The sequence below is a fragment of the Girardinichthys multiradiatus genome, chromosome 23 (assembly GCF_021462225.1).
Source record: "Girardinichthys multiradiatus isolate DD_20200921_A chromosome 23, DD_fGirMul_XY1, whole genome shotgun sequence".
NCBI lineage: Eukaryota > Metazoa > Chordata > Actinopteri > Cyprinodontiformes > Goodeidae > Girardinichthys > Girardinichthys multiradiatus.
Window position 1 is genome coordinate 3,433,760 of NC_061815.1, and position 144,179 is coordinate 3,577,938.

At 40.4% G+C, this 144,179-nt stretch overlaps 1 protein-coding gene and 1 long non-coding RNA gene across 2 annotated transcripts; both read right to left on the reverse strand.

The window, feature by feature from the left end:
* Positions 1-45,195: 45,195 nt before the first annotated feature.
* slc7a11 (solute carrier family 7 member 11) lies at positions 45,196-101,947 on the reverse strand. Its single transcript, XM_047354563.1, has 12 exons — positions 101,426-101,947; positions 93,815-93,941; positions 83,627-83,742; positions 79,869-79,994; positions 66,727-66,826; positions 63,788-63,832; positions 60,722-60,845; positions 52,450-52,553; positions 49,087-49,183; positions 48,830-48,979; positions 48,521-48,695; positions 45,196-45,649 (listed from the first exon to the last, which is right to left on the reverse strand). The coding sequence occupies exons 1-12, from the start codon at positions 101,703-101,705 to the stop codon at positions 45,594-45,596; spliced, it is 1,500 nt and encodes a 499-aa protein (XP_047210519.1). The 5' UTR covers positions 101,706-101,947; the 3' UTR covers positions 45,196-45,593.
* Positions 101,948-114,224: 12,277 nt separating this feature from the next.
* On the reverse strand, positions 114,225-114,679 carry LOC124859937. Its single transcript, XR_007036226.1, has 2 exons — positions 114,368-114,679; positions 114,225-114,294 (listed from the first exon to the last, which is right to left on the reverse strand). It is a non-coding gene; the product is annotated as an uncharacterized LOC124859937 (long non-coding RNA).
* Between the last annotated feature and the right edge of the window lie 29,500 nt (positions 114,680-144,179).

Genomic DNA, 144,179 nt, shown 5'->3' on the forward strand with positions numbered 1-144,179 from the left:
GCAGTTTCCATGTAACGTTAAAGAGAAACTAAACCCCAAATTAACTATTTTTGTAGATAAACTGTAAAAACTGGGCATTAAGTGTGCTATCTTTATGTTACTGAGCTATTTTTTTAAGGTCCATGCAAACTTGTTTAATTCTTCAATATTTGCCGTATAACCGTTTTAGTGCTCCCCTCTTTGGGTTGAATGGTGGCAACTGAATTTTCCTACTGGTTCAAACAGTACAGCTTGGTACACAGCCCCTGCGTTCAAGTATAAAAACATCTCACTCCGACACGCCCCCGTAGTGGCTTCGGGCATTAGTGAGTCAGCGCCTTGAACCAGCAGCTCAAACTAATAAGGCTCAGGCCCAATGGGCTCCATAGAACCTCTCTTAACCTCCAGTGATGAGGTAGGTGAAAAATCATCCACCTCAAAAGACCTATCCATGACGAAACTACCAGCGTCGTTCTTCTCACTCTTCATGTTTCAGTATATCAAATTAGGCTAGCTGCCACTTTCCCTCACCCTCCTGGCCTCACCCCTGCTTAACCCCCTCTGCTAATGCCCACACTTGGCACCGCCCACTTTGAAACCATTTTTAAAAATTTGTCTAGGGGCAGAGTTATGGTTTAGTTCCACTTTAAGTTGTTTCTCTGTCATTAACACAGCTGCAGCACACGTAAATCTTTAGCTTGTACGTGGTGTGCGGGGGAGGGCTTTGACCAGCAAGACATTCTCCTGGCTCTGATTGGTAGTTTCTGACCAGGAGCGGTGTATTTCTGTAAATGGCAATGGGACCAGTGGAAAAACCCAGAAGAGTTTTTTTTATCAGATCATCTGTCTCATATTCTACTGTCAGGACGCATTGAAAGTTTTGACAAATATATATACATTTTTACAAAAGTTACCTACTGCAGCTTTAATGGCTTCATTAATGGTATTAAGATTGCAAAAACACTGCATGTGGTAGCCAGGAGAAGCTGTCACAGCAATTACATTAAAATATAACAAGAATGAGCTAAGAACGATAATTGTTCTTTAAAATTCATAAGCTGAATAATAAAGCTGAATAAACAGCTACAACACAGTTTTTTCTGCCGGTTCACTTTACTGTTGCGTTCTTCATACTTGTTTATTCATAGAATAAAGGACTGGAGAGTATGTATGACATGGATTTGAAGCTCCTCTCTGACTAGAATAAACAGAGAAGATAGGGATGCTGGATGGTGTCGGTAGATGGGACAGATACTGCTCAGTTCACCTTTGAAGTAGGGGTTTCTCCCATCTAAACAGTTACTAAAACCTCCCCAGCTGCACTCCTTGGATAACAAATACTGTGGATCAGTGGGGAAAAATAGCCATTGGGCCTGAGTTCAATTCCATCTCCTCCACCACAATGCCATCTATCTATTAATCTGTTTATCGCGGATGGATGAAAGGGCCTTGCAGCAGAAAATCACTTCAGTTGTTAGTCATATGGTTATGTTCTAAATCCCATGACCATACATCAAGATTAGAATTGACAGCTTCACCTTTTGGTTCTGTGCTTACTTAACCCTCACAATCCAGAGCAAAACAGTCATTACTGCTGATGAACCAAAAGCCTTCATTGTTATAAAAAAAATTCCAAGTTACCTGAACTCAACTGCTTGAGCCAGAGACTGACCACAGACCTAAGAGGAGGATTCCACCTTTCTCCAATTTTTCATTCCACTATTAAAAAGTTTAGTTTTTTTCCAGCACCTGGTTTTGTATATTATTTGTAATTTATTCTGTCTACTATCTTTGGAAATTGTGTTTTTGTTACCGGTATACCTTGTTTGACAAGGATAAATCACTAAGGGTGTAATGGTACAGAAAAATCCTGGTTCTGTACGTATTTGATTTTAAAGTCACTGTTCGGTAGGTTTTGGGTACGTTTTTATCAAGAAGAACAAATAAAAATATATGTTTTTTTTATGTTGGTCAGCAGTAAATAAAGAATTTCTGAAATTAATTTATGTAAAACTTAAAAAAGGTGGAAAGTATAGAGCTGACTGGGGATTTGGTTGGATTTTTTTATGAATCAAATATTATAAGCAGACAGCCAAAGCATAGTTAGATTAAACAACAACATAACCACTTGAAAATGGTCATAGCTGCATGAGAAACCTTAATGTTGTCACGACCTGGGCAAAAAATGTCGAGATAAAAATCCTTGCTGTCTGGTTTAAACAACCTAAAATACTTATAACATCACAAAAAGAAGAGAAAGACAAAGAATTAGTTATTTCACTGTGAGAAGAACGGACAAAGATGTGCTTCCAGTTACAAATCTCCTACCGCTCTGAAAACCATCTGTCCAACCCTCTCTTTTTATTATCTTTCGGGGTCCCTAATTACAAAGAACGTTACTCTCTAAGGATGGGAAAAACAGCTGCATCGTAAACAGGTCATAAACACCATTATCTTTTAACAACACACTTCCACAGTCTCCTCCAATCCTAAGATCAGTGTGTTGTCCGTTCAGCACAATCAGCCTTCATCTTTTATGACCTCCTCAACTGCGGACTGCTTCCTCCTCAGCAAGCTCAGCTCCACCTCTGATCTTTGCCTGCAGAAAAACTCATCACATCCTTTGCTCACACAAACATCATGAAAGGTTATAAAATCAAATAGTCAAGTTAAAGAATAGGAGAAATATATCAGATAAATATATATTCAATTATTCCAACACTTGCCATGAAACAAAAGAGAATCAGCTGATTGGGCAATCATATAACTGCACACTGAAATTTGCAGAGGTAAGCCTCTCTCAGCTTTGGTGCAACACTACGATGAGTATCCTGCCTTTGCCACTGAGCTGTAAAAGTCTTTCTACCCATCTCTGGGAGGGTGTCTTCTCAGCCCTGCTTCAGTTAAATACAAAACAGAGAAACAGATTGGACATTGAGCATGACCTCACTTTTTCTACTTTAACTCCCGACAGTAACACTTTCATCAGGAGCATAAAACATTTCAACCCATTAATTCCTGCAGATGCAGGTTTTCCGTGGTAGTGTTGAACAGAACGCTACACTGCTGAGTGCAGATTAAGGCTGTATTCACACCAGGAAAGTTCCTTTGGTCTGCTTGTTTGGTCCGGACTAAAAGTGGACTTTATTATTTATTTTTTTGGTGTGATTTGCTTTCACATTGTATTTTTGGCAGTGAACTATAACTGTTTGTCTCATTCAAAATGCTGCAGCAAGAGTTCTGATGAAAATTAAAAAGAGAGATCATATTTCTCCAAATTTAGCTTCCCTTCATTGGCTCCCTGTTAAATCCAGAATAGAATTTAGAATTCTCCTTACATAAAAAGCCCTTAATGATCTAGCTCCATCATACATCAGAGATCTGATTGTTCCATATGTTCCTAACAGAACACTTCGTTCTCAGACTGCAGGTTTACTGGTGGTTCCTAGAGTCTCTAGAAGTAGAATGGGAGGCAGATCCTTTAGTTATCACTCTCCTCTCCTGTGGAACCAGCTCCCAGTTTTAGTCCGTGAGGCAGAGACCCTGTCTACTTTTAAGGCTAGGCTTAAAACTTTTCTTTTTGATAAAGCTTATAGTTAGAGTGGCTTAGGTTATCTTGAGCTATCTCTGTAGTTATGCTGCTATAGGCTTAGGCTGCTGGAGGACATAATAACCACTTTCACCCTCTTCGTTACATTCTCACACTACTCTCCAATTTTGCATTATTTGCTGTTATTTCAGCTGTTAACATTTTGTTCTCTCTCTTTTCTCTTCCTAGAAGCTACACCTGGCCTGACTCTGTGTCTACCTGTGACACCCTTCTGGAGGGGGGCATCGTCCAAGCTTCTGTTGGCAACAACTTAATGCTCTGAATTAAATAACTTGTAAACAAAGCCATGTGGGTAATGATCTTTGCTCCCAATGGACATAAATGACTAGGGCGCGACAGAGCACAAACTGGGAAATGGAGGAAAATTTTGGAGGTTTTACATGCAACACCTAATATTTGTGCTGTTATTACATCTGCAGTACCATTGTGAAGGTCAAGAGCAGCTCATTCAACACAGATTTTGCAACATTCTATTTATACTTTTGGAACCCTGTCAAAGAGTGCATTCTGCAAGCACGAAAAATGCCACCAAAGTGGTTAAGCGGGATGTGGTCAGGAGGAAGAGGAATAATGGCAGCATTTCACATGTTGAAACATGGAGAGTGAGCAGAGCAACACTGTAGTTTCGCCATGGACAGATCTTTTGAGGTGGAGGATTTTTCACCCCTTTGTTATTGGAGGTTGTGGGAGTCTTTATGGAGCCCAGCGGTCCTGAGCCTTATCAGTTTGAGCCACTGGCTCAAGGTGCTGACTCAGTGATGCCTGAAGCTGGCACTGCAGAGGCAGTGGAGGACAGAATGGGTCCAGTTTCTGAGTGGTCAAGTGATGTTAGCGTATTCATTGCTAACAGGGGCTTACATACATGTAGATTCATATTATCTCAAGTAAAGCATATGATCGAAGATATAACGCATTAAAAGTTATGATCAATGCTTGCAATTCCACCTTCTGCCTGGGACGGGGCGTGTGTCTGACTGAGATGGTTTTATATGTACCAAGCTGTACAGTTTGAACAAAGATGTGTAAGAATTATGATTATTGATTAATTAATATTCATCAAGAATTCTAATTTAAAATCATAATTTGGAAAATATTAATTTCTTAACCAAAAATCATCACTTACGAATAGAAATCAGAGATGTCCTCTGGTGTTGTGATTACGGGCTCAAAGCTCTTTAATAATTATTAACCAAATCCACAAACTGTCACTGTTTATTCAACCGCTTCACCGAAGCTGGGGATCTTCGACCTTGTTTTGACAGATAAATCACTCTTGCACGAAATAAACACAAACACTTCACTTAATTATATATATGAAGATTTATTGAAGCCAAATAATCCTGATATACCATTATTCTGGTCCAAAAACCTTCACCTAACTAACAAGCACTATTCTACACAAAAGGGAATAAAAATGACAACCTAACAATAATAACAGTAGAAAAATATACATGCATTTAGTGTCTATGAAGATCAAACCAGCAGTTTTATGGACAAAATGTGTAATTTGGGTTAAATGGAAGAGAAATCCTCCTGGTGTTCTGATGTCAATCTTGCAGCAATCAGCTGATAAAACGATCCCTTTAGCCACAACCAGCTGAAAGACCCAAATCTTTAACAAAGAGTCATAAACTCTGAGGTGGGAACTCAGTGGAAAAACTTCAGCAATAAAACTGGAACAAGGAGGGGTCAGACCACAAGGTACAGACCGCAGTTGCTTAGAATGAAAAACTTTTAAAAGTCCGACTTCTAACTCCTGGCTGATTCGAGATCAGCCGGACAAATCAAAACACAGCTCAGCATAAAATACTTCCATCAGTATTGCATGCAACAAGTGAATACCTTAGATTAACTACTGGTGTATTCTAAATCACCTTCACTGCCTCATCCTGCCCAGACCTCTAAATGCACCTATCAGGTTTAATATAAAAAGAACAAAATTACTTTGAGCTTGATTTCTTCTCTCCACCGGTTGAGGATGGATCAGGTCTGAAGAAAAAGGAGGGGAGGCGGGGATTACGCATCCGTGATCAAATTATGAAAACAAAACAGTAACTTCTCGTCTGTCTAGGAGGGGAAAAGATGAAGAGCCGTTAGTCGACTGCATACACAAGGAGGAAACTCTTCTCCTTGGAAAATAGAACCTATGTAGGTTTTCACTTGCGCCGAGTGTGGCGTGGCCTTCGATCAGCAAATAAATCCTCTGATCTTTTCGTATCAGACAGATTTCCAACTTTCAAGCTCTTCCGGGAATGGCCTTGTGGAGCAAACGTTCCCCTGCGAGCTTTTGTCTCTCCAGATATACGCCTCCGTTATGCTGTCCTGTGACAGGCGGGAAATGACCCCGACACTCTGCATCTCAGCCGGTTTATACTCCCAGTGACGTCAGAGCTGCGACGTCTGTTGAGCTGCGCATGTCAAAATGTGCGACCAAAATGGATGGCCCCAACAGAGGGCAGCACTAAGATGGTTTTAGGACAAATATTGCAGAATTAAATCAGTTTACATGAAAATGCAAAAAATAGCACAGTAATATAAAGATAGCACCGTTATGGCTCAATTGATACAATTTATCTGAAAAAAAAGTTGATTTGGGGTTTAGTTCCTCTTTAACTGAATAAAAAAAAAAAATATTTAAAAAAGTCTTTGACCTGGGTCACCGTTAGTCAATGAGAGTATAGTATGAGAGTGAGTTCTAACTGAGCATTTGAAAAGAACTTCTTTAGAACTTATTTAGGGTGTTTTAAAGACAGTCTGTCAAGCTGTCTTAAAATGTTATAAATTATTGGATTCCTATGCTGTTAAGTCCAACTCAGTCAAGTTACTGATGCAAAATGTCCCAGAAAAGTAATGTTAAATCATTCCCCCACAATAACGGGAAAGGGAGCATGTCTGAAAAGGAGCTAATAGAAGTATTAGCACATACTGTAGAGGGATGGAAAAATAAGTACATCCTCTATCAGGTTTTAAAAGGTGTTAGAATTTAGATTTCTGGATCCTTACCCGGTTTTTATTATTTACAGCGCCATGTGTATCACACATTCCATTAAGCAACCCTTTGTTGGCACTTTAATGGGTCTTAATAACCTATTCCCTAAAGCTGCAGGTATCCCGATACTGTACCAAACAGGCTGTATGTTTGTAAGGGTGTCCCAGTGTGTGTGTGTGTTCCTGTCTTGGCATCACAGTGAGAACCATTTTCCCGATTTCACCATCAAATTGAGGACCGTTTGTACCAAAGTGAGGACATTTTGCTGGTCCTCACGACCTATTTTGCTAATGGTTAGGTTCAGGACTAAGGTGTGAATTGAGTTTAGGTTAAGGTTAAGGTTAGGCATGCACTGGTAATAGTTAGGTTTAGGGTTATTGTCAGGGTTAGGGCATAGAAAGGGTTGAAAATGACTGAAAATCAATGGAAGTCAATGGGAGTCAACAGATGGTCCTCACTACATATAGCAAAACAAGAGTGTGTGTGTGTGTGTGTGTGTGTGTGTGTGTGTGTGTGTGTGTGTGTGTGTGTGTATGTAAAGGCATCCAGTAATATAAGAGTTTATTATATAATATAATATATAATCTGTTTCCCATTACTGTGTGTGCCTGCATGTGTTTGTGGTTGTTATGTCCATCAGTGTTCCCCTCCCTGCTGCCTCCTTCCCTGTGATGCAGCTGATAGTAAAGATGGAGGTCGCTTAGTGTTGTGTGTGCCACCATGCCGCAGCTCTGTCACTATGCCTGATGTTGTGTTTGTCTAAACATGCAGACAGTATCCCTCACTGAACATGGATTAATTTACTTGCATGGATTCCATGTCAGGTCTATTGAATATTATTATAGTTGGGTTCCAGCAGACCAGAATCATTGTGAGATAGAAGGTACACACACAGATAGACTACATAGCACCCAAACAACACATACGAGAGATAATGACACATACACCTCACCCAACATGTTCATTCAAAAGCTGACACAGCTGATGGTCTGTGGAGGAGTAAAACTAATGGGTTCGTGTTTCGGTCCCTTGACCTTGATCTCTGTCTCAGTACCTCTCACTGTCCCTTTCTCAGGTGCCTGTGTTTTAAGATATAGGAATTGTTTGGCTATGAGCTGGTAAGGCAACAGGTAATTTGTTCTTAGTTGGACAAAGAAGAAACATTGAACATCTATTTATTTCTGCTGCTTAAAAAATACACCCAAACTTGTAGAATAGAATGGAATAGAATATACTGTATTAATCCTAAAGGGAAATTGCTTATTCTTTGACAAGCTACTCCATCTAAGGTGTTAAATATTAATAATACAAATATAGCCATAAGTGAAAATAAATAAATAAATAAATAAATAAAATAATAAGCATGTACATGGAAATATGTTAATCTGTAAATAAATCTAGAAATCTAGAAGTCACTTAGGGTTGGGCATTGTAAAGTCTGATGGCTACAGGCAGAAATTATTTCCTGTGGCACTCTGTGGTGCATTTTGGTGTGATGAGTCTCTGGCTGAAGGTGCTCCTGTAGTCGGCCAGCACGTCATGAAGTGGATGAGACTCATTGTCCAAAATGACCTTCACCATGGACTGGATCCTTCTCTCTGACACCACTGTCTGAGTGTCCAGCTTCAGTCCAACGACATCGCTGGCCTTGCGGATCAGTCTGTTCAGTCTGTTGTAGCACCACCTTTTGCACTCTTATAACCTTTAATGATGAAGTCAACATTTTGTCAACAGCCATAATAATTAAAATTTGACGATAACTGCAGAGTGCATCACGCAGCAGAATAGCTTTAAAAAGCTGCTAAAGCCTATAAAAGCAACCATACCATAGTATCAGAATATGCAGGACAGATTTGCCATACAAATTTACTTTCATTATATTGCGAGAAGTATTCCCTATCAGCCTTCACATCCATATGAACTTCACTAACATTCCATTCCAAATATGATATTAACCCAACCTTTGCAGCTGTAACAGGAAAGGTTTTCCACATGTTTGGTGTGTTTATGGGAATTTTTTAATGTTTTTTAGGAGAGTATTTGTATTGTCGGACGCTGATGTTTGATGAAAAGGCCTGGCTCAGAGTGTCTGCTCTAATTCATCCCAGATTGCTCTATCAGCTTGAGACCAGGACCCTGCGCAGCCTAGTCAGGTTCTTCCTCACTAAACTTTCCCATCCATGACTTTATGACTTGTGTACTGGTACACAGTAATTTCGGAGTAGGAAAGGGTAATTCTCAAATTACTCCTACAAAGCTTGGAACATGACATAGCTTAAAATGTCCTCATAAGCTGAACATAGTTCCTTTCACTGGTACTCAGGGGCTGATCCCAGTTCCTCAAAAGCAGCCTAACCCCGCTTTGTTTTAATACCACCAACAATTGACTTTGGAATTTTTAGTAGTGAAAAAAGTATCACCACTGGACAGGTGGCATCCTATCACAGTGTAAATTCACTGAGATCCTGAGAGCGACCTATTGATTCACAAATGCTGGTAGAAGAAGCCTGGAGGTCTTGCTGCTGGATTTTAGACGCCTTTTGGACATGAGGGAGACTGAAACTCCTGAATGTTATGACTTAGAGGTGTAGGCATATATCTACATATTTACCTTGAATTGACTATATATTGTTCTTGTTGGGACCCACAGCCATGAGTTACAACAGGAAATGCGGTATGGACTTTTCTGGAACATTCAAAATAAATTGCATTAAACTACTTCCGGCACAACTTAGGAATTGGGGGTAACAGCGAACTTCCCATGATGCCACTATCCACATAAAACCCCACTTCCCCCAATGGTCCGATCTCTTCCACTGTTCCTCTTTGCGGGACCGGGATTGGAGAGACAGCGCGCTAATGTCTCTTTGCTGGCAAACAGACATAAACTCTTCAACTGGATCCAAGGGTGTCATACAATCATCGATCATATGCACTACATTAAGTGTGATGAAGTACTGTTGAAAGAATCCGGTATTCATTCATAAAAAGGGGTAAATTAAGGTATAAGCATTGCTTACTTTCTCTCTGAGGCCTGCAGAAGCAAACTGTCCCAGAGAAGTCCCCAGTAGAGACGCTGTCTCTACAAGCCGAGTGAAGTGGTTTTCCCTGCCTGAGAGAAGGACAACAGGAGCCGCATCATCGTGGTAACGTGCAGTTTGGCTGGCCGACAGAACAGCCGCCACTCCCCAGTTAGCTGTAGCTAACCGTTTAAAAACTGTGAACGTTTCTTCAAACTTCACCGCCCTGGACAACGTTCCTCACCACAGTTCATGAGGTTAGGTTTTGGGCAGAGAGTAATAGTGAAGGATTTAGACTGAAATGATCTAAACGTTTTTCATTTTCATGAAGTTTGGTTTTGTTTGTGTTGAACTCAGGGATTATGAATCTGAGAATATTATTTAATATTTAATATTAATATTTAATATTAATATTTTATCAAATAATATTTTGGTCTGTTAAGGGTGGTCAGTGAATACCAGCCCAGTAAGGCGATGGCATTAGGGCAAAATAGAAAGGTGTGTGACAAGCTCTGACATTATTGAACAGCATAAACTCTGCACATATATGGAATGAATTCACACAATTTCTTAAAATACAAGAATTTATTAACAAAAATAAGTCAACTCAAAGTCAAACATATTTCAATCAACAAACTCTTTACTAGGTTAAACAATCCAACTAAACTACAAAGCAGAATTAAAGAATAATGAAGACTAATGGGCTATGTACATTATAAACAAGTTGATTAAAAAGATGATTGAAATTACCAAAAGAGTGATGCAACATTACCATGCAATCTTATTTATGTTTGAGAACCAAGGATTATCTTGAAGAATCTGGAAGTGAAGTTACGTTAGTCTTGGAACCAACTTAGGTAATAATCAGCAAATGTTTAGACAACCCTTCACAATGCAAGATCAGATAAAATATTATTTTAATAAAATAATATTTTAAATAATGATCTGCTAAATAAAACCAACCTTCTGGATGACCATTTCTCAACAATGTCTAATTAGCTGCCTTTATTTATTAAAAAAATATTTAAAGAAATATTATTAAGGGAGTATTTTGGAAAAGAGCCAAATCTTTCTGGAGAAATGGGGCTTAATGGTGTTTACTTAGTAAAATGATGTTTAGGGACTATTATTCACTAGCTTGAAAACTAACAACCTTTATGTTAAATACTCTTTAGTAGCAAGAACGTGTTCTTACCGGTTAGCAGTTGAGCTATCGAAAGAAGCTGATAGCTTAGCACCAGAAACAAACATACACCTTTAAAATACCGAGGTTAATATAAGGGTTAAAATGCATGAGCGCGGACAGCGCGTTATGGCCGATCTTCTGTGTTTAAAATCACTCTTTAAATAAAGTTTGTCTTAACTTTAAAAACACACAGACAAAGAACACACAACTAAACATGTGTGCTGCAGATATTCTGCTAGCACCAAGATAGCTGAGTTCAACACAAACAAAACCAAACTTCATAAAATGAAAAACGTTTAGATAATTTCAATCGAAATCCTTCTATTTCTCTGTTCTGCCCAAACCTAACCTCTGACCATGCTGAGGAAAAGCTGTCCGGGGCAGCGAAGTTTGAAGAAAGCATCCACAGTGAACAATTGTTAGCTACAGCTAACCTCCTTAGCTATGGAAGGGTTGAAGGTGCGTCCGCTGTGTGAACAAAAGGGTTAGCTTCCAGCTAACTACTGTAGCTGTGGATGAAAGACGGTTCGTTGTGTCCGCCAACCACACTGCACGTTAACACTGTGATGTGGCCTCCGTTGTCCTTCCTTGGGGAACAGCTGCACTCGGCATCATGCTGGGAACTTTCTGGAAACAGTTCACTTCTGCAGATCTCAAAGAGAACAGTCAAGCAATGCTTGTACCTTGATTACCCCGTTCATGAATGAAAATCACCGGATACGCAGACAGTGATTTATTTCTACTTATCTTGTGCATATGATCACATGATCTTATGACACCCTTGGATCCAGTTGAAGAGTTTATGTCTGTTTGCCAGCAAAGAGACATTAGCGCGCTTTGTCCCCCTCCTATCCCGATGAACACCGGTGTGGAAGAGGGGCTGCTTTTATTTGGCCAGTGATGTCACAGGAAGTCCGCAGTTACCCCGTTTCCTGGCTGTGCCGGAAGTAGGTTAATGCAATTTATTTTGAAAGTTCCAGGGAAGTTTGTACTGGCCTTTCACGTTGTAACTCATGGCTGTGGTCCCAACAAAAATTATATTTTATCTGATCTTGCATTGTGAATGGTTGTCTAAGTTAGTTCCAAGACTAACTTCACGTCACTTCCAGATTCTTCAAAATAATCCTTGGTTCTCAAACATAAGCATTGCATGGTAATGTTGCATCATTCTTTTTGGTCATGATTTTCAATCATCTTTAATCAACTTGTTTATATTGTACATAGCCCATTAGTCTTCGTTATTCTTTAATTCTGCTTGGTAGTTTAGTTGGATTGTTTTAGCATAGTAAAGAGTTTGTTGATTGAAATATGTTTGACTTTGTGTTGACTTATTTTTGTTAATAAATTCTTGTATTTTAAGAAATTGTGTGAATTCATTCCATGTGTGTGCAGAGTTTTTGCTGTTCAATAATGTCAGAGCTCGTCTCATATCTTTCTATTTTGTCCTAATACCATCGCCCTACTGGGCTGGTATTCACAGGACAACCCTTAACACACCGAAATATTAGTTGATAAAATATTAAAATATTAATATTAAATATTAAATAATATTCTCAGATTCATACTCCTAACATTCTATATAAACTGCATCTGTTTGTCTTGCTAAATACCCTAAAATTATGTTTGCTCTGAATTGGTGTTGTATAAATAAAGCGCTTTTAATTAAATTGAAGGCAACTGAATTTAATTGTGACCCAATATGTTTGATAATATAGTGTGCTGCACATGGAAAATATGAATATGATTTATGTAAAATGTAAAAAATAGCATAGTAACATAAAGGTAGCACCCTTAAGGCCCAATTTATACAGTTTATCTGCAAAAAAAGGTGATTTGGGGATTAGTTCAACTTTAATATTGTGTAACCATTTTTTTAGAGGATTAGTAACAATACGAAGTAAAACAGAGCAAAGAAAAAAATAAAACAACACAGAAAAATTACCATAAAACAGAGCATAAAACATCACTTTCAGTGCAGGGGTGAACAACTCATTGAAAACATAGTTGAATGTATTCACCTATAAACAACACATTCAAATGTATTTAAATGAATGTGTATAAATGTAAAGAAAATTGTTTTAATTCAGAGAATCTGCCAAATACTTATCAAGGTTTGAAAAGAGAGTGCAGTTGTATGACAATGTCCTGAATGCATTCTGGAGTGTAATAATGTTACTAATGAAAAGAATGCTGCTAAGTAACCAAAGCAAATATAGCATAGTTTGTATTTACATACCTAATTTTTCCATAATCCCCCAAGGCCATCATAGCCGCCACTACAAGTATAGTATGCCTGACCAGTGCTCCTATAGAATTTGATTTGTTACAGTTATTTCTTGTCTACTCAAATTAATGTGTGTCTGTGTGACTGAGACAACCCGAACAGGGCGGGCGGAGGGGGTCTCGGCAGGAGGGCCACAGACAAAAACCAAAACACAAAGGTCAGGCGGGCGACCAGGATGTCGCCCTGTGTAGGCACAAAGGTCAGGAGTTTGTCCCGCGCAGGCACACCGTTCAGGCAGGTGCCAGGACCTGCAACACAGAGTCCTGGGTGGTCGGCAGGGAAGGCGTGGAGGCCGACAGAGGCGTAGAGACTGTGGAGGCTGGCGGCAAAGACGTGGAGGCCGAAAGAGGCGTAGAGACCGTGGCGGCCGGCAATGACGGCAAAGGTGAATACAAGGAGGCCACTGGTGAAGGAGTTGGCGGTCAGAGGGCTAGCAGAGGCGTAGAGATCGTGGAGGCCGGCTGCAGCGGCGAAGGCAGTCAGGAGGCCAGCAGGGACGTAGAGACCTTGGTGGCCGGCAACGAAGGAACTGACGGTCTGGAGGTCAGCCGAGCAGAGTAGAGGCTCCTCTTTCTGGAGGTCGGCCTCATTACAGGCCGACCTTCAGACCATCAGTCTGGAGGACAGCACCGAGATTCCTGAAGCGGTGGAAGAAGAGGAATCTTTTCTTATAGAACCAGTTCACAATTAAGTTATACTGACAGCAACAGTATAACTTACTGTTATATTGTCGCTGACAGCAATACTTTTCACGAGCGAACGCAAACGTATTGCCATCCATATCAGTGCTGTATGTTTTTATTTAAGGTTGAAGTACATGCTTGCATCTCGGCAAGCATGCACTTCTCAGCATGACACCAACGCCCATAAAAACCCGACCTGATCCTGACCAACTCACCTGAATATAATCCGACATGAATAAACATTTTCAGTCAGTCAGTCATTTTCTACCACTTATTCCATAGTGGGTCACAGGGGAGCTGGTGCCTATCTCCAGCAGTCTATGGGCAAGAGGCAGGGTACACCCTGGACAGATCACCAGTCCATCGCAGGGCAACACACAAACAACCATGTACACACTCATTCATACACCTAAGGGCAATTTAGAGTGACCAATTAACCTAACTGGCATGTCTTTGGACTGTGGGAGGAAGCCAGAGTATCCGGTGAGAACCCACACATGCATGCGGAGAACATGCAAACTCCATGCAGAAAGACCCCCGGTTGGGAATTGAACCCAGGACCTTCTTGCTGCAAGGCAACAGTGCTACCAACTGCACCACCATGCAGCCCCTAAAAATAAATACTTTATTTATTGCCCTTTCACTGCAAAGATATACTCAATACTTTTGCATTCGCTCACAATACCTTTGTGTTCCCTCGACAAAGTTGTTAATCACCTTGAGAAGCTGTGCATTTTGAGACAGCAGCACACATGACAAACTGCTCACAAAACAAACAGCACTGATATGGCATTGGTATTGTTTATTTGTCATCTGCAGGTTAACACACAGTCAATGCAATGAAATGCTTTGATAATAAGAACCATTCAACTCACTATAAAAACAAAAGCACTAATGGTGTGCAATAAAAAAAAAGTACACATCGTGCAGCAGCAATAAGCTAATAAAGTGTCACAAATGTGGCTTAGTGGAGTATTATTGTCCAGAGTTCAGTAGTCTGACAGCTTGTGGATAATAACTGTCTTTAAGTCTGATTGAATATGCTTTTATTTAAGGCCGATTTCAAAATAAGACTCAATAAATCTAAAAAACGGGTGTAGTATTTGTTCCATTGTTGCTGTTCAAGCTGTCCAAATACACCCTGGATTTCCGATTCAGCCACAGTAGTCAACGTTGTGTACTCAGTGTTTTTGTTTTCTCACACTGATTTTCTATCATAGCTGACAGACGGTAGAATGAACGTTGGTCTTGCCCACCACGGACAGCACAACCCACAATTAAGCAGGTTTTCACCTTAGGAATGGTAGAATGGTGCGGAGTTTTGATTCACCGATCACGCTAAAACATTGAAAACAGGCTGCAGCTGCCACCCATGTGAAAACCCCCTGTTGAAGTTATAAATTTGGATTTCAAAAATGTTTTCTCAATATTACTAAAACTTCTCCAGCTCAGAGTGCGGAGAAGAAAAACTCCAAATTTGGTGCAATACATGATGAAGAAGAGGACAATATGAAGACAGTGAAAAACAGCTGTTAACTTATACGAAGATAACAGTTTTTTGTTTTTTTTATCATTCACAAGTTCAGCATTGTCAGGTTATAATCTATTATTTTTGTTGCACTATAAATGCCTCTTTATACTTCTAATAGGGTAAATTAAAATTGGATCAATTTCCAAAATAATATAAATCAGTCTTTAGCAGATTTTACTATGGTAAATGAAATGTCAAATAATTGAAAGGTAACTGTTAATATACATTAAAAGGTTGAAAATTAATTATAAAATGTTCATTTAATAATTTAGACCTGAGGACAAACAGTCCAGCGATGCAGGATGGGAGGTGACCTAGATGTCATGGATTTGATGAGAAAATGTTGACTTCATTCGTTAGAGACTTTAGACCAGACCTTGAACTGGGATGAAAGACTTGAGGCTTGACTTGGACGTGGAAAAAAAGACTTGTGAACATATCTGGTGTGTAATCAGTTTTCATGTTTGTATTTCCTGTAAGCCTGAATCCATCCTCAACCCCAAGCCTCTATTTACAGACAAAAAAAACTTACCGTAACAATTTGAGTTTATATTAGTAAGAATAACAGGTCTACAGGGAGTCGTTAGTTCTGACAATTTTCTGCAACAGTTCTTTAGCGGTTCATTGATGTTTGTAATAGACCTGCCCTAACAAATCATAATCCTTTTCAAAAGAGCTCTAGAGATTCACAAGCCAGCATCTTTTTGGTTGTGCTGCATTGAAAAGACACAACAGGAATGTGAGGAAAGAACATTTTGGAAGTACTCCTGAAAATGTCATTTATAACCCTTTGGCTTTTATGCTTTTGTTTTTGATGCAAATGGAAAGATACCTTTATCTGCAAAGGACAGCAGGACGTCTTCTTTTAGCCTTGGGTTAGCAAAGCAACAACGATGTGTTTTCTTTCCTGGTTCAGGCTCATCAGCTCTTATACTGCCTTGTTGGAACCAGTATTCAAACAACAGTTTGTAAGAGACTTGTGTGTGATTTCAACTATAATGCATATAAAATGTGCTGCAAGTCATTTGTTAGAGATGAGTGTAATGTACATTGAGACCATTACAGAGGCTCTCATTATTCACAAATGGCTGAATAATGCTGTTTTGTGATGGCAGATCTAATGAACAGTGGGTGGAGAGTCCCCAGAAATAAGACTGAGCCTGAGGACCCTTAACAGAAGACAGAGAAACAGCATCAAGAATCCCATCAGCACCTTTGTGGATTTCTAAAAAACAACTCTAGGAATATCTTCTGGTTTTGTCTGATTTTCCAGCAACAAAAAGCTAAAATAATCACACACCCAGGATCAGAAGCAATGTTCTTTATACATTTTTCATCTTTCAGCTCGTCCCATTATCTGTGCGTCTTTGATTTAAACCAAGATGAGAGCTTGCTTTGCTCAGCAGCAGTCAGGAAAGAAAAACGACAGACGTTATCGGGAGCATATTGAAATCAGTGGATCACATTAAACTTTCTAACATGCCTGATGTTTCGCCGGCAGTGCATTTGTCTGAAAGGGAACCCAATCAACCAAACAAAACGAGATTGGTTTGTGTGTCACACTGTCGCAAAGCAAAACACCTGTTCAACAAGCAGCAGGTTACAAAGAGAAAGTGATATCCCCTGAAAAAACATATTCACATCTTTCATTGTTATGCCACAAATTCCCCACGCAATATTCTGAATGAAAGGCAGGCCTTATTCCCTCCTGCCAACTCGAACAATTGGCTCATATTTTTTACTGCTGTAATAGATAACCTGAGAAAATACAAAATGCAGTTCTGAAATGATAGCATTCATCAAAACCAACCTGGCTCTACGTAAAATTACAAAGCCTAATCTTCAGAACCACAAACACACTTTAAAACAAACTAACAACATTAAATTTACTAAAAGATCTCAAAATGGAAGTCCTGACCTAAACAAACAACAAAGTCATTAAAACAGAGTAATCAGCACCTACTGTATCAGTTACAATGGTGTTTTCAAGGCTTTGGGACTGCAGCAAACCACAGTGGGAGCCATAAAATAGAGAAAGCATGGAACAGTGGGGAACCTTCCCATAAGTGGTTGGCCTACCAACATTTCTCCAAGAGTACATGAAGGACTCATCTCACACAAGAACCCAGAACAGCATATAAAGCAGTCCAGGGATGACTCGCTTCACTCAAGTGTTCAGTGTTCTTTAGTAAATAATAAGAAAGAGAGGCTAGGCTAAATTGGCCTCTATGGGAGACTTTCAACACCTTAAAAACTGCTGACCCAAAAGAACATAAAGGTCTGTCTGAAACTACAAAAACCATCTGGATTCTTCTCCTACTTTTGGGAACAAGTTGAAAAAATTTTACATTTCCACGCATCTTGCATAAAACTAATAGCATTTGAGAAAAAGAACAACAACATTTTGATGACCAGAAATCTTGGTTACAGAATCTTCACAGATTAAATCCTATTACTGTCAGATACTGCTAAATAGAAAACAAAATGAGAGCGTGTCTCTGGGATCTGTAACATGTTGTGAAAACAATCAGTAAATACATGGATAACAGAAAAAACAGAAAAAAAGGTGAAACATAGAAATCACATGCAATAATATAAACTTACAGTTAAGTGCCTTACCCAAGGGCACATCAACATGTGGTAAGGAGAAACTGGAATCAAACTCACAACATGCTGATAGCAAGATGAGTATTCTTCCCACTTTTAAAAGTCCCAACAGCCTGACTTTATCTCCTGCTCCATGTTAAACCTGTTTTTCTTCCGATTAATGGTTATGTACACAATCAAAGTACATGTCAGGTAAATCACACTATTTTACCCCCAGTCAAACTAAACTAGCCTGTAGTTTTTTTTATGTGAAATGGCCAATAACGGAGCAGTTAAAGTTTATTAAAATTACATTATATTCAAAAATGTCAACGTCTGAATGTGGAAAGTGACACTTATTACGAGAACTGTTCTGTTTTTGGTTTCTAGTTGTGCGTATTTAATATTATGTAGGTGTTTGCGCATTTAACTACATTTGCATTTTTTTTAGATAGTTGTTTTCTTAGTGTTTTTGTATATTTCAGCGCCATCTGATGGACTGACAACCTGTCCTGGGTGCCCTCGCCCAATGACCCCCGGAGCTAAAGGCCAGCCCCCTCAACCCTGCAGGGGCATGTGGGGATGGATGGATGGATGGATGGATGGATGGATGTTTCAGTTTACTAATTTTTTAAGGGAAAAACTGACTATATTCTTTATGGATCTTTAATATAGCCATGGTGAAAGTTGGTTGTTTGATATCACCAGCACAATCATAAATATATTGCCATGATATGATCAGTCATCTGTTTTTGCTTCTTAGGTAAATATTACAATTAAACACATTTAACGACAGCTGTCGAAAATAAATAAATAAATAAATACAAATTGTATCACAACTAATATTACAAACAAAATATAAACATTTCACAGCACAACCTTAAAAATCATTTAAAAAGAAAACAATTTTAGAACATAACAGCAAAACTACATTACGCTTGTTTGACATGAAGATGTACTTATAATGCTTTGAACATGAAAAAAGGGAGTGACAGTAGGGATCTCTTTAATACTAGAATCAGCCTAATATCTGAGGGGGTTGTCAACATCAAAAAATGGAACCAATCAAGTCATCGTAGCTTGTTCTTGATGATTACATCTTTTCCTTCAGTCATAAACCAGGTCAGCGCAGTAAACAGATGAAATAAAAGGAAATCTCCAGTTGAGTCTCATGTTTCCTTGTTTGTTTTTCTGTGTAGTGATTAAAGAGGAGTTTGACACAGCTGTGAGATTAAGGAAAAAGATGATTTTAATAATCATAATAAAAGTGAAGATATTCTGGAATGATTGTAATGCTGCAAACCAGTCAACAGTTGGTTGATTTTGTATTATGCTTCTGCTAATTTGTTACAGTGCTGAATAAACATCAACTATATGGAAAATCTTCATAGCTGTGATGATATCTAATATTTATGTGAGGTTTATCTCACATTAATTTGATCTTTGTCACATCCCTGCAAATTCCACCTCCTTCTTTTTGCATAGAACTGAAATAGAGTTAAATGAATCATTCATGTCAGGCTTTATGGAGCAGCTTGTCGCTCCATAAAGAAAGATTAAAGACCTTTGTAAAGAAGCCCTGCGATGGACTGGCGACCTGTCCAGGGTGTACCCTGCCTCTCGCCCATAGACTGCTGGAGATAGGCACCAGCTTCCCCGCGACCCACTATGGAAGAAGTGGTAGAAAATGACTGACTGACTGACTGACCTTTGTAAAGACCCCAGAAAGCTCAAAGGCACAAGCCTTCAATACACAGCCAGAAATTCCATGTGGCACTGAGGCCTTTCTCACATTTACCTGAACATGGTTCTTACTTGATGTTTCTGGATAGTTAGAGTCCTCGTGAGATGTGGAGGTAGTATGGCTGTGTGAGTTGTCTCAAATCGGATAAAAGAAATGGTTCAATTCTTCAGCCAATGAGGCATCGACACTGACTGCCACAGGAGAGTTGTAACTGGTAGGCTGTTTTAGACCTTGCCAAACCTAACGTGGATTGTTGCCAGCCAGGTCCAGATCCTCCAACATCTTATTGTAGGCCCTCTGGGCATCTGTAATTCCTCTACCTAGGTCTGCTTTAGTCCCGCTGTACTGGGCCTGATCTTCCGACCTATTTGAGCTTTTAGGAGTGTCTGACCTTTGCTGGTCATCCAGGGCTTGGTTTGGATAAATCCAGATGTTCTTCACGACCGCACAGAAACTGACATAGGATAGAATCGAATCTGTGAAACCCTGGAGGTTCTGCTGTTCAAATATGCTCCAATCTGTATTTGCAAAACAGTCCTGCAATTGGAAGGCAGCAGCCTCTGGCCAGGTTTTAACAGAATTTGTTATTGGTGTGTTTTTTCTTATATAGAGAGGGATAAGGAGAAGACAAAGAAGGTCAGAAAGAGACAGATATGGGAGAGGGATTGCTTTGTAGGCATGCTTTAGGCGGCTTCACAAGCACCATTAGCTACACACAGAATGTTAAAATGTAACTAAGCTCATATGTACTTATCTAACACAAGTTTAAAAAAAAACAAAACAAAAAAACTTGATGATTGAAGATGTTCCATAAAGCTGCGGTTTCTACAAATTTACATTTTACTGTCTTGGCAACTGGGCTGCAGTCACTGCAATAGAGACTATTGAAGGGTGCCACTGCATATTTAAGCCATAACTGAGGCTCTTTTTATTTTTTTTAATAACATAATTAAACAAATAAAATCAATAATTAAAAACCTGATTAAAACTGTGCTACTGTTTTTCTTAAGTTGATTAAAATGCTAAGCTGAGCTTGGCGTCGTAGGCCTCATGCAGCCTATACAAACACATTCCATGCCTTAAATGTGACAACCTCCCTAGTTGGATCAGGGAGTAACTTTGGAGGGGCAACTTTAAGCCCCAATTCCATGTTGCAACCTTTCACCTAACATGAGAAACACGATCATGGAATAAAAGAATGGTGTGAAGGGCTCATGTTTGTTACACTCACCAGATCATCCCCCAAATAAGGAACATATAGTGGAATGTTGTGGTCTGATTCTGTAAATGACCTTAGAACGTTCATAAGAAGCTTTCTATGGGGGAAATTTACTGCCAAAAATCAAGAGCACATATTTTCAATTTGAGAGCAGGATTTCATTCTGCTTGTACTCAAACTTAGTAATACTTGCACTCCATACTAGTAATGCTTGCACTCAAAACTTCTGCTTTCTTTAAAATATACTATGTTCTCTCTCAAATCTTTGTTTCTGCGCTCTGATCTAATGCTTCTTGCATAGATGATTTCTCCTCCTGCTTGCTTTATCCTCCATGCACGGCATCAAATTCTGGAGCAATTGCTGAGCCAAATACAATATGTTCTCAGTCATCAATTGTAGCAACACAGGTATGCTCAGTAGAAGGAAACAAGCGCCATGCCAACTAAGCCTGTGACCTAGCAGTTGCACACTGTCATTCTATTGGCTGATATGGTTGCTAGGAGATGATACGACTTTAATCTGAGAGAGAGAAAAAAGAATTTGCGAGCAGGGAAGAAACTTGAGAGCGCAGTTTTGATCCGAGCAGAGAGCAAGTTTGTGCGCATGGAAGATGAAGCAAGCAGGAGGAGAAATTATCTATGCAAGAAGCATTAGATCAGAGTACAGAAACAAAGATTTGAGAGAAAACAGAGTATATTTGAAAGAAAGCACACGTTTTGAGTACAAGCATTACTAGTTTTGAGGGCAAGCATTACTAAGTTTGAGTACAAGCAGAATTAAATCCTGCTCTCAAATTGAAAATATATGCTCTTGAATTTTCTGCAGTACATTTCCCCCATACCTTTCCCAAAGACTTCGTATTATATACACTGGAGCAATATTTGAAGAGACTGACATAATGTGGTAGGCTTCCTATCAGTGATCTCATTGGGAAAGTTAAAACATGCTGGATATTGGACTTTCAAACTAGAACAACCATAGAGTCAGTTTTGGTCCTCTATGCCGTTCCCACTGTTAGTCATATTTTTATTGAATACTCTATGTCTCATAGTTCAAATCTTTGGCTTAAATGTTTCTCTTGAACACCTAGTTACCCGTTGCTTACTTGTAACATAAAATGAAAATAGCTTTAAATGCGTAAATAGCTGAGTGGGTCATTTGTTCCTCTATCAAAACAGAATATGAAGCTTCGGTTTCAGCTGAAGTCTTACAGTTAGATTGATGCAACAGCAAACAGGCTGTGGAGCAAAAACCGAGAGGTTTATTGACTCGTAAAAAAACTAATTACTTTCTGAGTTGGTATATTGACTGAATGATGGATAACTGTAACAGCCGAGTTTATTGATAGTTATTGCTTGATTTCACTGGCTTAACAAGGTTAGTTATAATCACATCCTAATGAGTGATCTGTCAGAGAAACTCAGGATAATGCAATAAAATGGGCAGGGAAAATTGCAGCGGGCCATACATTAAGAACTTTAACTGAACTGATTTCTTTGATTTCGTTTGCAATCTTTTCACATCAGATGCACTGATGTCGGTAAGATATCTCAACCTCTGACATTATTTCTCTTGAATTCAGGTCTGTGGTTCGAAGCAGTTGCTGAAAAGTCCTCTGATCACAATTGGCTGTGCTTGGTGGGACCAGCGCATCTGTCCCTCATTAGTTTTCCAGCTTTGATCCAGGAATCTCTGATCCTCTTCAGAAAATTTGTTCAGACTAACGGCTGCTGTTGTAGTATTGCTGAAACCATCAGCAATGCACTTTCACCATATTAACATAACCATATTTTTACGCAACTTGGCTTCTACCTGAACCCTTTATTATTGACACTCACACAATGAATGACCGGAGATTTCCCTTAGATGTCATTTCCACGTGAGTTTGGACTTGCAAATTCTAACAACGACATATGCCTATTTTGTGTCACAATTGTCTTTTTTCACATCTTTAATCCTAATATCATATCAATTCTGTACTAATTTCTTCAATATTAAGATGTTTTCTTTCAATTTCCGCATTTATGGGAAAGGTGTGTCACAGGCACTTTAAAGCATTTAGGAATTTTGATATGATAAAGATGACTTGTTTAATTTCAAACTGAGCATCATAGTAGCTAAGCAAGGGAATTTAAATTACTTTGAACATGTCATAGTTGTTGGTTCCAGGCTGGCTGGACAGAATATTTCAGAAAATGTTGATCTAGTTTGACACACAATCATCATCTCTCAGGTTTATAGAAAATGGTAAGAACTTGACTTAAACAATATGAAAACATGGATCCATCCTTGTGTCAACAATTCCGATCACTAGTGAAGGTGTCATGGTGTTTTGTCTTGACACACTTTAGGTTCCTCAATATCAAATCAGCATCATTTAAACGCCACAGCCTACCTGCTAACAATGTCCTGCGTACCCGTCTTCAGATTGCTGCTTTCAGAAAGATAAGGTGCCATGTCACAAAGCTCTGGTCATCTCCAACTGGATTCTTGAACATGACAAATGACTCACTATACTCTGAAGGCCTCCATGGTCACCGTATCTCAATCCAATAACATTTCAGGTGCAGTAGATGAGGAGATGAATTTCTGTCACAGTTAAACTTGGGTATTAGTAGATGTTTTCAATGTCAGACAAACAGTTGTCTCTCTGTCCCTCTTAGTTCATATTAATATTTTTGCACTGACTCTCTAATCTGTTCAACTGACAGTTTCATAGATAGATAGAGAGATAGCTAGATACATGCCACATACACACAATAATTTCTGTCTTTTTTTATTCCCTCCTCTGAAAGTGCAAATGTCATGTTGTGTGGGTGCAGAGGAGAACCCAGGCGTAGACAGGAACATTGGATGATCACAGTGAAGATTTATTAAATAGGAAAAAATGCAAACCTACAGGGGAACACAAGGAGAACCGGACAAGAATAAAGGGCTGAGTAGCAGGCAGAACAACAGGGAATAACGAGTATGGGAACGAGGAATAACATGAGGATCCAGAGAAGAATAATGAGAAGAATGACATGGGATGCCTCTGTGTTAATCAGGAGAAAATGTGGAGCAGCTGCGGCTGGAGGTATGCAGGGAGACTAATTGACACAGACGCTGAAGATTGATACACAGAAACAAGAGGAAAAGACAAATAGCAACCTAAGGGGAATAAACTAGAATATACTGTGAAATCATGAAAATAAACCAGAATGAGAATTAAAACCCAAGGTGTCATGTTATGTGAATTAGGAAATGGACCAAGCTGCAGACAGGAACCAAGGAGCAGGGTAAGTAAAAAAACAAACAAACATAGAAAACATATAATGGAAGAAGGAGAACTGAACACAGAACATGATGCACAGAAAAACTGTGTGGATCAATGAGGACAAAACCAGGCACAGTAACATAACAATGTAAATTTGTTTTCTTAAATGTAAATTTGTCTCAGGCTTTGAAAAGTGTTTCAGATTTTGTAATGTTGGCTTGCACCTGGCGGCCACCGTGACATATACACTTTATATATATACACTCACCGGCCACTTTATTAGGAACACCTTGCTAGTACCATTTGAGTACAGTGAACTCACTGTGATGTTCAAGAAACCAGTCTGAGATGACTCGTGCTTTATGGCATGGTGCGTTATCCTGCTGGAAGTAAACATCAGAAGATGGGAACACTCTGGTCATAAAGGGATGGACATGGTCAGCAACAATACTCAGGTAGGCTGTGGTGATTGTCAATTGGTACTAAGGGGCCCAAAGCGTGCCAAGAAAATATCCCCCACACCATTACACCACCACCACCAGCCTGAACCGCTGATACAAGGCAGGATGGATCTATGCTTTCGTGTTTGTGACGCCAAATTTTGACCCTACCATCCGAATGTCGCAGCAGAAATCGAGACTCATCAGACCAGGGAACGTTTTTCCAGTCTTCTATTGTCCAATTTTGGTGAGCTTGTGCGAATTGTAGCCTCAGTTTCCTGTTCTTAGCTGACAGGAGTGGCACCCAGTGTGGTCTTCTGCTGCTGTAGCCCATCTGCCTCAAGGTACGACGTGTTGTGTGTTCAGAGATGCTCTTCTGCATGCCTTGGTTGTAACGAGTGGTTATTTGAGTTACTGTTGCCTTTCTATCAGCTCGAACCAGTCTGACCATTCTCCTCTGACCTCTGGCATCAACAAGGCATTTGCGCCCACAGAACTGGATATTTTCTCTTTTTCCAACCATTCTCTGTAAACCCTAGAGATGGTAGTGCATGAAAATCCCAGTAGATCAGCAGTTTCTGAAATACTCAGCCTAGCCCGTCTGGCACCAACAACCATGCCACGTTCAAAGTCACTTAAATCACCTTTCTTCCCCATTCTGATGCTCGGTTTGAACTGCAGCAGATCGTCTTGACCATGTCTACACGCCTAAATGCACTGAGTTGCTGCCATGTGATTGGCTGATTAGAAATTTGCGTTAACGAGCAGTTGGACAGATGTACCTAATAAAGTGACCGGTGAGTGTATATCTATATCTATATACAAAAGTATTGCAAAAGTATTAGGCAGGTGTGAAAAAAATTATGTAAACAAAGAATGCTTTAAAAAATGGAAGTGCTAATCATTTTCATCAATCAACAAAATACAGTGAATGAACAAAAGAGAAATCTAAAGTAAATCAATATCTGGTGTTATCACCCTCTGCCTTCAAAACAGCATCAGTTCTTCTAGGATTACTTGCACAGAGTTTTTGAAGGGTCTCGGATGGTATATTGTTCTAAACATCTTGGAAAAATAACCACAGATCTTCTGTGGATGAAGGCTTTCTCACATCCTTCTGTCTCTTCATGTAATACCAGACACACTCCATGATGTTGAGATCAGGGCTTTGTGGGCCCCATACCATCACTTCTAGTAAGTCTTGTTCTTCTTTATGCTGACGATAGTTCTTTAATGACTTTCGCTGTATGTTTGGGTTCGCTCACCTAACATTTTGTAAATTGATAGAAATAAACAATCATCATTTATATTTCTGAAAGCATTTCATATATATATATATATATATATATATCATCAGCTATTCCCACTACCTTACTCTTGTACAGGGCATTGCTCACTAAACCACACAGACCTTAAGAGCACAGTGTGTGTGTGAACACACATTCATCAGTCAACTACTCTGACAGCAGCAGCCTCAGGCCTCTCACCCTCCTCTGCAACACATTTACATGTAGAAACAAACAGCATCCAGAGCTTTTCAGAATGCATGCAGACCAAGTTCCTGCTTTAAAGAAGAAAACAACATACAGACACATGCACTCTTGTCATTTCCATTTAGGACAATACTAGCCCTGTGGCCAGACTCCTCTTACCTGTCTGGGGGGAGGTGGTCCACTCCTTACCGGTTATTAGGATGACCCTCTATCTTTAAGGTCCACCACACACGTACGCAAACACACACATACCCCATTAGTCACAGTTTGCTGCAGGAACCCACAGCACACACCCTCCATCCTTTCCCCTCAAACTCAGTTGAGTCATAGTCCCAATATAATCAAGGCAAAAATGTGCATATGAACACAATAACTCTTGCTGACCCATGACTTCCTGTTGAACTGGAACATTCATCTTTCCATAAATATTATTTCTATGAAAGGAACAACTCTAAGACAATATAACTAAGTGATTAGTGAAAATGATGTTAACAGGTCTTTTTGTGAAGCGGTGGGATGGTACCTGAATGAGCCTGAATATGAAGAAGGACTCTTGGTTAGAGTGAATGAATACCTTCTACGATGGCTTATTAGTTGTAGGATACATTACAAAGCACACATGCATGTACAGACTAGTTGTAACAAATGCATTAGTTGTGAGGAAAGTGGAACAAAGTAAACACCTGTCTGATTCAAAACTGCTGTTCTTATGCCATTGACTCCAGCTTAAAAGGTGGTGAAGATCTGCTCTTCTTTACTCTTTCCTGAGTTGCCGGTAGATTTGCTTTCTCTGATTTCGATAGCTTTATAGACATGGCAACAGTTTGAGAAAATCAATTCTATTTAACTATCAAACTGAGCAATATTCTTGGTGATGTGGGCTTTAGACACTGGGGCCTTGTGGTAATTGTTTATAGAGTGTTCTTGTTGATGCTGTTATGATTTGGGGTTGTCTGGTTTTTGGTTGAAGGTTTTTCCTCATGTTTCTCACAGTTAAGGTTCTGAATCATGCTTCTGTTTATTTTCCTGGTCATGCTTTAGTTTTTGTCTTCTAGTTCATGTTTTGTCAAGTTAGGTTTTTGGATCTGGTTATGCTTTAGTTTCATGTTTCTCTAGTTATGTTTCTATTAGTTTGTATCCTTGAATTTCTATTTTGCTCCAGTCACGTTGTGTTCTCTCCTGTCTGTCAATTAATTTTATTTGGTTCACCTGCACTAAGCAAATCAGTCTCCTCGTTTTACCTTGTTCTTGTTCTATATATACACATCTGTTCTGTTCATTCCTTGCGGAAACATTTTGGATCACCATATCTGCTCATGTCTTGTCCCTTTGATCGTGCAAGCCTGTCTTTTTTATATTTTATCAAATAATATTTCGGTCTGTTGAGGGTTGTCCTGTGAATTTCAGCCCAATAAGGCTTTGGTATTAGGACAAAGTCAAAAGGGATGAGCCAAGCTCTGACATTACTGAACAGCAAAACTCTGCACACACGTGGAATAAATTCACACAATTTCTTAAAATACAAACTTTTATAAAAAAAAATAAATGATGCCACATTACCATGAAATGTTTATTTTTGAGAACCAAGAATTATCTTGAAGAATCTGGAAATGAAGTTAAGTTAGTCTTGGAACTAACTTAGGCAATAATTGGTACACCTTTAGACAACCATTCGCAATGCAAGATCAGATAAAATATAATTTTAATAAAATAATGTTTTAAGAATGATCTGCTGAATGAAACCAACCTTCTGGATGACCAATTTTCAACGGTGTTTAATTAGCTGCCTTTATTATGGGAAGAAACTTGTGCAATCAGAAACTGAATTTGAATTTCTCAGACTGAATCTGTATTTGTGTAATTTGAAATTATATGCATTGATTTGAAAAATCAATTTGCAATGAAAATGTCTTTCGTTGTTTTGAAAATGCAGTTTGCCTACTTTCACTTTCAGTTATAAAATTCAATTTCAGTTCTAAAATTCTGTTTTTTGTGTCAAACATCCGGGTCCTTGAGGATAACCTTAGATTAATCAAACACAGATTAATCAATTTACGTTTCACATTAGGTTAAACTTCCTTTACGGAATTTTGAGCTGGCTGCAGTGCAGCATACATGAGCTTGGCGGATGTCCATCACCAAGTCAAATGACCATCTATAAGAAATCATGCAAACAAATGATGGTCAAACAGCAACACTTATGCTACCTGTAGCTATTAGCTAAACATGCCAGATCAGCGTAGTGCGGCCAGTGTTATGTCAGTCTGCGTTTCTCCTGCCTTTACCTCAGCGTAATTTATGTTGCCTAGCAACAGTGATAGCGTGAAGCACAGAGCTGTGAAGCCGAACAAATGGAATCCTAATGGCTTATTTCCTTGTTTTATAATCTCGTTCATTATTCAGCCATTTAAATTTTTTAAGTTTTGTGTTCATAGATAAAAAAATATATATATAAAAATCTATTTGTAAATCTATTTGTAAAAATGTAATAATTTAAACACTAACATATTAACTTTAGGAACAACGTTTAAATCAGTTTATTTGTAGAGCATAAAAATAAAAGAACCAAACATCAACATTAGATATCATCTGACTGAATTATATCTGTGTTTAACTTCCATCCATTGGGGAAACCCAGCAGGAGCTTGAAAACAACGTGTCAGCTGTTCCCTCGGGGTTTATCGCACCTCAACCCCCCAGTCAGCTGTGCGCTGGCGAGGCGAACCAGCTGTGAGCCCGGTGTCAGGGCAGCAGAAGCGGACGCCTCCGAACACGTCGGAGCATGTGTGGAATTAAGCGAAATCTTGATAAACCGAGCAGATATTTCAGGTTTACAAAGCTACATTCTAGTCTAAAAACAAGTTCATTTTGTTTCACAGAAAGCGCAATATATCCAACTTTGTTCACAGCTTTTCCCTCTCCTCCAGGCTTTGCTACTTCCGTTAGCACAATCTACTTTGACCCGCAATGTATCATGGGATAGGGTGGCCCACGAAGGAAACACCGGACCCATCCTTCATATCTGGGGAAAAGAAGGGCGCATGTGTCGGCCCTATTTGGAGGAGCCTGCGAAGCTGTAGACTTCATTGCCTCACAATGACGTAATCGGCCAACAAATGCGTCCTTCAAAGAATGCAGCCCCTCAATTTGGACGCAGCAATAGTGAATGACATCTGTAAATCTGTGATTAATCTGTGGCTTCAAGGACACAAAAAACTGAATTTTAGAACTGAAATTGAATTTTAGAACTGAAAGTAAAAGTAGTGAAACTGAATTTTCAGTTAAACAAATTACATTTTCAGAGCAAATGAATTCAGTTTCAATTAATTGAAATTCATTTTCAAACAATGCATTTAATTTCAAGTTACACAAATACAGATTCAGTCTGAGAAATTCAAATTCACTTTCTGATGGCACAAGTTTCTTCCCATACTTTATTTATTAAAATAATATGTAAATAAATATTATTTAGGAAATAGTAAAATATTTAAGGAAATATTTTGAAAATGAACCAAATCTTTCTGGACAAATGGGGCTTAATGCTGTTTAATTAGTTATCAAGTTTAGCAAAACAATGTTTAGGGAAATATTTTATTGGATTGAAAACTAGCAACGTTTTTGGGTAAATGATCTTAGTAGATTAGCCGTAAGCACATGTTGTCTTAGCTGTTAGCAGTAAAAGCTAACAAAAGAAGCTTATAGCTTATCATCAGAAAGAAACACACACCTTTTAAAATACCGTTAATAAAAGGGTTAAAATGCATAAGCGCGGAGGGCACGTTATGATCAATCTTCTGTGTTTAAAATCACCCTTCAAATAAAGTTTGTCTTAACTTTAAAAACACACAGAGAACACAACCTGGACCTGGACTGGGTTCCTATAGGTAAGCACAGTTCAACAGCTCAATTTTGGCTCAGAGGTTAGTGTTTGGACAGGAGTGAGGCAGATTTGGGCAGAGACTAACACTAATAAAATGTTAAAAAAATAAATAATGAATTGCATGTTGTAATGGCTGTGGGTCCCAACATTCCGATCTGGAAGTTCTGCCCTCTCCACTACTGGTGGAGCAGATGGAGCATGAGGCGGTTCGGCGTCGTTCTCCACCTGCTTCCCTGGTTGCGCACCCTGATCCAGCGGTGAAGCCAACGTTTTCCTCCTGCCGCAAGAAACACTGGCGTGGAGCGACTTCCTGTTGTTTGACTGGCGAGGAGGTGGGTCCCATGCCCACTGATGTTGGGGCCATCCATTTTGCAGCTCAACAGACGTCGCAGCTCTGACGTCACCAAGAGTGTACAGGTCCTTCTCAAAATATTAGCATATTGTGATAAAGTTCATTATTTTCCATAATGTAATGATGAAAATTTAACATTCATATATTTTAGATTCATTGCACACTAACTGAAATATTTCAGGTCTTTTATTGTCTTAATACGGATGATTTTGGCATACAGCTCATGAAAACCCAAAATTCCTATCTCACAAAATTAGCATATCATTAAAAGGGTCTCTAAACGAGCTATGAACCTAATCATCTGAATCAACGAGTTAACTCTAAACACCTGCAAAAGATTCCTGAGGCCTTTAAAACTCCCAGCCTGGTTCATCGCTCAAAACCCCAATCATGGGTAAGACTGCCGACCTGACTGCTGTCCAGAAGGCCACCCTCAAGCAAGAGGGTAAGACACAGAAAGAAATTTCTGAACGAATAGGCTGTTCCCAGAGTGCTGTATCAAGGCACCTCAGTGGGAAGTCTGTGGGAAGGAAAAAGTGTGGCAGAAAACGCTGCACAACGAGAAGAGGTGACCGGACCCTGAGGAAGATTGTGGAGAAGGGCCGATTCCAGACCTTGGGGGACCTGCGGAAGCGGTGGACTGAGTCTGGAGTAGAAACATCCAGAGCCACCGTGCACAGGCGTGTGCAGGAAATGGGCTACAGGTGCCGTATTCCCCAGGTCAAGCCACTTTTGAACCAGAAACAGCGGCAGAAGTGCCTGACCTGGGCTACAGAGAAGCAGCACTGGACTGTTGCTCAGTGGTCCAAAGTACTTTTTTCGGATGAAAGCAAATTCTGCATGTCATTCGGAAATCAAGGTGCCAGAGTCTGGAGGAAGACTGGGGAGAAGGAAATGCCAAATGCCAGAAGTCCAGTGTCAAGTATCCACAGTCAGTGATGGTCTGGGGTGCCGTATCAGCTGCTGGTGTTGGTCCACTGTGTTTTATCAAGGGCAGGGTCAATGCAGCTAGCTATCAGGAGATTTTGGAGCACTTCATGCTTCCATCTGCTGAAAAGCTTTATGGAGATGAAGATTTCATTTTTCAGCACGACCTGGCACCTGCTCACAGTGCCAAAACCACTGGTAAATGGTTTACTGACCATGGTATCACTGTGCTCAATTGGCCCGCCAACTCTCCTGACCTGAACCCCATAGAGTATCTGTGGGATATTGTGAAGAGAACGTTGAGAGACTCAAGACCCAACACTCTGGATGAGCTAAAGGCTGCTATCGAAGCATCCTGGGCCTCCATAAGACCTCAGCAGTGCGACAGGCTGATTGCCTCCATGCCACGCCGCATTGAAGCAGTCATTTCTGCCAAAGGATTCCCGACCAAGTATTGAGTGCATAACTGTACATGATTATTTGAAGGTTGATGTTTTTTGTATTAAAAACAATTTTCTTTTATTGGTCGGATGAAATATGCTAATTTTGTGAGATAGGAATTTTGGGTTTTCATGAGCTGTATGCCAAAATCATCCGTATTAAGACAATAAAAGACCTGAAATATTTCAGTTAGTGTGCAATGAATCTAAAATATATGAATGTTAAATTTTCATCATGACATTATGGAAAATAATGAACTTTATCACAATATGCTAATATTTTGAGAAGGACCTGTAAAACCCAGAGGAGATTAAGTTTCGGTGCCATTTCCCGCCTGTCTCAAAGGACAGTGCTATGGAGGCAAATATCTGGAGAGACAAGAGCTCGCAGGCGAACTTTTGCTCCACAAGCCATTCCCGGAAGAGCTTGAAATCTATCTGATATGAGAAGATCAGGAGATTTATTTACCGATCGAAGACCGCGCCCACACCCGGCGCAGGTTGAAACCCACAGAGGTTCTATGTCCAAGGAGATGAGTTTTCCTCCTTGTGTAATGCAGTCGACTAACGGTTCATCTTTTCCCCTCCTGGACGGATGAGGAATTACCATTTTTTTCTTTAATTTGATCACGGATGCGTGATCCCCCGTCCCCTCCTTTTTCTTCAGACCTGATCCCTCTTCAGCCGGTGGAGAGCAGAAATCAACTCCAAAGTAATTTCATTATTTTCATATTAAACCGGATAGGTGCATTTAGAGGTCTGGGCAGGATGAGGCAGTGAAGGTGATGTAGAATCACCAGTAGTTAATTTAAGGTATTAACATGTTGCATGCAATACTGATTGAATTATGTTATGCTGAGCTGTGTTTTGATTTGCTGCGCAAGCGCTGCTGAATAGTGCGTGGTTAATGTTTGTCCGGCTGATCCCAAATCAGCCAGGAGTTAGAAGTTGGACTTTTAAAAGTTTTTCATTCAAGGCAGCTGCGGTCTGGGCCTCGCCTGACCAGTTTTATTGCTGGAGATTTTCCACTGAGTTCCCGCCTCAGAGTTTATGACTCTTTGTTAAAGATTTTTAGCGATCAGCTGGTTGTGGCTAAAGGCCCCACCGTTTTATCAACTGATCGCTGCGATCGAGACATCAGCACACCAGGAGGATTTCTTTCCATTTAACCCAAATTACACATTTTGTCCATAAAACTACTGGTTTGATCTTCATAGACACTAAATGCGCATATATATTTTTCTTTTATTATCATTGTTAGGTAGTCATTTTTATTCCCTTTGTGTAGAAAAGTGCTTGTTAGTTAGGTGAAGGTTTTTGGACCAGAATAATGGTATATCAGGATTATTTGGCTTCAATAAATCTTCATATATATAATTAAGAGAAGCGTTTGTGTTTATTTCGTGCAAGAGTGATTTATCTGTCAAAACAAGGTCGAAGTTCCCCCACCTTCAGTGAAGTGGTTGAATAAACAGTAATAGTTGGTGGTTTTGGTTAATAATTTGTAATTATTAAAGAGCTTAGAGCCCATAATCACAACACCAGAGGATATCTCTGATTTATATTTGTAAGTAATGATTTTTGGTTAAGAAATGAATTTTTTTTCAAATTATGATTTTAAATTATAATTCTTGATGAATATTAATTAATCAATAATCATAGTCCTTACACTGACGTGAGTGCTGCAGCGAGTAATCCCGTGTCCTCGTCTGCCACAGTACTGTCTCCCTCCGATGCCTCTGCCACTGCTCAAGCCACTGAGGGTCTCGGCGACACCTCAGCCCCTGCGCATGCCACTGAGGGTCTCGGTGACGCCTCAGCTTTTGCTCCTGGTCTGAAGGCATTCCAGGGGCTCAGTAAGAGACTGGTCCTCATCCTGGTTCCTGAACCCTGTGATGAAGGGTTTGAGGACGAACCGCCGCCAGATCCTGTTCCTGAGCGGTTCGAGAAGGAAATCGTCCTCATCCTGGCCTCTGAACCCAGAGACGAGGGGTTCGAGGATGGAGCGCCGCCGGATCCTGTTTCTGAGGGGTTCAAGGAGCAGCTTGTCCTCGTTCTGTTCTCCGAGGGTCCGCCAAGCACCGTGAAGTCCATGCCTGACTCGAAGCCTGATTCCAAGCCTGACTCCAAGCCTCCAGAGTTCCACCAAGTTCTTGGAGGGTCCTCTATGCTCCATGGTCGACCTCCTGATCTGCCGTCCCGACCGAGACAGTAGAGGAAATTAAATCATTTCACTTACCGTCATGCTGCCTGCTCGTCTGCATTCCGGGGTCCTCCGCTACACAAACCCTGACAGATGCTCCTACTACTGAACCTTGACAGTGTCTTACAAAGCCTAATCTTCAGGAGCTACAGTCACCAAATGTGTTCTTGATCATAGAGATAGATAAGGCTGTCACGTTATTCCCTGCTCTCTGAGAAACATCGCTGCACTGAACAGCCTAAGAGACTGAAACTCTTGACATTATGGCCCACATGAGAATCACTCTCCACAAGTCATTTCAATCTTTGAGCAGGGCACCACCTGTAGTTGGAGGCATTATGTCTAGCAGGTTATGTTTCTCAATATTTGGTATAAATGTTTATTCCAACTTTGGCCTCACATACTTTCTATTTTTTCCTCTAGGATTTCTCAGGAAACATATTCAGACAGAATTTACTTTAATTTTACACCTGGTTCCTTTTGAACACAAGAATTAATTGATTACTGTTATTCCTTGAGATGCTCAGTTATTTGACCTGCAGCTGAATGGTGAAAACACACATAACCACTCATGGCAGTAGCCAGACGTTAATGGCCATTAATAAGGTTTAGTAAAGGGGGAAGGAGGCGTCAGAGTCTTTGTGACAGTGTAATCAGAAGCTGAGAAAATGAAAATGTCTTACATTGTTATCCTTCCCATGTCCTGTGCTTGATATAAACAGAACAATTCAGTGTTCTTAGTCTGCAGGAGGCATAAAAGCAGCAGCAACGTCTGACAGGTTAAAAGCCTTCTCTGCTGAATCTATCAATTACTGGGCTATTGTCTGATGGTGTACAGCTTCCAATGACATATATTTCTAAAGTCAATGATTTTCAGGTAACCTTTCATTGTGAGATGTTTTTTTCATAATTTGTACCTCCTCATTGATCTGCGCAATAAAAGCTGTCTTCAAATTCTCCTATTTCTCTCCAAATCATTTACTGTAACTCAATAATGTCTCTACTTTTTGCGTTCATCCATGCATTATTGGAGTGTTTATAGCAATTTCTTTTATGGTTTCTAACTAGCCTGTGCTTCAGACCGTCATCGGAGGAGAAAATACCCAGCAGTTAGGAAGCTCTGCAGCATCCCCATGTGTCTGTAGAGGGAATTGCATATGAATAGGTCCACTCATAAAAATGTGGATTTCTCTTTGAGAGTGAGTCTTGCTCTGGTTGTTGTTTTCAGATAACACAGTGAAAGGTCAGCCATGCCTTGGAATTGAGGTCCATCCTAAGTCGACTGCAGGAGAAAATAATAGAATGGATGATGAGAAAGAGGTTTATATGGAGCAGGGAAGGAGGCTGGACTGCAGGATGGAGGTTTGGAGAAGTGAAATAAGAAGTGATGAGGAGAGGAGATTTTACAAACTCCTCCAAGCTTTCAAAGTAAATAATAAACTCACAGTAATCTATTATGCTCTTTTAGCCATTGACTCACGAGCCTGTCAATCGCTTTAGACATAGTTTAGCATTCTTTTTTTTTTTCAGTATATAATTTATTTATCCTGAATGGAATTTGAACAGACACATGATAAACAGTGATAGATTTGCCCTTTGGTGTGTTGATTAGTGAGTTTCAAGTCAACAAATCTCCCATTCATTGTAACAGATGAGAAACCAAAGAATTGTTCAAAATGTCTGCCTTATTTACCTCCTTTGCAGACCTGCTGCACACAAATGGACAACCTTCAACAATCAACATCTTCAATCTAATCTTTAAGTTATGAATCTCCACAGGAATAGTGAGATGTGATCCCCAGTGAAAATATAAGGTATTTTTCTGCAAACTAAATTCAAATGATAACCTAAGTACCTAATTGTCTCATTTGCAGAATATTTTCCTGTAACACATGATTTATAACCATAAAATACTGAAAATGATCTGCTTATTTCCCATTCCATTTATTCTGCCCTTCACTGTTGACAAGAGGCAGAATATACACACTGAAAAAAATCGAATACATTATTCAAAAATAGATGATTGACTCTTGCACAGCCAAGCTGTTTTGACAATAATCTCAGTTTTCCTCATTAACTCTCAAATGTTTGGCTGTTACTCCTTTATATGGGTTCCAGGGACATTAGGAGCCAAAAAAGGTTCCCAAAGCTGCATGGGCAGAGCAGGTCTAAAAAGAAGGTCTAGAAACAAAAAGTACAGTCTGAAACCAAGCAGGTGATGGGGTCACCTGCCTGGTTTCAGACTGGGAAGGACGGCCAGCTACAACAATAAATGTATTCAACAACATCTAATTTTTTGATTCCTAAAAGGCAACACAGATGTTACCAGAGTCTAAAAAGGGAGTTTGGAGGGCGACCCGGTTCCCTCGCAAAATTTGTTAATCACCTTGAGAAGCTGTGCATTTTGAGACAGCAGCACACATGAAAAACTGCTAACAAAACAAACAGCACTTACATGGCATTGGTATCGTTTATTTGTCATATGCAGGTTAACACACAGTCAGTGCAATGAAATGCTTTGATAATAAGAACCGTTCAACTTAATATAAAAACAAAAGCACTAATGGCGTGCAATAAAAAAGTATACATCGTGCAGCAGCAATAAGCTAAAAAAGTGTCACAAATGTGGAGTATTATTGTCCAGAGTTCCGTAGTCTGACTGCTTGTGGAAAATAACTGTCATTAAGTCTGATTGAATATGCTTTTATTTAAAGCCGATTTCAAAATAAAACTTAACCTGTTAAGCCCGAGCATTCCGCGGCCGGTACACTAGAGCCCCACCCATTTTTCTCCGGCTGTAAAAGTGGTTAAAACACGGTTAAGTTTTTATTTTTCTAAATATCTCGGAAGATGAGGCTTTAATGTTGATAAATCAAATCGTCAAATTTGTTTTTCAAAAAATTCGTTCGGTTTTACAGCATTTAAAAACACAGAAAGTTGTTTTAAGGTCCTACCGGAAGTGGTGTTTCTTTCGGGAAAATACTTCCGTACACAGACATAGTATTGTCCACCCCCACTTGACCAGTATGTACGGAAACTAGAGACCCTCACCTTTCGAACGAGGTATGTCACGTGTCTGCCCGACGTTTTCCTGTGGTAAAATTTCCGTGCGCAACGGAGGTTATAAAATTGGCAGTCTCAGCTGCTTCGCGCACAGTGTCATTACGCACAGCTGTAGACAAAGTCAGCTTGTTGTTCTGCTGAATGTATGAGGTGAGCTAGCCCGGTAGAGATCTGACCGGACTATCGGCACTAAGCTCCCGCTGGCAGTCATCACAGTGAACGTTTAACACAAGTGATTTCTAACAGTTTATGTTATTATTTTAATTGTTACTGAAAATCGATTTAACATTTCAGGTGATATTAAGGTTAACCAGAATAAATGGACAGTTTTATGTAATCCAACTGTATCGCTGGAGAGTGTGATTGAGAATAAATAAGCTTTTCAATATGAATTTTTAATGAAGAAATGTGCTATATGTTTTAAAAGTTTATTTATAATTCAGCTAGCATTATAATTTCTGATTCCAGGTACAATCCAGAGACAATCATGTTCAGGTAAAAAAGATGTTTGATTTAACTAGCCAATAAACAAAGAGATAGCAACTTTATGGCTAATGTATGCCGACATATTTTATATATCTATATATATATATATATATATATATATATAAGCAACTTTAAATTTTAAGATAGATGGGAATTATAAAGTATTTGATTCCCTCTGGCTGTTCTTAGATAATTATATAATAATGCAGTGTTTTTGGTGTATTAGTATCTACTTGCTTTGATCACTTAAAATATCCAGAAGCATGCCTTAAAAATAATGTGTTTTTCCATCTCCATTCTTCCCTTTTCTAGACCAGACCCCTTTACTGCAGGATCAACCTGAGTGTCCCAGTCCTGAAACGTTTCTTCAACCAGGAGGACACCGGGCCTGATTTTCGGCTGAGCAGGAAGTCTCTGGCAGTGCTGCTTAATCTTTTGCACCAGGATAGGCAACATGAATGGGGTGCTACTATTGAGACCTTGGTTTTTCTTTTCTTGGTGGCATGTGGCACATCCTACAGAGTGGTCTGCAGAGTGTTTGGGATGCCTCGCTCTACTGTCCATCGCATCATCCACAGAGTTACATAGGACATCATGGCTATTCGTCACCAGGTCATCTACCTTCTAAAGACCCCTGAGGACTTAAGGCAGTGTGGCGTGAGTTTGCAGGGCTGGCACGCCACACAGCTTTTCTTTAAGCTGTGGGTGCAATTGACGGCTGCCATATCCACTTCAGGTGTCCAAGCAGCCCTGATGGTCAGTGCTACAGGAACAGGAAACTCTTCCCTTCCATAATCCTGCAAGCAGTTTCTGAGAGCCATTTTATTGACACGTATGTGGGCTGGCCTGGGTCGGTGCATGACTCTACGGTGCTCCGCCACAGCCCACTGTACAGTTTATCCTCCTCCAGGGTATTTTATCCTTGATGGAGGGTACCCATGCCTCCAATATCCACTCCCCCTCATCACTCCCTACAAGAGGACAATACAAGGTGTGGGAGCCCAGCGCTTTAACAGACATCATTCCAAAAACACGCTCTATAATAGAGCGGGTTTTTGGAATGATGAAAACCAGATTCAGGGCCATCTTCCTACAAGCGCTGGAGGTGCATGACACCTTTGTACCTCACGTAAGTCTTGACCTAGATCCATTTTATATATACATTATACATAATATATACACATACACATATATGCACCCTCTTTTAAATTGTTTTCAGGTCATAACAGCATGCGCCATCCTCCACAACATCTGCCTTGGTGCTGGGGATGTCATGGCCCCAGAGGATGACCCAGAGGAGGTTGTAGAAGAGGATGAGGGTGAGGTTTGGACTGAGACAGTCAGCATTGCTCTCTGGCAGGACCAGCTTTCAGCTGAGGTGTCCGCCCTGGAGGAGGTACCACCAGAACATGACTACTGTGTGCAGCCAAGTATAATATTATAGATGTGATTAATGTTTGAGGGGTATAACTAATTGTAATATTTTGTGAGCACCATCTTCTAATTCTGCATTTTTCCGATTACCTCTTAGTGATGTGGCAGCCGTCAATTCAGCCAGCCCTTTAAACCCACTTGATGGACGATGACGTGGACAGCGGAGTAAGGCATCACAAACCTGTGTGATGCTTCACTCACCATCCAGAAAGACAAACCACAGATCTCAGTTGCAGCATCCCATCCATGTCTCTGACCTTGTGAGAGATTTAGCCACATCGCCAGAGACTTTCTGTTCAGAAAGACATCTGCCTCTTTGTTCTGTTGAAGAGGTTTTTCCAGGAACCGGTCACTCAGGTTGATCCTGCTGTCGCCATTGTAAATACTTGTACATAGTTTTATTTTATGCCTTTTGTCTTGTAATCTTGATCTGTTTGAATGTTTTCTTCCCACATTCTGTTTAAAATGCTGTTTGTATTTTTTATAATAAATTCTGTTTATAACTTTAAATGAAGTTGATGTATTGTTAGGTCAAATGTAAATAACATTAGTTACAAAAACAATTTTGAAATTTATTAGAACACCTTAAAACTTTAAGAAACAATCTGAACAAAACTTAATATTTCTTATGTAGCATCTTATTTTGGTGCCATTCTTTGGAAAACAGTCTGTCCATTCTCTGTGCCCTCATGTCCTCCCTGATCAACTCCATCATCTCTGTCCCTCTTTCTTTTCTGACCCCTTCCTGCTGGCTCACTGTCTTCCTTCTCCATCTGGTTGCCCACCGCTCCGCTTGGCCCTGGAGTATCCTCAGGGATGGAGGCAATTAGGACAGGAGGTGTTGTGGAAGACCTCTGTCCCACCATCTTATCCATAAAGACAAACCAGGGCCAAGTAGCAGCAGTGGGCTTTTCACTGACTCCCTCTCCTGACCCTGGATACTTGCAATCCTAAAGTTAGAAGGAAGAAAAAAAGAGTTGACTAAACAGAATCCAACAAGACTTTTAGAAATATTTTTTTTTTTTTGTGTGTGACATGAGAACTTCTGAACATACTTTATATTCTTTTTTTCTTTCAAATTGTCCCACATTGTTTTGTCCTGCAAAGGTGGTGACCTTCCCCTGTTGGTCCATCTTCTCCAGAATTGTCCTGAACCGAAAGAAGTATGTTAATCACTGGATGGATATTTATGAAAGTTAGAAAGATAGGAGTTATTGAAACTGGACAGAAACCGACTGTAAAGAATGTTGTTATTGTACCTCCAAGCCACGGTGGCTGAGTTTTTAGCTCCAGTAAAAAGGTGGTGGTTCTCACCCCTGAGCTTAATAAACTGGCCCGTCTGCTCCTTTGTACCTAAAATAAATATGAAAATACCAAAAAAAAAAAAAAAAAAACATCTTGCTTAATATCAGAGCAAAAAAAAAAGCCTTTTTTAATTTCACATTTGTCTTAATTTTAAAGAAAATATTTCTATGCAAATGTCTAAAACAAGCTCTTTCAAACTTTTCACTTCTTTACTGAGATTCACTTACATTTGGAGGTGTATTCCTCGTCGGGTTTACCTGGAACCAGAAATTATAATGCTAACTGAATTATAAATAAACTTTTAAAACATGTAGCACATTTCTTCATTAAAAATTCATATTGAAAAGCTTATTTATTCTCAATCACACTCTCCAGCGATACAGTTGGATTACATAAAACTGTCCATTTATTCTGGTTAACCTTAACATCACCTGAAATGTTAAATCGATTTTCAGTAACAATTAAAATAATAACATAAACTGTTAGAAATCACTTGTGTTAAACATTCACTGTGATGACTGCCAGCGGGAGCTTAGTGCCGATAGTCCGGTCAGATCTCTACCGGGCTAGCTCACCTCACCGCCGGTAGGGCTGGCGAGGCGAGCCGGTTACTACGCCGGGAACGGAAAACTCCGAACACGTCGGAGCACATTTGAAATTAAGCGATGTCTAGATAAATCAAGCAAATATTTCACGTCTACATAGTTATATTCCCGCACTAAAAACATTGTAGAAGTTAATTTGTGTCACAGAAAGTGTAATTTTCCACAATTTACTCACAGCTTTTGTTGCTATGGTCCGCCATGGCTTCCCCTGCTTGTCCAATCCGCTTCGACCCACAATGAATGATGGGAAATGATAGGCCGCGAAGGATACTCACGACCCATCCTTCAAATTTACATTTCTGAAATGTAAAAGTGTTTTCTGAAATGTAAATTTGTTTTCTGAAATGTAAAAGTGTTTTCTGAAATGTAAATTTGTTTTCTGAAATGTAAATTTGTTTCGCATCTTGTTAAATTGTTTTCTGAAATGTAAATTTGTTTCGCATCTTGTTAAATTGTTTTCTGAAATGTAAATGTGTTTTCTGAAATGTAAATTTGTTTCGGTACTTGTAAAAGTGTTTTGCACCCCCCAGCCACCGTAGTACTGTGTTGTAATTCAGCAAAATAACATGAAACACAACTAGTTTCTCTCCATTTGCTTTTAACTGGGGTATTTAGCAGCGAGCAGACAGACATTAAACGTAGCGGTGCTCGTTTTAAAGGCTGGCCGTTCACAAAAGCCTTGAGCTCCGAGGGGAGAGAAGCAAAGAGCATTGAGGCTCCAGCATACCAGAACAGTTCAGAAACAATTTGGAATCAGGGGAAAAAAACTATATTTATAAACAGATTAAGCTGTGTTTTAGACTGCCTATTGGTAGCGGATCTGATCTTCTTTGTGTGCTCGTGAATTTTTGCAGCCGTAACTGGTTCTGGATGACGGCTTCATAGCAGACAGCCGTTCTTCCCCCTTCCTGGTACTGCGTACCGGCGCAGAATCTTTTAGTGGTACGCAGTACCGGACCGTACCGGCTCATTTTCACCCCTGGGTACAGCGATAATTCAACTCTGCCTGTGATCCCAAACAGTGACAGCCAGCTCACAGAACGTTGAGAATAAACCCAGCGGCAGCACCCCCCCCTGGCGTGTTTTAGGCACAAGGCCGAAAAGAATCAAGGACGACTTACTGGAAGATCTCAGCAATTAATATAAATTAATATAATTAATATAATATAAAATTAATATAAATCAGGGTCCTTGGCCCCCACCGGGCCAAGGACACACAGCTGTGAATGGAATTAAAAACTTCAGCAACAAGGAAAACACAGAAGCTATGATTGGTACCAGTAACGTGGTGTCTGATATCGATTCTCTGTGGAGACGACATTTTTTTGAAACTTCTGATGATTAATAAATGGTTGAAAAAACTTCATGGACAACTTTAATATTTTTTGAGAAAAAAGATACCTTTTCAAGCAAGATGGTTTCTATTTTGACAAGCCGGAAGCCAGACATTTCACGTCTAATCTCTTTTATTCAATAAATAATCTGCCAGCAGCCTCAACTTTCAGCAGACTAAATGGAGTATCAACAACAATGATAAGGCTGCCACCAACAACTCCAGCAGATATAGAGATAACCAGGCAGTTGGCTAAGAAAGAGTTAATCACAAAGGGTCTCCCTGCTGAATTCCACAGGAGAGGTGGACCTCCCTGTTAAATCCCCTCCCCCCAAACCCCAACATAGACTGCACAGTACTCTACCCTCTCTCCATTGAGCCCGGCATCAACACCCCCTATGGCCCAAGCCCTGCTACTAAACCAACATCTTACAAAAGCCGCAGAGCCCACCACTTCCTCATCTATCTCCTTCAAATCAGGACCTTCAAATCACTTAAATGATCATTTCCAGGAAAAACTTGGGCCCCTGATGGGAGACAGTTATAAAATATCTGTGCCTATACGTGACAGAAAGGTGATGTTGGTAATATGCCCCACCAACATTTACCAAGACCATATAAAGACAATCCACCTTCACAGCTTGGTCTTCAGACTGTGTTCTCCATAGAGACACATTTCTCCAATATTTGCAGTGGTTCTAGAAGGCAAATGTTAATGTTCAACTCTAGCTGTAAGCACAAAAGTTTAGGAATGTGAATAACTGTCACTAACTTAACATTAACTCTAGGATGTCTTAAAGGTGCGTTCAGACCGACCGCAATTTCAGCAAATTTTTCACCTCATTCGCGTGCTGTCGCTCACCTGACATTTCACCAGCATTTCGCGTGGCCAATGGGCAACCATGCTCTACTCGCTCCACTCCCTTCACCGGTCATCAAATAGGAGGAGCTTCCATCTGCTACTTGCCGGTTTCAACTCAACATGGAGGGCTTTATTCATGGAAAGCCGAACAACGCCGGCGGCGTCCCTGGGTTCACCAGAGACGGAACCAGTTTGAAGAGTCGCACCACCTACTCCAGGAGTTGTGCCTGCAACATGCGGTAATTCCATCTATCCAGGACACAGTTTGAGGACCTGCTGTCTCGCATTGGGGGACAAATCAGCCTCCAGGACACCAACTACAGGCAGTGTATCCCCGCTGCAGAATGCCTGTCCATCTGTCTTTGGTGTCGCGAATTGACAGAAAAGTTCAGATTTTTCAACTCTAGCAAAATTCGTTTTGCATCCATCGTGGGTTTCACTTCACTTTATTCACCCTATTCACACCGTTCGTATTGCGTCCTTTGCGTCCATAACCTCGCTTCACTCCTGAACGCGCTTCTACATAGGGTTAACATGTAAATCGCTCGCTCCTGCCGCATCATTTGCGTTCGGTCAGAACGCACCTTTAGTCTATAAAGGTTTCAGTCTCCAGATGACTGTCAGCTATATTTAAAGTAGTTTAAAAGTCACATTACTATCTATTTCATACTAATCTAACCTTAGTTATATTTATGAATATCTTAATGTGCTCTTGGAAACACATAAAAATAAACTGTTGAAAGTGCACACATGCTTTAATAACCTATGTGCACAATTTTAAGGTAAATTATTCATTTAAGTTTTTATGTTGAGATGACATTTTGATGCCCATTATGCTCAACAGAATTTACTAGGTTTAATTATCATATATGATGTATTAAATGGACATTTCTTTACTCAGATTGCCTTTCTTTACTTAAAATTGATCAAATAGTATATAACCTGCAATCTTATGATGCTACAACTGGTATATTTTGGTTTAACTAAGAAATACACAGTTTAATTCATTTAATAACTAAAATGACCTTTTTTGAGCCAGTGGGGAAGGGTATTCCCCTGGCAACTGGAAGGTTGTGGGTTTGCTTCCAGCTTCTCCCACCACAAGCGAAAGTGTCCTTGGGCAACACACTCCACCCTAATGTGCCTAGCATTACTGTGCGTTAATGCGTGGCTGTGTCTGAATTGGTGAATGTGACTTGAAGTGACTGATTGTTAAGACTAGAAAAGTGACATTTAGAAACACATTCACTCAGACTAATCCAGTAAAAAGGATGGTGTCTGATTCTTAAATGAGCTAAAATGTCAGCTGCTGAGTTGGACAGTTCCAAATATCTAAATGTGAAGAGGTTTCAAAATGTTCCAGCGGTAGGTTTGCCCTTCAATAATAAAACCGATTTGACTGACTTTTAGTAAATGTTACTTTGCCATTTAAAATTCCAACTATGGAAGTCCATGAAGCATCAGCGCAGTGGTGAATCTTAATACGCCTGCAGCGCTTCCAGCTAACAGCTTACATCTCACCCAATGCCTGGTGCTGATTGGGTGTAGGCCAAATTTTCTGTGTCTCAGTGCTAAAATAAAAGCTCCCAGGCATTTTGTCTCCAGCCCACCATCCTGTCATCAACAGTAAAAGCCCTCCATTTACAGGACACAGAGCAGAGATGGAATTCTGTGTGCCATGGGGCAGCAGTTACACAGATAGATTACCTGCAAATCCCACCCAGGGGGAACTGTGAGCAGAGACATCAACAGACTACACACACACACACACACATTAAGAGTTCTCTGGAGTGAGAATATACACAGAGCAGGGCACATTGGGCCAAATCGTTTCATTCCAGATTCAGGAAGGGGAGGGTAGTGCAGACGCAGTCTGACTGGCAAATGTAAAACGTGATGGGAAAAGGGAACATGAGGTCAGTCTGGTGATGAAAAGTCATGATAATGATTGAGTCAAATGGCAAAGGTCATAATGGTGGGGCTGGGCCATATGCATGCTAGCACAGATGGAGAGCAGACAGGGACGTATCACCTTTCATACACAAGCTGAACCTGAAACTTTTTAAACCAGGTTTGTGATGTGTGAACATAGAGAAGGTAGTCAGCCCCACTGACACAGTTCCAAAATAAATACCTTCTTCAAGTAAGTGGAAAAAAAACATTGAGTAATTGTAATGAGATGTTTAAACAAATATTAAGAAGATACCACAGATTCACATCAGACATGACATATTCTGAGGTCCTAGCCTGTGAATAAAGTTTACAGAAATGATGGAGAACATTCTCCTTGTTCTTAAACCTTTATTGGGAGTTATGATGACTAATTGTCTGGAGAAAATTTGTATGTTAATACAGTTATTTTATCATAAATCATCAACAAATCTAATCAATTAAAAATAGCATGTGGTTACTTAGACTTTAAGTTCAATACTAATTTTCATCAGTATTGTGTTTGTATTGCATGTTTCAGTACACTTGATGGCTGCTGAAAAGTCCCATGCTGTTACATGAACACTAACAAGTTTGTTCATCTAAACCAAAGTAAATTACAAAATATAAAATAATAAACTTAAAAATAAACATCTATAAAAAGATTTAAACTAGGCTACGTCTGGAATTACCCTTATCTTTCATCATTCCTCAGTGAAAAACACAGACTGTAGCAGCAGACTTTGTGAGCTGTTACTGGTCAGCAGGTACCACCTCCAGGATGATCTGCAAAGTTCTGTTGAAGGAATCTGTGGGTACAAAAAATGGAACATGATACAAATAACTCATTCCACTCACTTCAGGATAAAACAACAAGTTTCCATCCATCCATCCATCCATCCATCCATCCATCCATCCAGTCCTGAACAACATGGAGATGGATCACAGTTGGGAAAGTTTGTCTATTTTACTCAGCTCTTTTTTTCATCACGACAGACCGGAACTGTACTTGCATTCCACAGTTCCAGTCAAGTTCCAGTCTGTGTATGTGTCTTTATCTCCAATGTACTACCACTCATGAACAAAACACCAAAATACATGAACCCAGCCAAAAGGGAGAAAACCATGTTTTTCCAGTAGAGAACCATGGCCTCAGACTTAAAGCTACTGGCCCTTGGGCCGGTTGTATATATGGATCCTGTTTCTTACTTAGCGAATGTGTAAAGAACTTAACTCTAATCTAAATCGGATCTAAATTTTGACAAACACATAGTCTAATACTAAATCCCCTAACTTTCATCTTAAAACATTGACAGAATAAATCTTTTTTCTGTCAAAACAGGACACAAAAATCTGCTGCTTGCTGTTTTTTTAGTAGGTTATATCACTACAATAGTATGTTTGTCAGGCAGCTGCAGCCCATCCAAAATGCTGCTGCCAGAGTCCTGACCAACACCAGGAAAACGGATCATATCACACCAGTTATTAAATCAGTGCACTGGCTCCCTGTTTGTCAAAGAATATATTTTAAAAAATCTGCTATTGCTCTTTGAAGCACTAAATGGTCTTGGGCTGAAATTTCTGAGTGTGCCTCAGTCAGTGTTTACAGGACCAGAACTAAACATGGTGAGGCATCATCGACAAGGACTTGTAAAAGTATTCATACCCCTTGAACTTTTCCACATATTGTCACATTACAACCACAAACATTAACATATTTTATTGGAACTTTATGTGAAAGACCAACACAAAGTGGTATACCATTGTGAAGTGGAACCAAAATTAAACAAGATTTCTTTTTTTTTTTTTAGAAATAAAAACTGAAAAGTGTGGTGTGCAAAGGTATTCAGCCCCCTTTACTCTGAGTCCAACCAGTTGCCTTCAGAAGTTGCCTGACGATTGCTAATGACTAGAGGCCACATGCGTGTAATCTAATCAGAGGTTTATTCAGAGAATAAACAGTATCATGAAGTCCAAGGAACACACCAGACAGGACAGAGATAAAGATGTGGAGAACTTTAAAGTAGGCTTAGGCTATAAAAAGATTCCCAAGCTTTGAACATCTCATGGAGCTCTGTTCAATCCATCATCTGGAAATGAAAAGAGTAAGGCACAACTGTAAACCTACCAAGACAAGGCTGTCCACCTAAACTTACAGTCCGAACAAGGAGAACACTGATCAGTGATGCAGCATGATGCATGATGACTCTGGATGAACTGCAGAGATCCACAGCTCAGGTGGTGGAATTTGTCCACAGGACAACTATTAGTTGTGCACTGCACAAATGTGGATATTTATGGAAGAGTGGCAGGAAGAAAGCCATTGTTAAATGAAAATCATAAGAAGTCCCATTTGCAGTTTGCCAGAAGCCATGTTGGGACATAGCAGAAATGTGGAAAAAGGTGCTTTGGTAGGACGAGACCAAAACTGAACTTTTTGGCCAAAATGCTCAACTCTATTTGTGGCAGAGAACTAACACTGCACATCACTCTGAACACACCATCCCCACTGTCAAATATGGTGGAGGCAGCATCATGCTCTGGGAGTGCTTCTCTTCAGCAGGGATGGGGAAGGTGGTCAGAGGTGATGGGAAGATAGATGGAGCCAAATACAGGGGAATCTAAGAAGAAAACCGGTGGGAGTCTGCAAAAGACTTGAGACTGGGGTGGAGGTTCAACTTCCAGCAGGACAACGACCATAAACATGAAGCAAGGGCTACAATGGAATGGTTTAAAACAAAATATATTCATATGTTAGAATGGCCTAGTCAAAGTTCAGACCTAAATCCAATCAAGAATCTTTGGCATGGTCTGAAAACTGCTGTTCACAAATGCTCTCCATTAAATTGAAATTGAGATTGAGCAGTTTTGCAAAGAAGGGCAAAACTTTCAGTCACTAGATGTGCAAAGCTGGTAGAGACATACCATAAAAGACTTGCGGCTGTTATTGCAGCAAAAGGTGGTTCCTCAACATATTGACTCAGGGGGGCTGAATAGTATTGCACAATATGTGGAAAAGTTCAAGGAAGGAGTATGAATACTTTTACAAGCCACTGTAGTTTCTATGCTCCTCAGCTCAATGAAACTCCATGAAAACCTGAGATGTGCAGAAACTGTTGGTCTCTTTAAATCAGCACTGAAAACCTTTTTTTTTACAGAAGCTTTTGATCAAATATCTTAATTAATGAACGGTATAAAACATTTATTGTTTTTATGCCTTTAATATCTGACATTCAACATCTGTTTCATTTATCCAATGCCTCTATGCGTATGCTTTGTTATTTTCTATCTGTCATTCCTTTGATGTCCTGTTTTTCGGGGCAAATCTTGAATATTTCATGCAGAAAGATTGCAAGCATTTTCCTTCCAAGCCAGCACAGAGACTGTAGCGCAGAGACTCAGCTGTAGCGCACATGCATGCACTTTTTGCCTTTTTGTGAGGAGCCATATAAGCAATATAGGCATTCCCCCCTCTTCAGACTTGGCTATGATGCCTTCAGCTTCACTTCATTCACGGAATATTTTCTCAGAAGCATGTAGTTAGTGAGAACTTCAACATTAAAAAATGTGTTTATAAATGAACAGTTAAAGACTAATTTATTTTGGTCTGTTGCGTGAATCATGGGACATTAATTTTACAAAACAGCCATAAAATAAATTTGATCATTGCGTTGAGTTACCTAAAGCTCTTTGAAGCCACTTTGGTCTGCTGAAGTAAATAAAAATGTAGTACGCTGGGATGCCAGTAAGCGACATGGCGAATCCAATTCCTGTGTTGAAAGGGTCTGAGTACAGCGAGAGGAAGACCATGCAGAAACATGTAAAACAGAACACCAGGGGGATGAAGAGTGGCACCTGTAGACGAGATGTAATATGATGCAAGTTCACACAAATGGGTTTGATACCTCTGTTTGAAAAATGTAAATCTAAACAATGTGAAGGAAAGTTTATGCACAGCTTTAGTTGGTAAAAGATACTGAAACACTGACCTTAAAGGGGCGGGGGAGATCAGGCTTGGTATATCGGAGGTAGATTAAACCCAGAACCACCACACCAATAAACAGCCACCTCAGAAAGCTCATGAAGTTCAGCAGGCTGTAAATGTCCCCCACAAAAAGCTGGAGCATGGTCACAGGATACTGCAATTACCGACAAACACAACATTTTTTAAAAGCTTCAGATAACATACAGGAGTTAATGTTGTCAGAACTGTCTGTTGAATTAAAAAAACTGAAAGCATACTGACCAGTATGAGGACAGCAGGCAATGGAGTGTGTCTGCGGATATGGATCATAGACAGGACCTCAGGGAGCTGTCCTTCACGGGAAGCTACATAGAACGATCTGAATAACACAAACACCCACTCACATAAACACAGGGAGATGGGAACCATTTGACAATAGACTAACAACGCCAATAAGCCATATTATATCATATTGACTTCTTATTGGCCAAAATGCTTAATATGATAGTACATATGGGTGGGCAACTCCAGCCCTCGATGGCCAGTGTCATACATGTTTTAGTTGTTTCCCTACTTGAACACTCCTGACATTAAATGAGTGCAGTATTAAAAGGCCCAGGTGATAATTCAATAATTTCAACCAATTGCTGGAACACGGATGAATCTAAAACTTACAGAGCACCAGCCCTTGATAACAAAATTTACCAATCTGTGTAGTACATCAATCATTTGTCAGCAAAACAACTCGGACCCATCAATGAATGCATCTTAACCAAATTATATCCGTTTCTTAAGATGTGGAGTTGGATGTTTGTTGCTGATTTGTCAAGAACATCCATTTATTCACCCATTTATTGCCCATGCCCACTTGTCCTTGCAGTGTTTGATACCCATCTCCAGCAGTCATTGTGCGAGAGGTGGGGCACATTCTGTACAAACAATCATCCACACACACACACACACACACACACGCACACACACACACACGCACACATTTACCCAAGGGCCTTGCAGAGTGACCAATTAACTTAACATAACCTATCATATTTTTAAACTATGGGAGGAAGCCAGAGTAACCAGAGAGAAACCATGCATGTACAAGGAGACCGAGACCTTCTTTCTGCAAGGCAAAAGTGCTACCAACTGTGCCACCATAAAACCCTCTAGAACATCTAACATGTATTGATTTGATTCAATTCTGCTGATTGTTGAGAAGTTGAAACTTAAGGCACTTCTTGTTGTGTCACTCAAATAAATCTTGAACCCTTTTTGCAGTATAGAGAAAAAGCACAATATTGCTAAACAAGGCCACTGGATTCATGGATATTTGTTCCCATGAAGAGCTACACATGGTCAGCAATGATAACCTCTATCATAACAAAATCTTTCCTGCTATGACTGAGGGACCCTCTTACTGGTTCACAGTGGTTTTTGCTAGCACCGAGGCAGTATCAAGATTCTGAGCAGCCAACGTAGGTGATCACAGAACCAAGTTTGCACTAGGTTTGCAGCAGTGGTGCTGCACCAGTTATGCTAATGTCACTTGCTTACTCCGTTTTGCCAGTAGTGGACACTGCAGAGTGCAGATGGTAACACTGTTGCCAATGCAAGATGTCCCTGCTTTTTATACCCAGGATCCTGGGTTGAAATAACAGCTTAATGTGGAGATTCTGTGTTCTCCCTGTGTATGCATGGGTTTTCTCCAGGTAATCCATTTTTGTCCCACAGTCTAAAAACATGCACATTAGGATAATTGAAGATTTATAATTATAATAAGGTCCAAGTGTCTGTGGGAATGGTTTGTTGTCACATATGTCATCATTCTTGACTCTGATGAACTGGGAAGCTGTCCAGGGTGTACTCCGCCCTCTCTGCCAATGACTGTTGGCGCAGAGTGGGGTGCTGGTGGAGTAGAACCAGGCAGGTATGGGCAGTGCATTGTCAGACAGACTTACTTTTCAGTGGTTCAATTCAATTCAGTTTATTTATATAGCACCAATTCACAGCACATGTTGTCTCAAGGCACTTCACCAAAGTTAGGTACATATATTCCAATTAGCCCTAACCATTGAACAGTGCAGTCAGATTCAGTTATTTATTCAAATTGGATAAAAAAGTTTTTTTAATCTAAGGAAACCCAGCAGATTGCATCGAGTCAGAGATTTGTAGCATTCACTCCTCCTGGATGTGTATGTAGAGACAGTGGACAGTCACTGGCGTTGACTTTGCAGCAATCCCTCATACTGAGCATGCATGTAGCGACAGTGGAGAGGAAAACTCCCTTTTAACAGGAAGAAACATCCAGCAGAACCAGGCTCAGTGTGAGCGGCCGTCTGCCACGACCGACTGGGGGTTTAAGAGTTGTCCTGTGGAAGGCCTGGGGTGGCTTAAAGAGGGTTTGCTGAATTACAGAACATATTGTTAAGAGTGTTTGAATCCCAGTAGCATCAAAATAAATGGCAAGACCCCAGATTATTGCTACAGCAGCTTGTTTGATAATCTAAGATACAGTAACGTTCACACCTGACCCACCTGGTCAAGTATGACCTTAAGTGGTGATGCTTAAAGGTGACCTACTATGCTTCCTTTTAAACATTTGGGTATAGGCCTATGCGTTGTACAAAACATGTTAATTACATTTTTTGCACAAAATCATTTTCATATAATGCGATTTCACCTCTTCAGGTTCCCCTTTTTTTGAGCTCCTTTCAGAATGAGCTGTTTTAGGGCTCTGTCACTTTTATGCAAATTATCTGTAAATGGCCGCGCCCCCAACTAGCACTTTGTACACGTGAAAATGAAACCGAAACTTATAAGACAAAATTATAAGTACTCACATTTCTGTCACCTACAGATTTGCAGATCAGGTCAGTAGGGACTGAATTTTTCTTCAGTCTAAGTCTTTCTGCAAATCCTGGCCTGTACTGACGTGAGTTCTCGAACCAGTCCGTGTTGAAGTGATTCACACAAACTAGTGCTGTCTTTGGTAATGTGCCTGAGACATTATCCTCAAAAATAAAATGAAGCCATGAATCTCTGTTATAGTGGGATAATGTGCATGGACACATGAGGATCTTTGCAGCCAACAACAGAACATCTGTCTTTGAGGGTAGCCATTGTAAAGCGCGTGTAAGGTAAAACCAGCTGGCAAGACGTGATCCTCTATTGAAAATCAAGCAGGTGGAGCTCCGCTTCAGTTGCTAGTCAGGGGCGGGGCTCAGGTAATGTTGCTAGGTGCCAGTGAAATTGTGATGTCACAATTACACAGCTTTTGAAACTGCGTGCTTTCTAGAAAGAAAAAACCTTTTTTTATAGCCAAAAAACGGCTGAATGTTGTTTATTTTTTGCATTTTGACTGTTTGTAAAAGCATTAGTGACCCAAACGGAAGTATAAAAATGTTCAAAAAGTGAATTTTGCATTATAGGTCCCCTTTAAAAGCCATGTGTGTGATTCAGCTTACTAGTTATTACAACTCCAAGTTTGTTTGCCAGGTCACAGAATGTTTACCAGGTCACACTTTGATAAGATAATGTTGGCTAAACACACCACTCTTACTAAATGCTTAAGTAAATGTGTAGAGGGTTTAATATTGCAGTTTGAACTCAGTTCAGAACCAGGTTGAAACCAAGAGGCAGAATATTTACCTTGACAAAGCAAAGAGACAACCATTCATGGAACCAAAACAGGACAATGCCACAAACACCGGGACTGCAAACGAGAAGTTTCCCAATAGCCTCTCTGCAAATGTCTAGAAAGTTAAAGAAGAAGAAAGTTAAATAAGAAAAAAAGGGATCAAAGTGAGAAATCAGAAAATGTGCTGCTTCAAAGCTGAAGAAGTGACCAAAATATAGTAAATGACATTGGGTCAAGAGGTGGCTGGTGTGCAGTTGTTGATTACTTCATTAAAACAAACATTCAAACAAGAAAAACACATTTCTTACTGTCTACGGTATCTGTTCAGGTAAAAAAAAACAATCCAAAGGTTCTTCAAGCCAAGCCAAATATTTCTCCAGGTGACATGTTGTGTTCTGGGTCTTCAGACATTTTAGACTTATTCATAATATGTCTATAATAAACCAAAGAACATTATTTAATGAGTTTCAAAGGCTTTATTAGCAAATCCATCAGATTTATGTGAATTTACCCTCATGACTGTAGACTGTTACTTTTTTTGGCCTTATATTATTAACTGTGGTTAATTAGACTGAATTTATGGGACTGAAAGGACTGCTGGCAGTAATTGTCATAAATGGGCCATGCAGAAGTGGGAGACAAAGCTGATTATTATTTATGAAGCTATTAAATTCATATTAGCCTCAGACATTGCTGGCATGGTTGAATTTAGCCAGTAAAGGGGGAAAATCTGAATTAATTAAATACATGCATAGTTGTCATTTTAACCTAAAATAAAGATTAGTTTCAAATGAAAGAAGAAGAATGTTAAATCATTACTGATGATTTAAAATCAAGTTGGAACTGTCATATAATGCTGATCAAAAACGTCACCAGTCCCACTTTTTTTAGCTTTTCTAGTTTTGTTGTTCTGTTTAACAATCTTACAGAACCTTTTATAGACTGGTTTGTAAAAAACAAAAAGGGTCTGGGGACAAATCTAGCCTTCTCCCTCTGCTCTCTCGCTACTTTCATTGGTCTCAGTTGTTGCTCATTCTCACCTGCTTGCCATGACGTTCTCCTCACTTCTCCCGGTGTACGCAAGCTTTCTGGTTGTCCACAATGATTACTGGAGCCTGCTGTTTGCCTGCTTGTTCCATGTCAAATGCTGCGTATCATCAAATGGATTTCTGCCTATGCTCTGCATCCTGTTCTCCTTGTAAGTTACTTTATTTATTAAAACCGTTATTCACCTCAACTACACTATGTACTTGAGTCCTTCCTCAACCTCACACTAACAGTATTGTCTGACCTCTCCTCACTGAGCAGCACATGCTGCCATAGGCCCCTCCTGTGTTACAGCTGTTAGAGCTGCATTTCATATTGTTAATGTACATTGCATCCAAATGTATGATCCAAATTAATATTAATATTTCACTGTGAAACAAACCTGAATGTAAAAGTTAATTTTTATGGTATATAGTTTTTTTTTTTATTTACAGTCCCTTCCACAGCATTCATTATGATGCCATTCGTTTACATGCTGATGACCAATTATGCAAATAAGCTGACGACATCAATTAGCAACCTCCACTAACTTTTCAAACACCCAACAGCTACTTTCCTTACTGTTAGTGATCAGTTCTATAAAAAAAAAGAAATCTTAGGGCGCCCCGTGGCTCAGTGGTAAAGCAGGCGCACCTCATGCAGAGGTTACCATCCTCAACACAGTTGACCCCTGAGACATTTGCTGTATGTCATCCCATCTCTCTGCCCCATTTCCTGAACAGCTACTGATGAGTAAAGGGCACTAGTGCCACAAAAAACCTTAACAAAAAAACTAAAATGTATCAAAATTTAAACCCTTTACTTTTTCCAAATTTTGAAACCGATCTAGAAAACTAAATCTTCCAAGGACATATGTCTTCTGTTGCATTGCAATTCAGTCATAATGTTTAGATTAGCATCATTGCCCTTTACAAATTTATCTAATCTTTAGGTGTAAATCAATACAACTTTAATCATAATAGGGTACTTAGTGCTTTTTCGAGCATGACGCAAAATAAAAAACACCTTTAAGTAATACAGGTCCTTCTCAAAATATTAGCATATTGTGATAAAGTTAATTATTTTCCATAATGTCAGGATGAAAATTTAACATTCATATATTTTAGATTCATTGCACACTAACTGAAATATTTCAGGTCTTTTATTGTCTTAATACGGATGATTTTGGCATACAGCTCATGAAAACCCAAAATTCCTATCTCACAAAATTACCATATTTCATCCGACCAATAAAAGAAAAGGGTTTTTAATACAAAAAACGTCAACTTTCAAATAATCATGTACAGTTATGCATTCAATACTTGGTCGGGAATCCTTTGGCAGAAATGACTGCTTCAATGCGGCGTGGCATGGAGGCAATCAGCCTGTGGCACTGCTGAGGTCTTATGGAGGCCCAGGATGCTTCGATAGCGGCCTTTAGCTCATCCAGAGTGTTGGGTCTTGAGTCTCTCAACGTTCTCTTCACAATACCCCACAGATTCTGTATGGGGTTCAGGTCAGGAGAGTTGGCAGGCCAATTGAGCACAGTGATACCATGGTCAGTAAACCATTTACAAGTTGGTTTGGCACTGTGAGCAGGTGCCAGGTCGTGCTGAAAAATGAAATCTTCATCTCCATAAAGCTTTTCAGCAGATGGAAGCATGAAGTGCTCCAAAATCTCCTGATAGCTAGCTGCATTGACCCTGCCCTTGATAAAACACAGTGGACCAACACCAGCAGCTGACACGGCACCCCAGACCATCACTGACTGTGGGTACTTGACACTGGACTTCTGGCATTTTGGCATTTCCTTCTCCCCAGTCTTCCTCCAGACTCTGGCACCTTGATTTCCGAATGACATGCAGAATTTGCTTTCATCCGAAAAAAGTACTTTGGACCACTGAGCAACAGTCCAGTGCTGCTTCTCTGTAGCCCAGGTCAGGCGCTTCTGCCGCTGTTTCTGGTTCAAAAGTGGCTTGACCTGGGGAATGCGGCACCTGTAGCCCATTTCCTGCACACGCCTGTGCACGGTGGCTCTGGATGTTTCTACTCCAGACTCAGTCCACTGCTTCCGCAGGTCCCCCAAGGTCTGGAATTGGCCCTTCTCCACAATCTTCCTCAGGGTCCGGTCACCTCTTCTCGTTGTGCAGCGTTTTCTGCCACACTTTTTCCTTCCCACAGACTTCCCACTGAGGTGCCTTGATACAGCACTCTGGGAACAGCCTATTTGTTCAGAAATTTCTTTCTGTGTCTTACCCTCTTGCTTGAGGGTGTCAATAGTGGCCTTCTGGACAGCAGTCAGGTCGGCAGTCTTACCCATGATTGGGGTTTTGAGTGATGAACCAGGCTGGGAGTTTTAAAGGCCTCAGGAATCTTTTGCAGGTGTTTAGAGTTAACTCGTTGATTCAGATGATTAGGTTCATAGCTCGTTTAGAGACCCTTTTAATGATATGCTAATTTTGTGAGATAGGAATTTTGGGTTTTCATGAGCTGTATGCCAAAATCATCTGTATTAAGATAATAAAAGACCTGAAATATTTCAGTTAGTGTGCAATGAATCTAAAATATATAAATGTTAAATTTTCATCATGACATTATGGAAAATAATGAACTTTATCACAATATGCTAATATTTTGAGAAGGACCTGTACATGCTCCCTGTCTCTTTATTGTTCTTCACATCACATAATGAGTACCGCTCCTATTCAGGTAATCTAAAATGACTCATTAGGTACTGCTGCAAGCTTCTTGTGTATAAGTCTGAGACGTAAACTCAATCTTAAATTACGTTTTCAATGTAAACGTCCGCCCACAGTCTGATGGACTGAGAACAGAGTGTAATCTTTTTATCATATCAACCTTGTAAGAACGCAGAAATGCTCTTAACACCTTTCTTAAGGTGCTCTTAACACTCATTGTGCACAGGGCAATAAAGCTAACTGCATTACAAACGAGCAGTGATCTCTTAGTTATTGAGTATAGCTCAGCTAAGGGCTTGCAGATGCACTGATAGCAGTCTAATAAGGAATGGTGGCTTTTATTGGAGAATGTCTGAGATGTGATTAGCATTAACATGGTTGGGCTGAAGTAATTGCATTAGTGGAAAAGCAAAGTTGTCAGAAAGGCTTTACTAATAATGAGATGTTAAGTGCAGGAAGGCAGCTCAGGTCAGAGGTAAAAATCACTGCAGCATATAGGCGAGGCCACATCTGAAGGCTTTCAAGGTGTATACCCAACTGTCTCCAACAGGAGAACAATAGCCAGCTACCGGGAAAACAACACTGTGCTGCATGCCCCACATCTAAATCATATGAATGGATTCCATTTGTTTATTTACAGTTTAGTTTATTAGCCACTTTCTTAATAAGCAACAAAAGATCCAAACCAACTTACTGCTTGTGGTCACATGTTAATTCATTTTATATATTTCCCTCAAAGACAAAGTCTTTTAAAAATAATAGCACTCCCTGACTATCTGTTTTTTCTTTGTTTTAAAGAATTTAAGAACCAAATGCTTCCCTTGAGGAATTCCTTTTCTGTATGTTCCATACAAAGAGATCACTGCAAGGATACTGCTCTATCTATGATGAACTGCTGAGCTGACTCCAGAGTGTGTCTCTATCGGGTGCATATTTGGTTTATTAATTAGCATTTTACTTTTAGCAGACTTGTGCAGTTGATTTAAAGTGATGTATCTCCTTTGATCTTCAGCAGGAAAATGTTGATCTGACAGATGTTTATCATAATCTGGCAGGTAAACACCTTCTGACATTAAGCTATTCTACAGAGATCTTCCACATTCACACAAAGGCTGGGTTACCAATAGGGCAACCAGGTCCTAGCTCTTTGGAGGTTCTGAATCCCTTGATTAATCCAAAAAAATTTTTTGGTCAGGAATTCAATCAAGGAACTGAACGTTCTTCAAAAAGGTGCTCCTCTGATATCATGGAAAAAAAACTTCCATCATGAAGCCCTGAATCTCCTCCTGAAGTAGCTTGTTTTTTGAGAAAGTTTAACTAGGTAACAATGTGGAGGTCTTTGTATTTACTTTCTTTTAACTACAATTTACTTTTAAAAATTTGTTTTATTTAACAGCTGAAGACTTTATGGAACTGTTGCAGCTGACTGGCTGATGGGAAGATTGGCCCTAAAAGTATGGAGGTTAATTTGTCTCAATATTATTCAATCAAACAAAAACCTAATTTCAATCAAAAAAAAAAATAATCTCAATCAAAAAAATAAACTGTGGTCAAAACTTTTGGAATATTCAATCAAAAAAAACTAATCTCAATCAAAAAATATTAAGTTGTGATCAAAACTTTCAGAGTTGTAACGATTATTTTTTTTTAAATGGAAAATTTTACTTTGGGGAGAAAAAAAATTTGTTTGATAAAACTTTTTTTTGATGAAAATGACTCATTTTTTCTCACGAAGAAAAAAAAGTTATTTGCAAAACATAAACTTTTATTTGCGCATGTCAAAAATCTTTGGTTACGAGTCTCGCTTTTTTGGTTTTGACGCTCTCTGTTTTTGGTTGAACTCAACGAATTTTGATTTCTGGGAACATGAACATCCTGGGCGGGGCCTAAAGACAAACGCTGTAAGACGTTTCCCTATTGGTTAGCGCTGACTAAAGCCGCAGACTCTGATCCCCCCCACCTCTGAACTTCTGCTCAAACTGCAGGGCTTGCAGCGTCGCTTCAGTAAGGAGACATCAACTGTACAGAAGAAAACTGCGGTTAAGTGAGCCGACAGTCAGAAATACGCGGTCACGCCAGCCGACACCAGCTCTCTCTTAAAGATTAGCGTCGGGCATACAAGGCGCATTACGGTAATGGAGCAGAAAGGACGCTGATCCTAACAACGGTTGAGAAAATAAGAGGAAAACAGAAAAGCAACCTACAGAACATTTATATTAATTACATTTTTACAACTTTCTCATTCATGTTTTATGTAAAAGAATAAATATTTAATATTTTACTGTACAGTTTTGGAGAAATATCTTGTCAAAATACCTCAAAATGCTCAACCATTATATGCATTTGTCCCACTTTCAGGAATTTATTTCTCCAAAACCATGAGAGGTGACAACACAATCTCTTCAGATTTTATTAGAGGGTCATCTATATTATAACCAGAATTAGTATTTCATAATTTTTTTAATAATAATAGTAATAATTAATTACTGTAAAGGTTTGGAGAAATACACAACTACCCCAAGTGTTGTATAAAACAGAGTCCATGTCGGGCAGATGGCATCCCATAATCCTGTGTGTTGTCCTCACAACCCGTGATACTTCCTTCCTCTCCTGTGCAGTTCCCACACCACACTGTCATGCTGAGACACAGAGTGCTTTCCACCGTGGCCCTGCAGACATCTGTAAGCAGCTGAGGAGATGAAGAAGAGCTGTTGTTGTACCTTCTTCAACAGGCGAGGGGCGTTTCCGGTCCAGGAGAGGTCAGAGGAGATCTGGATGCTCTTGCACTTTGAGCTGTCCAGACCACTTCCCAAGATCTCATCGACCTCACCCAAAAGAAGCGTTTGTGGTACTTAGTTGTGTATTTCTCCAGAAACCTACAGTGAAATTATAAAATACTAATTCTGGTTATAATATAGATGACCCTCTAATATAATCTGAAGAGATTGTGTTGTCATTTTAATAAAAAAAATGTTTTATCAAAAAAAAATTTTTCTCCCCAAAATAAAATATTCCATAAAAAAAAAAAAATAAATCGTTACAACTCTGAAAGTTTTGATCACAACTTAATATTTTTTGATTGAGATTAGTTTTTGTTTGATTGAATAATATTGAGACAAATTTACCTCCATCTGAAAACGTCAGATCTAAAATGTGGAGCAGGTATGAATAATGTGGGAAGATTATAAAAGCATCATGTCAGAAAACCCAAAGCAACAAGGCTAAAAAAAAGGTTACATTGACATAATAGTGACAAATGGATAGAAAATAATGTTTAGTGGACATAATTTAATGTTTCTGACCAAACTGTAAGAAATTACCATCATTTCATAAACATAAAAAATGGTTCTAGTTGGACTGAAGGGACACAGTAACTGACTGTGGATAAATGGATGAAAGAAGGACTGAATCTGCATGGAATGAGGAGATGCTAGACGGTAGCGTTTGTTTAGTTCCATCGTCATGAAATGTAAAGAAACAAGCACATTTCCTGTCTCTGAATATATGGAGCTACAGATTGGGTAAAGCAGCAGGAGATATGGTAGTCATTTCTTCTAAAAGTAAATACACAGGCAGACACAGATAATCCATAAATACCAAGTAGGTTTGCAGATAACTTTAGTTTTTAAGATGATCATGTTTTTTTTTACAAGTGTGACAAGCTTTACCCAGGAAAGGCAAATAAAGTGAGGCTGAAATTCTGTCCAACTGGAAATTATTGGTAGAAGTTGAAAAGTCAACAAGACTGACAACGCTTCGACCTGCTAAGCTGATTTGTCAGTTCTTCCAAACCTTAAAGAATTAAATTTTTCAAAAAAGACAGAGGAGATGCAACTAATGGCCTTTATTTTGTCATTTTCTACCGCTTATTCCATAGTGGGTCACGGGGAGCTGGTGCCTATCTCCAGCAGTCTATGGGCGAGAGGCAGGGTACACCCTGGACAGGTCGCCAGTCCATCGCAGGGCAACACACAAACAACCATGCACACACTCATTCATACTCCTAAGGGCAATTTAGAGTGACCAATTAAACTAACAGGCATGTCTTTGGACTGTGGGAGGAAGCCGGAGTACCCGGTGAGAACCCACGCATGCACGGGGAGGACATGCAAACTCCATGCAGAAAGATCCCGGCCGGGAATCACACCCAGGACCTTCTTGCTGCAAGGCAACAGTGCTACCATCTGCGCCACCGTGCAGCCCCCTTTATTTTTTTATTTTATTTTATTTTTTTTATAAAGTAGGCGAGGGGGGGGGGGGGTGTTGGTGGAGAGAGAGGGAAGACGTAGCCACGTGGAGGTAGATTGGTCGATAACATAATTTGGTTGATAACATAATTTTGTTCCTCTACTTGATCTGACAAAAAAATGTCATTAATTACATCTTATGTCATATTTTTAAGGTTTGTTTACCAAGCAAAAAAGCTGTTTAATAAAATACTGTTGTTTGTGTCATATCTGTGATTTGAAAATTCTCTGTTGTGTTGTTTTATTTTCTACAACGTAAAACTGCTAATTTAACATCCATGGATGGGTGGATGGATGGTCCATGTTCTTACCACAGCAACAGCCTCCGAGGCCATGAGTTCCTCTGCTGTCATTACGGTGTAGTATGCAACATTGGTCAAGACATAGCAGGAGGTCACAATGGCCATGGAGATACAAATGGCTAATGGCAGAGTCCTGGAAGAAGAGAGATGTTATGATCAGCATACACTCAGACAGGTGTACTGCATCTTCTCATCATTCTCTTCCCTCTCTCTTCCTTTAGTTATTATCTATGTTTTCTTCATAGAATGAACAAAATTCAGGTTGTTCTAGACAAACAACAAATATTATAGACAACAATTTAAGTTATTACTGACATTCCCATGCAAAAGTCTCAAGCCATTTTCAGGAAACCAGACAATCGTGTTTTCCTCTGAGGGTTTTCTTGAAAGCTGGCCTTTAGAATTTCTTAAGAACTTAGCAGCTAACCCCAACTTATGAATCATAGAACTATAAGAACTATAAGGCTTCAAAGTCAACCAAAGGACCAGTTTTCAGCAACAGTCAAGTTATATTAAAAATATTTTTTTTGGAAACATAACAAACTGAGTGTGAGATTAACCCCATTGTTCAGAACTCTATATCCACCTCATCTGATAATGTCTTTAAATATTAGGATGGAAAAAGGATTGAGGAAAATGCAACCACTTTTATCTAATTAGACAGTTGTGTGCCATATTCCAACAGTTAATTAAATTCAATATTGTTCAGGTAGGGAAATTAGGGTAAAAATGATCGACCCACAGTGGGTATTGTAATTTGAACTGGAGAACAGTGTTGAATTTTTAAAACTGACCTGTTGAGGGCAGCAATGTGCCTATGCTGCCATAAGACTCTTGCCTATGTTATTATTTGTGGAAGAGGAGCTGAATAATAATGGCGTATGGCGTTGCACTACTACTCTAAAGCAATTGGAAAAGCCAAAGGATGCATATTAAGTTAAACAGCTGTTGTTTTATTTAGAAATGGCATAAAATTGATAATACGGAGTTAAACAACTGGTTTGTTTTTGGTGAGAATGGCTAGTCAATGTTCTGTGCCCATTTTCAGCTGTGCTGCTCATTTGAACCCTTTATTACACTATAGTTTTGCAGTTGTGGTCTTTTCACATGCATTTAGACCATTTATTATACAAAGTAACCTTGTATAATTCATTCACGCATACTGTATGGAAATGTGGTATTGGCATTGTGTTACCATAGTATTATATTAAGAGATAGAAGATTAGCATGTAAGTACACATGCATAGTATATTGTTACCTTGCTTCCTTTTACAAAATTAGTAATAGATAAAGAGTGGCGCACACTCTTGCCTTGCAGCGAGAAAGTCCTGGGTTTGAATCCCACCCAGCGTCTTTCTGCATAGAGTTTACATTTTTCTGCATGCAAGGGTTCTCTCTGGGTACTCCAGTTGCTCTCACAGTCCAAAAACATGCATGTTGGTTTAACATTGCCCTTAGGAGTGTGTGTGTGTGTGTGTGTGTGTGTGTGTGTGCGCGTGCGCCCATGTGCATGATTGTTTGCCGTGTGTCTCTTTGCATCCTTGTGATGAAAGGGCGACCTGTGTCCAGGGTGTTCTCGCCCACTGAACCCTGGAGGAAGGGATCACCACCCCATAAGCCTGCAAGGATAAGTGGGTGTAGATAGTGGATTTACCCTAAGATTTCTCAGTATGCTCATTTAATTTGACTTGAATTTAATGTTAGTTTTCTGGCCTCCGGAAAGCTGTTTCTAGTTTTGAGATGTAAAACTGACAAATAAAATGAATAAAGCAGGAAAATAAACTACAGCATATCATTGTGAATGACTTGATCACTTTAATGTGTTCACTTCATATTTTACTAAACAAAAGTGTTTTCATGTCAAATTTGCCATCTACAAAGCTCCACTTTATGTGTTCATTTGTCTTCTAATGATAAGAGGACAGAATCAGAAAAATGCTACACAGGGATGTGCAGTAATTAGACCATATAGGTAGTTCTTTGGCATTATTCAATGTGTCTACCAGACTTCACTGATAAGTTCAATTTAATGAGATGAATATTCTCAGAATAAACATTTGCAGTTTGACCCAGAATGGAAAACTGTGCTATCTCTTCAGTGATTAACGACCTTTTCAAGTTCTCTCAGTGCTTTTTGTATCTCTGTTCTTCCATCTTGCTCTGTTGTTGTTGAGTTTGTTTGTTCAATGATAAGTGTTAGGGTTTTTATATCTTTTGTATTGTTTATCACTCATGTAAGTGCTTTTCCTTCCTTACATGTTACAGGAAGGGAGATGGTCACAAGAATGAGTTATGCTTTTATGCTTTTATTATTTTATTAGCAGCATCTGGGGGCTATTCACCAGGTCCCCACTTCCCACTTCCTCTGTTTGTTTATAATCAAGATAAATGAACCCTAACCTTTCTGACCCCACATACACACACACACCCACACACACACCCACCCTGAATGTTGTTTGAACTGTGTGTAACCAAGCATGTATAAATAAAGTGAGAGGGGGCTAATACTTCGTAGTCTGTACTGCAGAGCTACCCTTGGAAGTAAATTGACTGTATCGTTCTTGCCTCTGAGTTGACTAAATAATACCTAACAATAAGTCTTTTATTTTTGTTTTATTTTTGCCAGCTAATGAAGTGGAAGCTAATATGTTCAGTATGTTGTATCTGTCAGTGCTTTATAACTTCAGTTATCGGTTAATGCAGGGAAGTGTCATAGTGACATTTTGTGGTTCTTCAAGTATTTTACATCCTTTGGTAGAGATAGAAAAGATAATATTTGGACTCATTCACATGTCTTTCTTTGGTCCTACTATGGTCATCAGCTTCTCTCTGTCTTTCTTTTGTTGGTCACAGAATGTTTATCTGAGCTTCTTTACGGAGCACCGCTTGCCATAGCAGTTGCTGCAGGAAATCCAACACAATTCAGCAGCTGAAACAAAAACTATGAGCTGTATACAATTCAAATGCACACAAACATTGGAGGGAGAAATGCAGAGGGTTAGACCATAGTTCTTCTTTCTAGTTCAACACATAAACCTAAATGTCATCACAGATCAGTCAGCACTTAGAACTTACTTCTCTGGGTTGTCAACTTCCTCCATCACAAAGTTAAGATAAAACCTGGAAAATCAAAGAAAGGTGAAAATCAGCAGCAACAAAAGCAAGATCCAAGAACTTATCTTGTAATTGGATATTTCCTCACACAACAATGCTATCATACAACCAGTTACAATGTATATAATTACATCAGCGCTATAGTAATTTTATGTTGATCTTTTACTGCTCTATATTTACTCTCACTCACTTAAAACTGTGCACTTATATTTATATTATATTGTAGATATGTTTGTACTGTTTAATTTGTACTGTATTGCACCGACTACGCCAAAACAAATTCCTTGTATGTCCAAAAACGTACTTGGCAATAAAGCTTTTCTGATTCTGATTCTGATTCTGATGTAGAAATTAACCAGTAATTATGCCATTTGGATTGTGTTTATCAACCAAAATGACTCAATTAGAACTATTTGTGAGTTATATCCTCCTGGGCAACAGACATAACGTAGGCTACATACTGTATCTACCAAGAGCCTTCATTCAGGTTTGACTCACTATTACATATCTATATGTAATGTGATTTAACCCCAAAGTTTAAAATTTTAGACCATATTGAGCCAAATAAGGTTAATTATTTTATGCTCATATACCCCACACAAACTACAGAAAAATGGTAGGAAGCGCACACTAAAGTGTGTAATTAATGCAGAAATACAAGAGATCATAAACTTAAGGGCATTCTTTGATTCACAGTTTGAACATTGGAGAGTTAATAATAAACATAATAACATATTTACATTTTTGTCTTGTACTAGTAGCAGAAACAACTTGTAGTTTATTCTAACGTTCCATTAGAACATGGAACTGTTTATTTCCAACATGTCTTCTCGATATCATATTGGACAAAGTTAAGTTCTAATTTATAAATCACTTGTGGTACGATTACATTGAATACATTTTTTTAATAGTTAATTTTTAATAGTTTAATTTTCTGAGGTAGATCAAAGTTTCTAGAAATTTCAAATTAGAAATCCATGATTTTTGTCCTCTGGTGTATAAACAAGGTGTGACTCAGAAGTGTGTTTCTTTTAGCCATTGGTCTGTAAGCTGGACCAGGACCCATATCAATGTAGTCATGATGCACTGTGAGCTGGATAGTAAGACAGCTTAGATCAACAAAGGAGCAGTAAAGAGTTGCATCTAGGGTTACTAGGTCTCCCTAACAACCATTAGATTCAATCTACTTGCCAATCATGTATGAAAAGCAAGCCTTTTCTGTCCTATTATTACAAAGGTTTATTAAACTGGGACTTTACCTGAAACTGTGCTTTGGTCAGATCAAAGAAGCTTAGTAGGAAACAAAGAATAAACATGTGGGATAAACTGAATTGCCTCCTCAGCATGCAAGCTAATTATACAGAACTCTACTATGACAAAAATATTTACTTTAGCTGTGTTGAAGCACAGACACATCTGAAAGTTTGCTGAAAACTAGACATCAAATTGTTTGACAGCCCTGATTTATAGAGATTGCTCAAAAAGCAATTGTGAAACATGCTCCAACCTTATAGGGGAGGACTAAGTGCTGTTGTAATGCCAAAAGGGGGTTGTATAAAGTACCAACAGCCCCAGTACCAATAGGTGTGGCACCAGGAATTTACCAAAAAAAAAAAAAAAAATCTATGTATATGGGTTTTTTTTACACCTAGAATGTTAAGTTTGTTTTCTTGTTTTTTTTCTAAAGATTTTTTTTTTTTTGCGGCACTAGTGGCCTTTATTTTTTACAGTAGTTTTTGACAGTAGATAGACAGGAAATGGGGATGGAGAGAGAGGGGAAGACATGCGGAAAATTTCACCAGGGCCAAACCTGGGACAGCCACGTCGTGGACTAAGGCTTCCGTATATGGTGCGCTTAACCCCCTACACCACCAGCGCTGTGTCTTGTGTTTAGTCTGTTTTAAATAATCTCTGGTTTGTTTCCCCCTTTAGTGTGGTTCGTATGTGTATATGTGAACACAGCAATCCCAGTAGGTGTGGACCAAACAACCATACCAAGACAGTTTTAAGGAGGTGGTCTCAATATGGTTCCCAACAATCTCTAGTTCGGTTCCTTTATGGTGTGAATGTGATCCGACGCAGTTACCTGGTGTACGCTCCAAGCTTAATCCAAACACCTTGTTGTAGAGAGTTTTGCGTTGCAATGTGGGAGGTGGTAAACAAACTACTAAACAAAGGCCATGCATCTTCCTCCTCAAGCATGAAGCCCTATGCAACATTCAAAATGTCTCCTCAAAATCATTCAGTATACTTTCTTATAGAATTTTTCCTGAAATAGTACCTAGAAACACACTAACGATATGATTAAATTCTCCATGTTTTCTACCAGCGCAGAACACAACATCTCCCGCTTGGTCCAAAGTAAACGAGCTGTAAGTGTGAAAATGCCCTCTACTGTATCTATATGTATACATCCATATCTGTAGAGAGAGAGTGTGTTTCCTCACTACTTTAAAATGTTTGAGATTTTGTGAGATTATGCTATTGCCATAAAAGTTTAATTCATTTTAAGGCAAACTGATATAGATGTGTAAAAACACACCAGTGGTGCTACAAAATGTGGCTGCCACTGTAGATGTTGAACAATTACTTTTATACACATTTAGAACTATTTCCATACCAGACATTCTCTAACAATGTTCGGTGGAGTAAATATTTGAAACTGTTATGTAGTCGCGCCAATTATTTTAGTTATTTTTAACTTCTATGCAAAGTATCCTTAATGCATTTATTCATGAACTATTCCTGTTAATGGAATAATGAAAACAGCTTAGATTAACATTTAGTTGCTGACTGATAAGGTTTAAAATGTTTGTAGTTTGCTACCAATGAAACCCAACACTGCTACTGTATCTTTACTTGAATCTGTTTGCCTCTGTGTTCTTGTGGACCATACCTACCAACCAGCATATGCATACATCCCGGAGTAGAAAGCCAGGGGCATTCCAGACAGCTGTACATTTGTCAATTCAAAGGCATTCTCGAAGTTTTTGGTCTCACCTGTACACACACAAACACACACATAAATGAGGACATTTATTACTTTGGGTATTCTGAAACACCTTAATTGATCCAAAATAAAGTGGCATTGCTGCCATGGAATTGCATGTGTGTAGTATGTGCAGTTGCACACCACAATGGGCATCCTGTGCCCAGACATTAACAACAATAATAAAAGTAGCCATAAAGTCAATGAATGGGGGAGTTTATATAAATAAACTGAATTGAATTGAAATGAGTGATTTTAGATTTGGAGATAAATATTTCTGTCCAATATCTGCACAATATCTTTCCGGTGTGATCAACTTTGAGCTGTTAATTAATTTATGAGCAAATACAGCCCATAATATGATTCAGCGTCATTGTCTAATCTCATTGCTAAGCATAATAAACTCTGCACTGATAATCAGGTCTAAGATCAGTAAATGTTATTCCACTGAACAAGGCAAGTTCACCCTATTTAGCATATTTATTTTGGATTTGTTTATGCAAACTATAAGGTTAGGTTTCGGAGCAACTTCAATTAATAAATCCAGCTCCAACACTGACTGACTCTAGATCAAACACAACATATGTACAGTTTATGTCACAGGAATTAAAAACATTCAGAATTATTGAGTTAAAATGGTTTCATTAAGCTGTGTTTATTGCAGGCTAAAATCTAATTCTCTAGTTTCTGCACAGTGCCACAGGTTTAACAGATACACTCTTGTGTCTAAAGGAGCAATTAATCAGTTTAAATGAATTAATTTATTTTGATTAATAACTTGTTCACAGTTGGATAGCATGCTGTGATAAATGGCTTAAACTCAAAGGAGGGCTGCTACTCTCTAATTAATTAGAAGGCCAGGAAATGGTAGTTAATGAGCAAAGGAATAAGATGGGTTTGTTTTTAGATTCTATCAAAGTTTGCATGATCCTTTGCCGAGCTCAGGCGGATATTTGTTTCTTGTTTCATTATCTTAACCTAAATCCCTGCTGCTGATCTGATCTTACATGTTATGGAAAACTGGTATTCATCTGGTATTATCCTTTACAAACAATATGGACACTTTCTTGTCTCAATGTATTTTGCAGCTCTCTAGTGGTGAGATTGAATTGGTGCTCTGTGATCTCTCAGTGTGACCAACAGTCAGTTTAGCTCTATCATGATCAAACATCAAGCAATTTCATAAATAATCTGGGAAAATCATGCACTCTGCAACCGCAGTCAAACTCTTATCATTACATCGACTGTAATGATAACATTTCTGGCTTCATTCTGCTGTGTAATTCACCAATGTTCAACTGCCCTGCACACTTTGTGCATAGATTATAGACTGGATCACTAACAGACCACCAAATGTTAGGATGGGAACACAGATATCATCAAGCATAATCCTGAACACAGGTGTGCCACAGGGCTGTGTGCTGAGTCCAAATCTTTCACCCTCTTCACACACAACTGTACCCAACTGCGCTCTTCCAACACCAAAATCAAGTCAAACCAATCTCAGATAAAATTGAATTACTGCAGGCAGGAGTACTAACATCTGGTCGAACGGTGTTTAAGCAATAACCTGGGCCCGTATTCTCAAAGATTCTCAGAGTCCCCTCAGAGAGCTTCTACCTTTAGCCTAAAACGTCCTACAAAGAAGTATTCGCTTCAGAGTACTTTAGTTAGCTGTTGAGAAAGTCTCTGAGCGAGGAGACGACAGCTGACCCCGCTGCTGAGAACAACTCTGAGCGAGGCGGTGTGGTTGACCCCGTTGCTAGGTGTGTGAGGATGTCTTCTAAGAGCTGTGATTGGTTGTTACAAAAAAACAAAAAATTCCTAGTAATCAATGGAAAGAAATTAACTGATCATAGAATTGTGTAGGTCATGATGATGAAACTTAACAATATTAAATTAATTGTCACACAGGATCAAAATGTTTGGTACCTTATTTTCAAGCTCGTTATTATTTTGATTTTCCTCCTATTATGTTTACTTACAGTCCTTGTCATTTTCATACTTCATCTATTTGATATTAATGTGGACACCCCCCTGTCAGAACATTACTGTGAAAAACAAAAACAAAAAAAAGTGGAGAAAACCAGACTGGACAGAGGAGCAGAGCCTGCAGTTGGCACAGCTGGTGGAGGAGAATACGGTGTTGGGACCTACAGCCATAGATTTCAACACTATAACTCTGGTACGGACATTCCTGGAACTTTTCAAAATAAAGTGCATTAACCTTCTTCCGGCACAGCCAGAAAAGGGGATAACTGCGGACTTCCGGTGGCGCCATTACCCAAATAAAAGCACAACTCCGAAGGGGGAAGGGGGGTAGCAGAGGACTTCCCATGATGACACTGCCGCATATAAGCCCCCACCTTTCCACAAGTCTTTCTCTTCCACGCGGCCTTGCAGAGGGACCGCATAGGAGAGGAAAGCGCGCTGATGTCTTTTGCTGGCAAAAAGACATAAATTCAACTGGATCCAAAGCCATACGATCATCAATCATATGCAAAGTTAAGTAGAATGAAATACTGTCTGTGTATCCGGTATTTTCATTCATGGACGGGGAAATTAAGGTGTAAGAGTTGCTTACGAAGCCCCACAGAAGCAAACCTGTGTCGCAGAGAGAGATCCCCGGCAGAGAAGCTGTTTCTACAAGCCGAGTCTGAAGGAAGTTACTACGGCCTGCACAACCGTGTTACAGTAACGAACAGCTGGGCAGCAGACAGGCCGAGCCGCCAGCTCTCCGGAGCTAACTCTTTTGTTCACAGAGCGAACACAGAGGTTAGCTACCGAGCCAACCGCTTGTTGACTGGATACCTTCTTCAAACTTTGCCCTTGGACAGCATTCCCTCAACATGGTCAGAGGTTAGTTTTGGGCAGATTAACAGATAGGTTTAGGATTAAATTATCTAAACATTTTCATGTTATGAAGTTTTGCTTTGTGGAACCTGGCTATCTTTAGAGCTAGTAGGCTAGCTATGGCACGCGCCGGTTCTGTGTTCTTTGTATGTTTTAAAGTTAAGATAAACTTTATTTAAAGGGTAGTTTTAACCAGAACATTGCTCATAATGCGCCGTCCGCGCTTATGCATTTTAACTCTTTTATTAACCCTGGTATTTTAAAGGTATGTGTTGATTCCGGTGCTAAGCTATCTTCTAGCTTAGCACCTTAGCTAGCTTCTTTGTTAGCTCAACAGCTAGCCGGTAAGGACACGTGCTAGCACTAAGACTATTAAACAGAGAGGTAGTTGGTTTTCAAGCTAGTGAATAATAGTTCCTGAACATCATTTACTAGATTTGATACCTAAGTAAACACCATTAAGCCCCATTTCTCCAGAAAGATTTGGCTCTTTTCCAAAATACTCAATAATATTTCTTCAAATATTATTTTAATAAATAAAGGCAGTTAATTAGACACCGTTGAGAATTAGTCATCCATGAGGTTGGTTTATTCAGCAGATCATTATTTAAAACATTATTTTATTAAAATAATATGTTACCTGATCTTGCATTGTGAAGGGTTGTCTAGGTGTTGCTGATTATTGCCTAAGTTAGTTACAAGACTAACTTAACTTAACTTCCAGATTCTTCAAGATAATCCTTGGTTCTCAAACATAAACATTGCATGGTAAAGTTGCATCACTCTTTTTGGTCATGATTTCCAATCATCTTTAATCAACTTGTTTATATTGTACATAGTCCATTAGTCTTCGTTATTCTTTAACTCTGCTTGGTAGTTTAGTTGAATTGTTTTAGCATAGTAAAGAGTTTGTTGATTGAAATATGTTTGACTTTGAGTTAATTTATTTTTGTTAATAAATTATTGTATTTTAAGAAATTGTGTGAATTCATTCCATATATGTGCAGAGTTTATGCTGTTCAATAATGCCAGAGCTCGTTTCACACCTTTCTATTCTGTCCTAATACCATCGCCTTAATGGGGCTGGTATTCACAGGACAATCCTTAACAGACCGAAATATTATTTGATAAAATATTAAAATATTAATATTAAAATATTAATATTACATATTAAATAATATTCTCAGATTCATATTTACAACAACGGTGTTGAAAGATTTGCTCCTGGGATCACTGGGAGGAAACACAGAGGCAGAGTTGGGAGCACATTGCTGACATCAATTTTCCTCTGCTTTCAGATCCAGTCTGGAATGTGAGCAGCTCTGGCACCTGCTGCAATCAGAAGCTAGAGAGGAGATTGCAGCACACCAGCGAACAAAATTGCTACTATTTCACCTGGTTTACACCTTCCTTACATGCATATAGTGTTTATATTACTGTATTTTATCTTGTCTAGAGTTTATATTTATGTATATATAATATATATATATATATATATATATACATATATATATATATATATATATAATTCTAGAATTGCGCTGCTCAAGATGGCAGCAGGTTGGAGTAGCTCTTTTACTTTTGATTCTGATTTATTCTTTTTTGAGAACTCCTCCTCTTGTGGTGGATACAGTTTATTTTTTTTTTGGACGACTTTCCTCTCCGGTGTCGGATGCTGTGCAGCTTGGAGGATTTTTCCTAATACTTTTCTATTAGGGGTTGCCATATAGCAACGGGGTTGTTTCATACAACCGGGAGCAGCTGATTAATATCTCAAAAGCTCAAATAATACTTCAATTACAACCCCAAATTCCTGATGAGTTGAAAAGAAGACGCCGTGGATGCAGAGCAGGAGCAAAGAGAAGAGAGAGAAGGAGGAAGTTCAAACCATCTCTTCCTTCGATTATGATGGGCAATGTGAGATCATTGGGAAACAAGTTAGATGAACTCCAAGCCCTACAAAGGACCCAGCCAGAGTACCGGGCATGTGTTTTACTGAGACATGGCTGCAGGATCATATCCCAGACTCCAGCATCTCTCTGCTTTTTAACCATACGAGCAGACAGAGATTTAAAGAGGAGCGGCAAATGTAAAGGAGGTGGACTGGCAGTACTTGTGAACAACAGATGGTGTTATCCAGGACAGGTTACTGTGAGGTATCGTCTCTGCAGTCCAGATATTGAATTGTTGGCAGTAAGTTTTCGTCCATATTATTTACCCAAAGAGTTCACCAGTGTTATTTTGGCGACAGTTTATGTTCCACCTTCCGCTGTTACCGACACTGCATGTGATGCCATCAGCTCAGTTGTTGCTAAGCTACAGACACAAAACCTCAATGCGTTTGTGGTGATATCTGATGATTCTAACCATGCTTCACTCTCTGCTACGCTTCCAACGTTTCAACAGTTTGTCAGCTGCTCTACCAGAGAAAACAAACGTTGGATTTGTTTTATGCAAATGTCAAGGACTCATACATCTCTAAAGCAAGACCTCCTCTAGGCAAATCAGATCACAATTTTGTTTTTCTCTGCTCGAAATATAAGCCCCTTGTTCAGAGGTAACCTGTAATAAAGAGGACTGTGAGAAAATGGTCACAGGAAGCTGAAGAAGCTCTGCAAGGTTGCTTTGAGGCTACAGACTGGGATGCACTGTGCCAGCCACATGGAGAGGACATCAGTGCCATGACTGAGTGTATAATCGACTATATAAACTTCTGTGTGGATAACATCATCCCCACCAGAACCGTGAGATGCTTCCCCAATAACAAACCCTAGATCACCAGTCACCTGAAGGACCTGCTTAACAAGAAAAAAAGACCCTTCAGAGAGGGAGACAGAGAATTATTGAGGAGTATACAGAAGCAACTTAAAGTCAAGATAAGAGACAACAAGGAGGTGTATAAGAAGCTGGAGAGCAAGCTCCAACAAAACAATATCTTCAAGCAGAAGGATGATCAGACCGATGGAGGTCTGGACAGAGCCAATGAACTGAACACATTCTTCAATAGGTTCAGTTCAGAAACAAGCTCAGCATCTTCCTCTCCCTGCTTACAGCCAAACAGACATCCCACCCTCCTTTGACCCACAGGACCCACAGCTGTCCAGTAACACCTCAAATGTTTTATCTCCCACCTCAGCCATGGACCCTTCTGCTTCTACATGTTTGCCTTCAACCATATCAGAAGATGCTGATGCTTCCTTTGTCAACCCCTTCCACCTGTGTGTCTCAAGAAGTCAGGTGAAGATGCAACTGGAGAGACTGAATTGGAATAAGGCTGCAGGTCCAGATCATGTCAGTCCTAGAGTCCTGAAGGGCTGTGCAGAGCAGCTCCGTGGGATTCTGCAGCACCTCTTCAAACCTAGCCTGGCCCAGAAGAAGGTTCTGGTGTTGTGGAAGACCTCCTGTCTTGTTCCGGTACCAAAGAAAACTCACCCATCAGTCCTCAATGACTATAGACCTGTTGCCCTGACATCCCACATCATGAAGGTCCTAGAGAGACTGCTGTTGACCTGAGTAAGCAAACAATAAACTATCAGGACCCCCTGCAGTTTGCTTATCGCTGTGGAGTTGGAGTTGAAGATGCCATCATACACCTGCTTCAACAAACCCACTGTCATCTGGACAAAGCCAGCAGCACTGAGAGGATCATATTCTTTGATTTCTCCAGTGCATTTAACACAATCCATCCTGATTTGCTTTGTCAGAAACTCCAGAAGACTCAGGTGGAGGCCTCAACCATCTCCTGGATCAAAGACTACCTGACAAACAGACCACAGTTTGTGAAACTGAAGGTTTGTGTGTCTAACCAGGTAGTCAGCAGCACAGGAACACCACAGGGGACTGTACTCTCACCATTCCTTTTCACTCTGTACACCTCAGACGTCCAGTACAAGACAGACTCCTGTCATCTGCAGAAATACTCGGATGATTCTGCAGTCGTGGGGTGGATCAGAGATGGACAAGAAGCTGAGAACAGGAAGGTGGTGGACCACTTTGTGGCATGGTGTGGAAACAATCATCTTATCTTGAACGTGACTAAAACAAAGGAGAAACAGGAATAAGTCGGAAACTATTTCCATCATGGGAGAAGACTGGAGTGGAGATGCAACTGTGAAGCCATGTACAAGAAGGGACAGAGCAGACTGTACTTGTTGAGGAAGCTTAGGTCCTTTGGTGTTTGCAGCAAGATGCTGCATATCTTCTATAAGTCTGTTGTGGAAAGTGTGATCTCTTCTGCCATCATCTGCTGGGGAAGCAGCATCAGAGCCAGGGACTTAAAAAAGCTCAACAAGCTGATAAAGAAGGCTGGCTCTGTTCTGGGGACTCCTCCGGAACCTCTGGAGATCATTGTGGAAAGACGGATTCTTCATAAAATGAAGAACATTATGGAAAACCCTGAGCATCCTCTTCATGAGACTGTCATACAACAACAGAGTGTCTTCAGTCAGAGGCTTCTTCAGATCTGCTGTAAGACGAAGCGCTACAGGAGATCCTTCCTCCCCACAATCATCAGCATCTACAACGGCTCTTTGAAGAAACCTTCATAATGAGCTACAACAACATTTAATTTCCCTTTGGGATTTATAAAGTATTTTTGAATTGAATTGAATATATTTGTTTTTCAACATTTAAAATTTTTCCTCAATGCTTTCTTGGAAAACATGATGGAAACAAGCTCAGTAGGAGCCCTCTGTTTCTGTCACCTGTGGAGCATAAAACGCATGTGACTCATCTAAGGGGCACTTTCATTCTCACTGAAAAAGAAAACTGTGTTTGATCAGCAGATTGATTCTAAACAAGTCAGGTTTGACGATTCATAAGGTGGACAGGCTGTAGGTAATCATACATGTCCATAAATCGCTGCATAAAGTTGTGCATAATTGCGGAACGATTGCAGCTTTGACACATCTGGAGGAGGGAAGATGTCAGAGGGAACATTTTATTCAGAGATTGTGCTGACCTGCAGGCGCCTGATGATGCATGGCTTATTGGCTGGCTTAGATTGCCTCGGGCAATTATTTTTGAGTTTTGCATGGAGCTGGCCTCAGTATTACAGAGGAAAACCAGCAGGAAAGGTGCATCTCCGGTGCCAGTTCCAGTTCACACTATCCTGCGGTCCTTTACTGGAGCTTTTCAGAGGGAGCTGACTGACAGGTCAGGTATTTAACAGTCATTGCCGAGCCGGGCCATGCCAACCATCTATATAAAGTTCCCCTAATCTGTGGCTCTCATTTTCAGCGAGAAGCCGATTTCTAAATGTAATAAGAGCAATGGACCGCACTCATATTGCTATAAGGGCCCCATCTGTAACTGAATATGAATTTATGAATGGAAGGCATTCTCATTCAATATTTGTGCAATCTATTTATGACGCGCTAATGTGTCTCACTAATGCAATGGCACGTTTGCCTCCTGAGCTCATGATTCCTTTGTACTATAATAATTATAAGTGTTGGGATCAAACCTTAAACAGACTCTGTGCAAGATGGCTGCTTTTAGGTGATTTTCGATTTTTTTTTCATGTGACATCCTGGTTTTAAAGATTTAAAGTACTTCACATAGTGCAGTGACTAACTGCATGTGGTCTCTCTCATACACTACACTTGAAAACTGGTTATGATTTGTGGGTGTTTTTGGATTTTGTTGGTCTTATTTCACAGTTGACGTTTTGAATCATGTTTCTGTTTATTTTTCTGGCCATGTTTTGGTCTTGTTCATGTTTTGTCAAGTTTGGTTTTTGGATCTGGTTATGCTTTCGTTTAATGTTTTTCTAGTTATGTTTCTATTAGTTTGTATTCTTGAATTCCTGTTTTGCTCCAGTCACGTTTGTTCTCTCCTGTCAGTTAGGTTTATTCGGTTCACCTGCACCTAGTTAATCTGTCTTGCTTCACCTGGTTCACTCTCCATATATAAACACCTGTTCTGTTTATTCCTCACAGAAACATTTTCAGATCTTGCTTATGTCTTGTTTTTCGGGTCATGCCATGTCTGTCTTGCCAGCCCATTTATTGTTTTGTTCCTGCCTCTTCTGAGAGTGAGTTTTTGTTTTTTAGTCATTAAATCCTTATCACTTACCATCATGCTGCCTGCTAATCTGCATTCTGGGTTCGTCCGTTGCTCAAGTCCTAACACTCAGTTTGTCTGTTTTTTCTTCCTAGATTAAACCATTAAAGGAGCTACAACCATTAACATTTACTTTTCCTTCCCATAGAAAGGACTCCTGGATCAGTGCTTCTGAGTTCTTTTTCTGTTTGAGCTCTTTTCCCTTCTTGGGGCATCTTGTGATAAAATGTCCTCCTTGTCCACAATATCGGCAAAGACCACCCTCAAAGCGACGTTGTCGTTCCTCTGGGGAGAGTCGAGTGTGACCAATCTGCATCGGTTCCGGTTCCGCAGATCCCTCTGAAGAGGAAGTGGGTGCATCGAGGAAAGTGGTTCGAGGCGCCAGAGAGTGCTGCCACTGTGAATTGTAGTTCCTTTCTGTTTGTCTCTCTCTTAGACGGTTGTCAATGTGGATCGATAGGTTGATTAATTCATCCAGTCTTTCGGGTTCATCTCTCAAAACCAACTGGTCCTTTACTTGATCTGCAAGGGAATTAACAAAAATACCCTTGAGTGCCGCTTCATCCCAACCCACCTCCTGCGCTGCCACCCGGAAGTCGATGGCGAGCTGAGCCAACGCTCTCCTTCCCTGTTTGAGGGTGAGTATCGTCTTAGCCGCTGCCTCCTGCTGGAGTGGTTGATCGAAGACTCTCTTGAAGTGACTGAAAAAAATGGCATAACTAAGAGACTCAACAGGGTTAGATGCCAAATAGGCGTGCACCCAGCGCAGAGCAGATCCCTTTAGCGAGGTAACAATATAAGTAATCTTGGAGGCAGCAGTAGGGAAAAGGGAGGGGGAACGACTAAATGCTAATTCACACTGGAGAGAAAAACCACCAAAGTTATTAGGATTACCATCAAACAGTTCAGACGGACGGAAGACAGGCTCTCGGATCCCAGAAGATAGAATTGTGGGTGGCTGAGGATTCTCTAAACGAGCTGGAGGATTGGAAGAGGCAGGTGAGAGTTTGGTTATGATTTCGCTTAATGCATGAACCATACCACCAAGTTCTGTGAGATGAGAATCCGTAGTCCTTTGTTGTTGCAGTAGCTGTTGAAGCATGGTTTCAGTAGATTGTAGGCATTCCTTTAAGGAAGTCTGTTCATCATCTGAATTGTTCTTCGACATGTTAGATGGCTGGAACATACTATCATGAATTGCTTAGATAGTCGAAGTAGAACAAAATCAGAGGATGAAACAGACTCAGCACACAGGATAAGACGGTAAATGAGGTTTATTTCTACTGTAGACTTTGTTTAAGGAATCTTGAGCTGGAGTTGTCCAGAAGCCAGAGGAGGAGGAGGTAAACCCAGGAATCCAAGGAGAGAGAGAGAGAGTACTGGTGATGAGAATATTTACAGTGCAGTCCTTAGGAGGAAGTATTACCAGATGTTGGCAGGCAGGTAGGCAGATAGGCAGGTCGACAGGCAGACAGGCAGGCAGACGGATTGGCAGACAGACAGGAGTCCACATAACTGAGGTTATGTTCCAGCAAAGGTCTGTATCAGCAGCTACCTTAAGAAGCCCATGAGCTCATTAGGAGAATGCGTTGCAGCTGCAGACAATGAGCTGCCAGAACCAACCAGAAGGGGAGGAGCAGAGATCCTACATCTACAGACTAAATATTTTGCCCATTTCTCTTTGCAAATGAAACAGGTTGTATGACTCTGTTAACATCAAAGCTAAAGTCTTGCCATAGATTCCTAGTTAGATTCAGGTCTGAACTTTGACTAAGCAATTGTATGCTTCAAATTGAACCACTCCAAATTTAAACAAGGGTTCTGGCTTTATGTTTAAGGAAGTTTTCCTTTTGGAAGATAACCCTCTGCCCCAGCCTCAAATCGTTTACAGCCTTTAACAGGTTTTTACCTTTATTTAGATCATTTACTTATCTTCCCATAGCGTGATGCTGCCACCACCATACCGCTGTACAGCTAGACTTTTCCTGAGATTAAATTGCACACAGATGGACTGATAACCGATTGGGTGACTTCTATTGGGTGATTTGATCACAATGGATTTCATTTAGGGGTATCATAGCAACTAAATACAAATTCATGCCACACTTTTCAGATTCTCATTTAAAAGAAATTCTGAAACAAATATGATATCATTATTTTCTATCAACTTGTCTATCAACTTTATTTTTATTGGTGCAATTCTGCGCCATTTAAAGTACATTAAATAAATGTGGTTGTATCATGAGAAAATTTGAAAACATATGAATACTGTTGAAAAGCTCTTTATTTATTTAATTTCCCTTTGGAATAAAGTATTTTTGAATTGAATTTCAATTGAATTTATACAGTGAGGAAGAAATGGCCTGAATAGGCCCTGGAGGGACCCCCATGATGCATTACTCCTTTCCAAAAACACAATCACTCAACTTGACATACCGATGTCATTTGGTTCAGAGTAAGTCAGAATATTCATTGTTGGGACCCAGCCATGGATTTTAACATTAAACTCCGGTACAAACACTTCTGGAACTTTTCAAAATAAAGTGCATTAACCTTCTTCCAGCACAGCCAGGAAACGGGATAACTGTGGAGTTCCTGTGACGCCACTTCCCAAATAAAAGCACAGCTGTTACTACAAACGCCCTCTTCCACACGGCCTTCGAAAGGGACCGGATAGGGGAGACAAGCGTGCTGATGTCTCTTTGCTGGCAAACAGACATAAACTCTTCAACTGGATCCAGTTGTGTTCTTTGTATGTTTTTAAAGTTAAGACACACTTTATTAAAGGGTGATTTTAAACAGAAGATTGATCATAACGCGCCGTCCGCGCTTATGCATTTTAACCCTTTTATTAACCCTCATATTTTAAAGGTATGTGTTTGATTCTGGTGCTAAATAATATTTAACAAAAAGTTGTTAGTTTTCAGGCTAGTGAATAATAGTCCCTACACATTATTTCACTAAATCTAAGCCCCATTTCTCCAGAAGGATTTGGCTCTTTCCAAAATATTCCCTTAATTATATTTCTTCAAATATTATTTCAATAAATAAAGGCAGCTAATTAGACACTGTTGAGAAAAGGTCATCCAGAAGGTTGGTTTTATTCAGCAGATCATTATTTAAACATTATTATATTATATATAATATTTTATCTGATCTTGCATTGTGAAGGGTTGTCTAAACATTTGCTGATTATTACCTAAGTTGGTTCCAAGATTAACTTAACTTAACTTCCAGATTCTTCAAGATAATCCTTGGTTCTCAAACATAAATAACATTGCATGGTAATGTTGCATCACTCTTTTGGTCATGGTTCTCAATCATCTTTAATCAACTTGTTTATATTGTACATAGTCCATTAGTCTTCATCATTCTTTAATTCTGCTTGGTAGTTTAGTTGGATTGTTTTAGCATAGTAAAGAGTTTGTTGATTTAAATATGTTTGGCTTTGAGTTGACGTTTTTTGTTAATAAATTCTTGTATTTTAAGAAATTGTGTGAATTCATTCCATATATGTGCAGAGTTTATGCTGTTCAATAATGCCAGAGCTCGTCTCACACCTTTCTATTTTGTCCTAATACCATCGCCTTACTGGGCTGGTATTCACAGGACAACCCTTAACATACCGAAATATTATTTGATAAAATATTAATATTAAATATTAAATAATATTCTCAGATTCATAATCCCAACATCATGTTGAAGTTCCTTTCTTGCCATATCAGCATGTGTGTTTGAAAGCTGAGATTTGTTTTTTGCTCTAAACATTGAAAGCAAAGCAGCTTTATTCCATGTCCTGTAAATGATTGTATGAATGCATCTAAAGTAAAGAAAGCAGCAGCTCCTCCTCTGAACACTTGTTGCTGGGACATTGTGAAATGTACTTGATGCCTGCTGCGTACAGCTGCGTGCATGTCACAGCCCACGAGTCTCCAAGGTTATATTTACAGTGCATGCTTCAGTGGAACACTAAGGAAGCAATGATCATTTTTGCAGCTGAGTGCTCGATTTGAGGCCCTGATGTGTTCTTGGCCAACACTTACCAAACATGGAAGGAGAACTACAGGTGTTGTGGAATGAGGAAGCTTGCAGGGTGTTGAGATTTTTAGCATGACAATGATAGTATAACAGTCTTACCTTTAAAGAGCTGGTACATCCCAGGTACTATGATGGTGGCGATGGCTACTAACTTGCTGATGGTGAGGATGATCTGAATCCTGGCTGTCCAGGTAACACTCATACTGTTCAGATAAATAACAGAAGCTGCACAGAGAAACAAAGCTGTCAACAAAACTCATACAGCACCATCGTTTCTGAATGGATTTACAAAAGTATTAGCCTAGCATCATAAAAACATTAACTAAAAATTAACCTAAAGCATTCAATTATTACACTGCAACCACAGTATGCCTTTTGTTGAGAAATCTTATATCAAGCCCCAGTTCAATGTTTTTTTACCCAACATATTTCCTAGCATATTTCCCACTGTAAAAACAACTAACAACATTTTGTTGGTAAACAAGTTGGGTACCTTACACATTAAATTTCTTAAAAAGCTTACTGGTACCACAGTACAAACAAGGTAGATCCTCTTTCATTTCTTAGGTTAAGATGATCTGGTCTTTTTCAGTTTCTCTACCTGTCTCCATCTATCGTCAAGTGAACAAAGTGAAGCAACAGATTCCACTCTGTCATTATTTAATAAGCAACATTAAACGACAAAGGTAATGTGTGAAAATCAAGTACACCCTTGATGATTCCATGGCACACAGTTGAATGTGCTATTTATTAGTGGGGTCATTTCTATGAAAGCAGGAGTTTTAGGTAGTGCTGGTTTGCAAAGCTGCTTCTGAATAAACCTCAACACTTGTGGGACAATGTCTTTTGAGAGATGAGACCAAATAGAAATGTCTGGCCATAACGTACAGAACCATGTCTGGAAAACCAAACAATCACTTAAAACACCTTATGCCTAGTGTCATGCTTGCTGGTGGAAGTGTGATGATTCAGGGTTGTTTTACAGCCATAGGTGCTGACACCATGCAGCCATTCATTCTAATGATCCCCTCGATATATCAGGATCTGTATTCACAAAAGATTCTCAGAGTCCTCTCAGAGAGCTCCTATTTTAGCCTAAAAATTCTTGCCTAAGTCTCAGCTTAAGAGTGATTCAGCTAACTGCTGAGAGCGACTCTGAGCGAGGACACGACAGAAATTCCTATTTTAGTGAGGAGGTGTGTTTGGTAGGTGTGATGCTGTCTTCTAAACGCCATGATTGGTTGTTGCACAAAATAAAACAAATGTGCTCCTAGTAACCAGTGGAAAGAACCCAACCCATCACAGGATTTATTGTGGATTAAGAAATGTGTCAATCATGATGATGAAACTTAGTAAATTTAAATTAATTGTCCAACAGCATCAACGTGTTTGAACCTTATTTTCATGCTTATCGTTATTTTCATTTGCGTATTATTACGTTTACTCACCATGCTGGTCATTTTCCTACTTTATCTGTTTAATATTAATGTGGACACTCACCTGTCAGCATTTTGCCGTGATTACCTTCTTGTGTAAAGAGGTCTAATTTGGTAAAGCAACCAAAACAAAACAGAGAAATGAAGGTGGGGAAAACCAAACTGGACAGAGAAGCAGAACCTGCTGGTGGAGGAGAAGAGAGGAGTGTTGAAATGTAGATTTGGTTCCAATTGTACTCTTGTCTAGAGTGTGAACTTATGTATATATCATTTTTTTCAACTTTTTGCAATTTTTCTGCAAAGTGTTTTTTAAAGCATTTTACAGTGTGTTAATCATTTATATTATTCTGTACTATATTGTGGTAAATTAGTATTACTCTTTATTCAAGGTAATTCATTATTGTTTCCAGTATTTATATATTTTCCTAACACGACCTTACTAAAGGCGTACCTTTACCCTGTCCTGTAGCTGAAACTAATTTCACCCAAGGGAGATGATCACCCTAGGCACTCTCTTGAGGCCTAAGGCCTTCTTGAATCCCTTTTATTATACCAAGGTAAAATTCTAAGAAGTATCTTAGAATTACTAGGAGCTACTTTTAGTCTTAGGATTCTTTGTGAGTACGAGTATTCTAGAATAAAATGTGAGACCTTTTGCCTAATTAAACTGGATCATACAATGCTGATCAAAGATGATCAATTGGGCTTAAATGTGACTTACATTTTGTCAACCTTAGGTGACACTAAGGCTGCCCTGCAAACATCTAGGTACCTACAGCCCAGTTTTCTTTGAGAACACAGCAATCATAAAATTCCTATTCAAGAAGTGGTGACAAACAAACAGCAGATAAAAACACTGTGCGACAACCAGAAGACAAAAACAGCACTGAGGCTTGTTTTTAAGTAATTCAGTGTGGTGATATCTGCTGTGTGTCACATTTGGATTAATTAATCCTTATGAACCAGAAGGATAGAAAAAGTATGTTCAAATTCTGATGAAAAGTCACTTAATTATTTCTTTTCTCTTCTTTTCAGTTCTGCCTTATCCAAGAGTAGACATTTAACAAACCAGCCCCCAATGAGGCTGAGTGCATGCTTATGTGGTCCATGTGATGCTGATGACGATGTGAGGATCTTCTTTTGCAGATTAGTATCTGGAGACCTTCAGAGAGCTGTGCAGAAACAACTGCCTGCATCCACTGAAGAACTAAGGCAACACCCAAGCATTGTGAGGCCAAATTATTCACAACAATATGAGAATGGCGAAGTCCAATAGAAAACAGTACAAGTTAAATGTGGTTCTACATACATCTGGAACATGAGGTATACTTCAATCTTCACACATAGTACTTCAGTTTCTGCGTTGTCTTTGTGTCATATAAATAACAACAATGTGGAATCTGTGGGTTTTTGTAAACTTCAGGTTTAAAATCATTTTAGAACCCTCTAAAGAACAGATAATTTTTGTGATGTCCTAATCAATAAAATATTATGCTTGAAACTGTTTTTTGTTTTCTTTTGCCATCTCTGTTTTTATTGCCGAAAAAGTTTGAATTAAAAGTTTAAAGGAAGCAACAATATAGAGACATTCAAGCATTGATTTGATAAAATTGGATATTGTGTTTTACTTTTCATCCATTTAAAATACTTTAAAGATATATGCCCACATAGCACTAAGAGGATCCTTCAATTAATCAGTTAATCCATGCATGGGATGATTGTCTGCTTTAAGCCTAAAGGCAGTTGTGCTAACAACTGCAGGAACACTGCAGGCAACATTGTGTAGTAGTAGTAGTAGAAGAAGAACAATGAAAATATGTCTTGCTTCCATATGAAATACAGCTGATGCACTAGTTTACCATAATGTGCTATGCATGTTGACAGCTGATGTTCTGTTTTTTCTTTGTTTGAAAATGTGACTAAACAGGCTTAAATCTGGGTAAATTTCCTCCAAAAATGAACTTTCTCCAAGCCTAAACTTGTTAACTAATCTTGTTTCACACAATGAACAGTTAAGTACATTTAACAGAAATGTGCAAGAATGGTCAAATGAAGTCAAATAAAATATGTCAAGCTGGATTTTAATTTTGCTTTGCTATCTGGCCTTTATGAATGACTTACTGACTTCTCACAAATTTGCAATGGTGGGTGTGGGATTTATAGGCAATATACTAAGGGCTTAACTGCTTAGGCTACATCCAGTCTAATTGTGGATGGAAAATTTAGATCTAGTTTATATGAAGGCTACATTTAGTCTCGAAAATTGATTTTTTTTTTGTATTGGTCAGATTATGCCACCCTTTGTGCCTCTGCATAGTCAGTGTTTACAAACTTCAGAACAGGGCAAAACAAGTTATAATGATCTCATACTAAGGCAGTGTAGGTCTTATTGGGTAATAAAGCAATAGCTGTCATATTTACTGAAGCCAATGGCCGTGGCCAGTTTGACAGCCATGGGGGGAATACTGCAGGGCATGAAGAGCGGCTCCAGGATATACTCCCCAAAGGCCAGAGAAATGACTGCCATTGCTGCAGGCCTGTAGGATACAACACATACATGTCAGATTACACTGTAATAGTGAATTAAGTATCCTAGTTTATATTTAAAACTGATAAACCCAAAAGATCTTCTACTGTCTATGTTAGGATGTTGATGAGCATAGCTGGTGTTTGGTTTGCTCTAGAGCTCTATCACTTTCACCAACTCTATGTCAGACGGTTAGTTTGCAGTTTTGTTGCTGCCCACATTCTATAACATATCATCTGACCTTCAAAGTTTAACATTTAAAATCAGAAATAAATATCTGAACTACAGAAATGTTAGTTAAATACAAGTATAAAAATCACATATCAAACACCTTTTTTTGCCTGAAACATTGAAATTTGAGAAAAACACTGATTTCTTGCAGATCTGTAGACATTAATGGGCAAAAAGCTTCTAAAATACAGTACGAAAGGGAAATAATTAGTCATATGTGTGAAGTACAGCCACATAAACAGAAACTTTAAAGTTTGTGTGGATTTCATGATGGCGACCCAGTGATCTCCATTACAACCTGACATCCCAAGCTAGTAAAATGTGTACATCTGTGGCTGTGTTGCTCTATGAAAAGAATTTCAGAATTTTCCAAATTCTGTCTTATTAAAACCACAAAGTTATGGGTAATTGTAAAGTGGAAGAAAAATGATGCATAGTTTTGAAATATGTAAAAAATGGAAATGTAAGGTTTATTTGTATTTAGCCCTCTTTACTCTTGTAACCCTAAAGTAAATCCACTAAACAAATGTCCTCAGATGTTAGTGTGGTTTGCAAAACCTGAAATAAAATCCCATATAAGCTAATTTATAAATAGCATGCACCTGTTTGTAATTTAATTTTAGTGCTGCTGGAGATAGGCACCAGCTTCCCCGCGACCCACTATGGAATAAGCGGTAGAAAATGACTGACTGACTGACTGAAAATGTTCTGTGAAGACCTCAATAGTTTGTTAGAGAACATTAGTGAAGCAAGACAATGACCCAAAAAATGCTGCCAGAGCAACACTGGATCATTTAGATCAGAGCATATTCATGGTTCAGTCAAAGTCCATCCATTCATCCACCCATTGTTTATACCCACTTATCCTTTCAGTGTCACAGTGGGGCTGGTGCCGCTTCCAGTGGTAAGTGGGCAACAGGCAGGGTACAGCCTGGACAGGTTGTCAGTCCATCAGGGCAACACAGAGACACCCAGGACAAACAACTATGCAAGCAGACACTCATATCTAAGATTTAGAGAGACCAGTAAGTCTAACAGTTATGTTTTTGACCATAGCAGGAAGCTAGAATACCCGGACACAACCCACGCATGCTAAGAGAGAACAAGCAAACTTTGTGCAGAAAGACCCCCTGCCGGGATTCAAACCCAGGACATTGTTGCTGCAAGACAACAGTGATACCAACTATACCACTCTCCAGCCCTACTTAGTCAAAGTCCAGACCTAAATTTAAATGAAAATCTGTGACAAGACCTAAAAATGATGCTCTCCATCCAGTCTGACTGGGTTTGAGCTGAATTACAAACACGAATTAACAAAAGGTCTGTCTGTACAGTCTGTTCTAAGCTGGTAGAAAGATGTCCCTGAAGACTTCCAGCAGTAATTACAGCAAAAGGTGATCCTACAAACTATTGACTTGGGACCGATAACAAATGGACATCCCACCTTTTAAAACCAAGTGTCATTTTCACTGAGTTAGACACTACTTTGTGATGCTGTATCACAGTGAATGCATTGTGCTTTTTTAACTAGGTTTAAAAAGCCAGTTTTAATTGTCATGACCTCTGCTGAACTGAGCTCAATGTAAGCCTTTTCTGTTTAGACTCTATTCTAGTGGGTTTTATGCAGCAAGTTTGTGTAAAACTGAGCTTTCTCCAACTGTTTTTTTTTTTTATAACCCCGTCTCCACTGAGTGAAGTGCGTGCTACTGCAGTACGGAGCTCCTGAGTCTGGCTGCTTCCACAGACTGATCGTACGGCTCAACCGTACATCCCTGTTCATTTTCCACAGCAGCCAGTGAGGCGCTAAAGCTGAGAAAATCTCCCTTTGTTCTTCCTATTCCTGTTTTCATTCTCTGCCTCTGTCCCTGTTCTTTTCCCATGGTGTTCAAGCAATCCCACTTTTCAGGGGGCAGCGTTTAACTGGTCAGGCCAGGAAAACAACTAGACTGTTTATGCAGCTTTGGCTTGGCAGTGTACACATAAAGGGCTTTTTCATCCTCTCTGGACTCATCTGGGTATCTCAAAAGGTTGCAGGGCAGCAGGGCCTCAGTGTTCCTCACATAATATGCTGGGTTCATGTTATGCATTATTTGATTTGCTTTTGGATTACAAAAGCAGTGACTTCATCCCCAACAAACCACAGCCTGGCAACAATGAAAAGAATCTCTCCTTTTTTGAGTGTGTCAAAAAAAGAAAAAGTCCAAAAATGATAGAGTGGCTTTTTCTTTTCTTGAGCTTGTCACTTCACTGGGGTTTAATCGCTACTGGGCAATGTGTTGGACAAGCTTTAAAGCTATATGAGAGGGTGACACTGAAAAACGGTAAGCTGAAGAAGTTCTGGGTTTTAGAATCTTAACCAGGTATTCAGGATTTAGGATTCACAATAGAATGATAGATTTCCATTCTGCTGGGCTCCTCTTTCTACTCTTGGCTGCTGGCTGCTCCTCTGTCAGGTTATTTGTGCTTTAGCATAGTCAAACCTTAAGCTGACAATAACATGAATCTTTCAGTCATAATAAATCACAGAGCAACATGCATGGGATCTAATAGGTCAACCCCATAAATATGTTTGGCGTCCTCACTCTGCTACCTTCTCCTACCACTCTACAAAGCCTGCATTTTTTGGCTGTTATTTCAGCATTATGCTTTCTCTCTTTTTCTCGTCCAAGAAGCCATACTTGGCCTGGCTCTGTGTTTAGCGGTGACACATTCCTGGAGGGGGGCATCGTCTGGGCTGCTGCTGTCAACAACTTAATGTTCTCTTTGTATAGATGACACACTTGTCTTTCAGTGTTTAACCTCCTAGAAATGACAATTGGCTGAGCTTTAACTGTAACTAACTGCATTTGCTCTCTTTAATCCTATAGCCTTGGAACTGGTTCAGAGCTCATCTGCTTAGCTTTGTTTCTCTTCCAGATGAAGCCACTAAATAAGCTACTACTGCCTTTAATGTTTTACTTTTTCTTGAACATAGAAAGTACTACTGGATCAGTGCCTCTGTGTTTTTGTATGTCTGCCCTTTCTTCTTAAACCACCCAGACGGTCATAGCAGTTGGCCGCTCAAACTGAGCCTGGTCCTGGTCCTGCTGGAGGCTTGTTCCTGCTAAAGGGGATTTTTCTTTTCTCTGTCTCTACATGCTCATCCAGGAGAAGTGAATGCTGCAAGTCAATGACTCAATGCAATCTGTTGGGTTTCTTTAGATATTTTTAAACAAACATTTAACAATGAACTGAACTTGACTGCACTGTTTGATAACGAGGGTCAAATTGGAATGCATGTACTTGATTTGGAATTTGACCATATGATTAGATTGAAATTACTTTAAGGGCCATGAGACGATATTTGTTGTTATTTGGAGAAATATAAATACACTAAATTGAAATACAGGCTTAAAATGTGGCTGTTGAAAATTCATACAACATGCTGAAATGCCAAATATTAAAATCACTAACAAGGTGATTCCGTGACTAACCTCCCAGTTTCCACCGTTTTTGTTCATGTAATTTATTTATATTTTTTTGTAAATTGTTTTTTTTTTTTACTTTAATAGTTTTTCAGTAAATACAGATTTACAGAAAATGAACACATTAAAGAGTTTATTTCAAACTTCAAATTGGGTTAGAATGCAAACTAAACATTCCAGTTTGATCGGTTGATCTAAGGGACTGGTATTTGTTACTAACTTTTATAGAATTTCTTGCAAGGGCTTTCACATGCCTGAAACAATACAGCCACAAACGTAAGTGTACATAACTAGGAATTTATGGAATTGACCAACACAAAGTAGTACATTAATTTGACGTGGAAGGAAAATTATGTTTTTACAGGTTTTTTAGAAATAAAAATTTGAAAAGTTTGGTGAACATACCTCTAGATAAAATCAAGTGTAACCTTATAAATAGAGCTTCCCTGTACGCTGTTTATTCTCAGTATAAATCCAGCTGTTCTATGAAGGACTCAGATGTTTTTTTAGAGAACATTCGGGATCATGAAGACGAAGGAACACAGCAGACAGGTTAGGGAGAAAGTTGTGGGCAGTAATCAAGCAGGGTTAAGATTAATTTAAACTTTGAAAGAATGTGACAAAACTGCAAACATGGTTGCAAACTAGACTTCTTATGGCTTTCTTCCAACATGACTTTCTTCTTGCCAACTCTTCCATAAGTGATGGATTTGTAGAGTGTGTGACTGATAGTTTTCCTGTCAGCAGATTATCCCACCTGAGCTGTGGCTCTCTGCTGCAACCCCAGAGTTATCATGGAGCTTATGGATGCTTCTTTGATTAATGTGTCGTGCTTAGCTGAAAGCAGGTGTTCTGATTGAATGAGACTTAAATTAAACTTTATGGCTTAAATGTAAAACACTATGGGTCTGATCTTCAAAGATCCCAAATAAAGGGTGCTAATTTGCGTGTACTATAAATAAATTGCATGTGCAATAAGTGGGCGTGTTGTGTGAGATTTTCAAAGATTGCTTGTGCAATGGATATCAGGTGCAAAACAGGTGCAGACCGTCCAATTTAAATGTGGAAATTGCCTGTGCTACTGGCTGGAACAAGAGGAAAAGCAAACAGTTCCTCTGCTGTGTTGGTAGAGATATGCAGGGATTGTTACGCTGCATCATTATAAATGATCCAGTTGCTGATTTTATCCTTCTGTTCCGTTCGGCCCTTGCTTTTCTGAACTGTTACATTTAGTTAACTTTTGTTGTGCTACTCATAGCAGGTTTGTACGAAGCCCGCAAAGGAACATGGGGGATTTTTTTCATTTGCGTCCCCATGCGATACCTTTGTGTTCCCTCGCAAAAGTTGTTAATCACCTTGAGAAAGCTGTGCATTTTAGGACAGCAGCACCCCTGACAAACTGCTCACAAAACAAACTGGACTGATATGGCATTGATATGGTTTATTTGTCATATACAGGTTAACACACAGTCAATGCAATGAAATGTTTAGGATAATAAGAACCATTCAACTCACTATAAAAAACAAAAGCACTAATTGTGTGCAATAAAAAATACACATTGTGCAGCAGCAATTAGTTAATAAAGTGTCACAAATGTGGTTTAGTGCAGTGTTTGTCATACCCAGCCAGTGACTGAGTTTTAGGCTTGTGTTTTTTTTTTTTTCTTGTTTTTTTTTTATACCTGGTCTGGATCTCTGTTTACCTTTAGTTCTGTGTCTTGTCTTGTTAATCGGTTTCACTCCCTCTGTCTCCCAGTAGTGTCACCCACACCTGTTCCTAGTCTTCCCTGATTATCTGGTCTCATCTCTCATCGGTTCCCCCAGCTGTTCTGTTTTGTATATATGCCTTTTTGTTTTCATTGTTCCCTGCTGGATACTCGTCATAGATGTCCTTGTCTTACCCTCATCATTGTCCTCCTTCCTGTTAATGTCTGGTGACTCTCTGTTCTGTTCTGGTCTGGTTTGGGAAATATTAAAACCTGCATTTACCTTCATTCGTCGTCTCCTGGTATCCTTCACTGCCCATTGGTTCTACCTCCAAAACCCGCTTCATGACAGTATTATTGTCCAAAGTTCAGTAGTCTAACAACTTGTGGGTCATAACTGTCTTTAAGTCTGAATTAATATCCTTTTATTTAAGGCAGATTTCAAAATAAAACTCAATAAATCTCAAAACCGGGTGTAGTATTTGTTCAATTTTTGCAGTTTTCTGGTTTGGAAACTATCCCACAAAGTATTGTGAGATAACACAAAGACTATTGCGTGGGAACGCAAGAAGTACTGTGTTGGGACGGAAAAGAAAAAAATAATCCCCCCCATGTCCTTTCGCGGGCCCCGTAGGTTTGTCATTTGCCCTGACAAGGTTATTTCTCTTATCTTGCTTGACGTAATCCGCAACAAATTGCATATCAATATTAACAATATAAAAGACAAATATTTATAAATAATTAATTTGTGTCCCTTAATCCTTTTCGGAGACTCACCGGGTTCTATTGTTTTTTTGAGAGTATGTGTTTGAAGAGTTTGTTGTTTATCATAAACAGCCACAATATTAGCAACATAAAAACAGATTAATGTAAGAGTTGGCAATCTGTATGTTATACCTTTGCTAACTTTAAAACATAGTATCACATAACTGTCCTGCAAAAAAGTTAAATCGAACATTTATCAACGTGAAAATAAATTATGTTCCAATGATTTTACTATATTTGTTTTGTTCGTTCGTTCGTCGTCTTCTGCTTATCCAGGACCGGGCGGGAGCAGCAGACTCAGCAGAGACACCCAGACGTCCCTCTCTCCAGACACCTCCTCCAGTTCCTCCAGGGGGAGCCCAAGGCGTTCCCAGGCCAGCCGAGAGACATAGTCCCTCCAGCGTGTCCTGGGCCGTCCCCTGGGCCTCCTCCCGGTGGGACGTGCCTGGAACACCTCCCGAGGAAGGCGTCCAGGAGGCATCCGGTATACATGCCTGAGCCACCTCAACTGGCTCCTCTCAATGTGGAGGAGCAGCGGCTCTACTCCGAGCCCTTCCCGGATGGCCGAGCTCCTCACCCTATCTCTAAGGGACTGCCCGGCCACCCTACGGAGGAAGCTCATTTCAGCCGCTTGTATCCGTGATCTCGTTTTTTCGGTCATCGCCCAAAGCTCATGGCCATAGGTGAGGGTAGGAACGTAGACCGATCAGTAAATTGAGAGCTTTGCTTTTCGGCTCAGCTCTCTCTTCACCACAATGGACCGGCACAGCGCCCCCATTACTGTGGCAGCCGCACCGATCCGTCTGTCGATCTCCCGCTCCATTCTTCCCTTACTCGTGAACAAGACCCCGAGATACTTAAACTCCTCCACTTGAGGCAGGAACTCCCCTCCAACCTGAAGAGGACAAGCCACCCTTTTCCGGTCGAGTGCCATGGCCTCGGACTTGGAGGAGCTGATCCTCATCCCAGCCGCTTCACACTCGGCTGCGAACCGCCACAGCGCATGCTGTAGGTCTTGGCTAGAGGGGGCCAGCAGGACCACGTCATCCGCAAAAAGAAGAGACGAAATCCACTGGTCCCCAAACCAGACCCCCTCCGGCCCTTGGCTGCGTCTAGAAATCCTGTCCATAAAAGTTACGAACAGGACCGGTGACAAAGGGCAGCCCTGCCGGAGTCCAACATGCACTGGGAACAGGTCCGACTTAGTGCCGGCAATGCGGACCAAACTCCTGCTCCTCTCGTACAGGGACCGGATGGCCCCTAATAAAGGGCCCCCGGTTCCATACTCCTGGAGCACCCCCCACAGGGCATCACAAGGGACACAGTCGAATGCCTTCTCCAGGTCCACAAAACACATGTGAACCGGTTGGGCAAACTCCCATGAACCCTCGAGCACCCTGTAGAGGGTATAGAGCTGGTCCAGTGTTCCACGGCTGGGACGAAAACCACACTGTTCCTCCTGAAGCCGAGGTTCGACTATCGGTCGGACTCTCCTCTCCAATACCCTGGCGTAGGCCTTACCAGGGAGGCTGAGGAGTGTGATCCCCCTGTATTTGGAACACACCCTTCTTATAAAGGGGGACCACCACCCCAGTCTGCCAGTCCAGAGGCACTGTCCCCGATTGCCACGCAATGTTGAAGAGGCGTGTCAGCCATGACAGCCCTACAACATCCAGAGACTTGAGGTACTCAGGGCGGATGTCATCCACCCCCAAAGCCTTGCCACCGTGGAGCTTTTTAACCACCTCGATGACTTCAGCCTGGGTGATGAAAGAGTCCAACCCCGAGTCCCCAGCCTCTGTTTCCACCATGGAATGCGTGATGGCAGGATTAAGGAGATCCTCGAAGTACTCCTTCCACCGCCCGATAATGTCCTCAGTCGAGGTCAGCAGTCTCCCGCCCCCACTATAAACAGTGTTGGCAAAGCACTGCTTCCCCCTCCTGAGGCGCCGGACGGTTTGCCAGAATCGCTTCGAGGCCAACCGGTAGTCCTTCTCCATGGCCTCACCGAACTCTTCCCAGGCCCGAGTTTTTGCCTCTGCCACAGCCCGGGCTGCAGCACGCTTGGCCTCACGGTACCCGTCAGCCGCCTCAGGAATCCCACAAGCCAACCACAGCCGATAGGACTCCTTCTTCAGCTTAACAGCATCCCTTACTGCCAGTGTCCACCACCGGGTTCTGGGATTGCCGCCACGACAGGCACCGCAGACCTTACGGCCGCAGCTATGGGCAGCAGCATCAACAATAGATGCGGAGAACATGGTCCACTCGGACTCTATGTCTCCAACATCCCCCGGGATCTGGTCAAAGGTGGGAGTTGAATACATCCCTGGCCGAGGGCTCCGCCAGGCGTTCCCAGCAGACCCTCACTAATTTGTTATGTTTAATTTCCCAATATTTTAACAATATTCAACATGTTTGATTGTTTAAATTGTTTTATGGTGACACAAAATAATTTTTAACTGCATAACCCCCGCCCATATGCATATGTTCACATTTAAACAACGTGATCAAACTGATCCAGCTCCGATTGCCCTGCAATGACATAACATTACTGTTAGTAAAGCAATGTGTTTTGTTTAGTGACTATTTTTAATATCTTTATTTTTAACAACCCAGATCTGTTGGGACATGGGCAGAAGATTGTCTCTCCCTGTCATCTGTCATTCTATGTATGCCTCTTTTTGGCCAAAGTGATAGCAGACATTTTTGCGTCCCACTTAGTGAATGTATGAATGCATGTTTGTTCATCTTGGCATGGATGGATGGACGGATGGATGGATAGATGAATGGATGGATGGATGGATATCTGGATGGATGGATGGAAAATACACAGAGGTTTGTGGTTTTAACATAAAAAAATGTGACATCTCAGGGATATCAATATTCTTTTAAAATCACACTATTGAAGGGGATGCGTGTAGTTTCAAGGACCAAGGTACATTAAGAGAAACCAAAAGATGAAGCCTGAATGAAAATGTGACATTTTACATAATTTAAAAAGATGAAAACATGCATGTTTGAAATATGTAAAAAACGTGAAATGACTTTAAAATGTCATGACTAAATTAACATGCTCATGAAAGGTTGAACATAATTACCTTTCAACAGTTACATTTCAAGTGAAGAAAATGGCATTTTTATCCTTGTTCTGAGCCAGATTAAAGTTTTACTTTGATCATTGATGCATTTGTTAATTTCAGAGTGTAGAAGACAGCAAATTAAATGAAATAAGGCTTGTATGGAACATACATCTGTATGAACAGTTGGGCTGAGTCCCATGTTGCACTGTTACCTCTACACCTACCCCCTGCCCTTGGGGGTAAGTCTTGTGGGTTAATATTTAAAAAATAAATCTAAATAAATTACATTATCAAATGTCATAGATTATATTTATGAAAACATGCCAATCTTGCTATGTTGCTACATGGCAATCAACCAAATAGAAAGATATGCTTGTTTATATTTTCTTTGCTTGTTTTTAACCATCAACCATGATGTAAAACATAACCCACTGAGACACATAGACCAATACCTTTTAGTGGTAAATGTGACAATACCGGTAATGATGGAACTGGGACTCGGCCTTTAATTGTAAATGGACTAAACTTATATAGCATTTTCTATTCATACTGATACACAAAACATCAGGGTGAAGTGCCTTGAACAGCAGCACACCAACACCTCCAGGTGAATAACTGGTATCAAACCTAGCTGCAACATGTCAATCCATTCAACTGAACTACAGTAGCCCCTCTTTGGATGACATGTTTACCTGATGTTCCCAAACTGAGTGTTAACATACTACAGGTGCAGTACACTGTTTGTCAGAACTTACTTTACACAGAGGGTCCACAACTGTAAATGGAAGAACTATTAATCAGTGCCTGAGTTCATGTGATTGATGTTATATTACCTTATTGCAATGAGGTCTATCCAAAGTCTGAAAAAAGCCATCTGAGGTCCAAATGCTTCCATTATATATGTGTAATGGCCTCCAGACTTCTTTATACAAGTCCCCAGCTCAGCATATGACAGAGCTCCTGCAATGACAAAGATAACGTTAGTTCTGGTTGTATATTAAGAAGACAGGTAGAGAAATTGTCACATTTAAAGAAAGTTAACCTATAGGCCCAGTTATAACAACAGGATATCTTTGTGGGAGGCTTTCCAGAGCTCACTAAGCTTTAGACAGGGTTGAATCTTAATTAGAGTTTGGAGCAACAGAATTAAAGACAGGGAAGAAAGGGCTGAAGTAGAGTGTTGAAGAATAATTTGCTTGGAGTTTTCATTACAGTATGAAAACTAAAGGATTTTGGCATTCAACAACACAATATAATACAGTTATGCTACAGTACACCAAAGTGCAGAAACCTGCTTCAGCACTGCAGAGCTAGAAGAACTATTACCCTGACAGAACTTTATGCTAATTGATTATCAATTGAGTGAAAGCTTCAGGAAGACTGTAAAGGTGTAGAGTATTGCACTTTTGAGGATGACTTGTGTAAAACTGTAGTTAAGGCACCACACGCTAAAGGTTTGAAAGAAACTGTGTTTATCTAAATCTAATAACATGGACGTAGCCAAAGAGACATGACTAGCTGGCTGCGCGGTTAATTTATTTCTCTTCTGCATACAGATCTGTGAAAACGTGTTGTAAAGTTGAGTTTCTGTTGGAGCAACGTGCAGAACAATGCTCGGGAGCAGCATGGTGTGTTGCAGAGCTTTATTTTATAATAATAAAAACAAGAAGGAAAACGTACGGACTGGGTAACGGACATGGACCGTGTAGAAGCCAGGGTAGATTGCAGGAGGAACCAGTGAGGAACAATGAAAACTAGGGAGTATAAATATTGAGGGAGAGAGGAGGATGGACCAGTGAACCAAGGGAGCTAATCAGAAGGGAAGAAGCAGCTGGTGGAAGAGGGACTGAAGGGAACTGAGATAGAGTGAATAATTAACACAGATGAGCAGGGAGTACAGGCAGGTAACAGAAAACATCTAAGTGGACAATGAGACTACCAAAAGAACATAAACAGGGAGGAAAGAAATCTTCAAGAAAATGCAAACTAAAACCTCTAACCTAATCCAGGGACGTAAGAAACACCTAAATGACAGAATGACTCTAAAAAGCCTGAATGAACTGAAATAAAGTAAATGTAGATTCATGGCAATGCAGAGAAAGTAAACAGAACTCAAAAACCCAAACATAGGCAGATTATCACAGAAAACGTATTTACCCCGTTACAGATTTCTTTTGGTTTGCATTTTTGTCACACTTTAATATTTTAGATCAGAGGTCACGGTTAGCGGACCAGGGTCCGCGTTCGGACCCACGTGCCGTCCAATCCGGACCCAACCTGATTTTAAACATTTATATATTACTGCATGTTGTCCAATAGTGTCTAAGTTCACTTGCGCTGCATCTCGGGGTTAATATGGTATAGCCCTGCGGAGCGTCTGGCCCAGTGCTGCACGTGATGCAAGGCTGGCAATGAGCTGCTTCAGTCAGGGCAGCTGCTACCTTAACTGCAAAGCATTTTCTCATTTACTATGTGGAGGTAAAGATTTTATTCCTGCTCGCTGCCGTGTCTGACTTTTGAAGATGTGCAATGGGCAGCTATGTAGGTCAGTGACATTCTGGTCCCCACTCCAAGCCAGCTGGTGGCGGAAATACATCACATTGTTGTATGCCAACCAACAGAAAACCACAAAGAAGAAGCTATGCGGATATTTGAATGTGGGTTGCCAAGTTACTAGCTTGGGAACTCATGCTTGCTGATAGTACAATGACTTGGTGGTGCACAGATGAGTGAGTAAAATAAGATGGCTTAATCAAAATTAGGTAATGTGGACTATGAAAATCACACATTTAAAGATGAATGGACAGAAACATACGGTCTTTTACAGCACAACAGTGTTCACTGTGAGTACAGTGGATTTTGGCTGGAGTCCATTAAGTTGTTTATTGGTTTTACAGGTCCAGGCAGTAGCTAGGCCTGGGTCTGGTTAGTGGAATTGAACCAACAAATGGGGTTAATCACAGTTAGTTCATGTTTCTGTCACGGAGTGACATTTTGGACTTTGCTTTATGGTTTCTTTTGATGGTTTATTTTGTCTAGATGTTTCTATTATGTTATTAGTTTGTTTTGCTCCCTCTACCATCTCCTTGTGTGTTTTGTCTCCCTCTAGCTCTTAGTTTCTTTTGTGGTTGCTTTCTTATTACTTTTTGTGGTATTATTAGGACGAGCAGGAAAACTGCAAGGGCCTATTGTAATCGCTCGAATTCTTATTCTTTTTTCCGGGGACTTTTGGCGGGGCAATATGGGGACTTTGCCATGCCCCAAAACTCACCAAATTTTACCCAAAATTGTCCCCCGCGTGAAATTTTCGTTCTTTAATGTCGTCGTCAGTGGGCGTGACCAAACCACTTAGCCACGCCCCCAAACGTGAGATAGGCCGAACTGTAAGGCGTAGAGATGTGAAATTTGGCACAATGCTAGAGCACCTCAAAACAAGAAAAAAAGTCTCTTGGGGGTATGCCCTAAAATGCACAGGAAGTTGGCCATTTTGGCTCAAAGGCCGATTTTTGCCCGTTTTTCACTTTTACTCACCTCGAATTTTAAAAAACTCCTCCTAGGGATTTTGAGCTATCGGGTTCATATTTGGTCTACATGCAGTTAAGGGATGGGGGATTAAAAGTGATCAAAATCGTGAGTTTTTGGCCATGTTTAGGGGGCGTGGCCGGGGCACGAACTTGGCGTTCGCGCCGAAAGTGAAAAATTGCAATAACTTTCCCAAAAAAATTCCAAATCACACCAAAGTTGGCAGCAAGGAGGACCTTCGGGTTCCCGACAATCCTATGCGGTCATATGCTGACATCATCAAAGCCACGCCCCCTCAGAACAGGAAGTCACTTTTTTCACTTGGAAAGTTGCCTCTCTGACCCTCTTGACCCAATCAACTTGATCTAACTTTGTTTGAGGCACAGTGTCTTTTCATAAAAGGGCGTGGCCGTGGCGGCGCCGCGAATTCAGACGTCACGCCATGGCCATACGTTTGCCTCTAATTTCCACATAGATCATCTCATCTGCACCACATTCAATGTGATTGATCCTTGTCCAGTCCCCCACAAAGATCTGATGACATATTCGGTGCGCGTGGCCTAATTCGTCCACAGCGCCCCCTAGAATATTTCAAAAAATCAGCCCCAACCCATGCTTTGACCGAGGATTCTGAAATTTGGTACACTTATGTATCTTCTCAGGACCTACAAAAATTTATCTTGGAGCATTGCTCTAAACCCCACAGGAAGTTGGCCATTTTGGATTGAAGTTACCATTTTGACCCTCTTTTGGACGTTTTTAGCCCGCATATCTGAGCAAACTCCTCCTACAGCTTTTGACTTAGAGATTTGAAGGGGATGCCGGGCTCCTGTGGTCGCTCAACAGCCCGAGTTGCGCTGAGGGGTGCGAGGGCCTTCAAAGCTGCTTGCAGGTTTCTAGTTATTATTCTTCCCCAAAATGAATATCCTATTTGGCGGCTTTAACATGTAGGAAAACGCGCAATATTTGGCGGGGCTATCAGTCCTGCGTGAAATTTAAGTATTTTAAGGGTTTCACGAACGTCGCAATAGAAATGGCTCAACAGCGCCCCCCTGAAATTTTCAAAAAACCCTCCGCATTGACCTTAGTTTATCGTACAGTTATGAAATTTGGAACACTTGTAGAACTCCCCAAGACTTAGCTAAAACTCTCTTGCACCCACGTCTTACAATAAAGAGGAAGTCGGCCATCTTGGATTCAAGTTTCCATTTTGACCCCATTTTTGCTATTTACAGCCTTCGTATTTGATCGAACTTCTCCTACAGATTTTGATCGATCGGCTTGAAATTTTGTCAGTTTGCTCAGAAGGGATGCGGGATCTAAAGTTATCAAAATTGTGAGTTTTTGAGCATGCTGAGGGGGCGGAGCCAGGCCTCAAAGTTTGACGACTCGCCAAAAAAATTGAAATTGTTATAGCTCTTACTAGAAAAGTTGCAGACACACAAAACATTCTGGTATTGATACACATCTGGCCCTGAACAAGATTCAATGGTCACATCCTGCCATCATCTAAGCCCCGCCCCCTGAGAACAGGAAGTACCATGTTTTACTGTGAAAGGTCCAAATTTCACACCTGTTACCTAATCAACACGAAACTGTCCCTAGTGACAGATAACAAGATGGTCTAAGTTGGTTTGGAACACAGAGACTTTAGGCAGGAGGGTGTGGCCATGGCGGCGTGGCAATGACAGACGTCACGCTATGGCCTTACGTTTGCCTGTTGTTTCCACATTTCTAAGCCGATCGCCACCAAACTCAATAGGATTGATACTGGTCCAGCCCCCTAAAGATTTCCAGTGATAAAATTGGTGGGCGTGGCGTAATTGCCCAACAGCGCCCTCTAGGAGCACTAAAACAACCAGCCCCAAGCCATGCTGTGTCCGAGGTGTATGACATTCAGTACACTTATGTAACTTCTCAGGACCTACAAAAAAGTATCTTGGACCCATTGTCCAAACCCCACAGGAAGTCGGCCATTTTGGATCAAAGCTGCCATTTTGTCTCATTTACACACGTGGAATCTGAGCGAACTCCTCCTACAGCTTTTGACTTACAGAAATCGAAATCAATCAGTATGGTCTTAAGGCACTGGGGATCAAAAGTTATCAAAAGCTTTTTGCTACATGAAAGTATGTGAGCGTGGCTAAGCCTCAAAATCTGACTTCTCGCCATGAAACACAAAACCCTTATAGTTTCTACAAAGAAAGTCACAGACACATGAAACCTTCTGGGATTGATTTACCTCTGGCCCTGAACAATATTCACTGATCAGATGCTGACATCATCGAAGCCCCGCCCCCTCCGAACAGGAAGTGTCATGTTTCACTTAGTGTGGGCCATATTTGATCTCCTTCAACTAATCAACATGAAACTGTCTCCAATGACAGATAACACGATGGTCTAACTTCATCTCCAGTACTGAAAGGTTTGGCTGGAGGGTGTGGCCGTGGCGGCGTGGCGAAATCTGATGTGACGCCATGGCGATACGTTTGCCTCTAAATTACACATGCAGGGTCCGATTTACTCCAAACTCAATATGGTTGATACTTGTCAGCCCCTAAACAGCTCTATTAGATTACATATGAATTTGGCTCAACGGCACCCCCTAAGACACTTCAAGTAATCTAGCTCCCTCATGCCTGATCGGATTCACTTCAAACTTCCTGTACATCGTTATGTATCAATGCTGGACATGTTGACACTGTCAATACATTACATCACTCTAGCCCCGCCCACTAATAAACAAATGAATGTAGCTTCCATATAGAAGGTCCGATTCACTCCAAACTTAATATGCTTGATCTTTGTCAGCCCCCAAACAGCTCTATTGGATTACATTTAAATTTGGATATATAGCGCCCCCTAGGACACTTCAAGGGCAATATCTCCCTCATACATCATCGGATCCACTTGAAATGTAGTATGCATGATCATGAGTTAATGATGGACATTTTGACACAGTCAATTGATGATGTCGTTTTAGCCCCGCCCACAAACAAACAAGTGAGTGTAGCTTCCATCTGGAAGGTCAGATTTACTCGAAATTTTGAATGCTTTTTGCCAGACTGAAACTCTGCATGACTGAAGATAATATGACATGTTGCTCAAAGTGCCACCCACTGGCGACGTGTTGAAGTGACGCGGTGTCATCGTATGTGGCGTGTAGGAGGCGATGCCAGGCTCCTGCGGTCGCTCAACAGCACGAGTTGCGCTGAGGGGTGCGAGGGCCTTCAAAGCTGCTTGCAGGTTTCTAGTTATTATTATGATTATTCATCCTTGGATTCTTAGTTAGTATCTCTGTGTTTTTAATTATGGTTAGGTATTTGTTCTTATCCCAGCTTTAGTTATTGTTTACGTTTGGTTTGTTTATTTTTGTAATTTAGATTCTTCTTGTGGGCTCTTTGTTTGTTCTTGGGTTATTGTTTTGGTTTCTATATTTTCTTGGGTTATTGTTTTGGTTTCTATATTTTCCCTCTAGTTTATCTGTGTACTTTAGTTCATAGTTATTCTAGTTCTTTATTTCCTCCTCTGATTTATTCTCTTGTTCAGTTTGTGTTTTCTGTTTATTCCTTTCACTCTTCCTCAGCCTTTGTATTTGTTTCACCTGTTCCTTCTTGTCGCACCTGTTATCAGTTCCCTTGATTACCTGCCCTTTGTCTCCCTCAGTATATTAGTTGGTTTTGTGTCATTGTGTGTTGCTGGTTCCTTGTCTGTGTTCGTCACACCTTGTTCTCGTCCATGATTATGCTTTGTTTTTTGCCACGCCTTGCCTTGGGAAACCTGCAGTGATTTTGCTACGTTTTATGACCTTGTAAATAAATCTTTGAATTTCAAAAATGATCCTGCCGAGCTCTTGTCTGCACTTTGGTCTGACCCAAAACCACAACGTGACAGTTTCAACAGTGGAGGTTATATTTCCAAACGGTGCCAGGTTGGTTTGGACAGCTTTGTTCCCTCCATCAATAAAATCATTGTTTGAAAATAGTTGTTTGGATTTCATCAGGTTGTCTTTGTCTGGTTTAATATGTGTTTGTTGATCCCACGTTTTTTGTTTCGGTTGTAACAAGTTACCTGAAAGCTGTTTACTCTAAGGGCGATTTGCTGCTCGCTCATGACATTTCTTTCACATGAGCAACAAATTCTTTAATCACAGTGTCAGCTAAGAAAGAACAGATATGCATTGTACTGAGATTTAGTGTCTCTTTCAGACTACAGAATAAACTGTGGCTTCTTCTATCATCAACATGATAAAGTTACGTGTAAAAATGTTGATTGAGGGCATAACATGCTGTTAAAAGGGGGAAGGGTCAATTCTTATAGGCAAAGAAAAACAGAAAGACGGCTCATAAATGGGTAACTGTGTTGCCTGAGAAATAAGTCCTGCTAATAAAAGTGCAACCTTAACAAACACTGATTCAGGTCAAAGAATAAACATTTCACAATGCAGCATGTTTTATCAAGGCTGTTACCTTTGGATCTGAAAACTGTTTAGCTTGTCAATGATCTGTGCTTAATGCTGAGAGAAAAAAAGGCCTTTTAAAATGCTTCAGGCTTGTCAAAATCAAGCCACAGCAAGTCAAACAGGTAAGTGACATTACAACCTAGTGAAACTAGATTTTGAGACCCGGTCTGAACTGATTTTAGCAACATCTAAGTAAAAGCCTTGGGCTGAAAGCACCAGTGTGTTTCTGAACCTCATTTATTTCAATATGTAAATTGAAAAATAAATGTGATTTATATTTGTTGTTAGCTGATGGCTACTTCTTCCAATCCTTGTTTAAAGCTGAGGTCTTAAATTCTGTGTTCTGCCTTTATTTATCCTGTTTTTTTTATTTTTTTTTATTGTTTGTACACTGAGAATGACCATATATTTAACCCATTCCTCTGAAACAAGCTACCCAGGAATCAGCAATGTAACTCACCAAAGAGCGACAGGACACCACAGGCAATCCAAATTATCAGGGACATTCCAATGCTGCCAGAGTGTTTCAGGATTCCCTTTGGTGAGATAAAGAGTCCAGCTCCAATGATGGTCCCAACAATGATGGAGATTCCTCGGAGCAAGGTCACCTTCTTCCCTAGTTCTACCTTCTTTTCACCCCTTTCCTGGAGTTTCCCTCCAGAACGTTTTCCATTTTGGGAAAACGTTTGTCCATTTGAAGCAACTTTGCCATCTTTGTTAGTAGAAGTTGATCTGTTCATCTTCTTAGACACTGCCTGACACACAAAATATCTTTGTCTATTTGAGTTGGATTGGATCTGTCTGGTGGAATCTGTGAGGGTACAACTACAGTCCAGAGAGAAAAAAAACCTCACTGTTACAGTCCACTTTTGAAATACTCTTTCATGTCCCTTCCTCAAATCTGTTAACCCACACTACTTAGTGCCTCACCCTCTGACATCACCCAACTTCTTGTCTCTGTTCATCTGTTTCCCTGTCTTGTCTGTCTCTTTTTCTTGTCCCATGCTTTTACTGCTTGTATTCCCTCCCCCTTTTTTAGTCATGCCTTCTCTCTAAAACCATCTGTGGCTCACAGGGGGGAGGTGTTGCGCTAATTTGGTGAAAGGTAATTATGAGAAGACAACATGCTTGGGGGGTGTTCTTATCTGTTCCTGTCCTCGCCTTTCTCCTCGGTTGTACTATACTCTCCTTCTATTTAAACAAGTTTAGTATTTTACTTTCTACTCAACAGCTGGCCCCAGCTTCAAATTGTATAACTTACTAAGGAGCTAGGGTATTCCTGGATTTTAGGGGTAACTTGGTTGATTATAACCATAGCAACTGTCAAGACATTGAAAGTCAGACTTGGTTAAGTTTTTTTGATCAACCCCAATCACCTTTCAACCAGACAGTCAACTACATGGTCCAAAATAGGTCTTAATGGGGAAGACATCCCACCTGTCATTTGTTCAGAAGGCAATGTCATCTTTGCTTTGTATAAAAAATATTTGCATCAGTGCAGAAACATAGACTAGAAAAGTGCAAACAAATTAGTAATCAACCAGCATAAACAAAGATGGGTATTTCTACCTTTAAAATTGTGACTGTAATTTGTGAATAATGCAAAGGGATGTATCTATTAATCATTTGTGGCATGACAGTGAATTCTAACAATCCCCTGCAGAACCTACCCTCAACTATAACTTCTATAAGCGTGACCTCACTAAACATTACAATTATCTTATAAGCTTCTGGACAGTTAGTAAAAGAAAGAAGATATTTCTTTTTTGTTTTTTTTTTGTATAAAGAAAGGGTAAATGCATGATGCAGGGCACACACTGACAGATCCTAACACCCTCTTCAGCAAAACATACAACACAATATCATACAGTCTAACATGTGTGCAATAATAAAACTGTTTTTTATATTATATTAACTGTCTTAAAATTCTGTAAAATGGAAAGAAATATGGGAATATAGGAAAGCTTCCCGATATCTCTATTGGTGATACTGAACTGACTCTTTTTTTTAATATATCTTCATAGGAAAAACTAAATTGGAAGCTAGGTGCTTTTTACATATGCATTTGGAAAATCAGTGTGAGAACCGCTATAAAAGCAGGAGTTTTAGCAGTTTACTGTCATGCACCAATGTGTGTTAACACAATGCTGAGGTGGAAACACATCAGCAATGACCTTAGAAAAGCACCAATTGTTTATCATTCATTTAAAAAATGTTAAAATGTTAGAAAGACATTTCCAGTTTATTTAAAGTTCATTATTCTAAATAAAAGTCTACTGATTAGAATAAGACTTTTGAAGCTATTTGTGTGCACTGAACGCAAGCAAACCTACTGTAGACCCAAAGGCAAATCTGATCTATGGCGTGAGCAGCGTCCCACATTTTAAACAGGTCATATGCATCCATTTAAGGAAGAGCAAATAAAGGCAGTTTTTGTTATCAGTGTTACTTACAGTACTTCAGTGCTGTTAAAAATACATTCACCTGTCCAACTGCTTGCTAACACAAATTTCTAATCAGCCGATCACATGGCAGCAACTTTTGTTGTCCGATGAGCTAACCCCTCCCTTCCTACTTCCCTATGTCTGAAGGGATTGCTCAATCCAGCTCTCCATCCAACGGGTCCGGACTTCCCTAAACCTGAAAGGTCTTACTAAGCAGGTTTACTGAAAGTTCTGTTTAAGCTGGTGTCGGGAAATGACTCGCCTAACCTCTGACAGCCTTCATACAAAAGTCTCGCCTTTCTTCAACTGGAGGTCTGGACGATTGAGTAGCCCACCGCAGTCATCCACACATCAACAGTCACTTTTGTTCACAGCTGCTCATTCCCTAATTTTATAACTGGCTCTTGGTATATGGGCTAGGTTAATTTTAGTGGCTCGGCACGTGAGGAAACAACCCCAGTTCCCTCCTTCAGCATTGCCTTTATAGTGCCGATGCTTTCACCAGTCAGCCCCTTGTTAGACTTCTCAGTTATTGCGCAACCTACTCTGCTCAACTTCTTAGTTATTGCTCAATAGTTAGTCATGGTCATTGTGACTTTCTGGTTCTTGTTTTTCGGCCTTGGAGATGCCAGTAATAGCCACGCAGCTGGCTGTAGACTCATCCTCCCTTCCTTGCGCTGGTCTTCAAAAAGATTCTCTGTCAGCATGCAGCTGGGTCTCGTCACTCCTAGTCATCCTGCAGTTCTCGCCTTAATCTGCTCGGTCTTAAACTTTACACAGTATTACACATTCCATTCTCAGCTTTCTGCATTTACTTTAAAACACAGTTACAAAACCATCACTTCATTCTTCTTATTTATGCTTCACAAATGATCAACGTCATATCTCTTTCATATATAGCTGATTGAGAATTTCAAACCTTAATGTTTTTTTACTTTAATTATCAGTTCTTAACCATATTTCAATCATACATCTTTTAACTTGATAATCAAAGATTAGTAATTTCATTTAATACTTGTAAAAGAATGGAAATCATACATCATTTCTTTGGATACACTTGTTTATATTATTGCAAAAGATAAGACAGATAATATGTGGCTCCACACAGGCCTCTCCAGTCTCTCAGTCCCAGAATATGAGAATATGTTTGTTTTCACTCTCTACTGCTTCAACTGTGTATTTTAATAATTATTGCATGGATTACACATAAGGGCGTTTATTGTAATTTTTATGGAGTTAACTGTGAGCAGTTACTAAATGTTGCATGGATTACATGGAAAGATCTCACCTTTGACACAACTCAATGCATTTAGGCATGTAGACATGGTCAAGACGATCTGCTGCAGTTCAAACCAAGCATCAGAATGGGGAAGAAAGGTGATTTAAGTGACTTTGAACGTGGCATGGTTGTTGGTGCCAGACAGACTGGTCTGAGTATTTCAGAAACTGCTGATCTACTGGGATTTTCACGCACTACCATCCCTAGGGTTTACAGAGAATGGTCCGAAAAAGAGAAAATATCCCGTGAGCGGCAGTTCTGTGGGTGCGAATGCCTTGTTGATGCCAGAGGTCAGAGGAGAATGGACAGACTGGTTCAAGCTGATAGAAAGACAACAGTAACTCAAATAATCACTCATTACAACCAAGGCATGCAGAAGAGCATCTCTGAACGCACAACACGTTGAACCTTGAGGTGTATGGGCTACAGCAGCAGAAGACCACACACGGGTGCCACTCGTGTCAGCTTAGAACAGGAAACTGAGGCTACAATTCACAGAGGCTCACCAAAATTGGACAATAGCAGATTGGAAAAAAGTTGCCTGGTCTGATGAGTCTAAATTTCCACTGCGACATACGGATGGTAGGGTCAGAATTTGGCGTCAACAACATGAAAGCATGGATCCATCTTGCTTTGTATCAATGGTTCAGGCTGGTGGTGGTGGTGTAATGGTGTGGGGGATATTTTCTTGGCACGCTTTGAGCCCCTTAGGACCAACTGATCATTGTGTCAATGCCACAGCCTACCTGAGTATTGTTGCTGACCATCTCCATCCCTTAATGAACACAGTGTAATTAACCATCTTCTAATGGTTACTTCCAGCAGGATAACGCGTCATGTCATAAAGCACGAATCATCTCAGACTGGTTTCTTGAACATGACAATGAGTTCACTATACTCAAATGGCCTCCACAGTCACCAGATCTCAATCCAATAGAGCACCTTTGGGATGTTGTGGAACGGGAGATTCGCATCATGGATGTGCAGCCGACAAATCTGCAGCATCTGTGTGATGCTATGATGTCAATATGGATCAAATTCTCTGAGGAATGTTTCCAGTACCTTGTTGAATATATGCCACGAAGGATTAAGGGAGTTCTGAAGGCAAAAGGGGGTCCAACCCGGTACTAGCATGGTGTACCTGATAAACTGGCCTGTGAGTGTATATACACTGCCTGGCAAAAGAAATGTCACCACCTGGATTTAACTAAGCAAATAGGTACGAGCCTCCCATTGGATGATTACCTTTCAGCTGGCAACAAGTTATTTAACCCCAACTGGTGCAATGAGTTGCTTCTCATTTCTTAAACAACCATGTGGTAAGACACATACCGTGGTCGTGGAAAATATGTCAGTCTGTTTCAGAAGGGTCAAATCACTGGCATACATCAAGCAGAGAAAACAAAGGAGATTGCAGAAACTACCAAAATTGGGTTAAGAACTGTCCAACGCATTATAAAAACTGGAAGGATAGTGGGGAACCATTGACTTCGAGAAAGAAATGTGGTTGGAATAAAATCCTGAATGATCATAATCGGCGATCACTTAAATGTTTGGTGAAATCAAATCGAAGAAAAACAACAGTAGAACTCTGAGCTATGTTTAATAGTGAAAGTAAGAGCATTTCCACACGCACAATGCGAAGGGAACTCAAGGGATTGGGACTGAACAGCTGTGCAGCTTTAAGAAAACCACTAATCAGTCAGGATAACTGGCAAAAAAAGGCTTCAATTTAGTAGGGAGCATAAAGATTGGACTCTGGAGCAATGGAAGAAGGTCTTATGGTCTGATGAGTCTAGATTTACCCTGTTCCATCCATTCTTTCCATTTTGTTCCATCAGATGGTTGCAGAGCACTTACAGAGCATAACATTTTATGTTAATCAGAAAAGGTTGGTTCAATGTAACACATAGGTTGGCAGAAATATAAACACTGTTTCCTATGTTCATATAGATATGTCATCATTTGGGGGTTTTTGGTTTTTCTCTTATTTTGTTCTCACAGTTGAGTTTTAGATCCTGCATCTGTTCATTGTTTTCCAGGTGGTGCATTAGTTCTTTTCTTAGGTTTGATCATGTTCTTGTAGAGGTTAGTTCGGCAATTTTGTGTTTTGTGTTTACTCCTTGCAACAGTATGCCTTAGCAATTAGCTTTATTCAGTCCACCTGCACCATGCAATCATTCTCCCTGTTTCACCTGCACCATATACACTCCTCTATTCTGTTTATTTGTCGCAAACACATTCATAGTTCATCTGATCATGCCAAGCCTCTTTTGCCAAGCCCTTGCTGCCAAACCTGTCCTTGTCTGTTTGCCTGTGTGTCATGCCTGCCTGCCACCATCTGCTAAAATGAGTTTTGTTAATTAAAAACCTTACTCACCACAACTCTGCCTGCTGTTTGGATTCTGGGCTTCACCACCACACTACGCCTTGAAAAGTAAACAGGTTTCCAAGGAACAGTGTGAAACTCACTTTCCTTTGATCAGAGTAACCTAATTGGAAACCAGGTAATTTTGCTTATAGCTGTAGAGCAATCACACACCCCTCTTACACAATCCTATCCTCAGAGCCTGCATCAGAAACCTTTCGGCATTGGTGAGCCGGTGGGGTAGCTAATAAGACCCGGGGGGGGTCACATCACAAAATCTGACAAAGCAGGGAAAGAGAGCATGAATCACAGAAGCAACCAAAAGTCCTGCATTAACTCTGGTGGAACTGCAGAGATCCACAGCACAGGTGGCAGAATCTCTTGACTTAAGCACCAATAAGTCCATTTGGAGTGGCCCAGACTAAGTTCTGTCCTGCATCCCTTGCATCCCTGCGCCTTCGGGTCGGGGACAGGTCTCTGACTGTTGTTTTGGCCTATAGGCTGAGCGGTAGGGCAGAGTTCAAGGTCTTCTTGGCATCCCTGTCGGAGGTGCTGCATAGTGCCCCTCTTGGGGACTCCATTATTCTGCTGGGGGGCTTTCACGCCCACGTTTGAAATGACAATGACACCTGGAGAGGCGTGATTGGGAAAAATGGACTTCCCAATCTGAATCCGAGTGGTGTTTCATTATTGGACATCTGTGCTAGTCATGGATTGTCCATAATGAACACCATGTTCAAGCATACAGTGCGTTGTGAAAGTACTCGGCCCCCTTGAACTGGTCAACTTCTTGCCACCTTTCAGGCTTCAAACATAGATATAAAAGTCAATTTTTTTGTGAAGAATCAACAACAAGTGGGACACAATCATGAAGTGGAATGAAATTTATTGGATGCGTCAAACTTTTTTAACAAATAAAACACTGAAAAGTGGGGCGTGCAATATTATTCGGCCCCTTTACTTTCAGCAGAGCAAACTCACTCCAGAAGTTCACTGAGGATCTCTGAATGATCCAATGTTCTCCCAAATGACTGATGATGATAAATAGAATCCACCTGTGTGTAATCAAGTCTCCGTATATATGGACCTGCCCTGTGATAGCCTCAGGGTTCTGTTCAAAGCACAGAGAGCATCATGAAGACCAAGGAACACACCAGGCAGATCCGAGATACTATTGTGGAGACGTTTAAAGCAATCATATTGAAATGATTGCTTGCACAGTGCAGACTACCAAGTCTGCACTTTTCTCCAAGATATCCATAAAACGTCCCGTTTAAGTTTTCCACAAGCCACCTGGGAGACACACCAAACATGTGGAAGAAAGTGCTCTAGTCAGATGAAACCAAAATCGAACTGTTTGACCACAATGCAAAACAATATGTTTGGCGTAAAAGCAACACAGCTCATCACCCCGAACACACCATCCCCACTGTCAAACATGGTGGTGGCAGCATCATGGTTTGGGCCTGCTTTTTGTCAGCAGGGACAGGGAAGATGGTCAAAATTGATGGGAAGATGGATGGGGCCAAATACAGGACCATTCTGGAAGAAAACCTGTTGGAGTCTGCAAGAGACCTGAGACTGGGATGGAGATTTATCTTCCAACAAGACAATGATCCAAAACATAAAGCCAAATCTACAATGGAATGGTTCACAAATAAACGTATCCAGGTGTTGGAATGGCGAAGTCAAAGTCCAGACCTGAATCCAATTGAGAATCTGTGGAAAGAGCTGAAGACTGCTGTTCACAAACGCTCTCCATCCAACCTCACTGAGCTCGAGCTGTCTTGGGAGGAAGAATGGGCAAGAATTTAAGTATCTCGATGTGCATTTTATATCTTTATGTTTGAAGCCTGAAATGTGGCAAGAGGTTGACCAGTTCAACCTCTTGCCACTGTATGTGGAAGATGTGCATATAATTGGATGTTTGATATCAGGATTTCTGCTTTTTGGAGTCAGCGGTTACCTGGCATATCGAGAAATTCGGAGAATGTCAGCAGCTGTTCTGGCCATTGTGAGGCTGCCTGGCATGTGTGATGGGATCTTCAGAGCGATCAACACTCAGACTGAGATGTTACGTGAGCTGAATTGCAGACTGGATGTGATCCTTACACAGGTTGCGGTTCCTGGACTCAGGGGTGAAATGGGATAAATCTTGGAGAAAGTTGTTCGCTCGGATCTGGCAGAAAGACCAGGAATTTGGCTGTTTGGATTTGCCTTTGAGAAGCACCAGCGAGACTCTCAAGGCTGACGGAAAATTAAGAGTCAGCCTAACCCAAATAATTATTGTTTTTCTGAATCTGGCTCCCCTACACGGCCTTGATGGCTGGCTATCTTCAACTTCTCCTGGAAGTTATGTAAACATGACGCTCTGCTCCCTCTGCCCCCTCCTTTCCTTGAGGACATCTGTGGACCTGCTCAGAACTTGGCCGGTTGATGTACATTCCAACGAACCATCAAGGACATTGGCCTCTGTGACAGTGCTTCATGGACTTACTTGCACACACTCACTTGCACACACACACATGCTCAAGATAAACATATGCACCCCTCACACCACCTTCACCGTTCCCGGCATGATGTTGTTTTGTCAACTTGTTGCTTCTTTGTGCTGAGGTTTTTTGCAATCTCAAACTGTATCCTGCTAAGGATAAAGTGTGAAATATGATTTTTTTCCCTGTACTTACCTAATGTGGCCTCTTTTCTCATCTAGCAAGGGCAGCACCTGTGAGTGGGCAGCAAAGCCCCGGTGACCCGTCCCCCCCTTGTCTTGTGTCATGATGTATGTTTGGATGGGTTGTACTGGAATTCTAATTTCCCCTCAGGGATCAATAAAGTCTCTTTGAATTGAATTGAATTGAATAAGGGTGTTCATCAGTGCACTTAGCACCAGGACACCTTAGGCAGGAGGTCGATGATCGACTTTGTGGTCGTGTCTTCAGACCTTTGGCCACATGTTTTGGACACTCGGGTGAAGAGAGGGGCTGAGCTGCCACTGATCACCACCTGGTGGTGAGTTGGATCCGCTGGAAGAGAAGAAAGCCGGAAAGACTTGGCAGGCACAAGCATATAGTGAGGGTCTGCTGGGATTGTCTGGCAGAGCGCTTGGCCAGGGATGTATTCAACTCTCTTCTCCGGGGGGCTATGACCAAATTCTGGGGGAGGTTGGAGACATAGAGTCCTAGTGGACCATGTTCGTAGCTGTGGCCGTAAGCTCTGCAGTGTCTGTTGTGGGGGGAATCCCAGAACCTGGTGGTGGACACCGGCAGTAAGAGATGCTGTCAAGCTGAAGAAGAAGTCCTATCGGTTGTGTTTGGCTTGTGGGACTCCTGAGACGGGTTAGGGGTACCATGAGGCCAAGCGTACCTCGGCCTGGGGTGTTGCTGAGGCAAACACTCTGTCCTGGGAGGGGTTCAGTGAGGCCATGGAGAAGAACTACCGGTTGGCCTGGAAACGATTTTGGCAAACTGTCTGGTGCCTCAGGAGGGGAAGCAGGAGGGGGAAGCAGTGCTTCACCAACACTGTTTACTGCTGACCTCGACTGGGGACATTATCAGGCAGTGGAAGGAGCACTTCGAGGAACTTCTCGATCCTGCTGGCACGCATTCCCTGGTGGAAGCAGAAGCTAGGGAATCGGGGTTAGACTCTTTCATCCTCAGGCTGGAGTCACAGAGGTGATTAAAAAGCTCCACGGTGGCAGGGCTTCAGGGGTGGATGAGATCCGCCCTGAGTACCTCAAGTCTCTGAATGTTGTGGGGCTGTCATGGTTAACATGCCTCTTCAACATTGCGTGGGGGTTGGGAACTGTGCCTCTGGACTGGCAAACTGGGGTGGTGGTCCCCCTTCATAAGAAGGGTGACCGGAGGCTGTGTTCCAACTTTAGGCTGATCACACTCCTCAGCCTCCCTGGTAAGGCCTATGCCAGGGTATTGGAGAGGAGAGTCTGGCCAATAGTCAAGCCTTGGCTTCAGGAGGAGCAATGTGGTTTTTGTCCCAGTCGAGGAAGATTGGACCAGCTCTATACCCTCTGCGGTGTACTCGAGGGTTCATGGGAGTTTGCCCAACCTGTCCATGTGTTTTGTGGACTCGTGGTACCATGTGGGGGGTGCTCCAGGTGTACAGAGTTGGGGGCCCTTTATTAGGGGCCATTCATTGTCTGTACAAGCGGAGCAGGAGTCTGGTCCGCATTGCCGGCACTAAGTCGGACCCGTTCCTGGTGCATGTTGGACTCCGGCAGGGCTGCCCTTTGTCACTGGTCCTTTTCATAACTTTTATGGACAGGATGTCTATGTGCAGCCAAGGGCTGGAAGGGGTTTGGTGTGGGGACCAGTGGATTTCGTAGATTACGTTTTTTGCATATGACGTGGTCCTGCTGGCCCTCTCTAGTGGAGACCTACAGCATGCACTGTAGGTCTTGGCTAGACCTACAGTCCCAGCCGCTTCACACTCGTAGCCGAGTGGCTGGGATGAAGATCAGCTCCTCCAAGTCCGAGGCCATGGTTCTCGACTGGAAAAGGGTGGCTTGTCCTCTTCAGGTTGGAGGGGAGTTCCTGACTCAAGTATCTTGAGGTCTTGTTCACAATTGAGGAGAGAATGGAGCGGGAGATCGACAGACGGATTGGTGCAGCTGCTGAAGTAATGGGGACGCTGTGCTCTTCTGGTGAAGAGAGAGCTAGGAAGTGAATAGCAAAGCTCTCGATTTAACTGTCGGTCTACGTTCCTACCCTCACCTCTGGCCATGAACTTTGGGTCATAACAGATAGAACGAGATCCTGGATACAAGCTGCTGAAATGAGCTATATATATATATATATAATAATCCTCACCTACTCAAACATGCAAAGTTCTACACAAAAGGGGTAAAATATCTAACTAAACAGATAAAGCAAAACAGCAGTGGATGCGTATGGGATCAAACCAGCAGTTATGGCAAAAATGATAATATGACAAAGGGGTGTGGTGGTGAGGGGAGGTGGGGCACAGCTCCAACTGTAACTCAGTTATAGTCATAAAACCTCCACCAACTCTTGAGCAGACAAAGGGTTATAAAACGTTTGGCGGCAAGCTAGCAAGCAGTAAGGTTGAAGAAAAGAAAATGGGGAATTTCACCATGATGTTATTTTAACAGTCCAGTCTCACAGCACACCTGCGCTTGCTCTCAGGTGTTCAACAACCCAGCAAAACACACACAAAGCTGAGGAGCGCAGCGGCCTCCAGACATCAAACACGGCAAATTAAAGTTTCAATAAAAAGGTTACATGCACATATCATTCAGAACACATTAGATTAAATAGCGAATCTCATCGCACTAAAACCTCCTGTACCCTGCCCAGACTTTCTAAGAAATAAATAAAAAATAAAAGATGGGTGTTACTTGTCGTCGTCTTCCTTCTGAGTGGGGTTGAGAGAGAATGGGGTGGAAGTTGGAAGTTACTGTGCGTCCACAGTTAACTTCAGGAAAAGCGGTCAATCTTCGTCCTCTGGCCTCCTTGGCGAAAGGGAAAATATGATCTGACCATCACAGTCGACTAGGACAAAACAAGGTGGCTCCTTGAAACTCCGTGGTTTTTTAGTTGTTAAACTCACGTTTTCGATCGGCAAAGTGAAATGTCCGGCCTTCTTATTCCAGAAACCTCAGTTATGAATTCGTCGTTGGCCAACGAGAGAGAATAAATTAAATCCACCCGGGACTCTTCTCCAGATGATGGTAACCGTGTCACGGTCTCCAGCTGAAGGCATATGGTAAATGGACTTAACTTATATAGCGCTTTTCCAGTCATACAGACCGCTCAAAGCGCTTTACACTACAGCCACATTCACCCAATCGCACTCACTAACGCTCACACATTCATACACCAATACGCAGATCAGTTAAGTGCCTTGCCCAGGAGCACATCAACTTATGGCAGGAGGAAGCTGGAATCGAACCCACAACCTTCTGATTGCAAGACGACTACTCTTCCTATTGAGCCACAGTCGCCCACAGGCAAATGGTCAAAATGGGCGCCTTCCTATATAGCGTCCTGTGATGTCAGACTTGGGGGCACCCCGTCATATCAGTCGCAATGTCCGACGGGATCTGTAGGCACGGAGTGTCCTGGATACAAAATGGCCAAAAACACCAGGAGGCCTGGTGGCGTCCAGCAATGTGCAAATGGTCCAATATTCAGCAAATAAGTGGTCCAACAGTACCAAATATTAAGTTTTGTTTTTCTGTATCAAATACTTATGGCCTGCAACAAAATGCTAATTAATTACTTAAAAGTCATAATGTGAGTGTGTTGAGCCCAATAAGCACAGACAGCTACCAGCATGTCGCTATGTACTCTTCAGCTATGCAGAGGGCATGGTGTTTTCACCGACAAGTTCTGTAACCTTACATGTATTTAAATTTCGTTCAACAAAATTGAAGGTTACTTGTCACTGGAACATGATTTTTCTAAACTGGATTTTCAGTCGAAACAGGAGGTTTTAGATATCTAGGGGGGGAGGAAGGTAACCCGCTCTTTTCAGCCAAAGTGGTTCACCTGAAAACAATGCAGAGTACATGGGTTTGATTTGGCATTGACTGGGCAGCAGAGACTAATTATTAGCTTCCACAATGCAAAGATGAGGGAGAACCTGGAGATTTTAAAAGATTCAAATTAATGCAACCTGCTTCCATGAACTGAAAATTTCCACTATGTAAAAGAGGGATTAGCCAAAATGAAAAAAGATTATTTTGAATAATCAAATCTGACATTAACTGTTTAATCTGAAATTAAACAGCATTTTGTTTTTCTTGCTATTGTATTGTCAACACAGAAAAAGGAGGGCAATAATTTTGTTTCTGCCCCTTCACAAATTGATTCTTTTGTTCATAGTGTTATTTCATCATTGCGTGGTGCTTTAGACAATGCAGCCCCCTTGAAAAAGAAGGTAACTATTCATAGGAGGCTAGCTCCCTGGTTTAATTCAGAGCTACGTACTTTAAAGCACAATGTTACAAAATTGGAGAGAAAATGTCGCTCTACACGTCTAGAGGATTCCTACTTAATCTGGAAAAATAGCCTACTGTTGTATAAAAAACACTTCACCAAGCCAGAACAGCTTATTTCTCATCATTAATAGATGACAACAAGAAGGCCAACTTGACCCACATGCACAGAGAACACTCAAACAGAGAAGCGTGGATTCAATTATTTATTTACACGATTTTCAGAGAATTCAGTCAGAGAGTGGTGTGGCCAGAGGCCAGGCTGAAAAGGAAACGGCAGATGGTGAGTGGTGGCCAAGGCAAGAAAAAAAACCAATTCAATGGGCTTAGCTCACAGTTCAGGCAGGGATGGATCCGCCCGGGGGAAGAGAGATGCGAGTCTGGGGCTCTCCTGCTGCACAGGAAGTCTGATGATCCAGAGGGGTCTCGTGGGAGAGCGGGCAGGCCGAACACGATCAGACTGGAGGGTACACAAGAGCGGCTGCCCGGCAGCAAAAGTGATCCAGGGAAAAAATCCAGATTAGTTGTAGGAGGTTCCAAGAGGATCTCCAGCATGGAGCTCAGTATACAGGCCTAGGAATCAAGGAAAACAGAACAGGCAATTAGTCAGAGAACTACTGTTCAGGATTACAAGGTAATGGCCAGGTGATCACTACCGCAGTGGTCAAAACACTCAGGCATAGAAGTGCTGGGGAGCCGCCCACATATAGTCCTCCAGCTGATGAGGCAATGATGTGCACCTGTCAGGAACTCAGACCCGGCTCCTGTGCCTTAGTGGTGGAAGAAAGTAAACAGCATGCAGGATGAAGAGAAGACTCTGACAGGTTCCTCTTTAGTACAGTTGCTAAACTTGAACAGAGTCATAGCACTGTTGAGCCATCCATTCCCTTAGCTCTCAGCAGTCATGACTTTATGGGATTCTTCCAAAATAAAATTGAGTCTATAAAAAGAAAATCTTTGACATACTCCCGAAGATGATTACTTAATCCTCAGCAAGTGAGACAACATTGGAAGTAACTGTAGAACCTGATGTGTGTTTGGACTGCTTTGATCCCGTGGAGCTTCCTGAGTTATCAGAAATATTAGCTTCATCTAAACCTTCAACTTGTATGTTAGACCCAATCCCAACCAAATTATTTAAGGAAGCATTCCCTCTGATTACTAGCCCACTTTTAGATATTATTAATGTATCCTTAGTAAATGGATATGTACCACAAGCTTTTAAGGTGGCTGTAATTAAACCTTTGCTTAAGAATCCTTTGCTTGATCAAGATGACTTAATAAATTACAGACCTGTTTCCAAACTTCCATTATTATCTAAGATTCTTGAGAAAATAGTTGCTAATCAAATGTGTGAGTATTTACACAGCAATGACCTGTTCGAAGAGTTTCAGTCAGGCTTAAGCTCATAGCACTGAAACAGCTCTGCTGAAAGTCACTAATGATATTCTTATTGCCTCAGATAATGGACTTGTGTCTGCACTTGTCCTGTTAGATCTCAGTGCTGCATTTGATACAGTCGATCACAATATTCTCTTAGAAAGGCTTGAATATGCTGTAGGAATCAGGGGAACAGCGCTAGGCTGGTTTAAATGTTATTTGTCTGACAGATTCCAGTTTGTTCATGTAAATAATAAATCATCTTTAAACTCCAGGGTTAATTGTGGACTACCACAGGATTCAGTACTTGGGCCAATTCTCTTATATAGAGATGCTTATATATGCTTCCAATAGGTAAAATTAGCAGGCAGCATAGAATAAAGTTTTACTGTTAAATGGACTGAACTTATATAGCACTTTTCCAGTCATACAGACCGCTCAAAGCACTTTACACTAGAGCCACATTCACCCAATTGCACTCACTAACACTCACACATTCATACACCGATACGCAGATCAGTAGGCAACTTGAGGTTAAGTGCCTTGCCCAGGGGCACATTGACCTATGGCAGGAGGAAGCTGGAATTGAATCCACAACCTTCTTATTACAAGACAACTACTCTTCCTACTGAGCCACAGTTGCCTGTTATGCTGCATTACTTATCCATTAATCCTGATGAGCCCAACCAGTTAGACAGACTGCAAGCATGTATTGACGACATAAAAACTTGGATGACTTTAAATTTTTTGCTTCTAAATTCAGATAAGACAGAAGTTGTCGTCTTTGGACCGAAGTCTTTAAAACAAAAACCTGCTTAGTCAATCACTTAACTTGGATGACATTAAATTGACCTCCGATAATAAAGTAAAAAACCTTGGTGTTTTTTTTTTTTTGACCAGGACAAGTCATTTAAATCCAATATTAAACAGGTTTCTAGGATTTCCTTCTGTCATCTCCGGAATATTGCCAAAATTAGAAATATCCTGTCCAGGAGTGACGCTGATAAAGTAGTCCATGCATTTGTTACTTCATGGCTGGACTATTGTAATTATTTACTATCAGGATGTCCAAAAAATGCAGTTCAAAGCCTTCAGCTGATTCAAAATGCTGCAGCAAGAGTTCTGATGAAAATTAAAAAGAGAGATCATATTTCCCCTACTTTAGCTTCCCTTCATTGGCTCCCTGCTAAATCCTGAATAGAATTTTAAATTCTCCTCCTCACATACAAAGCCCTTAATGATTTAGCTCCATCATACATCAGAGATCTGATTGTTCCATATATTCCTAACAGAGCACTTCCTTCTCAGACTGCAGGTTTACTGGTGGTTCCTAGAGTCTCTAGAAGTAGAATGGGAGGCAGATCCTTTACTTATCAGGCTCCTCTCCTGTGGAACCAGCTCCCAGTTTTAGTCCATGAGGCAGACACCCTGTCTACTTTTAAGGCTAGGCTTAAAACTTTCCTTTTTGATAAAGCTTATAGTTAGAGCGGCTTAGGTTATCCTGAGCTATCTTCCTTATTTTTTACCTCCGTCTTCTTCCCTTCCAATTGGAGTAAGGGGGAGTCAGGTTTAGCCTAAACCGGCTCAGTTATTGTTGAAGTACAAACACACCCTCCATTTCTACTACCTGTATGACCCCTTCTCTTTCCAATGGTTATGGTCAATCTGACAGAGAGAGGTATCCCAGTCATTGTGATTTTAGTATAACAATGGCCATCAGTGGGCTCTAGATGGACAAACTGTCTACTTTTAAGGCTAGGCTTACAACTTTCCTTTTTGATACAGCTTATAGTTAGAGTGGATTAGCTTATCCTGACCTATCTCTGTACTTATGCTGCTATAGGCTTAGGCTGCTGGAGGACATAATGACCACTTTCACCCTCTTCGCTACATTCTCACACTACTCTCCAATTTTGTATTATTTGCTGTTATTTCAGTTTTAAACTTTATGTTCTCTCTCTTTTCTCTTCCTACAAGCTACACCTGCCCTGACTCTGTGTCTACCTGTGACACCTTTCTGGAAACCTGCTGGAAACAACTTAATGCCCTCTACCGATGATCCACATAGCCCTGTCTTTCAGTGTTTAACCCTTTCTCTCTCCTAGACATGGCAATTGACTGAGCTTTTACTGTAACTAATTATATGTGCTCTCTTTCACACTCTAACCTTGAAATCTGGCTCAGAGTTTATCTGTTCTTTCTTTCTAGGAGAAACGACTAAAGGAGCTACATCCATTAACATTTACTCTTCCTTCCCATAGAAAGGACTCCTAGATCAGTGCTTCTTTGTTCTCTTTGTGTCTCTGCTCTGTTCTCTCAAACCCCCAGTCGGTCGTGAAAGATGGCCGCTCACACTGAGCCTGGTTCTGCTGGAGGTTTCTTCCTGTTAAAAGGGAGTTTTTTCCTCTCCGGTGTCGCTACATGCATGCTCAGTATGAGGGATTGCTGCAAAGTCAACGTCAGTGACTGTCCACTGTCGCTACATGCTCATCCAGGAGGAGTGAATGCTGCAAGTCACTGACTGGATGCAATCTGCTGGGTTTCCTTAGATAGAAAAACTTTTTATCCAATTTGAATAAATAACTGAATCTGACTGCACTGTTCAATGGTTAGGATTAATTGGAATGTATGTACCTGACTTTTGTGAAGTGCCTTGAGACGACATGTGTTGTGAATTGGCGCTATATAAATAAACTGAACTGAATTGAATTGAACTCACAAGCGATAAATTTAAAGGGCTGCACCAACAGGTCCTTCTCAAAATATTAGCATATTGTGATAAAGTTCATTATTTTCCATAATGTCATGATGAAAATTTAACATTCATATATTTTAGATTCATTGCACACTAACTGAAATATTTCAGGTCTTTTATTGTCTTAATACGGATGATTTTGGCATACAGCTCATGAAAACCCAAAATTCCTATCTCACAAAATTAGCATATCATTAAAAGGGTCTCTAAACGAGCTATGAACCTAATCATCTGAATCAACGAGTTAACTCTAAACACCTGCAAAAGATTCCTGAGGCCTTTAAAACTCCCAGCCTGGTTCATCACTCAAAACCCCAATCATGGGTAAGACTGCCGACCTGACTGCTGTCCAGAAGGCCACTATTGACACCCTCAAGCAAGAAGGTAAGACACAGAAAGAAAACATCCAGAGCCACCGTGCACAGGCGTGTGCAGGAAATGGGCTACAGGTGCCGCATTCCCCAAGTCAAGCCACTTTTGAACCAGAAACAGCGGCAGAATCGCCTGACCTGGGCTACAGGGAAGCAGCACTGGACTGTTGCTCAGTGGTCCAAAGTACTTTTTTCGGATGAAAGCAAATTCTGCATGTCATTCGGAAATCAAGGTGCCAGAGTCTGGAGGAAGACTGGGGAGAAGGAAATGCCAAAATGCCAGAAGTCCAGTGTCAAGTACCCACAGTCAGTGATGGTCTGGGGTGCCGTGTCAGCTGCTGGTGTTGGTCCACTGTGTTTTATCAAGGGCAGGGTCAATGCAGCTAGCTATCAGGAGATTTTGGAGCACTTCATGCTTCCATCTGCTGAAAAGCTTTATGGAGATGAAGATTTCATTTTTCAGCACGACCTGGCACCTGCTCACAGTGCCAAAACCACTGGTAAATGGTTTACTGACCATGGTATCACTGTGCTTAATTGGCCTGCCAACTCTCCTGACCTGAACCCCATAGAGAATCTGTGGGATATTGTGAAGAGAACGTTGAGAGACTCAAGACCCAACCCTCTGGATGAGCTAAAGGCCGCTATCGAAGCATCCTGGGCCTCCATAAGACCTCAGCAGTGCCACAGGCTGATTGCCTCCATGCCATGCCGCATTGAAGCAGTCATTTCTGCCAAAGGATTCCCGACCAAGTATTGAGTGCATAACTGTACATGAGTATTTGAAGGTTGACGTTTTTTGTATGAAAAACACTTTTCTTTTATTGGTCGGATGAAATATGCTAATTTTGTGAGATAGGAATTTTGGGTTTTCTTGAGCTGTATGCCAAAATCATCCGTATTAAGACAATAAAAGACCTGAAATATTTCAGTTAGTGTGCAATGAATCTAAAATATATGAATGTTAAATTGTCATCATGACATTATGGAAAATAATGAACTTTATCACAATATGCTAATATTTTGAGAAGGACCTGTATACTCATAGAATCTATGGTTATAATACATAACCAACGTTCTAATCTGGGTGTTGATATAGGACCACTGTCAACATCATTTAGATTTATTTATTGTGGTTATTAAATAATACCTGAATTACAGTTTTAATCTTTTGCCAACATATTACTTCCAAAAAATATTACAACTACTACTGCATCTTATTTTGTTTAGATTATTTCAATATAAGTTAGTTTAGAGCTGTGCATGAACCTATTTACATCTTTGGTAAGCTGTCGACCCATGTTTTAATATTAAGAAGGTAAATTCACCACTGATAGCGTTTAATATCAAACTGCTCAAACAAGTTTATTTCGGACTGAAATGATAATGATTGTGAGGGTGGATTGATGCTGGGAATAGGTTGTCTAAAAATTTAAATTGTATGCAAACAAGTCACTTTGAAAGAAACCATAAGATATTTTTTTGTTGTTGTTGTAAAAAAGTGTTGAACTAACTTTGTGTGTATCTGGCTGTGTTTCACTAAGGGATCTCAAAGAAGCTGTCAAAGAATTTCCCCTGGTGACAAACAGTATAAAGGAAGGTTGGAGGAATAAAAAGCCTTTTTGTCTTTTGTACTCTTTGTGTGGGATAAAAAATATCCTCTTGGCATCCAAATAAATAAATTTGAGAGGACAAGTGTTTAAATAACACAACACAGATAAAACGTACATGCAGTGACTGAGAAAGAACAGCCTCCAAACCTCTGTAGGCTGAGTGAAATGAAAGAACAAGACAAGGACAAGCTGTCAAGCCTTTAAGAATTAATGCTGGTAAGCAGGGCAGATTTTCCTTAAACCATTGAACACAAAATACTGTTTTAACATTTAACTTTGCACAATCTACATCTGAATCCACCAGAATGTTTAGGCAGAGAGGTTTTCTCTTTCATACTAGCAGTACTAGTACATCATAGGAGGTTTTAGCAAAAAGAAAGTGACTGTGCTAAAGAAAGATTTTACTGCAGATATGCAGCAGGATTTAAGGTGATTCTGTGATTTTAAAATGCCGTATCTTAGGATGACAGGAACGGTCACATTACGTTGCACCTGTCTTGGGCAGCTGTGGTTCACAGGTACAATAGCTACCTTTTGTAAAGTTCATTTTGGGGAATACCTTAGAGCATGGGTGTCCAAAGTACAGCCCAGGGGCCATTTGTGGCCCTTGTCCACAGTTCAAGAATGGTACAAATGTGGCCTTGCAGCAAATGGAGCTCATGCAGATGGAAAAATCTGTAATATTTTATGGATGAGGTTTTTAATAACAAATTTATACCTTCTTAAAAAATGTTAGGTAGAGCACAATGTATTTTTATTTTATTAGTCATGCTTTTTTGGTTTAATTTTAAAAGAATAGTAAGCATGGAAAAACAATTCTGCGACATTTTACTGAAGAATAGGCTGGGGCATACACATCTATTAAACTTGGCTAAATACATTATGAGTTTTCAAAGTCAGTTATCAGTTTGGTTGCTGGAAATAGACTAAAACATTTCTAAAGCTACAAAATTTATTTAGACAAATCTTTGAGACCTGTTTTCAGAGGTATAAAGACCCTTTCTACTTTTGTTCATTAAAATATTGCATGTTTAATGCTGAACAGATAAAAAGAAAATCATCCAAAATTATCTTTGTGTTTTTAATTGGAAAACAAGAGGGGCTGGACTCTCTTCTACTCTGGAGTGGCCGACAGGCGGCGGGTTGGGGTGGGTTTGCTTGTTGCCCCCCCGCTCAACCATCTCGTGTTGGGGTTTACCCCAGTGGATGAGAGGGTCGCATCCCTGTGCCTTCGGGTTGGGGACAGGTTTCTGACTGTCATTTTGGCCTACGGGCCGAGTGGTGATGCGGAGTACTCGGCCTTCTTGCCCCTCCTGAGGACTCCATTATTCTGCTGGGGGACTTAGACGCCCACGTGGGAAACGACCGTGACACCTGGACAGGCGTGATCGGGAGGAATGGCCTCCCCGATCTGAATCCGAGTGGTGTTTTGTTATTGGACTTCTGTGCTAGTCACGGATTGTCCATAATGAACACCATGTTCAAACATAAAGGTGTCCATCAGTGTACTTGGCACCAGGACACCCTAGGCAGGAGGTTAATGATCGACTTTGTTGTCGTGTCATCAGACCTTTGGCCGCATGTTTTGGACACTCGGGTGAAGAGAGGGGCTGAGCTGTCCACTGATCACCACCTGGTGGTGATTTGGATCCACAGGAGGAGGATAAAGCCAGACAGACTTGGCAGGCCCAAGCGCATAGTGAGGGTCTGCTGGGAATGTCTGGCGGAGCCCATGGCCAGGGATGTATTCAACTCTTAGCTCCGGGAGAGCTTTGACCCGATTCCGGTGGATCTTGGAGACATAGAGTACAAGTGGACCATGTTCTCCACATCTATTGTCGATGCTGCTGCCCGTAGCTGCGGCCATAAGGTCTGTGGTGCCTGTCGCAGCGGCAATCCCCGAAACCAGTGGTGGACACTGGCAGTAAGGGACACTGTCAAGCTGAAGAAGGGGTCCTATTGGCTGTGGTTGGCTTGTGGGACTCCTGAGGTGGCTGACGGGTACCGTGAGGCCAAGCATGCTGCGGCCAAGGCAGTGGGAGAGGTAAAAACACGGGCCTGGGCGGAGTTCGGTGAGGTCATGGAGAAGGACTACCGGTTGGCCTCAAAGCGATTCTGGCAAACCGTCCGGCCCCTCAGGAGGGGGCAGCAGTGCTTCGCCAACACTGTTTACAGTGGGGGTGGGAGGCTGCTGACCTCGACTGGGGACATTTTCTGATGAAAATTAGAAAGAGAGATCATATTTCTCCTGTTTTAGCTTCCCTTTATTGGCTCCCTGTTAAATCCAAAATAGAATTTAAAATTATCCTCCTCACATATAAAGCCCTTAATGATTAATGATCATACACCAGAGATCTGAGTGTTCCATATGTTCCTAACAGAGCACTTCATTCTTAGATTGCAGGTTTACTGGTGGTTCCTAGAGTCTCTAGAAGTAGAATGGGGGGCAGATCCTTTACTTATCGGGCTCCTCTCCTGTGGAACCAGCTCCCAGTTTTAATCCACAAGGCAGACACCCTGTCTACCTTTAATTCATATCAATTCAATTCAAAGATACTTTATTGATCCCCGAGGGGAAATTAGAATACAGTTTGAGATTGCAAAAAACCTCAGCACAAAGAAGCAATTTGTTGACAAAACAACATCATGAGAACGGTGAAGGTGGTGTGAGGGGTGCATATGTTTATCTTGAGCATGTGTGTGCGTGTGCAAGTGAGTGTGTGCAAGTAAGTCCATGAAGCAGTGTCACAGAGGCCTTTGTCCTTGATGGTTCGTTGGAATGTACATCAACCGGCCAAGTTCTGAGCAGGTCCACAGATGTCCTCAGTGAAGGGAGGGGGCAGAGGGAGCACAGCGTCATGTTTACATAACTTCCAGGAGAAGTTGAAGATAGCCAGCCATCAAGGCCGTGTAGGGGAGCCAGATTCAGAAAAACAATAATTATTTGGGTTAGGCTGACTCTTAATTTTCCGTCAGCCTTGAGAGTCTCTCTGGTGCTTCTCAATGGCGAATCCAAACAGCCAAATTCCTGGAACCCCAACCCGCCTGCGATCCTGTGTAAGGATCACATCCAGTCTGCGATTCAGCTCACGTAACATCTCAGTCTGAGTGTTGATCGCTCTGAAGATCCCATCACACATGCCAGGCAGCCTTACAATGGCCAGAACAGCTGCTGACATTCTCCGAATTTCTCGATATGCCAGGTAACCGCTGACTCCAAAAAGAAGAAATCCTGATATCAAACATCCAATTATATACACATCTTCCACATCCTTGACTGACATTATTGACAGACACACAATCCTCCACTTCTGCCAGGAGTCCATTGTGTATCCGGAGAAAAATGTCCCGTCTGGGCAAGTGGGCTCTCCCGACCCCTGTCTTCTCGTCGAGAAAATTTGATGTATCTTTGTGATGTATCAAGAGCCACGGTATCCAGGGTAATGTCAGCATACCACCAAGAAGGACGAACCACATCCAACAGGATTAACTGTGGACACAAGAGGAAGCTGTCTGAAAGGGATGTCCGGGTCCCAGCCCAGATTGTATCCAAAAAACATAAAACCGTGGCTGCCCAAATCACGGCAGAATTAAATTTGCACCTCAACTCTCCTGTTTCCACCAGAACTGTCTGTCGGGAGCTCCACAGGGTTAATATACACGGCCGGGCTGCTATAGCCAAATTTTTGGTCACTCTTGCCAATGCCAAACATCGGTTTCAATGGTGCAAGGAGCGCAAATCTTGGGCTGTGGACAATGTGAAACATGTATTGTTCTCTGATGAGTCCACCTTTACTGTTTTCCCCACATCTGGGAGAGTTACGGTGTGGAGAAGCCCCAAAGAAGCATACAACCAAGACTGTTGCATGCCCAGAGTGAAGTATGGGGGTGGATCAGTGATGGTTTGGGCTGCCATATCATGGCATTCCCTTGGCCCAATACTTGTGCTAGATGGGTGCGTCACTGCCAAGGACTACCGAACCATTCTTGAGGACCATGTGCATCCACTGGTTCAAACCTTGTATCTTGAAGGCGGTGCCGTGTATCAGGATGACAATGCACCAATACACACAGCAAGACTGGTGAAAGATTGGTTTGATGAACATGAAAGTGAAGTTGAACATCTCCCATGGCCTGCACAGTCACCAGATCTAAATATTATTGAGCCACTTTGGGGTGTTTTGGAGGAGCGAGTCAAGAAACGTTTTCCTCCACCAGTATCACGTAGTGACCTGGTCACTATCCTGCAAGAAGAATGGCTTAAAATCCCTCTGACCACTGTGCAGGACTTGTATATGTCATTCCCAAGACGAATTGACGCTGTATTGGCCGCAAAAGGAGGCCCTAAACCATACTAATAAATTATTGTGGTCTAAAACCAGGTGTTTCAGTTTCATTGTCAAACCCCTGTATATGACTGACTTACTGCACTGAAACAAATCAATGGCCTGGAAAAGCTTTATGTTTTGGAAATGTATGTTTACTTCAATTATAAGTTCTTTCAAGTGTATTTAGGATTATTATTCACTTACATGTGATTCGCTGATTAGAAATTCGCGTTAACGAGCAGTTGGACAGGTGTACCTAATAAAGTGGCCAGTGAGTGTATAAGCCTGTCTTACCATTGCGCATGTGGCTTTCATATGAATTGTGTAGGAAGATGGTGCTATAGGAAAGTATCACTTGACCTGGCAACGATCAGGTAGGACTGAAGCATTTTTTGCAGTAAAGTTCAAGTGTGCAAGCTTCTCTCCATCCATATGTCTTAATCTCATGCTATGCTATCCATACGCCTCCATCAAAGGCATAACAGGACTTAATGTTCTAGAAATTCTAAATGTTTAGACCTACGTAACACATGTTTTCACATTTACTTTGTCTTCCTTTCTACCAGAATCTATTAGGAATCTCAAACCTCCTCTGACCTCCACTGGTTATTTACGTTTAGTCTCCTCTTTTATGCTCTTTGAGCTGCTGTATGTTACTGAGTTAGTTTTGAGGTTTTTAGCTCTCACACTTTTTGCATCCTTGACCATTATTACGTTTTATCCATGAGTACTTGTAAAACTTGTGTAAAGCTAGGATAATTGTGTGGGACGTTTTTCACTTAATACCCAACTTAAAAGTTTGTGTATTTGGTAATCACTTTCACCCTCTTTTGTTTCTAAAAGTAATATTCTGCAGTGTTGCTGTTTGTGATTTTGAGCTGGACCTAAAGGTCCCTTACAGATTTTGTTTCCCCATGTGGGGGTGGGGAGACCTGATTGCCGCTCCTGTCTTCTAAACTCTCAGACAGGCACAGGAGATAGACACACCTATACTGAGTCCAATTTCAGCTGTAGGTCTTTTCCTTTTAAAAGGGAGTGCTTCCTCTCTCCTGCCATCTCAGTTGCCCAGGAGGGGGTATTGCTGCAAAGCCAGTGCCTGTTCTCCATTAGTTATGTTAATAATAATAATAATAATAATACTGCCTGGCACTATAATTTGGTGTAAATCCGACTGCATGTAATTGGATCTGAATTTGAGTACCTGATTGGATTGTAAATAAATGGATTGATTTCATCTGAATTTGGACAAATTGGATTCTATCTAAATGAATTTAATTTGGATCAGTTTGTCCTGTAAAATGTCTTGATATGACATTTGTTGTGAAGTGGTGCTTTATACTGTTCATTAACATCAATCCACTCTAAGTACTACTAAACTTTCAATCTTAAAACTCACGTTCTAGTCACTGAAACCTCTTTTACTGTCACACTTCACTGACATTTTAGCATTGACATTTGAAATGTGTTAACAGTAATCTCAGGTGTGAGGCATGTCACAAGATTACTTTTGTTATGTAAATAACAGAGAAAATGATGAGGTAGGCAACAACTGGTGTGTTTCCTGCTTTCTCTCAACCCAGTCTTATTCACACTTACATGTTTTTATTATCTTCAAATAATAAGGAGTCTTCAGTTACTCTCCAAAACATACAATTCTTAATCCAAGAACATCACAAATAATGTTTTCTTTTCACATATTGCAGATGCTATAGGGACAAAATTCTCAAAAGGAACAAGAACAGCTTACACAGCTTACATCTCCCTCTTAGTTTAATTGGTTGACTGTTCAAATCTTATTGTTACTTTCAACAACAGACCATGCCATACTGGCTGGACATAAATGGCTGTTTAACATATTGCCTTTAATATGACACTAACACAATGAGAAGCACGTATAAGAGTGACTGATTCAGCAGGCTTTAGCAAACTTTGAGGTCTAAGCTTTGCAATGGAACCAGTATAAATAAGTCATTTATCAGGTGAGCAGCAAAGTAAATTGAGAAGATCTAAAAACGCAATGCACCTACAGTGCACATGGTTAGCTACATTAGCATACACAGTCAAAATAGTAGCATCTTGAGCTTGAGACATTCATTGGCAATCAAAAACCAGTAAAATACAATTTCCCTAGCAAATGATCAGATCAGTAAGTACATGGAAGTTGTACATACCACACATTTGTGGATTAAATAATTCACTAACCTGTGAATAACATAAAAAATGGTGAGGTTGGCAACAATTGGTGCACTTCCTGCTTTCTTTTAAGCCAGTCTGAGGGGCAATGGCTCCCGACCACACCAGATTTCACAGACACATTGCGCTCCAGTTGCATTTATTATTTCTTGAAAGCTCAACATTGCTCCAGGCATTACATACACAAATACTGCTACATCAACCAAAATTTAAAAAAATTATATATAACCAAATGTGACAAAACATTCATATGTGTCACAGATAAATACAAAAAACCATACAACACAGAAGGACTGGCTAAAACATTAACTAGTATTTTCACAAGTCTTCTAGCACACGTAAACACAAAAAGCCTTTAAAAACTTTCGCAGACTTTCTGAGCCGCAAATTGTTTCAGTTTTTTTATTTAACAATAACTAAGGCCCACCATTAAAGTTACTTAATTTCACAACCTGCTACTACTTAGCAGGTAGTGAAATTATGCTATTTGTACATAAACCATGTATGTAGTATGTTTAGCAATAATATAGTAATAATCATTTGGTTTGGATGTCAGCCACAGTCAATCAAAGGCAATTTTTAATAAAGTAGTGCTTTTTTCATCAAAACTACCAAGTCTGGGCACCACCTGATAATTAGGAATTATCAGCCAACCAGCTCTCAGTCTTTGTCAGCTATTGTTTTATGAATACCTCCCTGGTGAGGTGTGGTATTATAGAACAACAGAATTCTGGCGCTGGTAGTTCTCAAATTGCATGCCCTGCACACATATACAGAACAAACAAAAAGAACTTCTCTTTATAACAAAACAAAATGTTTTAACAAAATACTTCCTGTTAGAATACTTCAGTGAATAAACTGCTTAACTAGGCTAGAGACATTTAACTAAACTACCCAGTAAAAAGGAAAGGGGGAGTACGAATAATGTATAAACTCATAAAACTAAAGAATAATAATAGTAGAAAGGGACAAAGTAGAATAAAACACTATTAACTTATAAAATAACAATGCAGTAATAGAGTTCACAAAGCAATGCAGAATGGAAAATAAAGCATTAATGGACACTTGATTCTTAATGCAGTGTTAATCAGCCATCGTGGTGACAGGTTGAAGGGAGCTAGGACTGCCAAGAGGGCTGTAAAATGCATATGTGTCTTTCCAAGATGGCTGTTGGGATATCCATTTTGGTAGGTGCACGACTGTGCGGAGCAGCTTGGCATGCGTCACAGCGGTGGGTGTCGAAGCCGACATCATCAGGGCTTATAAAAAGCAGAGGAAACAAACTTTTAACCACCATTTCCAGTCGTAGTGAACCACTACACTCGGGGGCGATCTCTGGAGAAATAGAAGCTCGCGGGTGGGTTTACTTTTTCTCCACACTTGCCATTCCCGGAGCAGCTTGACTAAGCTAGAAGTCTTGCTGGGATAAGAAGACCAGGTGATTTGCTTTACCAATCGAAGGCCGTGAGACCAGGTGCAGCTTTTGTTTCCAAGGAGACGAGTGCTGTGGAAGCGCAACGAGCGGTTGCGCTCCACTTTGGGTGCGTTGTTCTTCCTGCTGATTGCCATACAGTCAGGAGTTAAAGCTGAACTTTAAAGTTTTCATTCGAAACAGACTGCAGTCAGGACCTCATGGTCTGGCAACTCCATTGTTCGTTCCATCATTTGATTACCCTCGGGTTTTCTCAACTGAGCTCCCGCCTTAGAGTTTTATGACCCTTTGTTCGAGATTTGGGGCTATCAGCTGCTGGTGGCAAAGGGGCGTGGGCCTACCTTTCTACTAGCTGACAGCCGCCGTCGAGACGCACACACCGAGAAAGTCTTCACAGCATAGTGGTCTTTCCAAGTTAATCCATATTGTTGTGTTATTCTCATTTGTCCATAAACTGCTGGTTCGATCTCTTTCTACTGTTGGAATAATTGAATAAAGATTTGTCTTATATTTTCTCCTGTTCTTTAACTTGGCTATTTGATTATATAATCTTTCATGATGTGTGTGAGTAAAAAATGTGAGCTGATCTTGCAGAGGAGGAAGCAGTCCAGTTGAGGAGGTCATAAAGATGAAGGCTGATTGTGCTGAACATATGACAACACACTGATCCTAAGATTGGAGGAGACTGTGGGAAGTGTGTTGTTAAAAGATAAAGGAGTTTATGACCTGTTTACGATGCAGCTGTTGTTTCCCATCCTTTAGAGAACAATATTTTTGTAAATAGGGACCCCCAAAGATAATAAAAAGAGAGGTGCGGGCAGATGCTGTTCAGAACGGTGTGAGATTTGTAACTGAACACATCTTGACCGTTTCTCCTCGCTGCAGGTAAAATAACTAATTATTTGTCTCTCTCTTCTTTTTGTGTTGTTATAAGTATTGTAGGTTGTTTAAACCTGACATTAATTTGGTCCTTCGAGAGCCGGATTCCAACTACGCCTGATGATTCCAGCGGGTCGGTAGACTCCAGGAAAAGACGGTGCGCACGGCTGTCTTCAACAGGGAGACCCTTTCCGGGACTGGATTTCGGCCTGCCCGCTGGGATCTGACGGCTGACGGAACTCTGAGACAGAGGAGAAGACAAAGTGGTGAGTCAATCTGGATTTAAAAAAGTGTGACGAATGACTGGGGGTCATTGCGTGAAATAAAAAAAACCTGTGAATCCTAGGCCCTAACAGGTAACAGCAGTGCGCCGGAGTCCTGCTTAAAGTATTAAGGTGAAATACTGAAAATTCCGTATTTAAAAATGGGGATGGCAGAGTCCTGATTAAAGTCAATCAGTCAGGGGAAGCTGGTGCCTATCTCCAGCAGTCTATGGGCAAGAGGCAGGGTACACCCTGGAGAGGTTGCCAGTCCATCGCAGGGCAACACACAAACAACCATGCACACACTCATTCATACACCTAAGGGCAATTTAGAGTGATCAATTAACCTAACAGGCATGTTTTTGGACAGTTGGAGGAAGCCGGAGTACCCGGTGAGAACCCACGCATGCACGGGGAGAACATGCAAACTCCATGCAGAAAGACCCCCGGATGGGAATTGAACCCAGGACCTTCTTGCTGCAAGGCAACAGTGCTACCAACTGCACCACCGTGCAGACCCCTGGTTAAAGTATTAAGGAGTAATACTGAAAATTCCGCATTTAAATGTGTGCATGTGAGGAATAAATGGAGGATTTAAACCACTAGGTTTTGCCTCATACCAAAGCAGTGGGATTGTAAGTGCCTAACGTTTGTGGAAGCAAAGGCAAGAATTCTCCACTCGAAAGAGTTGAAGTGAGAATTACCACAAAAGGAGATTTTTCTGTCACCCTACTGAGCAGAATAATCCAGTATTTAGAATACCCTAGGTATTTATATGCTGGACCAAATTTAAATAAAAGAAATGGGAAAAGGGGTGAGTAAAATACACTAAAATGAATAATAATGTAAAGATTGGAAATTTATGGAAGCACAGGATCAAATTAAAATATTAAAATTTAAATATTTAGATAAAGGGATAACCACATATCATTATGATGGTTGTTTAAACTCTAAAAAATTAGTTGATCTATAGGATGCAATAATTAAAAGAACAAAACATGACCCAAGAAAAATGGAAAAAGAAGGTTATGATGATGTAGATTATTGCTTAAAAGTAACTAAAAAGAGAGAGATGTGATGCAGGAGACAAGAATGGACGTTTTTGTGGAAAGCAGAAAAGGTCAGAGGGCTAAGAAGTAATTTTTGATGGATTTGCAAAGTAGAATAGTAGGACAGAAGAAGGGGAGTAAAAAGATTAGGTGGAAAGTTTTTGTTTTGTACCAAAGATCTGATGAGGTTCGACAGGATTGGATGGGCTAAAATAAGTCCCTTTGGTGAATAAATCCATCCCCACCATGGCTGTACCTCATGTATGTTTTATTTGTGTTTATTTTTTTTATTATTATTTTGAGATGCTGAAGGCTGTTGATACAGCGTGTCACGGAGGTTCTTGGCATGACATGGTTTTTTTTCTGTGTAACCTTAGAAAATATTTTACTCTTTTTAACAGCAGAACAAACAGAGTGAGGGGATTAATCGATAGGCTTACAGTTAGTTACAGACGCAGTGCTGACTACGCAGAAATAGCCAGAGTGAAACAAAAAGAGGAAGAAGACTTTGAAGAATATAGGCATTTTATAGGGTTCCCCACAGCAAATCTAGAAGACTATGTAAATCATGCCTTCCATGCAGAAAAGTAATGAAGGATGAAAAACAAACAAAAAAGATAGTCAACACCTTTTTCCAGCAAGAAGAGCAGATTTATTATCAAAGCAACAGAGGAAGAGGAAGATTTAGAGGCAGAGGACAAAACCGCAGGTGTCAGAGAGGAGGAGTGAGCAGAGGAAATTACAGACAATACACCTCAGGTGTTGGTGTTAAAAGGAGTAAGACCACCTTATTACCACTATTAACTGGATGTTCTGAATAAGCCACCCCTAGACGTAGGGACAGCTTTACTAACAGAAGGAAGAAATGTCATTACTACAAGATCAGATCACACCAGATGATCTACATATTACCATGTGGTATAAAAATACTCCTGGACAGGATAAAATTTATGAAGAAGTATTAAATAAAGTAACCCCTATAAAAGTCATGGTAACTTATGTTTATACAGATAGGAAGAGTACGTCAGTTGCTGAAGTAGTGTTAGAGGAAGACACTAGGAAGCTCTGCAACATGTGGTCACCTCTACAAATATCTTTATTCAAGGATAAAGAACTCAAGTAGCATGATATGGGGAGAATAGTGCAGAGGGGAAAAGATGTCACAGACTGGTTTGTAACAATAATGAATACAGAAACTAGTGAATCCACAGGATTAATTAGGAAATTATTATTATGGACAGTGACAGTGCAGGAAGGGATACATTTGCATACAAAGCAACAATGAGAAATATTCCTTACTGAACAGGAGGAACAGTGTTTGAATGAAGTCCCTGATAAATTATGGTCAACAGACCCTACTGATGTGGGTTTAGTAAAAGGAGCAGTACCTGTCCAAATTAGAGCAAAAACAGAATACAGGCCCAGAATAAATAATACCCTTTGAAATATGATGCTCGTGAAGGAATAAAACAAGTAATAAAGGATTTAATAACTGCAGGGGTGATAATAAAATGTGAGGACTCACCATGTAACACCCCCATTTTTCCAGTTAAATAACAAGCTCCATCAACAGGAAAGATAGGCAGTTCTGGTTTGCATTTACTTTTGAGGGACAAAGATATACTTATACCAGACTACCTCAAGCCTACTGTGAAAGTCCAACTATATACTCTCAGGTAATGAGTGCAAGTATAGCCAAGTTTGACCCTCCAGGAGGTAGTCAGGGTTGATTACATGTTGATGATGTGCTATTAGCCTCTCCTGATGAGGAGACTTGTAAAAATTATACAATAGCATTATTAAAACATTTAGCAGAAGAAGGACACGAAGTCAGTAAAAAGAAACTTCAGTTGTGTAAAAATGAGGTTAAATACCTGGGCCACAATCTTAGCGCAGGGGGACGCACAATTGTAGAAGAAAGAAAGACTGCAATATTACAAGTTCTAAAACCAGTAACAAAAAAGCAAATGATGTCCTTCCTTGGACTAACTAATTATTGTAGAAACTGGGTGCCAAATTATGCAGAAATAGTAACTCCATTAAACAAATTAATGTATGAGGAAGAGCTGAAAATGACATCTGAATTGAAATGGAGTATAGAAGCTGAAGAAGCATTTACCAACATAAAACAAGTTCTAGTTTCCAGTACTGCTTTAGCATTACCAGATTATAGTAAACTGTTTGTTCAGATGGTAGATTGCAAGGGACATTTTATGACTTCAGTTCTGGTTCAACAACATGGAGATAAAATGAAAATAATAGCCTATTTTTTTTTTCTTTTCAAAATTAGACAGTGTTGTGTGTGCGCAACCATATTGTGTGAGAGCTACAATTGCAGCCTAAAATGATAGTTGAAGTTAGTGCTGCAATAGTGTTATTTCACCCTTTAACCTTAAGAGTTCCCCATGCAGTTTCAGCATTATTACTGCAGAATTAGTAGAAAAAGAAGCAAAAAAAACTAGAAGTGATTTGCAGGATCATGAAATAGTTTATGTGAATGATTTCTCCAAAAAATATGAGAGAGGGAAGACACAAACAGGATATGCGTTGGTGACAAGAGATAGTGTTAAAAGCAGAACAATTACCTTCACATTATTCTGCACAGGCTGCAGAATTAATTGCGCTAATTGAGGTCTGCAAACTATTTGCAGATAAGACAGCAAGAAAGGCTGCAGCTGGACAAATCAAAATATTAGTAATGGAAAAACGACATAATATAGACAATATATAGTGTTAAAAGAAATGCAATAACAAAGCCCACTACAGGAGATAGCAATGTGGAAAAAACATGGAGCTGCATTAAAAGATTTATCCTATATTTGACCAGATAATAAACCTGTCCTACCAAAGAACCTATATAAATGGGCAGCAATATTGTGTTTCACATGTCTCAACAGGGGGGAATAGTAGGACAGATATATTAATGTAATATAACATGGATTTAATTCATAATTCTTATTAAAAACTTGTTTTTGTAAAACACGTTTAACATGTGCAAAACACAATCCTCAAGGAAATTTAAGACCATGAAGGGGACAATTTTCAAAACTAAGACACCCTTTACAAACAATTCATATGGATTTTATTAAGTTAAATCACAGTGAAGGGAAAAAGTTCTGTTTAGTCATTATAGATGCATTTTCTAAATGGATAGAACTATTTCCAACTAAACATTACAAGTACCTCAGGGCTAACACCCTATGAAACATTATTTGGAAGACCATACAGACTACCACAGTTAAGAAATAAGTGGGAGTTAGATGAAGAAGCTAACCTAGCTGATTATATGAGGAGTATGTTAGAAAAACAACAGAAACAAAATCAAACTAATGAGGAATGTTCTAATTCCCAGCAGGAAAACCAACTAGTGGAACCAGGAGACTGGGTGTTAATAAGGAGTGTAAAAAGAAACATTGGTATTCACCTAAGTGGGAAGACCCATATTAGGTATTATTAACCACTCCTACAGCAGTAACAATAGCTGAGAGATCAACCTGGATACACCTTATGAATTGTAAAAAGGTCATTTTGGTTGAAAGCTCTGCCAGGGGAAGTGATTTACAGACTGATAATAGGGTGGACCCAGACATTTAGAGGCTGGAGAGACCCGAAAGTCAGTGAAGAAAATTAAGACACTTAGAGGAGTCAAAAATTTAATCCAAAATGACTTTTAGATGGATGAACAATGCTTTCCGATGCTGTGTGTTTATTTTTTTTATATATTGATTTTTTTGTTTTTCTGGTACTTCTGGAAACCAGTCAAGATGAATTAGAATGTAACAACATCTGTTATGAGTTATATGAAACAAATAGTGCTAAATCAAGGTAGGTAAGATAACCTAACTATGTGTACTAAACAAACTTCTTATACTTATGGTATTCAAGTGTGCGTGAAATCTAATACAACAGCTGTGGTGCTGATCCCACTCATTAGCTTGACCAAACGAGGAAGGAAAGGGCAGGATTATAGAAGTTATAAATGGTACTTAACTAATGACAAGAAGAGACACCTCATGGTCCATGATGGTAGCTGATGAAGGAAACAATTAAAAGAAGTTGTTTAAGTTCCATAAAGCTGATAATGTAATCCAGGTAACAAAGTGAAGAGAGTGAAAATTATGTTAGGAAACCTAGCCACAGATGACTAATTTCCAGGTTATTACTGGAGTATCAGGAACAAATAATAACTGGTTATGGATGGTAGAGCAAGCGGCTAACATGACTAAAAGAGATTGTGTTTTGTGTATGAGTCCCAGGGTTTTTGTTACAAATAATTCCAGCTTTGATACCACAACCCTGTGTGATGGAAGTAATGAATCAAACTAATCCTAATGAAATGTGTCAGCACTGGGATTCTGTTTTTCCTGTAACTACAGCAGATAAACCAGTATTCCATAAACGGGTCACCACTGGAAACTACACATGTATAAATATGACAGAGAGAGGTAATAAATTAGGAAATCTCATTGCAGTATGGTGTATTACAATTGTAAAAGTAAATAAGTATTTTAAACCAGTCTCTAGAGGAGACATTTGAGACATTTGGTGGTGGTGTGATGACGACAGGTTGTTTGATTGATCACCTTCAAATGTAACAAGACTCTGTGCTCTAATTACTTTATTGTTACCAGTTTCAGTATATCCTATGTCAGTAGATGAGGTAACAGATGGAATATCTAGTGTTAAATCCACATGATTGGCGTGATAGGAAGTGCAGAGAAGTAGCTTGGCAGACTGAGGGAGACTCTACATACATAGATGCTATAGATGAAGATAAATTAACTGATCAAGTAGCTGCAAGATTTGAATCAAGTATCTGTAAGTGGTGTATGATGAACAAAAACGTAGACAGGATCAACTATATTCACTACAATGTACAAAAACTAGGAAATTCGACACAAAACGACAACATGACCAATTAGCTTCAACGTCCCTGATGGCATTCCAGAATAGAATTGCTTTGGACATGTTGTTAGCTGAAAAAGGAGAAGTTTGTGCTATTTTCGGAGAAAAATGTTGCACATTCACACCTTACAACACTGGTGCTGGCTGATGGCAGCCAAATGAAAGCCATAGAAGGTTTGAGATCTCTAAATGGCAAAATGAAGGAGCATTCTGGAGTAGACACCTTGATGTGGGACTCCTGGCTGGATGTGTTTGGGAAGTTTTAGTATCATCAGTAATAATTTCCTTTGCAGTGTTTGCTGCAATTTTTGACATTGTGTGGATGTTGTTGTATTCCCTGTCTTCGTTCTCTGTTTAACCATCTTCATCACCACAGCTATTTCTCCTATGGAAGACAGAGTTACACAACTCTATCCGTTATTTAAACATCAGGATGACGAAGATGAGGATGTGACTGACCACTTTTCTGGCCTGTATCCAGATCCATCTCTATATGATTCTGTGATTTAAATGTCAGTAAGTACCTCTGAGTATAATTGTCTTTGTACTCATGAAAATAATCTTATAGTTAAAAATCTAAGAGAAGTGGCTGTTTATGTGGCTTTACTTCATCCTCCGGCACCTGGACTCCACAGGAACCTATGCCAGGATCCTGTTTGTGGATTTCAGCTCTGCCTTCAACACCATCGTCCCTGCTCTGCTCCAGGAGAAGCTCTCCTAGCTGAGTGTGCCCGACTCCACCTGCAGGTGGATCACTGACTTCCTGTCTGACAGGAAGCAGCGCGTGAGGCTGGGGAAGCACGTCTCTGACTCCCTGACCATCAGCACCGGTTCCCCCCAAGGCTGTGTTCTCTCTCCTCTGCTCTTCTCCCTGTACACCAACAGCTGCACCTCCAGTCACCAGTCTGTCAAGCTTCTGAAGTTTGCGGACGACACCACCCTGATCGGACTCATCTCTGATGGTGACGAGTCCGCATACAGATGGGAGGTGGACCATCTGTTGGACTGGTGCAGCCAGAACAGCCTTGAGCTCAACGCTCTAAAGACAGTGGAGATGGTTGTGAACTTCAGGCAGAACCCAGCCCCACCTGCCCCCATCACCCTCTGTGACTCCACAATTGACACTGTGGAATCTTTCCGCTTCCTGGGAACCATCATCTCCCAGGATCTCAAGTGGGAGCCAAACATCAGCTCCCTCATCAAGAAAGCCCAGCAGAGGATGTTCTTCCTGCGGCAGCTGAAGAAATTCAACCTGCCAAAGACTATGATGGTGCACTTCTACACAGCCATCATTGAGTCCATCCTCACCTCCTCCATCACCATCTGGTACGCCGCTGCTACAGCCAAGGATAAGGGCAGGCTGCAGCGTGTCATTCGGTCTGCTGAGAAGGTGATTGGCTGCAGTCTACTGTCGCTCCAGGAACTGTACACCTCCAGGACCCTGAAGCGGGCAGGGAAGATTCTGGCTGATCCCTCCCACCCCGGTCACAGACTCTTTGAGACTCTCCCCTCTGGCAGGAGGCTGCGGTCCATCCGGACCAAAACCTCACGCCACAAGAACAGTTTTTTCCCATCTGCCACCAGCCTGGTTAACAAAGCCCGGAAACCACACTGACACTCTCCCTTTCACCCACACCCCCCTTTTTTTGCTGACAGGACACCTGTAACCTGTAACTCTATGCGTTACATTAACGCTCAGCTTGGACTCCTGCTTACTTGCACTGCTTTACTTGCACAATGATCATCTGCACTGTTGTATTGCTCTTGCATCTTATACTGCTCTATATTTACTCTCACTCACTTAAAACTGTGCACTTATATTTATATTATATTGTAGATATGTTTGTACTGTTTAATTTGTACTGTATTGCACCGACTATGCCAAAACAAATTCCTTGTATGTCCAAAAACGTACTTGGCAATAAAGCTTTTCTGATTCTGATTCTGATTCTGATGTGATATGAGAATATGAGCAGATATAAGACAAACAGGGGGGAAATGTAGGAATAATTGAATAAAGATTTGTCTTATATTTTCTCCTGTTCTTTAACTTGGCTATTTGATTATATAATCTTTCATGATGTGTGTGAGTAAAAAATGTGATGAGTTGTCTGCAGGCAAAGATCATAAATGGAGCTGAGCTTGCAGAGGAGGAAGCAGTCCAGTTGAGGATGTCATAAAGATGAAGGCTGATTGTGCTGAACATATGACAACACACTGATCCTAAGATTGGAGGAGACTGTGGGAAGTGTGTTGTTAAAAGATAAAGGAGTTTATGACCTGTTTACGATGCAGCTGTTGTTTCCCATCCTTTAGAGAACAATGTTTTTGTAAATAGGGACCCCCAAAGATAATAATAAGAGAGGTGCGGGCAGATGCTGTTCAGAACGGTGTGAGATTTGTAACTGAACACATCTTGACCGTTTCTCCTCGCTGCGAGTAAAATAACTAATTCTTTGTCTCTCTCTTCTTTTTGTGTTGTTATAAGTATTGTAGGTTGTTTAAACCTGACATCTACCCTCAGCGCATATCCTTAATTTTGATTATTAATGTACCCCTTTTGTAGAATAGTGCATGCTTAGGTGAATGTTGTTGGACCAGAATAGTTGGTTGTAATAGGAACTATTAGTTTAATACATTTCACATAGATAAAGACAGTGTTTGTGTTTGTTTTGTGTAAGAGTGATTATCTGTCCAGATAAGGTTAGCGTTCCACCATTCAGTAAAACGGTTGATAACACAGTGACATTTGGTGTGGTTTTGGTTAATAATGATCAATTATTAATGATAATTAACTAATTGTAATTATTAAGTGCTGTGAGCCCGATAATCACATCACCAGAGTATCTCTGATCTTTATTCGTAAGAAATGATTTTGAGTTAAAATTTATTTCTTCTAAATTATGATTTTTTTTATTTGAATTTTTGATAAATATGTATAATTAATAATCATAACGCTTACATGGCAGACAGATTTAGCAGCTCAGCTAACACAGCAGAACCAGTAGTGAGGGCAAGTACAAACCACATAATATTAACATACCTTTTTAAGATGTCCTCCGATTCTGGATAGATATCCAGACTCTTTATTAAAAAAAAGGGACTAAAGCGTGGATCACCTTCTGGGAAACAAATCATAGCCACAAGGCATAAGAGACCCAGACCCAATTAAACTAGCTCCCATATAGATCCATCATAACTGTGCAGCAGGTCATTAGTTAGATGAAACGGGAAAGATTTTTTTAAATTATGTTATTTGAAACCTCAACAAAAAATAGTTTTCCTGCAACGAGCACAGCCCCAGTTAAGTTCAGTTTGTGCGCTCATGGCTCATGTTGTTAGAGCATATATTTGAATGGAATGTGAAAAGTAGTGGAAACAAAAACATGTCATAATCAGTTAGCTAGAGAGCCTACACATGCACTGATGTTTGTTCTCCTCTTATACTTCTGTCTCACCTCTATGTTGTGTTGATGTTGAAGGTTATATTACAGAGAGGACATTCCTAATCTACATCTTATGATATGATAAAAGCTGCTTTAATTGATGTAATAAAGGTAGCCAATATAGTGGGCTACAAACTATTACACACAATGACAAAATATTACCTCTTAAAGCAGCCACCGTGAAGCAAAAATAATCATCTGTAACCTTTAAACATCATTATTGCCTCGTATAAAATGTTAGGCCTACATTTTACACCTAAAACATTAAAACCACTACACAAGAGTGCTCTATATAAGCAAAGATATTTAACTGGGAAAAGTATGTAAAAGAGCATGATGAGTCCATTTTTTTTTTTCAACAGAATTGAGTCATTTCCATTTATAACAACAATAATTGTATATTTTAATCTGACTAGAGATTTCTGATCTACAAGAACATACCGTACTGGACTTGTGACGTGTGCAGGGTGTGTATCCTTCATCTCAACTGGTGTATGGTTGGATAGCCCCCTTTCCCCCAGCTGGTCTCCCCACCCCAAGCCCCCTTTTGTGACCCTGTCAATTATTAAATGGGTTTAGAAAATGGATGAATGGTGAGAGCTATAAATGTCACAGATCCTCATTAATGCAAAATTTACTCGTATGATTATTAAGTTGGGATTTTCCATGACAACAGTCTGATTACTTATTTAGGCTGTAAAACAATCAAACTTGTCAGGGTCAATATTAATCACTCCACCTGGACTTACCTGAACAGGTGGGCTTAATGAAAAATAGTCTTAATACCTGCTTAGAGGTTGTTATTTTGAAAAGGTACATTTAATCAGACAAACAAGCTTAATCAGAGCACCTATTCTCATTTATTGAATTTTCGCTGAATATATAGTATGTCACAAAAGTGAGTACACCCCTCTCATTTTTTTAAATATTCTATTATATCTTTTCATGAAACAACAATAAACATATCATATCATTGCCCTGTAGCCCAGTGTCTGAAGGGAGGGGATCATGCTCTGCTTCGGGATTTCACAGTATATGCTGACATTTAGTGTTCCCTCAATGAACTGTAGCTCCCCATAGTTGGCAGCACTCATGCAGCCCAAAACCATGACTCTCCTAACATCGTGCTTGATTGTAGCATGAAACATTTGCCTTTGTACTCCTCACCTGGTTGCTGTCACACGTGCTTGACACCATCTGAACCAAATAACCATATGGTCTGAGCACTTACAAACTGATCCCCTTCAACCTCTGCAGCAATGCTGGCAGTCTATTTTCAAAAGACAACCTCTGGATATGACACTGAGCACATGCACTCAACTTCAATCATGGCGAGGCCTGTTCTGTGTGGAACCAGTTCTCTTATACGGATGTAACATGAAAGTGGACATTTCTCTCACTTTGACCAAAGTTAGCCACTTTTTAATCAGCTTGCTGGTTAAGCAAATCACATATAGCGTATGAGGGTTAACAAGCTCAAACTAGTTTGGAATAAAGCAGCAGTGACAGGGGACAGAAAGAGGCACAACAACAAAAAAGGGAGGGGGGGGGGGACATTTATGGTCAGATGTAAGCCTAATTCATATTTTAATGACTTTTAATTTCAGTTTGAGGTCAGTTTTCACATGACTTAGAAGTTCAAGTGGCCAGATATATATTTTTATTAACTATGCATTTTTTTTTGTTTTGTTTTGTAGTAGGTGTGTCTAATGACAATACCCCATGTGTATATCTGTGTCTCTCCAACTGTCAACTGACCAGGTCAGTTGAAGTAACAGAAAAGAATAATCATTTATTTGTAGAAGTAGCCTGCTTGGCAAGTTCCTTAAAAATGCAATAATTTATACCATTCAGCAATGATCTATGGGTCCCTCCAAGTCATAAAATAGTTCCTCGCTGAACTAATCAGAAAGTATGTTGTTCATCCCTACTGTTGGCCAGTAGAGGTACATAAATCTTCCTCGGGGTCTGATAGCATAACACAAGTTTAGGTAATGTTTATGTTGAATTATTGCATTTTAGTAGAACTGACCTAAATTCCAGAACACTGGCACATTCATACAGTATACATATGGTTCTCCTATTTTCAAGCCTCAGAATATTTGGTTATGCCAGTCTACAACAAGATTTATAGATCTGTAGGAAGAAAATTATGCATGAAAAAGAGTTAGATGCCTAGAAAGGTGATCCTGGAGCATTTAAAGTAGTTTATCCTTCTACACCATGGAAATGCAAAGCAGATTTGTAATAGAGTCACATTGTTGTGACTATTTATTCAAAATGAAGCATTTAGCAACCATTCCATTGAGTCTGCTGTGAAAAGAACTTTGTCAGCAGGTAATCTGGAAATCACCATGTTAAGATAAGAGCCTGTGTAGAAACAGTTCCACACTGACTGGGACCAACGAACCACCTTACAGAGGAAGTTTATTTCAGCTTCCAAGGATCTTTTTTGTGTGGTCACCATCTAGATCTCACAACTGTTTCTTTCCTTGCAATGACAACCAGAGGCAAAACCCACATGAACGCATATGAGACTCCAAAATTCAACCATCACTTCTAAACAAAATACATCTTACCTCCTCAACCTTGAGGCAGAGACTGACCCCAGCGCTAAGAAGAAATCCACCTTGCTCTGGTAGAAAGTTAATCTGTTGATATGTGATTTGTGTTGATGTGAACGCTGATACTGTGTACTGAACTTGGGTCATTTTACATTTTGTCCATTTCCTAACATTGCACCTGAAGATGTTAACTTCTTGGCATGTGGCTTGGAGCCAATTCCAGCCATGTGCAAATTTTATGTCTCTGATGGCCCTTGACAGATGTTGATGGAGAGGTTAAAAGGGAGTGTCATTTTGTTTGTGGCCGATTTGACCCACGTGCAGAAAACACTCAAAAAGATTATAAAGTTTAAAGTGTTTATTTTATCACAGGATCGTGGAAGACGTGGTCTGGGACAGGAACTCCTCGGCTGGGTAACAGGTAAGTGGAGGATTGTAACAGTTAGGATTTGCTGTGTAATGTATCTTACAGTTGTAGGTGTGGATGGCTCACTGGAGGACATAAGGTTCCGGGTCTGGTAAGCTTGGTAAGCCTGGTTACGTAGGTTTGACTGATCCTTCCCAGAGATCAGAACTTAGGTTCTTTGGAGGCTCGTTGGAGGGTGGACAGGGTTCGCTCGGAGGAAGCTGAGGTTGTGGAGTCCGGTTGCTGCCAGCGGAGCTTGACGGAATATCCAAACTCGAATTCCTGGCATGAAAAGGCGAAGGTAGGTAGGTTCTTCAAAGGAACTTGAGCTGTGTCCAAAACTGAACGTGGGAACAAGTAAGGACAAGATCAATAAATCTAGGCTTAGCATAAACATGGAGTTCGTTTACTTTGGTCACTTGAATATACCACAGAGGTAAAACACTCAGCCGTCGAAGTGCTGGCAGCATGCTCCTTTTAAACTTCCCAGCTGATCACGGAGATGGAAAACACCTGTCCTTAACCCAACAGAGCACAAGCGGCACCTAGGGGTGAAGCACGGTTAATAGCAGGCACAAAATAAAGTCAGCAACTCCCAGAACCCGACATGAAGCAAACTGATACAAACTAAACACATAATCTATCATTAATTGATTGGTCAATATGTGTGTCACATGCAGACCAATCTGTGGGGGGGGGTAAATTTCTAGGATTAGTGTCGGAATCAGTTAAGTTATTTTAGAAGTTGTGTTGTCTATCCCTTTTTCTGAGGTGAAGACAAACTATGACATTTGTTTTAATGACAACCTTGTTTGAGTTATACTGTCCAATATTAACAACAAAACTCCTTTGCAAAATAGATCTTATAAATCACAGGCACCTGACAGCAGCTTCTTCTTACAGTGGATTTCTCCTCAATCCAACAGTGGCTCCATGAGTCACTGAAGCAAACAATTTCAATAAACCAAAACGAGTTTCTCTGAAAATATCAAGATAATGAGAAATTCAAATAAACACAGTGAGGAAAAAGTCAATACTCTGAGGGTGTGAAGGAGTGGTAGAGTCACACATGCATTAGCTCGGAGGTCATTTATTAAGCCCTCAGCTGTGAAACAGCATTCAGAGGGAAACTGCAAATCTAATTTTCTACGCATCTCATAAGTGCCGGAACAGCCACACTCACTTATCATTCTTTGTTGTGCTTTCTTCCCGTTTTCATTCTTTCCCAACTTGTTTCAGTAATTGCCAGAACACCTAGCATGGAGTCTATAAGGGCATCATATGAAGCTCTTGAGATTGTTCATGTAATTTGGTGTTTTTAACAGGGATAGCATGTTGCTACTTGAAACCAGGGTGTATGTACCAATGGAAGGGTTGTGGGAATTCTTTACTTATCAATGGATACTTCTAGTCAAAAATCCATCATAGAAGCAGTTGAAGTGTGGAACTGATAACTGGAAATGATCATCTTAGAGACGTCTTTGACCAAATGCTTTAAATGGTTTATTTGTGGTCTCACAAGGAAATATGAACACAATTTATACATTGGGTAATATTGTATTTATAATATATCTATATTTTCTATGATCTTTATTCTTACTCACCTTGAAATCACCTACAAGACATGAGGTCTTCATCTCTGCCTCTGGTCCAGTTTAGTGTCAGTAAGATAACATTGGTTCTGGGTGGAGCAGTTGTCAGCATTGTGGCTTCGCTGCAGGATAAGCAGCAGAAGAACCCTAAAGGAGTTCCAGAGTTTCATTAATGTAACTTTCAGTTTCAATCTGAAGAGATCAGATCTTATTGATACAAATATTTAGAAAACAGTGAATGCAGATTACTTATAAAATGTGATCTAATCCTGACTGATCTATAAATGCACTGTTTTTGTCTCTTGATTTGGAAGGGACGTGTTCATCCTAGTATGCCTAGTGCTCCACTCTAGAGACCCATGGCTGCACCCAAATTCAGAACAAGCTGTCATGAGAAGGCTGCCCATCTAGGCGGCGTCCTTCTTGTCTATTGAAACGACATCTGCTAAGCTGGACCAAGACGCAGCTGTTTCCAATCACCATCTTCCATAAATACCCAGGTTCTACATCCACTCATCGCCAGACCCTCTAATTCAGTGAAGCAGTTAGTCCTGGCCTCCTGTCTTGCAAAATAATATCTAAAGAAATGTTGAAGTAATTCTAACCTGTTCTCTCTGTCCTTTGACCCACCTCGCCTGTCCTTTAGCCCTCGTCTGACTCTACTGAGCTTCATTATCCTGCTTTCCAGCCAACAATTAAACCAGCACATTTGCCTGCTTTTGGGTCTCTATTTTGCATGGTTGACACAAGCCAGTGTGAGGTTCACTGAAAAAAAAGGAACAAAAGTGAAACAACCTACAGAGTAAAGGAGAAAAAGATACTGAGGCAATTGATGATCTAATTGAGACCCTCCCCAGATAAGCACCAAAACAATATTAAACCAACAATAAGAGCTCAATGAAACTCAAATTGTGAAGACTATGGCCTGATCAATCTCAGTTGACCCCTGGTTTAACTTTAGCACACACACA

Excerpts from the sequence above, each read along its gene's own strand:
- slc7a11 (XM_047354563.1), bottom strand. The coding sequence starts at position 101,705 with ATGAACAGATCAACTTCTACTAACAAAGATGGCAAAGTTGCTTCAAAT. Across the intron at positions 83,743-93,814 it reads ATAGACCTCATTGCAATAAG|GCCTGCAGCAATGGCAGTCA; the intron begins GTAATATAACAT and ends TGTATCCTACAG. Across the intron at positions 66,827-79,868 it reads GATGTACCAGCTCTTTAAAG|GTGAGACCAAAAACTTCGAG; the intron begins GTAAGACTGTTA and ends GTGTGTGTACAG.